The sequence below is a fragment of the Plutella xylostella genome, chromosome 12 (assembly GCF_932276165.1).
Source record: "Plutella xylostella chromosome 12, ilPluXylo3.1, whole genome shotgun sequence".
Taxonomy (NCBI): Eukaryota; Metazoa; Arthropoda; class Insecta; order Lepidoptera; family Plutellidae; genus Plutella; species Plutella xylostella.
This window is the reverse complement of record NC_063992.1, coordinates 10,742,343-10,856,752: the sequence shown is the minus strand read 5'-3', so window position 1 is coordinate 10,856,752 and position 114,410 is coordinate 10,742,343. Positions and strand designations below refer to the sequence as shown.

Below are 114,410 nucleotides of genomic sequence, written 5' to 3'. Positions count from 1 at the left end.
GATAAATGATGCACTATTATCTTGGACGAAATGACTTTATCACCACAAGTGCATTATGATGCCGCTAGGGATCAATTGAAAGGATTTGCTTCTCTTGGGAAACATTTACTTAACTAGCAAAACATGAATTGGTTTTCATGGTGAAAGGAATAAAAAAAGAATACACACACCCACTCGAATATTATTTTACAAGTGACATGAACAAAACTGAACTGAAACATTGTTATATGCGAGGTAATAAATCATTATATAATATATATTTTTTTTTTTATTGTTGCATGTAGGTAGGTACATAAATTGATTGAACTTACATTTAGCTAATAAATGTAATAACTGTTGTGTGGTGTAACTACGTTAAGGCAAATATGTCTTACTAGCTGTTCGCGCGCTTCGCTTCGCCTTAAAAAGTTTTCCCGTGGGAATTCCGGGATAAAAAGTAGCCTATGTTCTTTCCCAGGGTCTAGACCGTATGTATACCAAATTTCATTCAAATCCGTTCAGTAGTTTTGGCGTGAAAGAGTAACAGACAGACACAGTTACTTTCGCATTTATAATATTAAGTAAGGATTAGGATATCATTATAGATTGAAGTTAATAACTTGTGATAACAATCCTTACTCCTTACTAATATTATAAATGCAAAAGTAACTGTGTCCGTCTGTCTGTTACTCTTTCACGCCAAAACTACAGAACGGATTTGAATGAAATTTGGTATACATACGGTCTAGACAATGAGGCTGAGAAAAAAGAGATGGTGCTGTTCAGTATGACGTATAGAGTATGACAAAAAACTCCTCGAGATGACACTCTTTTCACAAATATTTATTTTTTCTCTATGGAACGCCGCCAATTTCTTCGCCTGTCACAGGCCAACTGACTTCAAATATCAACCACAATTTTTTTAGGCAGTTACAACGATACGCACAAACGATGCGTTTCGGTTCCACGCGGTGAAATAAGTTTAACGCTAAAGTAGAATTTCTAAGAAATCGAGCGCACATTCGTATCATTCAGGTTCGAAAGGGTTATAGGCAGGTTGAAAATTTCTTAACTTATTTAAATTTAGCCGTGCTTAGCAGTCAATAAGAGCCGATCACTGATAATCTTGACATTCAAATAAATATGTGGGGACATCTCACACACGGCCATCCGACCCCAAGGTAGGCAGAACCTGTGTTATGGGTGTCGGACAGCTGATATATCTACACAAATACATAGATAGATACTAAATATAAATATCAAGACCCGTGTACAAATATCTGTCTTTAAACAAATATCTGCCCCAGCCGGGAATCGAACCCGGGACCTTCGGCATAACAGTCAGGGCGATTTCGGGTATGAACGTCAGATTCCAAGTACGTCAGATTCCATCGTCGTCATTTTCCAACTAGGTCATTTTCCAACAAGGTCAGATTTTCAATTTTTGGTACAGTTCATCACATTATTATGTACTATGTGTTTTCCGTTTATGATACACAGCATATTATTTAAACTCCTGGAGCAGTGGTAGTCGGGTAAGCGCTCGCTTCTCACGGTGTATCGGTGGTCTATACGGTTAATCCCGGAGCTGACATGTCCCAATGAGTTCTTTAGAATTTAAGTACAATGTAAAACATCACTCTTACGGTGAAGAAAAACATCGTGATGTAACCTGCATATCTATGTGAAGTTGTGAACCTACCAACCCGCAGTGGACCAGCGTGGTGGGAAGTGGTCCAAGCCTAGGAATAAGGCAGTTTAGACCTTGAGTATATGCAAAAAGGTTCCATTCGCGAGAGCAGGTACAGTGAAACTATAAAGTCCTGAAATTAATGTTTGAGGAACTAAAATTTTCAGGAGCCTGGCACCATTAGAAAAGAAACATAAAAGTCATAACAATTGTTTATGATTTATGTCAATAGGCGGTTGGCTGTTTTTTTGAATTTTCTTATTAATTATAAGGATAATCTAGATAAAAGCAACAATTTACGCTTGGTTGCAATTAGGAAGATGAAGAAAAATATTCGTAGTCAAGCTAGTGAAGTTATTTATCGAGTTTTAATACAATGTTTAGCGGAACATCAAGCTGGACACATTTTGTCGAATTTGGAGGATGTTTACGCTCGTACAGCGTCTATGACGGGTATGTAGCATTGTACAAATTGTAATAACTCATTTTTTATTAGTACCAACGCTTCATTTATCGATAAACCTAGTTTAAGAGCCCAAGTCGAACATTGTTTACATACCACTGATTGTAGGTTTCATCTGGTTTCAGTTGAGTCAAACCTTAACAATTTGATACTTGAAGATATATTTTTTGTTTACTAATTGTGTGAATTTGGGGGCATTGTGTAACTCAAAAAGATTTTTTTATTTTATTTTATAGTTATATCGGACCAGCGTGCCAAAGAGGGCAAAATATGGAATATTTCTAACTCCTGGAAGAAACAGAACTGGCCGTCCAAAAAGAGAAATTGATGTCTTTACTATGTGTGCCCTTCGTCAACAGATCCAGTTTTTTTATACAGTTGTAATAACGTTATCTAAATAAATATTTATTGGTTTCACTATTAGCCTTCATATTAACACCTTCTAGCTTGTATAAGAGCTTTTTTGTGGATGATAAGTTGTTTTTAAAATACATAAATAGGTAGGAAGTTAACAGGCAAAATTTCAAGTATCAAAGTCAGTTATGTTTCGCTATATAGGGTTGCTACATGAAAGATAGCAGTGCCCTCATTTAATTTCAGGACTTTATAGTTTCACTGTACTTTGACCCCCACAGAGAATAGACTAGAATATGTAAACTCCTTTAGTTGTACATTCCTTATTATCCATAGATACTGGCCGCGTAAATTTATAATAAATAATTATTAATATCAATCAATGTCATGTTTTGCTGATGTTTGTCATGACTGTGCATTTGAATTTATTTATTTAGGTTGTTTTAAAATGGATTGCGGTGACTCAGAAGAGTTAAAAGTTATTAATACTGCAAAGGGTAAGCCATGTATCCTATATAAAGGCTATAAATATTGTTTTGCTGCTACTAACAAAAGTGGCAGTCTAAATTTTCGCTGCAGTAACCGCAGCATATGTAATGCTTCCATGACCGTGGATAGTAAATACTCAATACTCAGAGACAGTACGCATACATGTCTGCAAGATTATGCCAGAAATGATATTGAGTTAGCTTTACATTCGTGTAAAAAGAAAGTTGTTTCAACTTTAGAGCCAGTGCAACACATTTTTGAAGAATCGGTTGATCATTTACAAGGCTCTCAATACTCGGTCTCAAGACCATCGTTTTCATCAAAAAAGAGTGCGTTGTATAATGCAAGAAAACGAGAACTACGAACAGCACTAGATGTAAAAAAGTTGGAAGATGTTAAAATACCGGAAATGTTGTCCAAAGATTTTTTAGTTGGCGAGGATGGGGAAAATGATAAATTATTGGTATTTGCTACTAAAACTGCACTAAAAGGAATAAAAAATTCGAAAGTGTTTTATGGCGACGGTACATTTAAAATTGCCCCAAGACCTTTCTGTCAATGTTACACGATTCACGCAGAATTTAATCACACTACTAAAAGTACCAGTGCTATTATTCCTGTAATATATGCCCTCCTGCCGGACAAGAGCCAATCAACGTACCTACGTTTGTTTAAGATACTAAAAAATAAATTAAACATAAATATCGGGTTCTATAAAAGCGATTATGAGTTGGCAGCAATGAACGCCGTTCAAGAAGTATACCCTTTAGTAAAAAAAAACTGGATGTTTTTTTCATTTTAAGAAGGCAGTTTGGCGAAAGTCAAAGGAACTTGGCATATGTAATACTGAAAAGGGAAGACGCTTTACAAGATTATTAGTTAATTTGCCTTTACTCCCTAAAGTGTGCATTCCCGAGGCTTGGCTAACATTAATACAAAAATTTAATAAAGTTGATAAAATATGTCAATTCCAAAAATATTTTGAAAATTATTGGCTTGGAACAGTAACGATCGACGTTTTCTGTTGTGAAAATGAAACGCGTCGTACTACAAATCACTTGGAGGGCTGGCACAGTAAAATGAATCGTAAGATTCTCAGATATTCCAAACTATTACATGTTATTTATAAATTGAAAAAAGAAGCCGTGACTAACAATTTAAAAATAAAAGACGCCCAGGTACATAAATTTGTAACAAACACGAGAAAGATTGACAAAAAATTTGACAATTCACTGAAAATTCTGACAGAAGATTGCCTAAACGGACATATAACCATGTACGATTTTCTAAAAAGAGCAGCAAAATTAAGTTACCGAAGAAAATACAAGGCAGAATATACCGCGGATAGTTCCAGCGAATCCGATTTATCATCAAGTGAAAGCTCTACAGAAGAATCGTATTTATCGGACGGAACAGTTTCGGGACGGAACAGTTCCAGCATTGAAGAGATGCTTCTGTAATCTAAATTCTATTCTTATTCTATTCTATTCTTGCGATCTGTGTATTTACTTCCCACGCTCTCAGTTCACTTCCGCGACAGCGCCTTATGTTTATCATCACGACCCATCACGTCCCCACTTTAGGCCTAGTCCATCACGCTAGCCTAGTGCGGGTTGGTGGACCCCAACACAAGCAAGCTTGTGCTGAGAGAGTTGTCGGGTAAGTGGGCAACCCGACTGTCAGATGTTTTCAAGCTGCCAAAAGGCCTCTGACTAGGCCTAACGACTGCTGCCGAAGCAGCAACCGGGACCCACGGCTTAACGTGCCGTCCGAAGCACGGAAGCGTCCAGAAAACAACCACTTGAAATCGGTCACCCATCCAATGGCTGACTGTGCCAGTTGCTGCTTAACCTCAGTGATTAGTTACGATCTCTCTATCGATCCTCAGTGATCGCCTTATGTTTGGAGAAGAATAATGTTTTTTTTGTTATAACTAGATATATTGTTAAAAAGTGTTTTTTTTTTGTTATGAGTAGATAGCTTATTAATTATTATACTTACCTAATTATTATCATTTTAAAATATTTTCTCGTTTTTTTATATAAATAGTGGGTTATTTTTATGTCTTTAACATTAATTATGGAACTGCCTGTACCAACTGAAAATCTGACCTTGTTGGAAAATGACCTATACTTTGATCTTTAATTCGGCGGAATTCTGACAGTTATCTACTTTTGACATGTCAGAGATCACAAACCTTTTTTGGCTGAGCCCTTTTTTCAATACGAGTCTGGAGGGCCACTACCAAAATCAAACGAACGAACGAACAAGAGCTCGGCTCTATCTCGTTGTATTAAGCGTGCCGATTGCGTGACAATTCTTGTTCGTTCGTTCGTCGATTTAGAGAGTGACCCCCCTGAACATCTAAGTCTAAACTACTCTATACATTTTATTTGTTAGTAAATGTATCCATTTTATTAAGTGTGGCGCTCCAAATTAAAAGGGGATTTACCTACGGTGAGTAATAATTACGTCCCTTTACATCACAAAAATAATATACTTAATTAAAGTATAAATTAATAAATAAAGAAAAAATATAATTTATTGTTAAAATATCTAATCGATTATTAAATAATAATAAGAGCGGTGGTAGCTCAGTCGGGTAAGCGCCCGCTTCTCACGCAAGAGATGCGGGTTCGAATCCCGGCGCTGACATGTACCAATGAGTTCTTTTAACTTAAATACAATGTATACCATCGCTCTTACGGTGAAGGAAAACATCGTGAGGAAACCTGCATATCTAGATTTAGAACATCTAGATATGTGAACCCACCAACCCGCAGTGGACCAGCGTGGTGGGAAATGGTCCAAGCTTAGGAAGGCAGTTTAGACTTTGGGGATATGCACAAAGGTTCCACTCGAGAGAGCCAGGAGCAGGTACTTACATCCACAAAGAGAATAGAATAGAATATCTAATCATTATTAATACTAACCGATTATCATGATACTTAGACTGCTCAATGTAAGCCATTAAAAAAAATAATAGTGGCAATCGGTTCAATCGTTTCGGAGATATGCGTGAACAAACATTATAAACATACATACATCTATAAAATTTTGCAAGTATATTTGTTTGTTGTGCAGTTCCAATAATCTTACATAAGTACATACGAGTAGGTATAGGTATGTACCGAATAAATAATCTTTTTTTGAAATCGATTAAAAAGGTTTACTATCCCTGAATTTAGTAGGAAGTGATGCCATCTAAAGAATAAAAATAAAGTAATTATAGTGCCACAATCTTATCTGTTCCGGTGACGGCTTCGCTGTGATCGAATCCAGTGATGCCATCGATTAAATTTTGCCTATTTGTGGTTTAAACGACAATGCATTTCTGCTATTGCCTATTTTATAATTAGGTAGGTACATTTATAAGTATAGATAAATCAAAATATTGGGTCGATAGTAAATGAAAGAGGATATTATATATCAAACGACATTTGTTGTATGGAAAATTTGTATACGACGAACAGAAATAAAATAAGCTCTGATGATATAGGTAGGAGATTAAATCTAGATTACAATGGTATATGTAATATCATCTGTGGGTCGTGGAAATACCGAGATAAGACAGTCTTAAAAAAATATTTATTATTAGGTATTTATTTATTTATGAACACTTTATTTTACATTTTCTAAAGTAACAAGAAATAAGAGCATAAAATTAAAAGAAATTCAGACAATGTGCAAAAGTTAATTGCCGAAAAGCAATTTCTTCCAGCCAACCCTTGATAGATTGGGAGAACATGTCGTTAATCATCATTATTTCGTCTAAAATCGCTGCAGGTGCGCGAAATTCTTCTTGGTATACTGCCTAAGATTTAAAGTGTCATGTCATGTCCACACACCTGTAATCAAAGAAAAATAAAGATTATATACTTTTCATCATGACCCATCCCGTCCCCACTGCTGGGGTACGGGTCTCTCGGGAAAATATTAATAAAATTACATTATTAAAAATAAAATTATATGGGTAAAATTATTCGTCATATTTGGCAACACTAACCTGTAGCCGTTGCAACTCGTTCTTCCAATTTTTCCAAACGGAATTAAAGGCGCCTGAATACGTTATTCTTCCTGCATAAAAGCCAATATATCTAGTATTACTTTTCTTGCATAACATTTTAGCGCTTTTGGCATTATTTTCACGCAGAAAATCACAAACAAATTAAATAACGTAGCGTCAGCCTCTTCGCAGAAATTGACATCTCAAATAACGCACAGAGTATGAAATGACGTTTGAAAATGACGTCTGGTTAGTTGCACATTTTGACCACCGGAACAGATAAGATTGTGGCACTATAATATGACTTCGATACATTATCTGTCATTTTATTTTTTTATTGCCCAGAAATGGGTCCAAATTTTTCCTTTTTTCGGTTAAGAGCTTTTTAAGTAGCATCACTTTTGAAATGTCAGAATTCCGTCGAATTAAAGATCCAGGTATAGTTGGAAAATGACGTCGATGGAATCTGACGTACATAGAATCTGACGTTCATACCCGAAATCGTCAGGGCCACTATAGATTGGCAAGTTGCTTGGCGACCCTCCTTGCGGGGTGAAAGACGCGGAGGGGACGAGGTACCCAAGACGACAGCGGGTAGCGGGAGGGGTAGCGGTGGAGGGGAACGCGTGCACTGCATGTCATTGTTACGGCAGTCTCGGCCGCGCAGCCGAGGCGGCCAATGTCTTATATAGTCTGTCATAATTTGAGTGCGACCCACATGAGATCATTGATCCTGAGACCATGAGACCAACAAATCGTATAATGTCTCAATATAGGGGCTTCTTGTAGAACAGCGTACCGGATCAGTCATGCTACGCGGCTAAAGGTTGGTACTGCGCAGTCAGATACGAAAAAGTAAACAACAAAGACGAAGAGTCCATATGACAGTGCGTCAGTTGTCAGTTCTTGTAACTAGGAAAGCAACCAAAATTTATGTGATTTAATGAAAGTAATTAATGAGCAAAACACAGAGAAAAATTACAAAATTGATGAAATTTTGTAAGAAAATGGTCATATCGTGCTTCGCCTACCCCCATACCACCCGGAATTAAATCCTATTGAACTTGTGTGGCTCGCAAGAACGTCGATTGACTCTAACTTAGATAAAGAGATAAAAGACTTACCCCCTTATTCATAGAGAAGTTACAAAACGTTTTAACTAATAAACTGTTTTGTCCCTCTCCAACAAAGAACAATTTGTTCTTTGACAGAGAGGGACAAAACAGTTTATTAGTTAAAACGTATTGTAACTTTTCTATGAATAAGGGGGTAAGAGTTGCTTTTCTCTAATTATTCGCCTGAAAAGTGGAGAAATTGTGACGACCATGTCATAAAAAATTAAGACGAATATTATAAATCTGATAGAGTATTTGACAATGTATTGGACAGGTATGTTATTGTTTATTTATAATTTAATGTAAATTAAACATAAAATATTATATGTGTACACTGAACTAATATGACTGGCGTACTCTAGTACATTATACATTATACATTATACAATGCAATTGGAAGCGACAGTTTAAGTCGTAACATGATAATCCCTATCCTAGATATTATCCTTCCCATTATCACACATATCCTCAATTCCTCCATCTCCTCTGGCATATTTCCCTCTGCCTGGAAAGAAGCTCAAGTTGTCCCTTTACCTAAGAAATCCAACCCAACCTCATTTTCCGATTATCGCCCTATATCTATTCTTCCTTTCCTTTCAAAAGTCCTAGAACGCCTTGTACATTTCCAACTATCCAATTTCCTTACCCGCAATAACCTTATGAATCCTTACCAATCCGGTTTTCGCCCTGGCCATAGCACTGTCACAGCGCTCGTAAAGATCTCTGATGACATTCGCCAGGGCATGGACAATGGTCAAATCACAATCCTCTCCTTGTTAGACTTTAGTAATGCTTTCAATACTGTTAACTTCGAAATCTTGCTGGGAATACTTCGATCACTTAACATATCTCCAATGGTAATTGACTGGTTTCGCAGTTATCTGCAGGGGCGACGGCAGCGTATACGCATTGAGGACTCATACTCCCAATGGTGTGATATTGCAGCCGGTGTCCCACAAGGCGGTGTGCTATCACCTCTGCTCTTTGCTATTTTTATTAACTCCATTTCTAACAAAATTATTTCTTCCTACCATCTTTATGCAGACGATCTACAGATTTATACACATGCTTCTCCTTCTGATATAGCTCAAGCAGTTAATTTTATGAACACTGACCTGACTAAAATCGTAGACTGGAGTAAACACCATGGCCTTATGGTCAATCCGAAGAAAACCCAAGTTATCCTCATCGGAAGTTCTAGGTTAATGAATAACAATTTTCTTCGGATGGTGCCGCCAATTTATTTTGACGGGGTTCATGTACCTTATAGTGATACAGTCAGGAATCTTGGCGTAATTTTTGACAAGTTTATGACATGGAGTCCTCAGCTGGAGGCGGTTAGCCGGAGGATGTTTGCATCAGGGGGATCACTTCGAAGACTACGCAATTTCCTTCCTACCTCCACCAAAATTGCTTTAGCTCAATCACTCCTTCTTCCCGTTCTTGACTACGCCGATGCCAGCTATCTTGATCTCACTGAGGAGCAACTTAATAAGCTTGAGCGTCTTCAAAATTACTGCATACGATTCATATTTGGCTTAAGAAAATATGATCATGTATCTGTATTCCGACAAAAACTCAAGTGGCTCCCAATTCGCCTTCGACGGAATACTCACATACTTTCACTACTTTATTCGGTACTGTTCAATCCTTGTTCCCCAACATACCTTAAGGAGCGTTTTGAGTTGAGATGCTCTACACATAGCCGCTCACTACGTTCATCTCATAACCTTCGCCTTCATGTTCCATCTTGCACAACTGTGTTTTATGAGGGCTCATTCACATTTCAGGCTGTTAAATTATGGAACGATCTGCCCATTGAAATCAGACTCGCACCCTCTCTACCATCCTTCAAAAACAAGCTCCGACAGCACTACTTAAATTTATCTTATCCTGATTAGAATGCACCAGCAATTATTTATTTATTTTTAATAATATTTATGTATTATTATAGAATATATAGGTATATATTTATTATTAACTATGTAGGTTTTATATATTATTATATGTAGGTGTTTACATATCGTTTATACTTTATATTAATGTAGTTTATAAATATCTCTTATTTTCACACGCTACCCTTTTTCATTATTTCTATGTCCTTTCAATTTGGTTGTCTGGAAGAGATTACTTTTAGTAATAAGGCCGCCGTTTGTGCTTTTTATTTTCTGTTCATGTTTGTAATACTGTTTCTTTTTGTGTGCAATAAAGAGTATTTTATCTTATCTTTATCTTTATCTTTATTATACTTCAAAGTAGGTATAATGTTTTTTGGTTTTTGTCTTAGATTTATAATTGAAGTTAATGAAAACGATGATGAAGATGAGGATGACGACGACGATGAACAAGTTAAAACAGAGAGTGAACATGAAAGTGACATGCAAATTGATTTATAAAATAAAACACTTTTACATAAATAAATTCAAATTGGTAGATATTCTGAAGGTAAACATCCAAATTTTAATGCTGTCAAACTATAAATTTTAAGCTAAATATGACATTTACGGGAACACTCATAGAATAAAATTTTACTTACGTCAGAAATAGTTACAAGCTATCGCGAGATTAATCCGGGCACACTTTTCTACGTGTGTAGCATGTCGTGCTACCTCGCCCCCGCCACTTCTTTCACCCCGCAAGGAGGGTCGCCAAGTAACTTGCCACATTATAACCACTACGCCATTCGACCGTCAATAAATAAATGTAACGTCTATTCTGAAAGACTTTGGTAAACAAAATAACGAGGTTGAATGAATATGGAAAGTATGGTCGTAAGTCTTCTCAAAGATTCAGTACGGGACAGCAATAGCAGCAGGCAGCAGCTGAACCGATCGATGGTGGGTAGGTAGGTAGGTAGCTGGTTGTAGCATGATATAAAGCAGCTTCGTCTATTGAAGTAAAATGCTATGGAAAGACTCGTACGTACGAGGGCGGGTCAATAAGTCCGCGACTTTTTGAAGAAAATACTGGTTTTTGGATAATTTTATTTTTTATTATTCAACGTAGTCTCCTTTGAGCTCTATACACTTTGTCCAAAGTTTCAGCAATTTTTTTATCCCTTCCAAAAAATAAGATTTCTCGAGGTCCTCAAAATTTCAAAAACCACTGAGCCACGTGATATCCTTGTGGCTTCCACTATCCCTCTCACTTTCAATCTCCGATCGGCCAACACCATGTCGTGAATTTTTTCAATCATTTCAGGTGTAGAGACCTCAACTGGGTGCCATGGACGTCCGGCATCTTCCGTACTTGTACGGCCACAACGGAATTCAGTAAACCACTTTTTACCATAGATATTGATGGTGCAGATTCCCCATAATCTTTATCAAGCTTAGCCTTGGTTTCAGTGATGGTTTTTTTCCGCAAAAAATCATGCTTAGTGAGCACACAAAATTCAGTTTTTTTCCATTATGTTTTTAAATCACGCGGTAGTTGCTAAGAACGGGTGTAAAACACAAACCAAGTGACGTAACTGGTCCAAATTTTGACAGATGTCAACTGACAGTTGCCTGTTGACAGGAGCAGTGTTCTTCTTTCAGTTGAGTGGCGGGAAATTATAAAAGTCACGGACTTATTGACCCGCCCTCGTATATAGTGCGACAAACTTATCTGTTCCGGTGAGAGCGAATTAAATTGATCCATATCTCATTATTTACTAATGAATTATGTATTGATATAGATTAGATGGGTTTATTGAAACCACAAGAGCGAATTATCACTACTGGAAAACTTAAAATCTTATGGAATGAAGAAATATTACACATTTACGTGAGCTGTCACCGGAACAGATAAGTTTGTGGCACTGTAACACTATGCAAGGAGTCTGAAAGATCTGCACCGAAGTGATCCGACAGAGAACTAAAGTCACGGTGGGCTAGTCACATCTGTCAAAGAACCGATGCCATATGGGGTAAACGTGTTCTGGAGTGAAGACCTAGGACGCCCGCTCCCCTCCAGCTAGATGGTGTTGCGACTTGGGTGCGGAAAGCTATAGATCGCATCCAGCGACGTGTTTTGGGAGAGGCCTACGTCCAGCAGTGGAGTGCTGTAGGAATGAGAATAGTGTGTAGGTTACCCCATATTGTAACTAGGTACGTATTCTATATAAAAGGTGTAGCTTACAGATCTAGGTAGGTACCTACTAGTTACTACGCTGAGTCGTCGGCATGCGGTGCCAGACATGGCCATTGGCCATTGATGGATACGCAGACCTTGCTAGTGTAGTTAGTGATGTGCATTGTGTCACTTTTTTCGGCCGAAATGAAAAATACTTAGGTAATTACCTAGGAGTGACTCCTCGTGATTGAACTCTTACTATTCCTATTGATCCCACTATTGCAGCAATAAATAATATATTTTGATACCCTGAAATATACTTACCTACTTAACATGATAGATACTTTATAACTTTCCATTAGATGGTAGCTAGATAGGTACTTAGTTATGTATTTCGGAAAAAAATCCTTCTCTTTATTGACCCTATCGAACGGTGCAGTAAAATTGCAACCAAGTTCTATTGTTTTTCAAATAACCGATTTAGCCGAAGCGGGCAAAAAACAGCCCATATGTTAGTCCATTGTTTGTCTGGGCTTCCCGCTATGTTGTGTGGTTCACATTGACGCGCCCACCTCCGCGCCACAGTCGCCGCGGTCACTGGCTCCGGGCGGTCGTACTTCCCCATGTTTACTTTAACTCTCATAAGTTGAATAGTAAATTTTACGTGCTTTTTATACTCACGTACCTCTGTGACTTTTAACTGTTTGTTCATTTAATCAGTATTATTATTAAAAGTGCGATCCTTAAGTAGGGGATAGAGTGTATCCTAAGTTGAAATCTGTAACTAAGACGAAACTGAAAGTTTGATTTTTTCGTGTTGGAAGGTAAGCGTAATACAATTAAAAAGGTGGCCTTACGGCTAAACGCGGTAATTTTTAAGTAACTTTTAAGTAAGTATATTTTTTCACAAACTTACGGAATGCATAAATTTCTATTGAATTCTTATTACTTACTTATTTTAAGTAAATAAGGATAAAGTATTATCGTTAGGTAGTTTTAAAATATAAGCAACGTAACCTTGCCTTTGATAAGAAATTAAAGTCATGCGGGTCAACATCAATGAAAAACTTAAGTAAGTAGGTATAAGTATACCTACTTAAGTAAGTACCTACTTACCTAGACACTTGATGTAATTCTGGAGATAGGACAAATGAATTCCATTATCGAATTTTATGTGCATTTATTGCAACGTAACGAACGTTGGCAAAGAAAAAGCATCAGCTTAAAATTAAAACTAAATAAGTATACCTAGGTATTTTTTATTATAGGTTCACAAACACCATGGATTGGAGCATACAAATCATCCTTGTGTGTGGTGCCATCTGCCTCACCGGCTCCGACCCTGTGCCTCAAGTGGAGGAGACGCCGCCGCCGCTGTCGCACTGCATCAACGACTTCGGCTACCGGTTGCTGCTGGACCTCACCACGCGCAGTGAGGGACAGAACGTGGTGTTGGGTCCTACTAGTGTCGCCGGTAAGTCTTCTCCTTCTTTTAGTTTAGATAGCTAAGTTAGTAAGTAGTCCCATAAGTAAGTACCTATTTAGTTGCCTATGCCAAATTGCCAACTATACCTTTTAAGTACCTACTTACATATATTCCTCTCTTTGTCAAGAAACTGATTAATGGCTTATTAGGATCACCCACTACTTTACTATTAACACCTTACTATTAACACATTATAGTCAAATCCTATCTAGGTATACTTAATGTAAGTACTTAGGTATATAAAATTATTCATACATAGGTACTGGATGCTTAAACTTACGTTTTGTATTTGGTTAGTTATACCCCTTTGTTATATGTATGTAGGTACCAAACCAACCTACATACATTAGTAGGTAGGTACACAATATACAAAGTAATACAAATAAAACTGACATACGACAAAATTGCTTTGAATCATGCCTTTTGTGTTTGGTGTTGGTCTTTTCTACTTATTTGTTATGTTAATGAGTGAGTAATCTTTGCAGGTCTCCTCGGCATGACACTGTTAGGCACTGTTGGAGATTCCTATGACGAAGTAGCACAAACCCTCGGATTTTCCCAAGGCAAGTATCAAGATTACTAGGCCAAGTAGCTAATACAAATAAGTTTCCATAAATTAGTATTCTGGGCCACCAACAACAACATGCTGGTGACCTCTTGAACAAAGCTAAAGTTTTACAGTTTACACAAATTATCGTACGTACATTACATATTTAAATGGTTTGACCACGAATGTCGACAAATCGACACTCGACTACAGCCAATGGATCTTCATCGTTTCTTCTATAAAGGCCACTATTAAGATACTTCACTATTGGCAAGTTAAGTATATACATAAAACCTAAACAATTTTCCTTAGCTTACTTTAGCTCATCTCTTTGATTTAATGAATCTTTAATACCTAATTATAATTATAAAAAAATATATTTAAATAGAATCGTTTAACAGAAATATCAGCCAACCGCCAGAACCACGAGCAGTTCGGGGAGCTGCTGCAGGGGCTGGAGGCCGGCAACTCCACCTCCACGCTCTATGCAGACGCCATCTTCGTGGATGCCAGTGCGCAGGTTAATAATACTTAATATTAAACTTATATACTTACTTGCCTAATTTTACTTATTATACTTACCGGATATATTGCAGGTAAGACTATAAAGTCATGTTTAAATGTTTGCTTACTTAAATGGTAGATCCTATTCGGGGAATGGTAGGTAACTATACCTCACTCTCGTTGTATCAATAATATCATTCGGTCGGTACCTATATGTGCGTAGCCGAAATATTATTTCGGCTATGGATTTTGGCTATGGTACCTACCTAAGCCGAAGCTGATAAACTGATTACACATACCGAGTAGAGTGGCGGGACACTATCCTCGGCCAATGACAGTCTCGCCTTTCTACTCGGTAGGTGGAATCAGCGTTAGATGATCACCCTGTATAATTTCATGACATGTCATAAGAAGGTCATGAGTTCATGACTCCTTGGAAGAGAGTTTCGAACATTATCAGTGTTGCCAATTTAAAGAAATCTCCCAAAGTACAGATACTTTTATGCGCGAACAAATTTTACCAATAAAAACAATACAATTTGTGTTTGTTTGATTGTTTTAGGTGCGTGAAATTTACCGCGAATATCTCCAGCGTGTGTATCACGGAGACGCTCTGACCACCGACTTCACAAACCAGTCACTTGCGAAAAAAGCTATTAATGAGTAAGTTTTACCTTTAAAATAATGCCTGTTTCACAATGTCTGAATAATGGCTACCTTTTATGTTTTCGACAGTGACAGCATGCCTTTTACCCCACACGTAGCCATTGTCCAGATATTTTAAAACGTCCGTCCGTAGTATATTTATTTATACTAATCCACCATAAGAAAGATATAATTAACACGGAGTAAATGTTTTATTTATGACCATAATTTAAATGCTAGAGGCATGGAAGAAGGGCTTATTAATAAAATAAATCGTTTGCATATGGACTGGCTGCTGCATACTGTATTTAGTACCTACATCCGGTAAGAAGAACAAACAAGTGAAACAAGTTATTGAACCATGGCAAGGTACTCGTGTAATACGAATAAAGTAAGTTACTTAATCTTCCTCAGAACCGACATGATGTGATAAAATGGCCCAAGGATTAAAATAAATAATTCCAACTTGACCTTTGCTCTTTTCCGTTTTCCGGTATCATTTATTCTTTTTATTTCTTATTTACTAATAGATGGGCATATATCAGGGCTTTCTTTTAAGCATAAATGTTGTATGTATATGTATTTGTCTGGTAGAATAATGTGATAAATGACGGTTTGCTCACGAACTGAGCAAGCGTGTAATATGGATAAAAACAGTACCTAATACATTTTAGAAATAGACATAACCGCAGGCTTAACTATTTTCCTGTTGTGGTCATGTTCCCAGCATTGCGGTTTTTGTAGGTAGCTATACGAAATTACTTTGTAAGACACATACAACAGTAAATTATTATGTTATCATCCTTACCTCTTCCATTTCCTTCAAGTTTCCAGGACACCTAAAATTAGCAGTAGCTTCTGCAGCCGTTCTTGGCATAGGTATAAATAGGGTTATTTACAAGCCGACATGGTTATATGAATTAAAAAAAACTAATTCCAGATGGGTGAAGGCCCAGACCCTGGGCCGGATCGAGGAGTTCGTCCGCAACCCGCTGTCCCGGGAGACCCGCGTGGTGCTGCTCAGCGCGCTCGCCTTTAGCGGACAGTGGGCGCAGCCCTTCATGCCAGAATATACCAAGAAGTAAGTCACTACTAAGTATTAGGCAAAATACCTCTTTACATAATTCATTATGATACAAATTGTACATTGAAGATAATACAAAAATACAATACAATATAACTTTATTGAACAAAACACACAACATACATTAAATTACAAAAGGAGTAAGCACAATAGGCGGCCTTATCGCTAAAAGCGATCTCTTCCAGGCAACCTTTGGGTGAATGAGAGACTTATTGAGTAGAAGAGGAAGGTGTACACGTATTGCATTAAAAATATGTGTTCGGATTAAGCCATCAGCTCATCAAAATCATAAATCTGACACGGTACTGATTTTATTTGCAGTTTTTGACCGTGACAAATGTTCATATCCAAGTTGAGTAACAAAAAAGCGGTCGCATCAATCGTTCCAATTTAATGCTATGATGAAATCATAATTTGGTTACAGGCTTTCGTTTCAAAAGGCGACTGGTGAAACAGTGCTGACTGACCTCATGTTGAATCAGGGACGTTTCAACTACATACTGTCGGAGGAACATGGTAAACATCAGATGATTAATTAATAAGTTTTTCCTTCGTAAAGGAAGGTGGCAATTATTTATTTAGCGTAAAATATGTTTCAGGTTGTCACATGGTAGCGTTACCTTACAACGACACAACCACCACAATGTACATCCTGGCGCCAAGATCTTTTGCCAAAAAGAAGAAAATGGACTTACCCACACTTCTAACAGGCCTCAATTGGACCACAATCGAACATCTAATCTCCCAAATGAGGAATGAGACCACTGTCATACGCTTACCCAAGATGCAATTAAAAGGTCACGCCGATCTTAAATCGTCGTTAAAAAATCTTGGAGTTAAATCAATTTTCGAAGTGGGCAAAGCCAACTTTGCTTTGCTGATTCAGGGTAAATCTCGGCTACAGGCGAACAAGAGTGACGAGCTGTTGACAAGGATCAATGACCCCGATGAGTACGAAGATGATCGGATGTTGAAGGAGCAACTGAACAAGCTCCCCAACCCGGGGGTGTATGTCGACACTGTCATGCATGAAGTTGAAATGGCTATTGACGGTAAGTCTTTAAGTGTCAAAAATATGTATCAGGTTGTTCGAGATGATACCGTGGCGTATACATGAAGATGAAAGACGGCTGTAGAAATTCATCAACAAGGGTTTCAGCAGAAAAGTGCGCATTTATAGCGCATATTGAACTGAACTTTAAACCGTCTTTTATTCTTAATATGTGCTCAAAGAGTACCTATAATATTCCGTTACAGAGTACGGCACAGAGGCGGTGGCGGTGACGGCCGGCATCGTGGCGCGCACGGCGAACCTCTTCTTCGCAGACAGCCCCTTCTTATTCTTCATCAAGAACGAGCTCACCGGACTCGTCACGTTCAGCTCCGCCATATTCGACCCTACCATGGCTGTTTGAAGAGTTGACTGATTCAGGAGTATCTTAGTTGGGCTGTGAAACTTATACTTCTTAATAAATTGCAGGGTAGCTCATTTTGATGTACCTGCACGAATATTATTTTTTCAACTAGGTCGGTACTAGATAATAATTTAGCATGAGTACCTAGTACCTAAGAGTATACTGTTAAAATTAATTATGTTCCTTTACCTCAATGTGTATAACCTGATATACTTACTTATTTAGGCAATGATAAAAGTACAAACACCACGTAATGCCATTATTTTATATTGGGCGTTGGCTTTTATAAAACTTTTATTAATTTATCTGATTGAGGAAATAAGTAGTAGTTATTAGATTGTTAGTTAACAATGGACTATCCTGTGATCTGTGGGTCCAATACTTATTAATACCCGAATGGTCTACGACTATGCCAGTGAGAATCCTATTAGTAAAATTGTTTCATAATCCCGGTTACCCGGTTAAGAAATTATAAATAGTCGAGTAACTAGCAATAATGATTTTTGTATTTTGCTTTAATAATTAGCCCTTTCTGTAAAAAATAATATACCAACAAAAAAAAAAGTAATGTACATGTCTCCAACTTCCATATCTGTGATATTGTTTTTAAGATTCGCCTGTATCGGTATCCAAATCAATATGCGTAGGTAGATAGGTACTTAAAAGTAATATTTCGGGAAGTATTTTAACACCTATATTATGTCTATAAATAAGTCGCAAGGATATAAGTAGTTAAGTCACGTTGTATTTTAAACTTAAAATAAAACCTGTAATTTACAATATTCAAGTATTGCTTTATAATTTTACAACCAAGTAGACTTTCGCTCTTTATATCAGTATATTATATATTATATTTCAGGAATTTCAGGATACACAGGTAACGTTACTTACATAAAATTATAATAATAATTATGTATAATTTATACAGTATTTTCATATCTTACCTTAGATTAAATTGATATTCTATTTATTATTCAATGTATCTATTTTGTCACGTAGAGTTTGTTTCCACTGGTCCTCGGTGATACACAGCGCCCATTGAGGAATAGACGTCTGAGGGAGCTCGAAGTTTGCCATTGCAGACATCACCTGCAACAAAACAAAGGCACATGATTCATGGTCATATTATAAATGTATTAGTAAACTTAACTTACTTTAAACAACGTAATCAAAGTATCAGGTAAGTCTTACAAAAAAGTTCCGAAGGTCACAATATGATCGATTCCCGGCCAGGAAAGGTTTTCTCATGTCTACGTCTGCTATAGTGGGAAAATCTAGTAATGTATAAATTTAGGATTTTCAGCTGGCAACTTTAAAAACAATTTGTCATCAGCAACTTGACAGTTAACAGCTGTCAAAAAGTCAATTGTCAATGTCAATGAAGTAAATAATAAAAAATCAAACATTATCATGTATCCTTGTAAAACACAATAAATTACTAAGATATGGCCTTGTTTTCATGCCATTATCTACCCACAAATCGTTTTAGTTCCGTTTCGTTGTTGTAACATTGATAAGAGGTCGTGTAGTGCTCATAGTGCGTCGGCGGCGCGCGATGTCGCTGGCGGAGTACCTGAGCCCCGCGCGGGTGTACCGCGAGGTGCTGCGGCGCCCGGTGGCGGAGTTCGTGCGCGCGCAGGCGGAGGGCTACCGGCGGCGCGGCGCGGCGGGGCTGCGGGGGGCGCGCGAGGCGCTGCTGCGCGCCGCCGTGGTGGCCGTGTTCGTGTCCGCCATCCTGTGGCTGTCCGTGTTCATGTACGTGGTGTTCTACTACACGTACATGCCCAACGTGACGCACGTGCGGCCCGTGCACCTGCAGTTCAAGGCGTGCGAGGAGGCGGCGGGCGCGTGCTCGTTCCCCGCGGCGCACGTGCAGCTGGCGCGCCGCGGCCGCGTGCTGATGGCGGCGCAGCCCTACCGCGCGCGCCTCGTGCTGGACATGCCCGAGTCGCCCGTCAACAAGGAGCTGGGCATGTTCATGGTGTGCGCGCAGCTGCGGGCGGCGGGCGGCGCGCTGGTGTCCGCCTCGTGCCGCGCCGCCATGCTGCGCCACCGCTCGCGCCTGCACATGCTGCTCCGCACTGTCATGCTGGCCCCCCTGCTGCTCGCCGGCTTCAATGAGGAGAAGCAACAGCTGTCTGTCGAACTGTTCAGTGACTTTGAAGATGATGAGGATTTGCCAGTAACTGATGCATATGTTGAGCTGCAATCCCGATTTGCTCAGGTCTACTCATGTGAATTACAAATAGAAGCACATTTCAGTGGGCTGAGATATGTCATGTACAATTGGCCGAGGGTCTCAGCGGCCGTAGGCATCAGCACAAACTTGTTTTTTGTATCTCTGATATTCATTCTAAGTTGGTATCACCTGCAGGATGGGCTGCCAGACTTTATTAAGAGTAAATTCTCCATGGACAGTCCTGCAGATGATGACCTCAAGGAGGAGCCCGGCTTCACCTTCACCGGGAAGGTCAAGTTGGAGAAAGAGGACTCCTCATCAACATTCTTTGATGATGATAATTTCTTAGAGGAGTTACAACTTGTCCCCAAAGAGGAAAATACAATGACTGAATGAGGTTAGACTAATAATAATTGAAGATAATAAATAATGCTGTTGGATAACAGAAGTGATAATATTTTATTGTTGTTACAGTTAAATTGGGAATTACTTATTTTTATCATGGGACTGTAGGGCTGTATATTTGTAATTATTGTTATTCCTAGGCTTTAAATCTAATGTAGGGAAGGCATTTTCAGGGAAATACACACTTTTATAGAAAATATATAATAATGAACAAGTCTTTATGTTAAAAGCTACTTATGCATTTATGAATTTTAAATTTATATGTAGCATTATATTAATAAGTAATATCTTATCATGCTTTATTGCATGTAGACCAAACCTGTAAAAGTACACTTTATAATTCCATTGAATTTAATGAACAAATAAATTAGTGCCAGAATGTTTTGATAATCTTTACAACATATTTTTGTTATTTTAGTGTAAGGGATTTATATTTTTTTAGATAAATGTTGCACTTTTATTATTGTGTTTTATATGACCCAATTAAATACTTATGTGGTATGCATGAATAAAAGAATTCTGAGACACTTTATAGCCAGGTGGAAGATCAGAAGGGCTAGTACTGGCACATTTTTAAATAAATCTTTTATCTTTTTTAAAATACTAAATACAGTATGCTGTATTTATAGTGGTATCTCTCAGTCAAATAGCCTACTCTCTGCAGGGAGGAGTGCCTATTGTAGTGTAAAGTCTGGCTACAAACATCTGTGTATCTATCTGTTTGTCAGCTGTCTGTGTGTGTACCCACAAAGTTGGATGACCCCTATGTCCTGTGTACATGACCCTAATAAAGCCTTTTATAGACTGAATTACTTTTGTGTTGGTTATTTGGTTTTGAATCATACCAAATAGATGGTCCATTCAAATAAACCTTTAGAATAAAGCCTCTTCAACAACCTAACAAAAATATGAGGCACTATCAAAAATAATAAAAAGTACTTACTTGCTGAGCCCTTTCACTGTCCATTTGTATGGGGTCTTCCTGTCTCGGCTCACTCCATACTTCGCGTGTAATGACCCTGTCCATTGGCTCTATCGGCGGCACTGGATCCTGAGGCACTTCTGGTTCTTCTACCATCTACATTAAAAAGAATAATAATTTCTTTAAGTAAGTATACATCTCAGAAAGAATAGTAAATGATGTGTTAATAACAGCTCAATAATTACCTCATTTTCACTGTCACTATGGCCGTTCTCCACTATGAAACCTTCAGGGCCTTGCGGGAGCGGCTGGTAGCCGTCGTATTCATTAGCTTCCTCGTCACTGTCCTCATTGTCCACCTGGGGACCCTCCATCATGAGGCTGTGCATTGGGGGCGGGGTGAGGTCTTGTGGCGTGTTCTCTGGTGGGTCAGGGCCGTCGCATACCATTTTATTGTAAAGTTACGGACGTGTCGAAGCCAGAATTTTACTAAAGACAACTTTTACTGAGATTCGCGTATTCTCGATTTGCGAACATCAACAAACAAAAAGTAGGTACCTAAAACACAGACCAAATGGAAATGTGTCAAATCGTACGACAGAACACATTAAGCTTTTCTACTTCCATGGCTTGCACGTGGCTGCTAACGTTATTTATTATTTTGAACATTAAACATAAAGAAAGCACAGGCTTGCTTAGGAGGCCAGTATTTTATTATCCATTTTCACTATAGGATGAGAGTGGGAACACCCAAATGATCTTTTATGGGAATTATGGGATAGTCGCGATACTCGCGATGTCGTTATTATTCTGACCAAGGCACGCTGGCTATAAAGTGTCAGTTGCAGCTGGTTGTCATACTTGTCATTGTCATCAACAAAACAAATCGTCAAATTGGGCTGCAACAGCAATCGATTTTTCAAAATAATTTTGTCTTTCACTAACCATTAATAGATTATTGATTTCGTATAATAATCGCCATTTGTATCGCCATAGGAACGTATCAAACATGACAAAAAAGTCAATAACACTGGAAGTCGATCCGACTATAATGGAAAGAAATATGAGAATAATTACTGTAAGTGCCTTTATTTTCTGTATTACTATTGGAGTATTCCAGCCATTTCACTAATGATTGTATATAATGATTCGTTATCGTTTTAGGAATCCCCCATGGAAGAAGAGATAAACAAACTTCTGGGGACAGTTGATCCCTATCCATCCAAACTAGTTAAACCAACTCCAGGTATGTCTGTGCTAGAAATAGTTAGAATCTACATATACTGTTAACCCTTGCTGTACAGGTAGTAGGAAACTACATATTGTTCAGAAAATTGCCACGAAACAAAATCAATACTTAGCTAAACAAAGAAACTTGTAGTTTGCTTGTTCATTACAAAAAAACAAGATTACCCTCAAACCAGAAAGATCTTTGTCTCATATATTTCGTAAAATATAGGCATCAAATATATGTTTTTCAGGCTTTTGTGTTAAGACCTACACCAAACCAGACAACAAGAAAGTGTTCATAAACATCTGCCTTACTGATGCCATCCCGTGTCCGAGAGACATCACCAACGAGGAGCTGATGCAGATCCTCAGCTCCGAAGACCCCTCCAGCTACCGGGTGCCAATGAGCATTGGTGAAGGAAGAACAGAACCCGACAAGTCTGGATCTCCAGCCACAGTTTATGATGTTGCTATAAACCCTAAATTCTTCAAAAAGATTGAGAAAGATGATCTATTCCAAACATTCTTCTTAACTGTGGTGTTTGAGGGTTTACAAGACAAGTACCAGTTTGAGATAGACATGCAGAACAATGTGGTTCTGAAGCACAGGAAGTCTATTGGTACGCTGCAGTCGCACCGCATCCAGATACGTGACGTGAAGACTTGTGAAGCCACCATGAAGCCCCCACTGATCGAGGAGCTTGGTGGTGGTGATGCCGTCACTGCGGCTCCAGGGTCACCTGCCAAGAGGGAGATTGTGTACAGACTACGCCGGGAGCCTCCCACTGGGGAGATTGATTACCTGCTAGCTGAATTTAAAATACCTGCTGCTGTAAGTTATAATAGTATCATTCTTTCATGTTCAATCATTTTAATTTCTATGATTATTATTCTAACAGCTTGAAGAACATGGGGTCTCTGTCCCTGATATTTCTGTCCTCATTCCTTGGCTTCGTCCCAGGATACCCTGTCATTTTTATTATTATTTTTTAAATCCAGGTGGAGCTAAAAGACCTGGTGCTGGAGGTGGGCGAGGACCGGCTGGTGCTGGACTCCCGCGGCAGGTTCGACGTGGTGGACTTCTTCCTGCCCTGCAGCGTGGACCAGGACGTCATCGATGCCAAGCTGAACAGGAATAGCGATGTGAGTTTATGTTTCAGATGGCCTTGTATTTAGTTTGTGAAGGGATTGTTTGTTCTGCTAATGTTTTTTTTTTTCAAAGTAGGTACTTAGGGTGAGGCCACACGAGCGTAATTTTGTGAGTCGCGCATTTTCGGTTGCGTAATATCTGCCGCATTCGGTTTCATAGAAAAGTCCTATTTGCGACGCAAAATGAGTTGTCTGCCGACTCACACGCACAATGCCCACAGAATTCGACAACTCAAAAAATTACGCTCATGTGACCTCACCCTTAGGACATCATTTGAATTTCAATTGGTAAGTCAAGCTATGTATGGTTTCTATACAATCTCATGAATATGACAATACTTGTTTTCATTTTTTTTATCTAACTAATCTAAACTAGTCTATGAGAGCTGAATGGAGGAATCTTCACAAGCCCCTAGTGAAGGTCGCATTGCATGTTGTAACTGTACTAATATTTGTTTCTCTCTCTTTCAGATGTTAATAGTGAAAATGCCAGTTATTCACTAAACTACACCTTATTAATGTTAATTAAGTTAATGTTACTACACTAATATAGCAGATCTTCTTACCTGTATAGTATAAAACACTCAAATTATGGAAAAGTAAGTGTTAGGATTGAGTTTAATCCATAGTTCCTAATTTTGCCGTTGGTAGATTGTACGTTAGTACTAATTACCGTGAAATAAGATTATATTCTATTTCGGCTAATGAAGGACTTTGGGCATTCACTACAATTTGATTATTACTAAATAAAACATTTTGAATGTTAAAAGTTGTTTATTTGATTCAATAAAATCACCTTACTATCTAGTAAAAGTTGTAATTGGCTATCTTCACAGCCTCAGCGGCGTAGGCAGGTTATAAAAAGAGATTCTTAAATCATAAATAGGTTTAAATTACAAAATACAGTGTCTCAGCGAAAGTATGGATTAAACAAAAGTGGATGAGGCGGGGGCTAAGTCTGAACAACTTTTGTTCTTATTAAATTTGTGAAAAATTATGAACAAACAGGTTAATCTTGTTATTATAGAAAAGCATTTTGTTATCTTAGAAATACTAGAAATAAATTATGTCACTACCTAATTATGTACATAGTAAATAACTAATATTGCTTTAATTTTCACATAAATTAATGAGTAAATCTTTAAAAAATCACGTAATATTAGGTACTTATAAGTTATACAGTAATCGAAAAATTAAATGCATCTACTATATCATTTGTTAGTCGTATACCTCGAAATCAAAAAATCCTTGTAGCTTTTCACTTATTCGCATTTCACCTTGATAGCGTTTTTTGTTGTAGCGTATAATATCGGTAGTATATTTTGTTACTAGCATATATTTTTAACAGATTTTTACAACAGTAGCAAATTTTTATGTAGCATGTATTATCAATAGCTTATTCATTAAGCTGCATATATTTTGAATGGCAGGTAAGTATTTTATGTCGCATCTTATTTGGGTCGCATATTGTTGTAGTGTAAAAGAAATATCACGATATGTACCTTATAATGCATTAAAAACAAATATCTATCAAGGTGAAAAGCGACTACAGTGAAGGCAGGCAGGAAAGTAAATCTACTATGATTTTTTCAGACAATTGTCAGTAGCGATCAAAAATTATATTCCAACAATAAAAATCTATTCAAAAATTTTGATATCGCGGCAAAATGCGAATAGGTGAAAAGCTACAAGGATTTTTTGATTTCGAGGTATACGACTAACAAATGTACTATATCAATTGTATTAATTTAAATTCTAAATGGTTAATGATATGGTTAAGTTGCCAAAAACGCCAAATTCTCTATAGAATATAAGCACCAATTCATAGTTTTAATGGGTTATGGGAGTACATTTATAGATTGTTTATATACGGCAGATCTACTTATTTAAGTTAAAAAAACTAAGGTTTGAAATTACTATATACAAATTCTCACAGTATATAAGTATAATATGCACACTACTATCATCCTTGACGGGGTAGGCACGTGTGTCTCATATCATAAGGAAGATGTATTCAATGGCAACCGAAAGAACTATATCTCGACGTATCTCACGAACTAGGTTGCAAACCGTATCGCTGCGCTGTACATAATACAATGCACTCAGTATAGATAGACTCTAGTTGTACAGGCTTTCTTAAACCGTAAGAACATATGATTTACAGGAATGGGGAAAAGATACCTTTGCTTTACCCTACCAAATTCTTCCAAACAATTTGTTATTCTAAACCTACAATTCATCCCTTTTCATATGAAACGCTTGGGGGTCCAGCCCCCATTTATCTACACCGTCCAACAAATTCGCATTGTACTTAATCAAATGAGGTCGAATCACGTCTATGATTCCCTGGTACTCTGTGACTGGGACGGATATAACGCTGCTAAATGCGTGGTCCTCGCCGCCACTGAGATATAGCTTGATGGAGGGGTACGCCATGATTTGTTCCTGTTGGCAGAGCGACCGCTCCGTGAGGCAGTTCACTTTGCCCGCTTGGACGGCGTTTTCGAGCAGCTGGGAAAGAAAATAAATATTATTATTAATTATGAAGTTATTAAAACAAAAGCAGTAAACCCCTCGCACTGTTATTTGCATTAGCAGCCTTTTGGACAATTTTAGACCTCAAGAGTTAACTTAAAATTGCAATATTATCTTACTAATGCTTATATTATTGCCAACTTATCTATCAATTAGCCTATATCCCATTACACGGGGAAAGACATCTGATACAAACAAAAACTACCCTTATTCGAATCTAATAAGGGTTCTGTCAGATGTCTTTTCCTGTGGAATGGAATATAGAGGTGATGCTATTTAAATGAAAGGATATAGCTAATTAGCTATACTCACAGTCGCGGCGACGGCGAAGTCGGCGTACATCTCGTAGCAGTGCCGGCAGCGCGGCGAGTGGAAGTACACGAGCCACGGCTTTCCTCCTCCGCTGTGGAAACATTCGTTAGTGAACAAACTGTATCGTATTGCGACGATCGCGCGTAAAACTAAGTTTACAAGCGGTGGAAAATTGGCGAGTTAATCTTGGTTTATGCGGCGTATACAGGATAAAAGTAGGTATGCTTGGTACTAGATAGCCACTGTTTGGATGTTATTTATAACAAGTAATAACGATTGATATCGGGCAACGAGAGCCCTGGCCGCATCTAGTAGCCGCGTACAAATCTCAGCCATAGAGTAAATAACACTAGTGTGTGCCACCATTCCGCCCGCTGTCATCGTGAACGCGGCCTTAGTATTAATCACTATCAACACACACACTCACACACAAGAAGTGGTAAATCCTGACTCACCTGCCATGTGTCACTCTGTCATGCAGCACCAGCTGTGCGAAGGAGTGCCACACCAGCCTGGCGGGCGGCGGCCGCAGGTACTCCATCATCATCATCATCAGCAACACACTGCCGACTCACCTGCCATGTGTGACTCTGTCACTGAGCACTAGTTGCGCGAAGGAGTGCCAGACCAGCCTGGCGGGCGGCGGCCGCAGGTACTCCAGCGCCCACTCCGCCATGTACACCCATTCTGACAGCTGCTGCAGGTTGGACCTGGGGAGACGAATTGTTATTAAAAATGCATGTCCACAGCACATGCTGCCTTTTTAACGCTCTGGAAAACAACCTTTGTTTGTTTTTTTTTTCATTTTAATAGTATCATTTATGTTTTTGTTGTTGTTAGTGTGTCAAATAAATGTTTCTATCTTTCGAAAAGTAAATAAAAAATCCGTCAAGATGTCGACAACAAGACCAGTGGAATAACAATAAGGGTGTTATAAGTCTAATGTACCTATCTGTGTATCTGTCTGTGGTAACTTAGCTCCCAAACGGCCGAACCAAACCAAATATAAGGTGCCATAAATTTATCAAAAGTATTGAATGTCGTGCGTTTGTAACGTTGCTTAGCTTATTTTCTACACCTATAAATAAATCATGTAGAACATTATATCTATCTAATACCTGTCCATAATATAGATCATTAAACATCTATCTATACCTGTAAACAAAATCTCAATATACATATAACGATATAACTCACACATAATTCTGTTTAGACCCCTGCGGGTAGACCCGGGCGAGCGGCGTGCGAATGTTCGCGCAGAACGCGACTTGCTCGCGAGCGCAGTCCAGCACGCCGAACCGCACGCCCGGCATCGGACGCAGCTGGGGAATGGAGGTAGAGTAAGTATACAAGTAGGTACAAGCATTTACAAACAATTAACTGCCAGTTTCAACACTCTATCTATCGATAGCTGATAGTTACTATCATACTCTATCATACAATACGATTTTGACACATACCTACAAAATGCATTCTGTCAAAATCGTATGAAAGTAACTGTCAGCTATACATACATAGAATCTCAGCATAGAATTATTGAAACTGGCAGTATGTCCTTCATACTGAAAAGTACCTAATACAACCAACTCAATTTGTAAGAAAATCACCAAAAAAATATCGTGTTTAGACTGACGAGTTACATCTCCTTCTGCCGGCTTAACGTTAACTTACGGGACAACCTGTGTGTATGAAAGTATTTCTCATTCAAACAACATATACATGTTCTTTCTGGCAGAGTGAGAAAAGTAATAAATATAATGAGGCAACTTCGCAATTCAGCAGACACTCAACTTTTAAAAACTATTTACACAGCAATTTGTGAATCTGTACTCACTTATTGTATTTCTGTGTGGGGAGGAGCTGACAAGACTGCAATGATAGAAGTAGAAAGGGCACAGCGTTCTGTTATTAAAGTCATGTTAAAAAAGAAATACAGATACCCTACTAACAAACTGTTCCTGGAGGCAGAGCTACTTAGTGTCCGAAGATTATTTCTGCTAAAAGTTGTTCCCAGAGTTCATAAAAAAATACTTAACTCAGCTGACTATCCAGAAATATCAAGGAAAAGAACTTACAAAGCTCCAGGTACACAAGTAAGAACGGAGTTCGCCCACAAATTTCCCGACTTTCTGCATTCCCTTTGTCTATAATAAACTGAATAACATATGTAACTTCCGCGATAATAATTGTAACGAGGTTAAAATAAAGACATACAAGTGTCTTCTAAAATTGTCCTACGAGCAGACAGAAGAAGTTTTAAAGACCACGTGTTAAATATATCTACTTATAATATTTATCTACTTGCTGTGTGTGTTAATTTTAGTTGTTTATAATTAGTATTGCATGTTTAGATTAGGTACTTACTGACTGACTGACTGACACAAATACTGCCTAACTAGGTATTCTCAGCGAAAATGTCACACTGGTTAATGTTTTCAAACGGTACCCACGATACAAGCTTGCTTAGTGGGGTAAGTAATACGAGGTATAAAAACGAATGGTATAACATTCACAAGGTATACGCCCATATGATATAAATTTATTAAGTATAACGATCACTGTGTATAACAAACGAAAGGCATAATTACTAAATACATAATTTCGTAAAGAATAACGTTCAAAAAGTATAATTTCAATTGATATAACGATTAAAATGCATAAAGTTTATAACATATATTCTACAACGGATATAATTATCATAATGTATAATGCACAAAAAATTATTGACGTTATGTGGGGGGAACGCTCCGCTCCGCTTCGCTGCGCTCCGCTTTAGTTTCGACGAGCATGTGCACCTAACACGCTCCTCCTCGCTTTGCTCGTCGTCGCACCTATCTTTAGGTTTTGGTACTAGGGGTTTTGACATTATTATTATTATTGGCGTTATGTGGGGAGACGCTCCGCTCCGCTTCGCTGCGCTCCGCTTTGGTTTCGACGAACATGTGCACCTAACACGCTCCTCCTTGCTTTGCTCGTCGTCGCACCTATCTTTAGGTTTTGGTACTAGGGGTATTGACATAATTATTATTATTGGCGCTATGTGGGGAGACGCTCCGCTCCGAGTCGTTAAGCCTAGTCAGAGGCCTTCGGGCGGCTTGAAAACATCTGGCAGTCGGGTTGCCCACTTACCCGACAACTCTCTCAGCACAGGCTTGCTTGTGTTGGGGTCCACCAACCCGCACTTGGCCAGCGTGGTGGACTAGGCCTAAACCCTTCCTTCATTGGAAGGAGACCCGTGCCCCAGCAGTGGGGACGTAATGGGTCGTGATGATGTGGGGAGACGCTCCGCTCCGCTCCGCTCCGCTCCGCTCCGCTTCGCACCGCTTCGCTGCGCTCCGCTTTGGTTTCGACGAACATGTGCACCTAACACGCTCCTCCTCGCTTTGCTCGTCGTCGCACCTATCTTTAGGTTTTGGCGCTAGGGGGTTTGACGGTGTTGGGTAATTAAACACAGATTATGAACTTTATACTAAACGATAGTATATATTTTAATCGATATATACGTAATGTATGTTATACGAATTGATATTAGTCTTCGTAAGTATTATATATTTTGATTTTATATAAAATGTACGTTATACCAATTGAATCTTATACCTTATGAAAATATAGATTTTGTTGTTATACGTAACGTTCATTATAGGTTGTGAACGTTATTAATGTGAAATTATACATTTCGTTTTTATACGTCGCAATACGCACCCTGCTTAGTGTGGGGCCATAGTAAATATTTTAAGTTTTAATATAAGATATTTGGTTAAAGTGTAAGGCAAAATGTACCTTTTATGTTTCACTTATGTTAATTTTTTATTTTGGATAATAAATAATTTTGAATTTTTTGAATTTGAATTTTTGAATTTGGCTATAATCATAATAATAAACAGTTTATTTTCGGGAAACATGAGGCCCATAGAAAAAATACTCAAATATACCTACTTTTCGCTTTCCTATAGCGTCGAAACACTATTCCCGCTGGCCAAAAGCTATAGTTACCTTCCTAGCCAGCAGCCGCCAGTGGTGCGCGAGCTGGTCGCACACGAGCCCGCAGCGCGCCGGCAGGAAGGCCGCACACCAGCTGTGTGCTCTACCGCTGTCTAGCACCTCCAGGAGGCTGCTGTCTGTCAGTGACACCACTGTGTGAGAGAGACAGCATCTGGCTACAACTAGGAGTGAGAGAGACAGTACCTTCCTAGCCAGCAGCCGCCAGTGGTGCGCGAGCTGGTCGCACACGAGCCCGCAGCGCGCCGGCAGGAAGGCCGCACACCAGCTGTGTGCTCTACCGCTGTCTAGCACCTCCAGGAGGCTGCTGTCTGTCAGTGACACCACTGTGTGAGAGAGACAGCATCTGGCTACAACTAGGAGTGAGAGAGACAGTACCTTCCTAGCCAGCAGCCGCCAGTGGTGCGCGAGCTGGTCGCACACGAGCCCGCAGCGCGCCGGCAGGAAGGCCGCACACCAGCTGTGTGCTCTACCGCTGTCTAGCACCTCCAGGAGGCTGCTGTCTGTCAGTGACACCACTGTGTGAGAGAGACAGCATCTGGCTACAACTAGGAGTGAGAGAGACAGTACCTTCCTAGCCAGCAGCCGCCAGTGGTGCGCGAGCTGGTCGCACACGAGCCCGCAGCGCGCCGGCAGGAAGGCCGCACACCAGCTGTGTGCTCTACCGCTGTCTAGCACCTCCAGGAGGCTGCTGTCTGTCAGTGACACCACTGTGTGAGAGAGACAGCATCTGCACGGCTAGTATGGCCATAATAAGACAACATGTGAAGTGACTGATTAAATTGAGTCACTTTTTGATATCAGTCTTAAATGTTAGCATAGGGTGTATAGTGCCACAATCTTATCTGTTCCGGTGGTCAAAATGTGCAACAACGAGACGTCATTGTCATACGTCATTTCATACTCTGTGCGTTATTTGAGTTGTCAATTTCTGCAAAGAAGCTGACGCTACGTTATTTAATTTGTTTTGTGATTTTCTGGGTGTAATAATGCCAAAAACGCTATAATGTGATGCAAGAAAAGTAGTACTATATATATTGGCTTTTATGCAGGAAGAATAACGTATTCAGGCGCCTTTAATTCCGTTTGAAAAATTGGAATAACGAGTTGCAGCGGCTACAGGTTAGTGTTACCAAATATGACGAATAATTTTACCCATATTCTCACATGTAATTTTATTAATATTTTCCCGAGAGACCCGTACCCCAGCAGTGGGGACGGGATGGGTCGTGGTACTCGTGATGAAAAGTATATAATCTTTATTTTTCTTTGGTTACAGGTGTGAGGACGTGACATGATACTTTAAATCTTAGGCAATGTACCAAGAAGAATTTCGCGCACCTGCAGCGATTTTAGACGAAATAATGATGATTTATGACATGTCATTGTTTTCCCAACTTATCAAGAGTTGGCTGAAAGAAATTGCTTAGCCTTTGGAAGGAGACCCGTGCCCCAGCAGTGGGGACGTGATGGGTCGAGATGATGATGATGAATTAGCCTTTGCACACTGTCTGAATTTCTTTTAATTGTATGCTTTTGTTTCTTGTTACTTTAGAAAATGTAAAATAAAGTGTTCAAAAATAATACTTAATTAATAGTTTTTTTTAAGTCTATCTATCTCGTTATTCTCACGACCCACATATATTACCTATACCATTGTAATCTAGATTTAATCTCCTATATCAGAAGCAGAACATAATCAGAACTAATTTTATTTCTGTTTGCCATGGACAAATTTTCCATACAACAAATGTCGTTTGATATATTATATCCACTTGCATTTACTATTGACCCTATATTTTGATTTATGCTTTTGAATGTATTAAATTTTGCCTATTTCTGGTTTAAAATTATAACAATAGGTAATAGCAGAAATGCATTGTCGTTTAAACCAGAAATAGGCAAAATTTAATCGATGGCATCACTGGATTCCATGACAGCGACGTCGCCACCGGAACAGATAAGATTGTGGCACTATACATGGGACTCATTTTATTGGTGTGATTGGATATAAGCCACAGTGACACTGAAACTTTTCTGCTCTGTGGAAATATGTATTTCATTCGTTCTTTTTTTTGAAAATCCCTCATTTGTGGCTCTTGTTTGTATTGTCTATGGTTTTTTGACAATTTAAATGTCACCAAACGTCAAATTTGAAGAAAATTTTCGCTGTTTGGTGCGTTTGAGTGAAATATTTTGGTAATATTACCATTGCATTTTTGCATTGCGCTACCCCATGGACTCATATTGGCTCATTAACTACTTTCTTGAGTTTCTTGGACATCGTCACATGAAATAATATACGACCGAGCTTGCTCCCGACCAAGCACGATCAGATTCCTTGGGAGTTCTTCGGCAGACGATTTCTATGCACCGGCTCCATGAGACGAAGAACAAAACAGCATGCCACCTGACTGATGACCCACCCACCGTTTACCCGGCCCCAGGAGCTAGAAGGCCTTGAGACAAAAGCTCGGGCAGAATCCTGACGGGTGCAACAGAATATCATCTACGATGCCTGTCCCACGGCCTGACTGAATAATATTTATATAATCAATGGAAGGAAAAAACAGTAGGTAAGTGCCAGTACCAGTCACATGTTATTATAATTGGGCACATGCACACAAAACAACTCAAAAAACTTTTTTCACTTGGCAGTACTTGGTCAACTAGGCCATTCATTGGAAGGAAACCCGTACCCCAGCAGTGAGGACGTGATGGGCTATGATGATGAAGATGACAATAGAAGTCATAATCTTAGTTCATAAGTATAACTAAAATCTAATGAAACATTTTTGTTTGTTACAGAACATTGAAATTGGCTTGTAGGCAAGATGGCCTAGACACGGTTGGAGAGCTCTTGTTGGCAGAAACCACCTGGAGATGGTCAGATGACATCAGCAACCTTGTGGTGAAACAATGAACCGGAGCGGCAGCGAACTGAAAAAGTTGAAAAACTTGGCATACATACTATGAGACCTATTTGATGACTGATATAAGCCAAGTTCAGACTGATTATTGTGATAGTTGATAACTAAGAATACCTAATATGCTTTTATGGTGTGTGAAATAGTATACTTTTTATAATTTATTAATTAAAAGTTTAATAAATGTTTTACTTACCTAAAGAAAATATTATATTTTTATAACCATTTAATTTAGTTGTACATGCTAGCATATCCACTTATTTTTTTATAGTTAGTATGTTGTTGATAAATAATAAAGCCTGACTAGGGTTTGTTGCTGTGGAGAAAGGATTAGCATCAGTCGCTGACTGCCCGGTGTGCCGGACTTATTAAATGTACAGTTTATATTATGATTTACATTTCTTGAACTCCACATTTAACATTCAAACTATTCAATTAGCCACTTCATTTTAGTTAGTGTGTTGTTGATAAATAATAAAGCCTGACTAGGGTTTGTCACTGTGGTGAACAACCAGTCATCATAGCATCAGTCGCTGACTGCCCGGTGTGCCGGACCTATTCAATGTAGGTATATGATTTACTTTCGTGAACTCCACATTTAGCATTCAAACTATTCAATTAGCCACTTCATTACCTACATACTTTGACGTGAATAGGCAAACTTAAAGTATATGGGAGACAACTGAAAATCAGTGGTTTGTTCCTAAGGGCAAACATATGCACTGAGTTGCTTCCAAACAAACTAATGTCTATCTATCTAACTTCTTAGCACATGTGAGCGACAGGATTTGAATCCACATTTCTTCCGTGAGGGGCGGGCGCTTACCCGTCTGAGCTAACACCGCTACATATAAGTAATATACTTACCCCCTTATTCATAGAGAAGTTACAAAACGTTTTAACTAATAAACTGTTTTGTCCCTCTCCGACAAAGTACAATTTGTTCTTTGACAGAGAGGGACAAAACAGTTTATTAGTTAAAACGTATTGTAACTTTTCTATGAATAAGGGGGTTAATGTATAATTTTAGTCAAATAAAAAAGAAGATTGTGTGTTTTGACAAATGTTGTTTTTAAAGCATTTTCAACGGGTTATTAGAGTCCCGGATCATCCTCCCTATAAGTATTATAGTAATTTTCCTTTCCTGCATCTCTTCTTGTAGAGCAAGGATGAAATTAACAAAAACTAAACAAATAATTATTTGTGTCACATGTTATCACCACCTTCGAACTTGAGTGATATAATGCTACCTAAACAAATGTCAAACTGAGACATGTGTGGATAAATTGGTACACCCATGTTAGGAAATAAGACAAATCTTCCAATCTCGCTGTCAAAATTGTAACTCACATCTTGTAGTGATTATTTCGTGTTGGCCATGTTAGCGTTTGTGAGGACAACTGGTATCACACAATTTGTTGCAACTAGCTGTCATTTATATCTTGTCACCGCCATACTGTGCTACGCGTGCAGGCTACAACTAGGAGTGAGAGAGACAGTACCTTCCTAGCCAGCAGCCGCCAGTGGTGCGCGAGCTGGTCGCACACGAGCCCGCAGCGCGCCGGCAGGAAGGCCGCACACCAGCTGTGTGCTCTACCGCTGTCTAGCACCTCCAGGAGGCTGCTGTCTGTCAGTGACACCACTGCGGGAGAGAGAGAGAGAATTAAGTATATTTTTAGTTTGTTGACACGATGATTATATTTGATGAACTATTTCTACAGTAATAGGATTGTGGAGAGAAAGGAAGGCTTAATTCATGAAGCCGAAGGGTTAAATTTAACTGCAGGGACACTGGCTGCTACTATTCGTGTTAAATAAAGCGAACAAGTGACGGTCGCTGCATGAGCTGAGCACTATGAGCACTGAGCGGTCTCGGATCATGCTGTATCATCACACAAGTAGTTTAAAACTAAGTTACTTTCTATGTATTCTTGTATGCTTAAATATTTCAAACTACGCAACGGATTTTGACGCGGTTTTTTTAAATAGAAAGAGTTATTCAAGAGGAAGTGTTATCTGTTGTGTATTTAGCATCAGTATTGTACCCGTGCGAAACAAAGGCGTGTCGCTAGTCTATCATAAAGGAGTCCTTACCAGGGTCATCAAGCAGCAGGTCCACAAACTCCACTATACTCCCCCCGTCCACGCGGCCCGCGTGCGCGTGCGTGCGCGTGCAGCACGAGCAGGGCGCCGGCGTGTGAAGACAGACGCCGGCAGTACGAGTCTTAGCGTTCTATAGCTCAAGTCTACCTGAATATAGCTATCTATACTGAAGGTTTTACGTGAGTAAAGCTTTCTTTTGACGAAACCATATATCAGGTGGTAGAGAAACAGCTTCCGATCCAGAGCACAGAATAATAACTAGGTCCCCCAGACTAACTTTTTTAGATACAGTTGTCAGACTGACTCCTATGAATACCTAAGGAAGTATGCCTCACCAGGGTCATCAAGCAACAAGTCCACAAACTCCACGATACTCCCCCCGTCCACGCGGTCCGCGTGCGTGTGCGTGCGCGTGCAGCACGAGCAGGGCGCCGGCGTGTGCGGACAGACGCCGGCAGTACCTGTCTTACTGCTTCGAGACCGAGCTTCAGTATTGGTAGCTATTTTCAGGTAGACTAAACTTATTATGGCTAGAAACTGTGCTATAGAACGCTTCAATAACTCCATCTATCGATAGCTTTAATTTCATACGTTTATAATAACGTATAACGTCTTAGCGTTGTATAGTTCAAGTCTACCTGAATGTAGCTTTCTATACTGAAGGTTTTACGTGTCTAAAGCTCTCTTTTGACGAAACCATATATCAGGTTGTAGTGAAACAGCTTCCGATCCAGAGCACAGAATAATAACTAGGTCCCCCAGACTCACTTTTTAACATAGAGCTGTTCGACACCTATGTATACCTAAGGAAGTATGCCTCACCAGGGTCATCAAGCAGCAGGTCCACAAACTCCACAATACTCCCGCCGTCCACGCGGCCCGCGTGCGCGTGCAGCACGAGGCGCCCGGCTGCGCGGACAGACGCCGGCAGTACGTGTCTTAGTGTACTATAGCACCGTTTCTAGTAAGTTTAGCCTATCTGAATATCCATAGCTATCAATACACAAGCTCAGTCTTGTAAAGCTTTCTTATGACGAACGACTTTCGAACGACCATTATGTCAGGTGGTAGTGAAACAGCTTCCGGAGCGTGGGGCCGCGTGTTTTAGTCCCACCCAGAGCTCAGAATAATAGGTAACTAACTATAGTACCCCCAGACCATCCCAGACTAACATTTTTTTTAGATATAGCTGTCAGACACCTATGAATACCTAAGGAAGGTGTGCTCACCAGGGTCATCAAGCAGCAGGTCCACAAACTCCACCACACTCCCCCCGTCCACGCGGCCCGCGTGCGCGTGCAGCACGAGCAGGGCGCCGGCGTGAGCTGACAGCCGCCGGCAGTACGAGACTTAGTGTACTATAGCACAGTTTCTAGCCGAAAAAAGTTACGTAAAATAGCTACCTATATTCTCGTAAAGCTTTCTTATAACGAAACCATATATCAGGTGGTTTTGAAACAGCTTCCAGAGTGTTCGAGTCCCACCCAGAGCGCAGAATAATAACTAGTACCTCCAGACTAACTTTTTTTTTGAATAGCTATCCGAAACCAACGAATGAGGAAGGAACAAGAGACTGTCGCTGGTTCCAGTCACTATCATGGTCAATTTTCACACTAGGACCGATCTCTCTTATCTATCACAAGGGTGTCCTCACCAGGGTCATCAAGCAACAAATCCACGAACTCCACGACACTCTCGCCGTCCACGCGACCCACATACGCATGCGTGCGCGCGTGCAGCACGAGCAGGGCGCCTGCGTGTGAAGATAGTCGCCGGCAGTACGTGTCCGTGGAGGCCGAGCAGCGGAGGATGCCGAGCTGGGAATAAATGGTTTACGGTTATTTAGGGTGTTTTAATATCGTGCGGATAAACTCAAGCACGCGGGATTGCACGTAATTTTAACGCATCCTGCGTGGTTATTTCACGCGTTCGGGTGAAATTAATAGCGTGCGGTTTCCAACACGCACTCGGGATTGCCCCGTGTGAAAAGCTAGTGTTCTTTTCATACAAGATTTCATTATAAGGGCTTTTTTATTTGCGAATATGACATTCTGATTTCATTTCCTGACTTAGAATAACCAAACATAACATGCTGCAAACGTAAGTTTCAGATTCGTATACTCTTTTTGCAACACCCTGTATAAATATAAAAAGCATGAAGCCCTCACCTGTATCCCGCTGCTGTGGCCCCGGTAGTGTCGTCCCGCGTGGATGAAGGCGTCCATGAGGGGCTCCCACTGCACCCCGTGCGGGATGACTCCCAGCAGCCACCAGACCATAGCAATAAACTTATACAGGGTGTTGCATAAGGGGTATTGTTTCGCGGATTGTGACATCCGGCTTAGAATAACCAGACATAACATGCTGCAAACGTAGGTCTCAGCTTCGTATTCACTTTTTGCAACACCCTGTAGAAACAGGATGAAGCCCTCACCTGTATCCCGCTGCTGCGGTCTCGGTAGTATCTCCCGGTCAACTTATACAGAATGTTGCAAAAAGGGTATTGTTTCGCCAATTTTGACATTCTGATTTCATTTCCGGGCTTAGATATAACATGCTGCAAACATAGGTTTCAGCTTCATGTACCCTTTTTGTAACACCCTGTAGAAACAGCACGAAGCCCTCACCTGTATCCCGCTGCTGTGGCCCCGGTAGTGTCGCCCGGCGTGGATGAAGGCGTCCATGAGGGGCTCCCACTGCGCGCCGTGAGGTATGACTCCCAGCAGCCACGGCGCCGAGTCTGGACCATAGTGAGTAATTTTATTATTGATTTTAACCGCATATTTTATGCTTTTAGCGTACTCTGAGACACATGGAATAGTGAATTGCTTCCACCACTTTCCGCCGATGTTATGTTATTTCCTTCCACTATAATAAGGGACAGCAAACACTGTTTAAGGCACTTAGGTTTAGACGTTGTTTTGGATTTTAACCCCGTGAGTTAAGGGCGAAACCTCATTGAAATAGAGTAGCCATGACCGTTTAAGGGTTAACTTACTATCTTTATTATTACGTATTGTTATCTTCTAAAATTAATGATTGAATAAACATCTACCCCAAACGAGACTCGAATCTGGAGACTTCAGAGGCTAGTAAGTTGAAGTGTATTTATTGTCGTGAATAATATATAATATATCTCTTCTGTTCAAACCCACTCACCATCAACAATCCTCAACGCCTCCGTAGCCGACACGGACTGCAGGTTCTCCACAGCGACAGCTTCCACCAGCCTGGCCACGTCCCCGCCCGCCGGCCACGCCTGGTAGCCGCCGCCCGGCTTCAGAGCCGCCCAGCAAGGCGGTTCCGCTTGCAGGGAGGTGCAGAGTTGGGCGTGTTGGGCGCAGTCTATTGTGCCTGGAGGGTGAAGGTGATAAATGTAAGTTGCAGCGAAGTGTACAGTTGGTCGTAGTCTATTGTGCCTGGAGTGTGGAGGTGATGAGTATTAGTTGTTTTTATTTGCTGTTAAAAATCAAAATCATAGGCCTAAAACCCTTCCTTCATTGGAAGGAGACCTGTGCCCCAGCAGTGGGAACGTGATAGGTCGTGATGGGATGAATGTAAAACAATCGTGTGAAAATATAGGTACTTAAAGTGTGTAAAAGTAATCCGGAAAAATGTAAACCAATCATCACAGACGGACTACTACGGGTTTCATGAGAAAATATTTGTTGGAAAATACTGTTTATTTTAAAGAGTTTATTTGCGAGGGTATCTTTTGTTTGAGGTTCAGTTTATAAATATGATGAATTTATAACAGTCAGCCTAAATTACCAATAGCAGCTAACCTAGCTAAGCAAAGCAGCTATTCAAGGAAGTAATGAAATCTATTTAAAAAGGCCACTATAAAGTACTATAAACACGTGCTTACCGTACTGGAACTGCGGGTACGACGCCTTCACCTTGTGCAGAGGCAGCTTGCTGTGCTCACTCGTCGTGAAGTAGAACAGCCACGGCTTGTGAGAGCCAGTGCGGAGCTGAGTTCGGATACTCTGAAATATTGACAAATAAAATCGAGTAAGTTTATGGTAGAATCAAAGATATCGCTTTTAGTGATAAGGCCGCCTATTGAGTTATCTCCACTGTATAAATTGTTGTTTGTGTTCTTTTTAGTCTATAAAGTAGTATTATATTCTAATCATATTGATTGATTTTCAAAATTCTTTATTATCAATAAGTATAATGGTAACAAAACAGTACAACTAAAATATTATACTATTTTATGACATTGTGGTTTACACACTTAATTAGGCTGCAGACACCTTTGTAAGTTTACAAATTATTTGACTTAATGCTATTTACATCGATAAGTATTTTAGTAACAGAGTAGGAATGTACTAACTCGACAACAGTATTTTAAATGCGTACGATCTCATTAGTGTTGAAGACCATTTTTTGCCGGAGATGACATATTGTGGATTGGGATTAATCTTCGTCTTCATTTGTATGAACGTACTAAGCGATTTCAAAATATGTATTAGGTATTGCTTAGCTTTCTTACATCAGATATTCTTGATTACAAAAGGGCAATGTGTTATTTTTACAATATTAAGGTAGAACCGCACTGGTCGCAAAAGATACACGTCACTTTATATGGAGGGTGAAAAAAACTTTACTATTCATCCAACTCTGATTCCGACACATACCTTAAACCGATCCGCATCCACCTCCTCCACGCTAGGCAGCGCTTCCACCGCTTCTCTCACCACCTCATCTTCCTCGTCACTGCGCACGCGCACGTCGCGGCCGCCGCGCTGCACCGCCGCCGTGGCGCCATCTAGCGAGAGTGAAGCAAGGAGCGAGGAGTCTTCTACGCGGAACACTGGCATTAGGTCTTTCTGGAATGTGTTAGGGTTTTTTGTGGTAATTTTGGGATACAGTTTTAAGGTGCTAGGTAAGCTCTACAAACATTTTTTGCGTTTATAATAAGAAAGCTATACATAGATCGAATTCAGTGACATGCTTTGGGAGAGGCTTACGTCCAGCAATGGAATTCTTCTGAAGAAGGATGTGTATTATGAAATTATGATATGTCTTGGGATTCCCACAGGAATACAACCGAACCTTAGCTACAAACAAAATCTATACGAAATACGATCGAACCTAAGCTGAAGGAAGAACCTCAACTACAAACAAAATCTCACCAGTCTATACGAGATCCTCAGCAAGCTCTCCTCGCTCAGTGCTCCCGCTCGCACGTATAGCGCCGTCCCGCTCACACGCCGCCTGGTCACGCCCACCGGCGCCAGCGCACGCAAGTATTGCAGTATGAACTGTTCTAGGGATTTAAATGTTTTGTCGCCTCTGTAGTAGACATAGTTACTGTCTTTGCCCTGGGGAGGAAAGAAATTATGAGTTATGTTATATTAGACGCAAAAATATAAAAACTAATTTTAAATAGCGATTCGCATTTGTAATAGCGTCCATAGTAAGAGGGAATAGGGGCTGCCATTTTAGATTCGTTTGTTTATTGGCGCGCTTTATAGACTTGAGAATGTTCAATTTTAGTAAAATTACTTATACATATTTTCAATGAATGTTGGATGTCATATTTCAGGATTTTGAGCCTGCTTACATTATACAAGTACAGACAGGAGCTACAGTACTCACGTATGGGTAGAACAGCAGGGACGGGTAGCTGTTTATTCTCATTGAGTTGTAGCAGAACGAGTTGTGATATTTACAGTTCACAGCACCAACTTTCAACTGAAAGACAAAAATATGCATTTGAATAACCAAAGTTAAAATAGTAAAAAACTTACTTTAAACAAAACTGTTTTTTTATTGATGATTATTTTTTATTGAGATTAACTTAGTAGCTGGCTTGTTCACGCAATTCATTGTAAGTCAACATTTTTTTGTTGTTGACTGTACTTACAATACCATTGTACACTCTGGCGAGTTTCTTCCAGTGCTCGCTGAGGCTCTGGCATGGCGGGCAGAACGGAGAATAGAAGTTCACAAAGTGTAATCCTTCTGTTATGTATGTTTCTGTAAAAATTATTTATTGTAAATACTTGATGTCGTTTTTCATGACCTGATAAATATCAGTTTGAAAGTGAAAATAATAAAGCATTGGTTGAAAAAATTCATAGGATTTTTGTTATTGCTAAATAAGTGATTTCTAAATAAATATTTAAATTGCAGAACATTTGAACCATATTTGAACTATTAAAATAGTACTAAAGTTAAAGAGAAGTGTCCTATAGACTCAGTTAATATTTATACAGGGGAATGTAAGAAAAATTTAGAAACTTACGAAAGGTCTTCCCAGACAGTGTATCCACATATTCATCCTCATGGTACAAGCCATTGTAAAACATTTTATTGTACTCTGTCTGTGACCTCGAGCTGTGGTGACCATGACCATACCCTGAGAAGTCTGTTGAGCCATATAGGTCATACCTCCTCCTCTTTTCAGGGTCTTTCAGTATTTCATAAGCCTCAGTTATTTTCATGAACTTCTCGTGATCTGGTTTATCCTGTAAAATTTAGATGTTTTTATAGTATACATTGAAATTAGTTTATAAATCTATACTAAGATTAGTACTAATTAGATAGTTAGTATACATTTCCAGGACAGATTGCACAAAAGTATTTTTTTTTTAAATTACTTCTGAGGTATTTATTTATTTAAGTGCTGTACAGAGTTGGGCTGAGTACTGTACAATGGAAGTCCTACGAGTCCTAAGTGATTAATCAATATAATAGTGTAGTACTCAACAACTCACTGGATTTTTGTCAGGGTGCAACTTCACAGCTAGTTTCTTATAAGTCTGTCTGATCTCCTGCACCGTGGCCTCCTTGCTGACTCCCAGAACTTCATAGTATGATACATCAGTCAGGTTCACAGCTTTAATAACTAAACTACTAATTAACAATACCTTCCACCTAAAAATAGAAATATAGGTATTATGATTATTTGCATTTCCTATGTATTCCACAAAGATTTCAGGATGCATTACATGGCATTTGAGAATACTTACATGATGCTAAACGAATTTTATCCTACTAGCACGCGAGCCACAAGAGTGTGATTACAATGTAATACCCCATCCACACGCTCGGCGAACAATGGCAAACAGCAAACAGCAAACAGCAAACACTGACGTGTGGATGGGTGTTTGTCGTTGTTTGCCTGTTTGTGTTTGTGTTCGCCAGTGTTCGGCATCGGTGTCGGTTTTTCTTGCCAGATCAAAGGATGTTCGGCAAACAGTGCGCTAGCATTGCTGGAGGCGGACGTATCAACTTGCTACACTTTTTCGTTGGCTCGCATTTTTTTTTATGTATGTTCACCGATTACTCCGCCGTTTATGAACCGATTTTGAAAATTCTTTTTTTTTGTATTGGGTTGAGCTCCCAGGTGGTCCCATTTTTTTTTCAGAATTTTATCTCACCCCTAAGGGTGGGTAAAGGGGTAAAAACAGGGTATGAATTTCCATTTTGGACACATATTAACCGATTCTAATGAAATTAAAAACATAAATATAGTTCTTGTAAAAAAAAATATGATGGTGACCTTGAGCTGATCTGATGATGGAAACGGAAGGCAGTCAAGGGAACTCCTCAACGGTATATAGCAACTACCCCGTGTTTAGGCTTGAATGATCCGTATTGATTAGTAGGACTTTTTGGTATCATTTGCATCTTACTTTTGATTAAAAATTATTGCAAATAAACTAAAAACTATAAAATAAAATAATAATTAAAAAGAAGAAGTCAGTTTTTTTTATTATTATTATTATTATTCCACCATCGTCTTTGCTTTCTTCTTATTTTCCTTTTTTCTTTCTCTTGCTTTAATTTATATAATAAAAATATGTCAACCCGAAAGTAATAGCTCGTCGTCCGCCGTGTTTGCCGGTTCGGAATGTTATGAGCGTTCGCCGAGCATGTGGATGGCTGTTTGTGTTCGGTGATTGTGGTTGGTGTTTGGGACTTTGTTTGCTGTTTGCCGTGTTTGTGACAAACAGCAAGCGTATGGATGGGGCTTAATAGATAAAACAGATGAGCACCACCGACCGGTATGAACAACACACAACACCGGATATAGTAGCTTATCAGTACATGTTATCGCACCAATTACTCTCCATACAGCGATGAATAAGGTGATTCTTCTTGTTTAATAGATACGAAGGCCTACTTGTTTCAGAAAATTAGATAAAATCATGATAAACATGTAGGCGGCCGATGACCCATATCCCCGCTCTTTTTCTAATTATTTCAACAACGGTCAATGCAGTCCTGTTTTACCTAGAGTTTGTATGAAGACCATCTTGTTGTGCTTTATTTGGAAGGATTTCAAAGTTATATGTGCACCCAGAGTACCTTTTTTTCACACAGCAATAATTTTTCATACAGAAAAAAGTGTGAACTCACACGCACACAACGGTCATCGACGTCGTGATTTCTTTACTGCGTCTAGGCAGTGTGCCGGCATGTGCACCAGCAGATCATCACACAACTCCCATACAAAAATGTTGTGCGTTTTTATGAGTTTCACCGTTAATCTAGTGTCCATCAATGTGTTAAAATTTGGCTAGTGGCTAGGCTACTGACACTGACAGACGTATAGAAAATGTCAAAAATCGCTTACAAAAAGTGTGTGTAAGTTTTGCATAGACCAACTACACAGTACACAGAGTTTTGGTAAAAATATTTTTTTTTGTCTGTGACAGAAATTGACAAATTTGTCGTGTTTTGCGTGGTTGTTGTTTTCTAAAGAGCATTTTAATAAATTAGATTCGTAGGAAAGCTCCTGATTTCACTATTTGATTGATCTAAGTACTTATAATCTACCATGGGTTCCAAAAAACATAAGAAAGAATCCAAGAAAAAGAAGCATAGGAGTCGATCGCGTTCACCTCTAGACACAGAGGAGAAAGAGCGCAAGAGGCACCACAAGAAGCACAAGGACCGCAAGAAGGACCGTTCCCCTGACGGTGAGTTGTCGCTTTTTCAATATTACATAGATATTAAGCACCATTCGCTTTTGATAACCTTTTCTTGTTAACCTCTATCTCAAAAATGCTATTTGTCAAAATAAGCCATAGGATGTCAAAAGAGCTAGTTGGTAAACAATCAGGCTATGAAAGGCGAAGGTGGGCTTTCAGTTTGACTAGATAATGGCATATTCTGGTGGTTATTTCAGACTCGGTGGCAATGGAGCTCGGCCACCGACTCCTGCACTCCGCATTCAGGTTGGTATTCATGTGAGAGGAGAGGTGCTACAAAGGTAGGTGTGGAAAACTGTCTTTAGCACGACTGTAACATTTGTTTTGTTTCAAAGAAATTCTGTATAATTTTTTTTCTATTGTTTTGAAGTAATAAATATCATAGTCACCATACTCATCATGTTGTTCTAGCATTGAATTTCTCAAAAGATCCAATTCTATTCTTTGTATTGTAATAACTACTACATTGAGTCAATTTCAGACATTCAGCCTTTATTTTTTATGAGTTCCTTTTATAATCCCTTAAATACCAGATGGGATAAAAAATAAGACCTCTCAACTACTGGACTAGAGTGATTAAAGTTTATTCTTTTTTCTTTGAATCTCTATAGTATTTTTTTTAAGTACCTAGTGTGGGAAGCCCTCTGGTTCCGTGGACCAACAATCTTTGACAGGTAGCCAGTAGTGGCTGAGGACAGAGGGTTTTAGAGCTCCTTATCTAAAGCAGTGAATTATGATGGGCTCTCAATGATGATATTTTTACTCCAAGCTGTGGTAACTAGGGTTAAGAGGAAAGTTTTGTGTTCCTATCTAAAGTTAATAATATTCTTGGGGCAGACGCTTTCACACCTTTTCATGGCATCTGATGCTGCACAGCAGGTCAGCAAGGATATTATACCATAAACTAAACAGTGTTATTACACAAACTAAACAGTGTTATTACATATTCTTTCAGTTTTGGTCCGTGATGCCTTAATTGTTTTAGAAACTTTTCAATAGGGGACTTTTCACTTATTTTCTAGGTCTAAACATAATTTAGGTACTGATTTGCATAGGCTGTTATGTACCATATTCATTGTTTGTAGAGGCCTGTCTCCAACAGTGACAGATATTGGCTGATGATGAGCAGTTCCATCAGACATCTTGCAAACTTGTGCTGTAAATATTCATTGTTGAACATCATACCTACCACTTTGTTAACCCTTAATAGGGCAAAATTATTATGTATCCCACATAGTTTTGAACTTTATCCCAATTACCTAGTTAAGGACAAAAACCAATGTTTTTTTTTTAAGAAGTCCATAATAGGGCATTAATAGGGCATTTATGGGTTAACTTTCAACAGGATAACTTTTAAAGATTGTATTTTGGTTTGTCTGCCATAAAAAGTTTATGTCTTGTGATGTGGCCGAACTAGTCAAGTAGCTCTAAAGCCTCAAACTGAAGATAGTCTGAAATTTGAATTCATTATTTGTGTCTTTTGTCATGTAACGTGTGCACAGTTTAGTGTAATTTCTCATTAAGAGAACTGGAGTGTTTTACAGGGTGGGTTCTGTTGAATAACACCATTGAATCAAAACTTTTATACAATGTATGCCACCTCCAGTGATTAAATCATGGAGATATTTTGTATTTCATTGTAATTAACATCACTGTATGGAGATACATTTTATGAGGGGAAATACATAAATTCGTTTTGTTAAAAGTAAATACATAGGTATATTCATTTTGGTAAAGCTACCTAATCTAAGGAACAAGATGATTTGATCCTAATATCCATAAGTTTCGAAATTCATATTGTCATCCACCTATTATCATAATATCTTAGTCAAAAACTATACAATAATGTATAACTCGAAGTTAAAGTAAAGGGTTCTCCCTTCAGGTTCATGTACAGAGGTTCTACTGTATACGATAATGGAAATCATGGGCAGAAGCTGAAACCAATCTCATTGCTCTTACCTATAAAAAGTATGACAGTGATAAATATAGGTATAACTGTCCAATTCCTGGTAGTCCGTCACTTAAGTCCTTGATCACTAGTAAATATGTGTCCCTATAACATTGTTGCAGTGGAGGAGGTGCCTCTGGACTCCCACCTGCAGGACAACGGGTCAGAGCGACGCAGCAGCAGCGCCGAGAGGGAGCGGGACAGACGCAAGCGGGACGAGCGCACGAGGGAAAGAGATGACAGGTAACTCGGAGTAATGTGGTAGCTGTAATTTGGGAATATGGTGACTTCATTGATTTTGACTTGAGTGGTATATGTTTCTTTATTAGGTTTTTCAACAGACACACACTTTACATTTATAAAAAGAAACATCACAATACATGCCACAGTGGGCATCCAATTACAGAAAAACACAACACATTATTTTTATTTGTTTTTTTTTTTAATAGCCGGCATATAACTTAAATTTATACAAGTTAAAACTAAAAATTTAACAAAAACAAAATTTACATAAATTTTTATGAATTACTTAATAAAAGTTTTTTTTTGAATTTTTCTTAATGACATGAAAACAGATCATATTTTTGCGGGTCTTTTACAAAAAGTTCGTTATGCTGTCTACATATTCTGTTTAAAATTGAGAATTTTCCAACATTAGTTTTTGCAGCACGAATGATGACCTTCCGACCGATTTCGGCCATGGCGACTGCCATCGACTCCTAACTTACTGTGACGCCTGAGGCGCACCAGCGCCAAAACCTAATTCTGGCGCTGGTGCACCTTAAGATGGCTAATAAAGCCAATTTTGGCGGTGAACTTCCTCGCACAGTGTGGACAAGTAAGAACACCGCGTTCATAATTGTAGATGATGGCCGCAGGTGGCCGGTCTCTCAGTGCATCACGCTTTGCATTTAATTCTTTTTTGCGGCGCTCCTCGTAACCAGCCACCCTAGCCTTCACCAATCGTCTCCACTCGGGACGTCGTGCTGCCAAACTCTCCCAATGTGCGGGTTCGATATCGCATCTTTTGAGGTGCCTTTTCAGGACATCCTTGTACCTCAGGAGCTGACCACCGACCTTAAATACGAATATAAAATAGACGATAGTTGATGTTATTCTGGGTATAAGCAGAGAATTAAGATAATAGGAAAACTATCAGGTTAATTTTTTTTGCATATTATGCTTAGTAAGGTCAGGCTACTGGTTGCTGAATGAAATATTTGAAGATTTTGCCTTTATAGCTGTTTGAATAATGACTTATTTCTCACCCCCAGGGACCGCAGCGTGGAGGCGGCGCCCCCCTCGCCCCCCGCGGCGGCCTCGTCCAATCAGGAGAGCCTCTCGGTGGAGGAGACCAATCGCCTGCGAGCGAAGCTCGGCCTCAAGCCGCTAGAGGCCGCTGAGAAGCCTACAGGTTTGTCAATAATCCAATGAAATTGTAGTTTATATTATATGCTATGCTGTTATGCCACTTCTTGAAGGATGGTAAATGTCACTCGATACTAGCTGGTGGAAGTTATCTCTAAAGGAAAGGCTGCCTATTTTTGTTGTTAGATGTAACATTTTAAAATTTGTGTGTTTTATGTGTACACGAGAAAACGCTCCGTGTGTCCGATTAACTTTCTCACGAGAGGGAGGCCATCTAAGCCTGAACTAAAGTTTTGCTCAGTGACAATTCAGCCAACCACATAGCATTCCATACTCAAGTATAGTGCTTAACTTATGTTTATTTTTCTAACTATAAATACTAAATCCGTCTCACAGAGGACGGCAAGTTCAAGGACGACCTGGGCGAGTTCTACCACGCTCCCGCCGCCAACATCGCGCAGCAGAAGAAAAGCGAGAAGATACGGGAGAAACTCAGCGAGAGGAAGGAGAAGAGACTTATTGAGCAGAAGTGAGTTGGGTTGTTGGTTCAGTATTGTTACTTTTGACATGTGGGACATCATATAAAAATAATGTAGCTTGCAAGGGATAATAGGCGTGTCGACAGTATTACATTATCAAAGATTTAATGACTTTAGAGGAAAATACACATTCAAAGGATTTAAAAAACTGATTTAGTTTTATTTAAAAAATTGAGATTAATAAGATTTTCAATAAAATAAAAGAGTAAAATACTGCAATCGGCCATTTTGACTGAAACGCCAATCACAGCGCATGACGTCATACTTATGTACGCTTCACTGTGTTTTGATTACCTTACATACTGGCCCTCAAGTCTGCTAATGAATGGCGGCTCAATGTCTGAATGGTTTTCCGACTTTAGGTATCTGTTTTCTCTTGGTTAGTGAGTCCCAGTCCCAGTAGTGCAATATGAAACACTTAACACTTATTACTCTTTATTAACTTTAGTTCTTAAAAAAAGATGCAATAAATGTTTCCTAAAACGCAGATAATGAATACCTACAGTGCGAAACCCATGCTGCCGACACACAACTATGCCGCCATTCTTTAGCAGACTTGGGGCCCAGATTGCGCGTTACGATTGATATACTTATATTTGTTTTTGTGATTTATCGACTTTATAACACGAATCTATCTTTAACAATGGAACCAGGTTTTGTGAAGGCAAACAGTGCAAATTTGCCCAGGATCGATTTATTGATGTTGGGCGAGTTCCTTGCAACAAATAAAGAATTTTGCTCTTCCGAATTTAGAAACGTAGGTTTTCACGTTTCTAAATTCGGAAATAAACTTTGTAAGTTTATTTTATTAGTATTTATCTTTAACTCTCTCTCTCTCTCTCTCTCAGCCTTCTGTAGTCCACTGTTGGACATAGGCCTCTCCCAACGATCGCCACCCCAAACGGTCACCCGCCATCTGCATCCAGCGGCTTCCCGCTACCTTCCGCAGATCATCAGACCAACGGGTTGGGGGGCGACCGACACGCCGTTTGCCGACACGAGGTCTCCACTCCAGAACCTTTGTACTCCAGCGGTCGTCGGCTCTGCGGGCTACGTGACTAGCTACGTTATCTTTAACACTAGATATAAATATGACTAAGTAGCAATCAAACTCGTTTTAAACTCGTAGAAGTTTATTTCGCCGAAGAAGTTTGTTTCGTAGAAGTTTGTTTCGCCGTGCAAGCTTTAACCATTTATCTCTTATTATTTTCTTGTATGGGACATGTACATTGTACAAACACCTTGTTGGGTGTCGTTATTGATGTATTTTTGCACTGAGGCACTGCACACCACTTATAAACTTTAGAATTCATATTTAACACAAAAAATACGCAGTGTTTGTTTACTTTGCTGTTGTAAACAAATTTGACGTACGTAAGTGTGACGTCACACACGACGCCATGACACGGCGAGCTGTTTTCGCGCAGTATTTAAAAATGATTTTAAAAATGGCTTTAAATTTCCAAAATCTTAAGTTTATTACCGAAATAAAGGTTTTGTTGTAAACAATAGATGGTTATCTGCATTACGGAAGAGGATTTCAAAATCTTTCGCCTTGCCTATTCTGCAATGGATGATTGATGGCTGCTGATAAGTGATCATTATGATTTTATAACAACTTGAGGCAGTTATTCAACGGTGTTACGACAGGTCTATAAATTACCGTTCTAAAATGATTATTGTAGGTATTTTATGAATGTGTCATAAATTCTATAATGCCTTCATCAGGTAACAAACAGCGGGAAGACCTAAATTATACTCTGTTTTACTGACCATCCCACTACCCATATAATATACCCAATACCCATCAGGCTACAGACGGCGGGGCTGGGCGCGGCGGGGTCGGACGACGAGGACGCGGCGGCCTGGGTGCGCAAGTCCCGCGAGATACAGAAACAGAAACAGGAGGCTGCTAAGAGGGTCAGTTGTTTACACATTGTATTTTATTAATGTACCTATTGTTGCTGCTCTTACCACGAGTCTTTGTCGTTGTATAAAACGTACCGTTTGTAAGACAGCAACCCTGAAACTTCGTCCTTCTTCAAGCAATAGTAGCCTTCTCCTAAGGTCAGAGTTTGACACCTTATTCGAAGGGGCTTACATCCTTCATAAAGGATTTTTACTAAGAATTAAGTAAGATGTGTTGGCTGAATGAGGAAGGACGAAGACAACTTATTCTAGCGCTTCTCGGGAGAGGCCTATATGCAGCAGAGGACAGGCTGACAAGTTAGCAGTTGACAAGTTAGTTCGCAGTAGTAATACTGCGACTTATAATTATGCTCAATAGTAACCTCGTTTGTATAGACTTATTCTTTCCATTCCCCCAGGCGGCGATGCTGGACGAGATGGACGAGGTGTTCGGCGTGTCGGCGCTCGTGGCCGCCGAGACCCGCGCCGACCGCGCCGCCAGCTACACGCCCGCCCACCTGCGCGGGCTGCGCGTGGCGCACGACCTGGACGCCGTGAGTACACGTTAACAAACATATGCAAAACGCCATCTAGCGGCAGTCGCCTGAACTCGAACCATATCAATCTATTCCACTTATACTTACATACATTTAATAATAATAATAATAATAATCTTTATTTGCACACCATGAAACATAACTTAAATTTAACTTAATTAACATACATGCACAAATGGCGGTCTTATCGCTAAGAGCGATCTCTTCCAGACAACCGTTATAGATAAAAAGTTAAACATTGGAAAAGGGCACTTAGGTGTACTTAATAATTACGAAATTAACAACTAAAAACAAACAAAATTATTGAACATATAAAATACATATATAATTATAAATACATACATAAATAAATATATAACAATAATTAAATAAAATAATATATATTATAAATATATATTAGCTCTGACAATTTAAATAACTAAAATAAAAATAATTTAACTAAGACTCAACTTGTTCTTCAAGATAATGACTTTTGATCATACGTTTAAAAGACGAAGGAGATGGCGCTTGCCTTATATTTAAAGGGAGAGCGTTCCATAGTTGGATGGCTTGGACTGTAAAAGAGTTGGAGAAAAAAGAAGTTGTATGGGGCGGAATATTTATACGAAGATTTTCAGTGGAACGTAGATTTTTATTGTGTGTCGTGAAGCGAAACTCGAAACGTTCCTTAAGGTATGAAGGTGAAGACGGATTAAACAGTATCGAATAAAGCAGAGAGAGAATATGTGTATTCCGGCGAAGGCGAATAGGGAGCCACTTGAGTTTACGACGAAATTCAGAAACATGGTCATATTTGCGTAATCCATATATGAACCGTATACAGACATTTTGAAGTCTCTCAAGTTTATTTAATTGCTCTTCAGTTAAATCAAGATAGCAACTGTCGGCATAATCAAGAATAGGGAGAAGGAGAGATTGTGCGAGCGCAATTTTGGTGGCTGTTGGGAGAAAGTTCCGCAGTCTGCGCAGACAAGCTGCCGAAGCAAACACCTTCCGACTAACCTCTCCCACTTGCGCCATCCATGTCATACAGCTATCCATAATGATGCCCAAGTTTTTCACTTTTTTACTATACTCAATACGGACGCCATCAAATAGGACTGCTGGCAGCTGTCCGTAATCGAGTTTTGATAGTAGACGAGAACTTCCTAAAATGATGACTTGGGTTTTTGATGGATTTACTTTTAGTCCATAGTTATAACTCCACTCTGAGATTCGGTCTAGATCACAGTTAGTGTCATAAATGGCATTATGCAATTCAGATGGAGAAGCAAGGGAATAGATCTGAAGATCATCTGCATAAAGGTGGTAGGAAGAAGTTAAATTATCAGAAATACTATTTATGAAGATGGCAAAAAGAAGCGGAGACAGCACGCCACCTTGCGGGACACCAGCCAGGGTATTGCACCACTGTGAGTCAGAGTCATCAATACGAACTCGTTGCCGGCGTCCGTGCAAGTAACTACGAAACCAGTCAATTACCGTTGGAGATACGTTAAGAGATCGCAGTACCCCGAGGAGGATATCAAAATCTACTGCATTGAATGCGTTACTGAAGTCAAGTAGTGACAGAATAGTCAGCTGACCATTTTCCATGCCTAGGCGAACATCGTCTGTGATTTTAACTAGTGCTGTGACTGTGCTGTGCCCAGGTCGGAACCCAGATTGATATTGGTTCATTAGGTTATTTTTCACTAGAAAATCACTGAGCTGTCGAGCGAGACGCTCAAGTACTTTGGATAGGAAAGGGAGGATGGAAATGGGGCGGTAGTCGGACATAGTGGGATTGGGTTTTTTAGGTAACGGAATAATCTGCGCCTCTTTCCAGGAGGATGGAAATGTGTTGGAGGAGATAGAGGAATTGAGGATGTGGGTTATGACTGGAAGGATAATATCAATTATGGGAAGAATCATTTTACGACTTACACTGTCACTACCGACTGCATTCGAAGTAATTGATAGGATGCTTTTCTTAACGTCACAAGCAGTAACTTGACTAAAATTGAAAGGAGTAAAGTCAGGAGTTGGCATTGAGGAGAGGTGATTAAGAGTTCTTTGCTTAGTACCACTATCCATGGCTGAAACAGAGGTGAAGTGTTTATTGAGACTATCCAAGTCTAAGTCTTGAGGGATCGAATCAGAACGTGATTTGCCAACTCCCAGTGACCTAAGAAAATTCCAAACTTTGGCCGGATCTCCGTTCTGGACGGCATCATGGATATGGCGTCGCTGTGCATCCCTACACACCCTATTGCAGTGATTTCGTAATTCTATGTACCTTGTCTTGTTCTGAGCTGAAGCCTTCATTTTGTACCGGGATTTGGCTGCTGCTTTTTGGTTAAGGAGACATTTTATTTCGTCAGTGAGCCAGGGTGCAGGTAGATGTTTCATCTTTACTGACCTTATGGGTGCATGAACATCATATAGCTCAATGAGGAGAGAGTTGAAGACAGAAATTTGCTCATCAACAGTGCCTGCATTCAGAACAGCGTCCCAATTGACATTCTGTGCATCGCTGTACAGATTGTGTTCGTTCATACCACCAAAATGGCGCTGCAGAAGAATTCTTGATTTTGCCTTAGGGGGGCGTATTTTATAGGAAATATAAATCAAATCATGGTATGAGAAACCATCAGCTCCAAACTGGCCGTGCTTCACAACATGATCTGGGGAAGAAACAAGCGATAGGTCTAACAGAGATGGGACAGAATTAGGATAATGATGTGTAGCACCTGAAGGTAAAATTGTCATATTGCTAGCTTTGACTATGGAAGTGAGGGAAGAAGATCGCAAGTCATTCTTGAGAAGACAGGTATTGAAGTCACCCATAATAATAATATGATTATAGTTTGGAATAAAGTCTTCTAAAAGCTTTTCAAATGAATTGAAAAAGTTTACATTTAAGGAATGACTATAATAAACACCTACTAAAACTTTAGTGTGAGACAAGGTTGCTTCGACCAGTAGATGTTCACCAGCACTGTCTGGCGGCGGCTGAGATGACAAATTTACTATCGAGAAAGGAATATGTGAACGTAGGTAAATTGCCACTCCTCCGCCGCGAGAGCCTGTACGGTCATTGCGAATCAGATTGAAACCTGGTAAACTATACGATGCTGAGGAATGGAACGGCTTCAACCACGATTCGGACACTAAAATAGCGTGAATATGTTTATTACCATGAAATGTTGCTATCAGTTCAGAATAATGTGCCGGGATACTTTGCGCATTGATATGAACAACATTAAAGTTGTTCAATCCAGAAAAGGTACTAGGTACTACTAAGAAGATCACTAAGTGCGGGTAAGCTTTGGAAACTATCATCACTGTCGGTTTTTTCGATACTGTTTAATTCATCCTCAGATGAAGAGGAAAAAGATTCATAAACGTTGTCACTATCATTATCAGAGCAAGATAACATTAAATAAATAAGTATATAGTAAATAAATAAAATAATAAAAAATATATATAAATCTACAACTAGTTACTAAACTATTTAATAAGTTTTTTATAAAGTTCTCATCTGCCAGTTATTGTTACTTTTAAATATATAATTTAACTAAATTGATGAATACATTTAGTTAGCTGTTTTCCAGCTTATTGCACTAGATGGCGTTAGTTGCCGACAATTTCCGTTTGCTCTTTCTTACCGACGCGACGGTCATCGCAGCAACAACGCTCAATAATATAATTACCTAATAATTTTATCAGCAAGCCTTTTATTTATGGGGATCATACACTACGTCATCTTCGGTTGTCCGGACTCTCTTCTCTTTCGGACGCACGATCATTTCATACAACTTAACCATTGTAAAAAGCACATTCAAATATTCCATACCATAAATACAGTCCACTCATTCATCAGAGCTTTATCCTATCATCATAATCAGGTCCAATCAGCTACTGTAGAGGACACTAGCAACTGTAGAATACATTACACTAAGGTCTATTAATCTGTAACCAGGTCATCAGTGTGATCAGTGAGGTAATGTGTTTCTTAAGCCGCGTCCATGACGCCAGCGGGGCGGACGCGGCTGACTAATTAATAGTATTGTTAATAATAAATGAGTTAGCACCCTGTTTACGTCGTTGCTCCCTGGCCAGGCAGCGACTGACGCCGATCCTTCCATCCCGCTAATACACGCTAGACCGGCTGTAGGTTTTGTCACACTAAGATGAAGCTGTTATGTTGTTTCTATAGAGCTTCCACTATATTATTTTATTTTTGACGTTTCCTTATGTCTGGTAAGTAAAGTTGGTTTTCCTTTGCAGTCATCAAATATGTATGGGATTTCAAATGTCAAAAAACCAATAATAAAATGGACAGAGTATAGTGTGAAATGAATTAAATGATTTTATTCCTTTCTAGTTGGATGAAGAGAGCGAGGTGGTGCTGACGCTGGCGGACAAGGAGGTGCTGGCGGAGGACGCCGAGGACGTGCTCGTCAACGTCAACATCGTCGACGACGAGAAGTACAAGAAGGTCGGTACCAGCGAGCCGGATAGCAACTTGTATGACGCCTGACCATCGTTATTATACTCATATTCATTGTCAATGCAAAACCAAGTGAAACTTTGGCAGCACCAGCGAGTGTGCCTTTCTGGTTCTGACCAATTACATTGTTGGGGAGAAAAAATGGCGAATGAACCTACCAATTAGAACTGGGAAATTAGGCACAGTCGCCTAAGGTGCCATCTGTGATTAGCTTTTAGTTTTTCTCCCCATTTATGACTCATATCGCCGACGTCTAAATGGATGAAATTCGCATATTATTGAGATAACTTCAAGCGCATTATCGCATACATTGTGTCGACGACGTGTCTCGACTGTCTTGGATAAACTTCAGCTTTTAAGCTTGGACCATTTCTTTACCATGGTGGTCCACTGCACCCATAGATTTCTAGATTGTTTCACTCCAATATTTTTTTTGTTGTTTTGAAATAGAATACCAGTGCTTTTTAGTGGAATGGAAAGTGTGCATTCCAAACTGGCAAGGCGGTTCAGTATTGTAGATTTGTAATTACAAATTGTAATATTATAATATAATAAATTAAATAAACCTGCTAATTCCACAGAACTTAGTGGAGCGCAAGAAGGCTAAGACGGGCTACAAAGCCTACGACGACGATGAAGACATGGAGGCCCTGGCGCTGGGCTACAGCAAGCCAGTACTGGCTAAATACGACGAGGAGATCGACCAGGGGAAGAGGGCGAATAAAGAGAAGGGCTTCGTCATAGGGGATGAAGACGGGCTTGAAGCGCTCAAGTTTAAACAGGCTATGGTGAGTGTTATAGATATTTAAAATATTTCGGAGCGTCCGTAGACGAGCTGGCTTCAATGATCGCTACTGATTACTGACTACCCCTTCGGGGATTATAGTCGTGATCGTGAGCATTTACGTATGTAAATATTTCCACTCGACGCTATATAAAATGGTGCGGGCAGCGTCTATCATTTAACTATCCAATCGAGCTATTATAGTTCCTATGGAGGATCCATATTGTTCCCAGATTGCAGGTGCTGATACCTTTATCCTATAGCACGAATAGTTTAGAAATTTGGCAATTATTGTAAATGTGGCACGTGTGAATTGTTATATTTATTTTCAATACAAAATATACGCCCGACCACACGGCGTGGTTGTGGTGTGGTTGTGGCTGTGGTATGGTTGTGGTACGTCTGAATTGACCGTAAACCAAAGGAATTCCCACCTCTTAAAGCAAAGCTCACGAAAAGCGTAAACTATAATAGTACTTTTGTTTCCAGATGCGTGAGCGCCTAAGCCGGCCCGACAGGATCCTCGAGTCGCTGGCGATGCCGGCGCCGCGCCTCGCCTCCGCCTACTACGACGAAAGGGAGATGGAGGCCAAGTTCAAGAAGGTCAAGAGGAAGGTACGTTGGGGGGGTTAGCCCCAGTGTCACCATACTTTGTTAGATCAGAACAAGGGATTAGTAAGTTGATTTTTACCCGACTGCCGAAGGAGGAGGGTAATGTTTTTGACACATCTATCAAGAATTTAATGATCTAACAGACTATGGTGAAACTAGGCATTAGAAGGGGTTTACATGATAAGAGAGACAGCATATACTGAAATATTAGACGGATGAAGAACTCAACCGTTTAGATGGACAAATGAAAAAATCCTTTTAGGTAAAACAAAAGTTTTATAAAGGACTACATAATTTGGAGTCTGCCAGAACAGTAGTAACTGTTATGATCCTGTGTTTTTATTAAGTGGTGCACGAAAAGAGACTCCCTAAGGCCGGGGTCTCCTATTTACTCCGTAGGTCGCGTCAAGTGTCACCGCCGTAGGCCGCGTCACGATGCTCACTACATCTACGCGCCAACGTCGGCGTGTGAGGGAGACCGCATCAGTACATTTCTATAGTGAGCATTGTGACGCGGCCTACGGCGTGACGCTGGACGCGCCCTTCGGCGTAAATAGGAGACCCCGGCCTAAGTGACGATGACGTATCGACTGTACCTTACATATTAGATACACCCGGCGCATCCTGGGCAGTCAGGCATTGATAACTAATCTAACTGGCTAATCTCACCACGATGTCATAGTTTAGCCCTAGTGTTTGTCCCAGACACTATAAGAAGAAAAAGTATATTAGTTTAACAATAATGATGTTGGTTGCAGGGTAAACACCGCAAGCGCGCCAAGCAAGAGCCGATAGACGTGGACGACTACGATCCCAACGCGGCGCCCCTCGAGACCGACGACACAGGTGAGGGATACTTTCATATCTTATGAAAAAGATCATGATAGATTATTTAAAGATATTCATGAAGCAACCTAACCTGTCGCACGCCTCGGCGAGGCATGCCTCGGGTTTGCTAGAACGCGATGCAATGCTCGGTTTGTAAAGTCATCAAAAAAAGGAGGAGGTTCTCAATTCGCCGGGATCTTTTTTTATACAAACCGAGCATTGAATCGCGTTATAGCAAACCTGAGGCATGCCATCTATCTATCTAAGCCAAATTTAGTGTCAAAACTTCTAGTGGAATCCTTTTAGTGGAAAACAAAACCTAATTCAACAAAACGCTTTAATTCCAGACGTAAAGCCAGAGCTCCTGAAGAAGGAACTAGAAGTGGATGAAGACGAGGTGGAGCCCGACGGCGAGCTGCAGACCGCTCTGGCCCGTGCGCGCCGCCTGAGGCAGGCCCAGCAGCCCGCGCTGCCCAAGGTACGTGCTGTCATCATCATCACCAGCTGATGAAGACGAGGTGGGGCCCGCGCGCGCCGCCTGAGGCAGGCCCAGCCGCCCGCGCTGCCCAAGGTACGTGCTGTCATCATCATCACCAGCTGATGAAGACGAGGTGGGGCCCGCGCGCGCCGCCTGAGGCAGGCCCAGCCGCCCGCGCTGCCCAAGGTACGTGCTGTCATCATCATCACCAGCTGATGAAGACGAGGTGGGGCCCGCGCGCGCCGCCTGAGGCAGGCCCAGCCGCCCGCGCTGCCCAAGGTACGTGCTGTCATCATCATCACCAGCTGATGAAGACGAGGTGGAGCCCTTAAGGGTCATCATTACAGGTACTATCCATAGATAGCTCTTGGACAATGGCGTAAGCTAAGCACGAGGGACTATCTTTATTGTTAAGATTAACAAAATGGCAGCCATGGCGGTAACTCATCATCGAATGATAAGAGAGAAGTTTATAGCACGTCGTTCCCGCAATAGACGAATAGCGACCGACTGGTATATCACGCACGAATGACATCATTGATCGGTTTACTTAATCTTGCATTAATTACATTATTTATTATAAAACTTTATCAAATCCCACTGTTCCCATAACTAAGTTCCTTAACTCCCCTCCTCAGGTGGAAGACATTCTATCAGCAGTGAAGGAGGAGCCGCTGCCGGAGCCCGAGCCCGGGTCCAGCATGACGCTGGACGCCACGGCCGAGTTCTGCCGCACGCTCGGAGACATACCCACGTACGGGCAGGCCGGGAATAGGGATGTGAAGACGGATATTATGGTATGTAGACACTAAAAGTACCAGTCTCTATCTGCCAGTTTCTATATCTCTATCTATCCATAACTGACAGTTACTTTCATACGATTTTGACATAATCAAAAGTAACAATCTGTCAAAATTGTATGAAAGTAACTACCAGTTATAGATAGATAGAGTTATAGAAACTGGCAGTATATCTATCAATAGCTAACAGTAACAGTCAAAGTCTTATGGAACTATCCGAGAACTATCCTTATGATGTTGACAGAATACAACTTTTTATGTGTCAAAATCTTATGATAGTAACTGTCTGCTATCGATAGATATTTTATTGAAACTGACAGAAAACGTGCATTACATTGAGGCACAGCGACTTTTGCTCCGCGGCCAGATGTTATACATAGTAAGTGTAAAGCATAGTGTGCGATACATATAAGGAATGCTTTTGCAATACAGTTTTTACAATGAATTCCCAGCGGCTGTATTCCTGAAGGCTAAATTTTACACCCTGTCCGTTTGGGTTGTTCAACTGCCTTAATAAGTATGTATCATGCTTATTTGTGTTTAACGCTCATAATACAAATCATGACTACAAATATACACGTTACGACCTACGCAAAAATCTGCGCAGTTTTTTTCTGTTTTTTTGTGGTAAATGTTTGATTACTGTCGCAGGTTATTGCGATGCGAAGTCGCAACGCAGTTTTGTGTACAAGCCCTATGATAAGAAAAGTCACGTGACCTAAAGGTCGCATAAAACTAACACCACAACCCTGTTCCCCTCAGGACTTCGAGCGCGAGGAGATGGAGATAGAGGAGTCCATAGAGGAGGACGCGGGCGCGGGCGGCGCGTGGAGCCGCGTGGACGTGCACAGCGACCAGCCGCCCGATATCGCCGCCGGTATGGGCTTGCTTTTATGTTTATACTAGCTGTTAAGGCGAGCTTTGCTTCGCCTTAAAAAGTGTTCCCGTGGGAATTCCGCGGTAAATAGCCTATGTGATAATCCAGGGTGTCAGATAACTTCATGCCAAATTTCATTGAAATCGACCTAGGCGAGACGCCTAGGTTCATTAGTGAGTCCAGAGCAATTCCACTGGATGTATAGCTTTCCGCATTCAATCATTACCAGCCACCTGTTTTTGGCACCCTCATAATATAGTGCGGTGGCTGGATGAGGAGGGCTAGAATCCTTTAGACTAGGGTTAGTCACCGGGTGAAAGGATTGACTAATTCATCAGGTTAGCTGCCAGTTGTCGTCTGCTTAGGATGCGCCGGACGTATAACCGGTACAGACTGGTGACGCGTTTATCGAAGAGGTACGGTCATGTGCAGAGAAACCTGACTCTCATCTCATAGCAAAAATTCTAAGAAGGGTCAGATTTCTCTGCCTTGTACTGTACTTATTTTGCACTTCCTATGATTGTTTTATTGTATCCTTTCTCCCGCAGGTTCATCAGTAGCCCTGGACGCGGAGCCGGCGCTCGGCTGCGGCGTGGCCGGCGCGCTGCAGCTGGCGCTGAGCAAGGGCTACCTCGAGCGGGCGCCCGCCGCCCCCGCGCCCCGCGCCGCCCCCCGCGCCGCGCTGCACGCCGCCCACTACTCCATCGAGGACAAGAGTGTCGGGTGAGTCACTGCAGTGCACGGGGCGAGGCGTGAGATATGCAATTTTCGGCTTCAGAGAGATAATAACAATAATACATAAATCGAAAATAACGATGACGTTACCTATGTAATAGACATATTTATTATTAAAGTTTGTAAAATGGGTGTCTAGCCTGAAATAAATGACTATTAATTTATTTTATTTTTTATAAGGTTTTAGAGGCGGCAATGACGAGTAATAGGAGATTTTACATTGATAAAAGAACATACATAAAAAAAAAATATCCCGACGAATTGAGAACCTCCTCCTTTTTTTGAAGTCGGTTAAAAATACAATTTATAAAGGTTTTGTGAAACTTACTTTACATGTATGGTCTCTCTCCCATCGCCCCAATGCATTTTATTTATACCACTAACTTACCTATTCCCTCCCAGTGACGACGACAAGCACGGGCGCCGCGAGCGGGGCGGCTACTCCGGCCCTCTCCAAGACTTCAGAGAGAAGGCCTTCAAGCCGAACATAAAGCTGGAGTACGTGGACGACGACGGCCGGCCGCTGTGCCCGAAGGAGGCGTTCCGCTACCTGTCGCACAAGTTCCACGGCAAGGGGCCCGGCAAGAACAAGCAGGAGAAGCGGATCAAGAAGGCTGTGCAGGAGGGGGTGAGTCTGGTGTACTGATAGCGTTGTGGTGGTCTTTTAGCGGGTAGGTGATAAATACATACTGCAGGATACAACACACGGGGTGACTCTTTCCATCACGTCGGGGTCACCAATTTACGCTACGGCTACGGTGGATTTAGGCAAGATGAAATGTATGAGAAAGGAATGAAAGTAGGTAAATTTAGTAGTGTGTAGGTGGTTTGAGGAGAGAATTCCATTCGAATGGACAACATTTCATTTTCTTTACCCTATATTTTTATTAGCTATTCGGAAAGGTTATAAAAAATTAGAGGACCCGTATTTTTTTATTTTGTATATACATTAATTTTTTTTTTTTTTTTTTTTTTTTTAAAGTTAATTATTTTAAAACCGGAAGTGACATCACATATAAGGCTCAAGTTTTATTTTTGTCTATTGCCTTAGTCTCGAAAAAAAACATAATTGACACTGACAAGTGACATTTAAACTTTGTTTACATGCCAACCAACAAATGGGTCATTTTCAAATGACATTGATATTTCTGATGATACAAAGTAGGTACTTATCATGTAAAAAAATAAGCAGAAGCATTTTTTCAGCTGTGTAGGCGGTGGCATGCTCTGGGACATATTAAATAGAGGTCATCTCTTAATAAGTACTAACCATTTTATATGATAAATAAAAAAAAAGTCAGAAAGTGTCAGAACAGAATTTATGAAAATGACCCAAATAAACAACAACGACTCGATAAAACGTCAACGTCAATCAAAAATGAAAGTGACAGTTACTTTGTTTTTAAATCTATAGGCTTTGATCATCAAAATGCATCGCACCTGATGCATGACGTCATCAGCACTTTTTTACTATTTTATGATTTTCTCGAAAATGATACATCCAAAAAATACAAAAACATTTTTTTTGTGGCCTTGAGAGCTAGATCTCGAAATGGTTTTCGATTTATAGCAGCTTTAGTTTTTTGAAATGTTGTCCATTCGCTGCTAGACTGCGCAGAGGTTGTGTTGAAGCAATCCCTTTTCGTCATTGTAAAGACGTATAAAACATTATGTATAACACCCAATTATGAAAATGCAACCGCTACCCAGTCATAGGGTTCGATATTTCGTATAAAATACAACATACAAAATATTTGTCCAATTTCAGCACACATTAGGGCCGCTGCTCTTAGGCGGGCCGTCAAAATGTGCGCAATCCATCTATTGTCATTCTTCTGAACATCCAGGAATAAAGCCAAACCCAAAACTAACAGCACAATTCCTCCCCCGCAGCTGATGAAGAAGATGAGTTCCACGGACACGCCGCTGAACACGCTGGCGCTGCTGCAGGAGAAGCAGAAGGAGACGCACTCCGCCTACATCGTGCTCAGCGGCGCCAAGAAGGACCCGCCCGCCTAGACGTAGCGGGGCTACTACCACCGACCCGCTTGCGTAGACCAGAGCCGTTAGCCTAGCACATATCTACCAGAACAGTGGGGTTACCACGGAACATTAGCAATTGAAAGTCCATAAGCTGCGTCGCTCGTTTGTAAAATCTGACGTAACTTTTATGAATACAGGGTGTTGCAAAAAAGGGTATACTAAACCAAAAGGGGGTCATTATGAACAACCTTTGTTGTACAGTTTTGAAAATTCACGGAAAAAAATCGTTTTCCATAGAAACTGTATTGGTAACGACTTTTACTATGGAGAACTATTTTTTTACAAAATTTGTTCAGAATGACTCCGTGAGTCACCTCCATTCGACTTCCCCTTTTTGCATGTATGACAGATGTTTGAAAAGCAAGCGACGCTGCTTATGGATTGTTAATTGCTAATGTGTCGATGATGCTACGGTAGCAGTACAGAGTAATGTGACATGTCTAACAGATCCAGTACGTGAAAGTATGAATTTATGTTTCCCCCACTTGATTTTGATACACTTTCCATTATAATTACCAATACGTATTTGCAGTTCAAAGTTCATTTAAAACACTGCAGCTGGCATTTTACTATCAGTTTTTTAAGAAATAGCCCATGTATTTTTTTGCGTTACCATTTTAATAAAAGATTATTGTCTACACTACAAGTGTTTTAGATTACAGTCAGGATAACAACTAATTTCTGTTTTGATGCACATGTAGATGTCGCGAAAATACCTAAATAAATGCAGAATTACTAACAAAAAACGGTTTTCTTTATTAAAATTGATATAATTAATCTAAAAGTATGTAATACATTTGCCTTTTACAAACCTACATAAAGTATATCAAAACATAATCATCGTCTGTACCACAATCAACTGCTGGACATGGCTTGTCCCATGTCTCATGGGTACAGAATATTATAGTTAAAGGTGTAAATTAAATACTCACAAAATGATACTGTACGTACCTATGTAATACCACAGAATAATAACTAGTACCAGGTACAGAAGCCCATCTTCGCAATGGCCTGCAAAGAAATATGACTCCATCCCATAAGCAATAAGATCTAATTTAGATCGCGTTCCGGCCGCACACGTTTTTATTTACTTACCTACCAATTAATTTTTGAGGGAATATGAGCCTTATTTCACTGGACTACGGTGCATAATAAGTTATACGTGGTTATACGCATTGAAAAAGAAGCCACCTTAGGGTTGCCTCAGCACCACAGACTACAACGTTTACTAAGCAACGGACTGACTTTGTAAAAAGAATGTCATGTTTTAAAACAAAATTAATTTGAATTTAGAATACAAAGCTATTCCAAACTTTTTTTCTATTGGAAATAACCAGTAAAAACAATAACAATTTCATAGTTAAGATATTTTGAAGTACATAAAATATGTATGAATACCTAAAACATTTAATTTTGTGAAAACATGTTTTTTTTTCGTTATAATTTATATTATGGATATAATTTATATTATGATACAGAACGTGTTAGTTTCGTTAAGCATTAATCCCACTCAGCGCACATTTTATAATCGATTCATTAATGCATTTTGAAGGTAGTTGTGTCTGTAAATTTAATACTTTAACGAAAACAAAATTGGAATAGACTTTGTTCAACGTGGAGAAAAAAAGGGTTTGTAGTTCGGATTAATTTCATTTCAAATAAGGAACGTAGAAGAAATAAATAAAATACTTAGGACGTCTTGCACAACAAAGTTAAATAAAATTAAATCTATGACCTCTTGCTCTGACATTATACTGTCAGAGCAAGAGACAAACTATTTAATTTTATTTAACTTTGTTATGCAAGACGCCCTTAGATTAGTTTTACCTGTCAGCATCTTTTGGTAATCTAAAAAAAATTAAATTTGGATCACGATCCGTATTTAAGCAATTAAATACGGCACAGTATTTTTTTGCTGCTTTTTTTCTTTTTATGTCCATTTTTCTATTCATAATTTTTAATAAATACCTAAATACGACATTATTTTATAAACTAGTACAAAATAGGAACAAATAGCGCGCGCGTGTATCGTCTTCCGCTTGCGGCAGCCGACTAGATTTGCCCCATCGATGGGGCAGGCGCCAGGCTGGCGCCCGCGCCGCCAATGCGCGGAGTGACACAGGCCTGGTAATACGCCATCTACCATATCTAGAAATACGGTATTTACTTCCAGAGGTTGCATGTAGGTCAGTGGCTACATCCCATTCATTAATTGACTGTTATTTTATACTCAATCATCATAATTGACGCCGCGTCGACTGGACGCGGTCGACTGTAGCTTCCTCGAGCTCTCCTGTAGCGCCTGCGAGCCGCGATCGTTGGACGACCGGTCGCGCGACTGGTCGCCCAACTCGGGCCTCGGCTCACTGGTCCGAGCCACCTGCGATGGTCTCTGGAAGTGTGTCTTCTTTATTGTGACGCGTTTAAGTCGAGTCTCCTTCACTAGCGGCGGCGTGGGCGGCCGCTTGATCGGCTGGGTTGAGGCCATGCGTAGGTGGCAGTAGATCGGGATCTAGAAGGAAGGATGAGGAGTTAGGGTTCCGCAATGCTTGCTTTATATGGTAGTGTCGCTCGAGCAATAGGAAAAACGTAAGCAGAAACCAGTTGTATAAATACAAGAACCCTATTGGTGGTTTTGGTCACCGATATGCTGAGCTCCAACAGACTGTGGACATGGATCCAGACCCACAAGTGGACCCCAAGCAAGATGTCTATGATGAATACATGTGTGTACACACACCCTCAATAATGAGTCGATATGCTACGAAGACCCTCAATGTGAGGGTTAAACCAGCACTAACAGTAGGCAGCTCATCATTCAGCACTATCCTGGGCTGCGGCTCCGGACGCGGCGGCAGGCGGTAGTGGGCCCCCAGCACGGGCTCGGCGGGCGCCGTGCCGTAGGTCTTGGTCCGGAGTTCTAGCTCCGTGATGTCTCGCAGCTTGTCTTCTTCCACTTGACCGGGAGTGTAGCGGGACACCTCGCCGTGTTGCCATACCTGGAGACAGGAGGTGTACCGAGCTAATGTGAAGATATCATTAAAAAAAACTAAGGTTTCCACCAACTCTACTTGTACTTCAGGGCTGCCTTCTAGCTACGTGCTATTGGCCAGCCTTACAGAATGTTTAATTGGTAAAGAAGAGAAGGATGGAAGCGCTTAATGGTGTCAGCCCCAGACTCCTCGGTCGGAGGAGTAGCGGGAATGAAATAAATAATAACATCCCAGATCCAATAGTGAAATCATTTCATATGGTTTTAAAGTACTTATGGTCGCTTCTCGTATGAAAATAGCTTAATCAAATTTCGCTGGTTGGCTGTTGCTGTCCCAGATCAGGTCAGAAAGGATACTACCTAAAGTCAATCAGACTGAATATACTCGTATATTTATACTCTATATAATGGCAGCTATTTACGCGCTTCCATTACAAAACAGCCACTGTATGGTGCACTTCTTATGATACCTTGAGCGTGGTAGAGCTGGCGACCTTCCTCACGTCGGGCGGCACACGAGTCTCGTCCAGCGACCAGGGCACCAGGCCGCCCAGCGTGCCCAGGTACTCGCCCGACAGCCGCCACACCCGCACGCTGTAGTCTGCGCTGCCGCTGCGAGGTACATGGCGGGCAGGGGTTAGAGGAGCATGGTGGTAAGGTCTTTTGATGGATTTCTGCTTATTTAGTAGATAATGAAATTATAACAGTTGTCTCCCATTATCGTTGCTGTCCTTTTGGAGGCACAAGAGTGAAAAATAAGAGCTAGCTAGCAAGGCAAAACTTTTATTTTCAAAATTAGCCTAACCAAAAGCAATTTCTATTCTCTGAGGAGGTAAGAAGCCCTGCACCTGAAGGCTCCCTCGAACCTTTATAAAAATACCAAATAGTAATCTAGCACACACAAGCAATTTATATTCTCTGAAACCTTCGTAAACATACCGCTGTAATCTAGCACATAAAAGCAATCTCACGTATAAAGCAGCTTATGCTCGTCCACGTAAGCCATGGAGGTTATACACCGGAGATGCGCCCGGTAACTATTCAGCAGCAGCGGCAACGGCTGGTCGCGGACGCGGCGCTTGGCGCGACCCTCCACGCGGTCGCGCCACAGGAACGGGAACTCCAGCCGGAGCGCCGGCATGTTGATGTGGACTGGCTGGAGGGAAAGGGAGGGGATGATTGGTGGGGGTGGAGTGGGGTGGTGGTAGTGGAACAAGCGACTCCATGGTTGGGAGTGGTTTGGAGAAGATTATCTTTGGCTGTTTTTACAAAAGAGACTATAAATTTTGACGAATCGTTGGCAAGCAAAAAGTTTATCTATTGGTTTCAAGGATCGATTGACTGGGTCATTTCGAAGTATTTTGCGGGCATTAAAAAAGCCATAAGTAATTAATAACCGCTGCAGCCAGAAGCTCAAGCGTAAATCTATGATTACAACTAAGTAGACAACGTCCCTATCTACGGTGGAGTTAATTGGTCTCTTGTAGTTAGACTGCAGTAGGTATACCTCTTCCCCTCGTAGGAAGTTCTTCATGAGCCACACCTTGACGTAGCCGGCGGTGGTGCCGCAGAACAGGTAGTCGTCGGCCGCGTCGGTCGTCAGCGCCGACACGTAGTCACCCGCTATGTGCACCGCCTGGGAACAACAGAGGTATGTAATAGAGCTTTATTATTGGCAGATGCTCATGAAATAACGATAATAAGGTTTATGATACCAAGACTTTTTGTAAATAACGATAATAAGGTTTATGATACCAAGACTTTTTGTAAGTATGTAATATAGTTAGTTGTTAGGTACGAAGTGCATTTTCGGGATAAAAGTGGTAAGTACCTGAAATGATTCCTTGAATCCGCCGGCGGGATGATCGGACCAGCACTGCACTTCGCCGTTCTCTATCGACACCATCAGAGAAGCTGGAAGATAACACCACATAAGTATATAACTACATCAGCTGGAGATCTTAACATCTGCAAACTGTAATAGCAGCGGGCCATTTGTACGATAATCGTTGACGAGTGACGAGAGAATAGGCAAAAGTAGCGTTCAGTTAAGTGAGTTTTTTTTTTAACTTTGTTTATTTAATATATATAAATCATTACATAATATTATACATAACCATGCGCTGAAACCAACAGATTTAAGTGCGACATGGTGAGATCGCTGAAGCACTCGACGGTAAGTACATAATAAATACAATAACAAAAAACAAAAATACCATACTATACAATGTTCACTATCTTTAGCTATGTCTACCTATACTCAGTTCATATATTGCAATAACATAAAAATTACACAGCGTAACGGGCAAAGTAAAAGGAGTATCTGGTAGTTTTTGGAACAAAAACCTAACAGTATCTTCTTGAAAGCAGTCTATGTCTATAACCAAACCACCTTTGTGTATTATTAGCTGACAATGAGTGTCCTCACCCACGTCCACGGCGCACTCCCTGGTCTGCAGGAAGGTCATGGCGTGCGCGGCGAGCGGGCGCATGTGGCGCGCCGGCGGGAGGGGCGCCGCGCCCGACAACCGCCGCGCCTTCGCCTTCGCTATGGCGGCGGCCATGTCGATCTTCGACTTTTGACTTGGAAGAACGATTTGCGATTACAGGGAGTACCTTCAGAGTCTGATTCTGAAGCTTCGATAGACGGATGGAAGTCATAATTGACATACATTCATAGTTTCCTTTGAAAAGAAGTAGGTATAATACATACAGATTGGCCGGTAATAGGTACTAGCCTTTATTCATTTAATAGATGAATCCTCTCTTTACTCTGATGTAGGCTACTTGAATATCTAAAACCATGATGGTACAGAGCGCTCACCAGGCGCGGAAGCCCATCAGCTGCTTGGCGCAGGCCGCCACTGCCGTGGGGGACGAGGGCCGGCTCAGGTCCTTCTTGCTGTAGTGCATCTTGATGCGGAGCGTCGGGTCCGAGCACAAATACCGTCTGATGGGAGAAGATGAGTAGGGTTCTATCAGAGATCAAGTGTATGTAGCTGAAGATTGGCAATGGTGGTCGAAGTTCACGTACAGTGAAGTAACTAAGCAGGTAAGTATCTACAAATTAAACAACCCATAATCACAACTGCTTCTTATTTATCATTACATTCATAAGCCAACATGTTCTTGAGAATGATGGACCTATCCTAAGATGCCAGCATCTATAGATATAGGTAGGTATACCTTCCTCGTCCAACCCCCACTCTATAAACACCACACCTTAGCCTCAAATATCACCACATCTTAGCCCTAGGGTCGAAGTGGTCTCCATGGTCGAAATCGGTTGGACCAATCATCATCATCATCTTTAACACCTCAACCAGCATCCACCCTACCCACCTATAAGGCTGTCCAGTATCAAGCTTCCACAGCACGAGCTCCGAGGAGTAACTAGCGGTGGCGAGCGCGGCGGGCGGACGCGCGGCCCCGCACAGCACGTCGTCCTCGTGCCGCAGCTCCCACGCCTTGCCCGCCGCCGCCGCGCCGCAGTCCTCGAACTCAGTCACGTGCCGGTTCCAGCCCACTGCCAGGATCCTGGGGAAGATAGGCAAAGGTTTCACTCGGGAGAGCCACGTAAGTACAGTAACTTCACCCCCTCACAGAATAGAATAGATAGGCTGATGGGTGCGAGGTTTAGAACGAGACAGTGGTCGGGCTCAAAGGTGGAAGTGAGCGAGATTTTAGTGAGCACCAAATATATTTTTGGGGGACTGTGTGATGATGGCTTTTTGGTATTCGGGTTGTTTGAAAAACAGAGTCAGCCTCTGAAAGTATCAAATCACATGGTGGTCAAGGCTTGAATATTTAAATAGACAAAATCTATTCACAAAATCGGAGAGCAACTGAAATGTACGCACCGTCCTTCTACCCAGAAGACAGCGGTCACCTCACACATGTGTTCGATGCTCATGTTCCTCAGACAGACGCCGGTGTTGAAGTTCCACACCTGAACAATTACATCATGACCTTAGGTATTGATTGATGAAAACTAAGTCTATCCAATCGACCAATCCAGCATTGGGGATTTTTTGGCTGTCAACCGTTTGTCTCTTGTTGTCTTTGTCTTGTTCTTGTCCATCCGAGACAAAGTTCCCCTCCTTTCCAAAACCCTGAACATCAAAATAAGGCTTCCCTTCTCATCAATTCCGTTCAATCAAAGGTGAACCTTGTACTTATACCTCTTTTATCTTCGAAGCCAATCACTATCGAACTACCTATCACTTATTCCACATCACCAAAGTTTAACTATAGTGCGCGGAACTAGCTGGCCGTGCCTTAGGTATGTGAGCGGTGGGACGGACGGGGAGGCGGAGGCGCTTGGACTTAGTAGTAACTGACATTGACAACAAGCGCCCCCGCCTCCCCGTCCCACCGCTCACACACCTAAGGCGCGGCCAGCTAGTTCCGCGCGCAGTCCTTTGTACCAATTTACTTTATGCAATAAAGAATTTAATAACAATACCTTGAGGGTGCCATTCCTGGCGCCGGTGAGCAGCAGCTGGTAGCCGTGGTCGAAGCAGGCGGCGGTCACCTCCACGGGCACCTCCTCGCCGTGCACAGCGTGCGTGTGCGCGTTGCGGACTGTGGCGTTGCGCTTGCCTGGGGGTAGTGGAGGTTGTAAGGTAGGGTGCAGGGATCTGATAATGAGGAGGAAAACTCAAAGCTAATTCCAGATGTCGCCACTGTCGAGTAGGCCCGATTCCGCAGTTCTAATAGGCTGGTTCAGTCATTTTTTCACCCAATACTTACCTGAAAGGCCCATTCGATAGTGCTACCAAAGTTTCACTTGGTTTTCTAACCAAGCTTCTAACTGGCTAACCATGGTACTGTCGCTGGGATCAACCACGGCGGCCCTAGAAGGTCACCTGATGTTGGCACAAAGTCAACTTAGGTTCCGCTGCTACCGTACCACCAGTGATACTTTAATTAGACCTAATAACGGTCTGGTTTTAGATGCTGGCTATGTTCATTAGTTTCTCATTGGAATGATTTTGTTGGAAACAGATAGTGCCTCCTTGTAAGCAAGATAAGCCCTAAAAATCCACTAACCAGTAAGTGGGTCCCAGCATATAATGACGCTTTCATGTGAACAAGTAATGATCACTTTGAAGAGCGGATTGTATAACACCTTGGAAACTGCACGGGAGTGCGTAAACCTGAAGTTAAAACATAGATCAGTAAATAGACCTAGTATAGTGTGTAGGTACCTATATCGCTACTGGCTTTGACCAGCCTCACTTAGATTGAAAAGATGGTAAGCTCACAAGTTCCTGGCTCCATTCTTTCACTGAAGGTAGCATTGGCAGACATTGATTTAGAGCAGAAATATGCCCAAACGTTGCATTGCGGTAACACTATGTGCAAGTTCCTGGTAGCAATAGCTACATTAAAATTTCATAATCATCATCACGATCCATCACGTCGGCGGAGGCATGAATAGCTGAACTCCCAAACAATACACCCCACTGCTCGGGCACGGGTCTCCTTTCAATGAAGGAAGGGTTTTAGGCCTAGTGCCTATTAAACATTTGTATAAAACAAAAAGAGTCGCATCACCCGTCCGTATGCTCAGGGTTGAGCTTCTCGTCGAGCGTGATGACGGCGAGGCTCACGGCCGCCAGCACCAGGTCGCGCGTGCCGTCGTGGTACACCGCCGAGATGGGCGTCCGCTCGCCCAGCAGCGCCGGGATGTCTATGTACGTCTGTGGAGGTGTTGTGGCGTGGGTGAGAGGTGATGAGAGTATTTGGGGTCAAAAACAAAATAGGTAACTACTACAGATAGAATAGGGTGGTCGAACAATCACCATAGCTAAAATATCGCCGGTTAGATAAATAAGCATCAGCTACTGACTGTCCAGAGTGTCCAGGGTACCCCGGGTATGTATTAGGAATGATAGGCTTTCTGCTTTACATTTGGTTTATACCCAACGACTAACAAGACAAACGGGCAACACACACCTGCAAGCAAACCTGCGCCTGCACATCCCACACTTTGATCACCCTATCAGTGGCGAGCGAGTAGATCTTGCTGCAGTGGTCCTGCAGCACCACAGTGGTGACGGCGGCGTGGTGGCCAGCCAGCACGAGGCTGGGGCGGGCGGGGACGAAGGCGCTCCACACGCGCACGCAGCAGTCCGGCCCGCCCGTCACCAGCATGTGCCGGTCCTCGTCGAACGTGAAGCAGTGTATGCCCTGGAATTTGAGCTATTGGAGATAGTTGGCATATAACGGCTAATTGCTATCCAAGTGGGAATTTTTACACCGTTCTAGAAGTGAAATCCAAAAGCGTATTTTGCATGGCGCCGCAGCAGTGCAGCGTCTAGGTACCTATATCTATCGGTACATAGCCAGTCTCCCGCGCCATCTGAATTCACGTGATATTCGCGGGCTCACTTGGCTAGCTAGTGAGAAATTGGTATAGGTAGGGCTTAAAATTATAGGGCATTATTACCACAAAAACTTAGACAATATTTAACAGGTGTTTAGTGCTGCCAAACGTCTACAAAATCTGTCAAATTTAGTTTTAAACACTTGTTAAACGATGTTTAAACTTTTTTGTGGTAGTTCTTATAGATTTTTGTCCTTAGATCTTAGAAGTTTAGCTCTCTGCCATACCCTGTCGACCCGGAACACGGTCCTGGTCTTCCCATGCAGGTCGCTCAGCAGCAGCGCCTCGGGGCAGGTGGCGCACGACACGAGGCAGCTCAGCGCGCGGTAGACCGCCACCTGCCGCACCCAGTCCGAGTGCAGGTTGAGGAACTCTACCAGGCGGAACTCTGGGATTGGTGTATTCTGTGGAATGAGGGTTGGTGATGGAGATTTTGGGGGTTGGGACTGTTTATAGAGGTACTTACAATACAGTGTTTCCAAAAAACTGCAGATATAGTAGGTATTTAAGTTTAAGCCAAAAGGAGGTCAGAAAGTTGTTCGGAATGAATTTCCGATGAAGCCCTGTGTCACCGCCATTAAGCTTCCTACTCGTATACTTACGAATTTTGCAACACCCTGTATAATAGTTTACGTATTTATTTAACTATTTTTCGACGTAAAAAATCTTAGGAAGGCTTTTAGGTATTTCTGGAAGGTGTTAAATAATATAAAATCGAAATGTTTGTTGTACAATCTTCGCAAACCTTCTTCTGCAGTTCCCGATGTCTCACAGTAACCAGCGCGCGTCCCGGCCGGTTCCTGAACGGCCCTCTCCCCTCGGGACAGAACCGCAGCACGCGCACGTGGCCGCCGGCGTCGCCGCACACGAGCATGCAGTCTGAAGACACGTCTGCGGAGAAGCTGTAGTGCAGGGTGCAGATCTGAGGGAAATGGACATGTTAGTATCAGCCAATTGTAGTCGTTTCCTGCATATCAAGAGCACAGCTAAGGCAAGAGAAGACCTGGCGGTAGAAGAACCCACTGGCTACAGAACCTCGCCGAATGGTTCAATATGTCCACCATAGAGCTATTTCGAGTTGCGACTTCCCGGGCTCAAGTGGCCATAATGATAGCCGACCTACGATAGTAGATGGCACCTGAAGATGAAGACCTGCATATAGCACATGCATCCAAGGAGCAATGTCACAACATACTGTCTTCGGCATTCCTCGTCTATGGCCTACGTGTTCTTGCAATACGTTGCGTTGGTTTTTGGCACAAGTAGCAAAAACTTGTTAGCAAGAAACAAATAATACCTAAAATAGTGGATAAAATACTTATATGGTACGGGTGTCAACAAGATAAAGGTGAACTCGCCATATAATCCCAGCTAGTGATGACGATCTTGAGCGTGAACGTGCCGGCGGTGCAGTCGTAGAAGCGCAGGTCTCGCTCCGTGGAGCTGGTGACCAGCACGTCCACGTCGGGCAGACACGCCACGTCCGTCACCCACGTGGTCTGCACCTTCAGGTGCGCTGGGGTGGGAGGAATTATTATAACTAGTAGTTTGGACCTTTTTGGTACTTATGGTGCAGGTGGGTTATTCCGAAAGGTGAGTTGGATACATGTTCGTATTTTGTAAATTTATGAGGACTGGTTGGGTCATTTTAATTGAGAATAGGCTAGGTACTGCGCTCTGTCACGCCTCTATCTTTGTTTCTGTCCCGCTAGTGGCGGCCTCCCCACACCGTGCCGCGCATGCCTCAGCATTATTGGTCACATTATAACCATACATATTATAATAGTTAATAACTGGAGGTGGCGTGGGGCGCTGACTGCGCGCGGGGCGATGCTTTTGGTTTGGGTGTGACATGGAAGTAGAACTTCTTCCATGCCCATGTCCTAGGGTTGTGATATATTTTTAGTATCAAATATCAGCGTTGCGTTTTGTATTGCCTTAAAAAAATTAATGTTTTCAGTTGAAGGTCTGTCAGATAGATATTATAAACTTTCTGCCGTTACCCAGCTCTTTTAGAAAAGCTTATTGGAAAGAAAGAAAAAAAAAACATTTTATATTTGCCAAAAACATACAATAATTTTTTTTAAATTGATTGAATAAAAAAATGACAAAATGGAACAATCTCAGCATCTGCTGTAAGTTGCGTTACAGGCATCGCTGGTTTTCAGATTGTCTCATCTCACATCACATCGGATAAAACTAAAGATACATTTCATGCGGGTAGTGAACACAATGGAAAAATATAAAATACAATGGCATTGGAACATTAAATTGAAATAGGTACAACAATAATGCATTACATTATTAAATTGCATCTTTATTAAATAATAATAGGTACCTACCTACCTAATAATAAAATATTGCATTTGGTAAAATACCTACTTGATTTGATTTTACATAATATTAAAGTCATTGAGCATTAGGAAGACAATTTAAATTATTTTATAAATAGTTGCAAGGCAAAAAGATGAGATCGCAAGTGTTTCTTAAACGTATGGATTGAATTGAACTTATGCAGAGGTGGGGGCAGGTCGTTCCATATTTTGGCTGCTGCATATTTGAAACTATCATTAAACCTATAGCTTTATGCCGTGGAATTATCATAATACCTATCCTCAACTACACTTCGCAAGTTGTGGCGGTGATAGTCCTTAGCTATTCAGGCTTATTTATGGCGGTGTACTACGCAAAGCAATAACGGGCGCAGGCATTCTAGAAACTATCTGTATAGCGCATTCTGTTTTGACGACGAGCCTAGCCTAAAAGGCTAGAACACCACATCAGAGAAGTTAAAAAGGGAGGGCGTGAGGGGTGGACCAGCGTGGTGGGAAATGGTCGAAGCTTAGGAAGGCAGTTTAGACCTTGGGGATATGCACAAAGGTTCCACCCGAGAGAGCCAGGTGCAGGTACTGACACCCCCACAGAGAAGAGAAGAGAAGCTAAACGAGGCGAGTCGTACTCTGCCTCTCACGGTCTCACTTACAACGTTAAGAAATGTGAATACATTATTTTTAAGTCTGCAGGTAAGTCTCCCGAGAACACTCTCAACATCCAGTTAAATAAAATTGATGTGAAAAGGGTGTCGCAGTGCAAATACTTGGGACACTGGCTGAACGATGAGCTCAATGACGATATTGATATCGAGAGGGAGCGCAGGGCTCTGGCGATCAGAGGTAATATGCTTGCCCACAGATTTCACCGTTGTAACACAGAAGTGAAAATATCGTTGTTTAAAGCTTACTGTCAGAGCTTTTACACGGGAAGTCTGTGGGTTGATCATACCAAAAAATCGCTGGATACCCTGCGTATCCAGTACAACAATATATTCAGAATGTTGTTGGGACTACCTCGCTACTGTAGCGCATCAGGGATGTTTGCACTTAACTACACCGACGGCTTCCATGCTGTTATGCGCAAAAAAACCACATCCCTGATAAACAGAGTGCGGAACAGCCCCAACAGCATTCTGAATACAGTAGTGGATATGGCCTCCCCACTATGGAAAACTTTAATAAGAAGAGTAATTTAGTAATTTTGATTTTGGACATTTAATTCAATTTAATTGACAATAATAATTTAATATAATTTAATTAATTTAATCATTCTATGTGGATTGTGTTGTAAATTTATTGTATTTTATTATATTTTTGATCTGGTGCATGTATTTTAATGAGTGTTTTTATAATTTAACTGTAATTTTAATTTCAATGTCACTCTATGGATTTTATTATCTGAATTAAAAATATTTTATTTTTTTTTATTTATTTATTTATACTTACATACATATAAGCAATAAGGGCGCCTTTTTGTACTGTTGTTATTTTTAAGTTTTATTTTGTATTGTTTCTGTTTTTTGGTGCAAATAAAGAGGATTGTATTGTGTTTACCTAATAGTAAGCATTTTAGGCTGTATTTAACAAATAAATAAATAAATAAAAAAAAAAAATTAGTTACGAAGATTCCTTTTCAGCAAAGTTATCGGAATCTCACAAAAAACCATGTGTGTCGACGTCGTCGCATCATGTTATATTAAAAGTTACCTATTACATCAATTTCCTACCTAACTACACATTGATGAGCGAAACATGTGTAAGTAATTATAGTTTATTTTTATAAAAATACCGTTCCTTATAATATGTATGTACTTATTACTTTGTTCGTTATGAGAGCACATTATTTTATTGCCTACAATAGATCAATTAACTGATAAAATTTAAATTGGAGTTGCGGTAAGCAGGAAAAATGTGAACTGTCAAATGGGTCCTTTTAGGCTAACGGGCAGGCAAAGTTGCAGTTGTGTTAAACACAAAGCTGAGTGTAGTTTAGGGTAGTGTTATAGTTACTTAGCTGAATATTTTCATTATGTGGACAAAATCGAGACTCACAATTTTAATAATAATATGGGCCGGAATTGCTTATGTGAGTTTTAATTATTTAGTGCAGAAGACAAAGTTAAACAAACCAGACTGGCTCGGAGGGGGAGAACATATTTTCATCACGTTGGAAATAATTATTAAGTCTATGAGTCTCTTCCAGTAGTTCTTATTTCTGGACGCCACCGTGCTAAACTCTAACGGCACGTTAAGCCGTGGGTCCCGGTTGCTGCTTGGGCAGCAGTCGTTAAGTCTAGTCAGAGGCCTTCGGGCAGTTTGAAAACATCTGACAGTCGGGTTGCCCACTTACCCGACAACTCTCTCAAGAGCCTCAAGCACAGGCAAGTGCTTGTGTTGGGGTCCACCAACCCGCACTAGGCCAGCATGGTGGACTAGGCCTAAACCCTTCCTTCACTGGAAGGAGACCCGTGCCCCAGCAGTGGGGTCGTGATGGTCCGTAATGATGGCGAAAAATGTAATGAAAAACTGATCAAATAACAAAATACTTACTGAGTTTGAAAAAGAATACTTAAGTTTTTTTCTATTTGAAAGAATGGCCATTTCATAGTTAAGTAGGTATATGTATTTATTTTTGCATGCAAATATTTTGTTTGTAATTTGTTTCAGTCCCTGTTAATAATACCAGATCGGACTGAAGTGACGTATGTCAACACTCAGCACTTGGCTTGGGCGAATTCGTCCGTTACAAAGTACGGCCGCAAGAGTCCGTATTACCTGAACATTGAAGGAGAAAATGTAGTTGTACTTGACGAAACGTTTCTGGTTGATACTTACTTGAGTTTTTAAGTATTTGTTAGTTAGATTAGAAAAATATGTGACACCGTTGCGTGGAGGGTTGAGCTTGATAAAAAAATAATTAACGAGAACGGACTGGAGGTTCTCTCACTAAATCGAAGAACTAAAGAACAAGAAGTGTCACGGAATACAGCGAGATAGAGCCGTAGTGCGATCCGAAACTTCGGGAAAGCAATCAATTCTTGTTCGTTCGTTCGTCGATTTATGGAGTCCCCCTTGTCTCGCAATCGGTTCTGCGCAGACGAGATACTGTCTCCTATCCTAGTGTACGGTACGGACCGTACAGTAGATAAATGATAAGAGTTTTGTTAACTGTAAATTGATTTATTGATAACCAATGCCTTATGATAATGATGGGGATGAGTAACCATCGCGATTGCTGAAAGTATACTAATGAATACATGGAAAATTATTGGTTTGTTGTAAAATGATCCGCTGACGCGGCGATGTACGAGTTGCGGCTCGTACATGCTCCCGGCGAGAGATGAAAACAATTGATTTAATTATAGATACTGATGATAATAGGTATTTAATATTAATAACTAATTTATGATGGGGATGATGTAAACTAATAACAAGATGATGCCATTTTTGTTTTAAATTCTAAATTGTAAAGTCTCTAGTGCGATTGATTTTAACCGAATTTTTGAATGGATTACGAAATATAGGCGAAGTAGCCTTATTCACGACACTCCGCGCACTTAGTGGATTTTCACTGAAACACGGCACACTTTGATTATCTACTTGAACACTCGATAGCTCTGCTTTACCACTATGTACACTACACTGATGCTGCTGAAGTGGGCCGGCTGCCACCGCCTCGGCGACGCTGCCGGGGCGGGCAGGCCCGGGCGCGGCGGGCGCGGCGGCGGCGAGGGCGCGGCGCGCGCGCAGGCCCCGGCACGCGTACACCGCGCTCACCACTGCTGCTGCTCCGATCACCAGATAAATTGCTACATAATGATGAATGTCATGTTGTGATAGATTCTCTGACAATACTCCTTCTTCTTTCATCTGTTTTATGCTATTCCTTATATTGGTCAATATCTTTTTATGATCGCTAACGTTCATGATATCCTCTACTAGTTCAGTGCTTGGTATTGATATATTTATTATGTTATTTATTTGGGGAATCTCGATTTTTGCCAAATCTGATGATATTGTTATCTGATTGCTGATCTGTCTATGTGCGAAAATAGTAAATGATTGTCCTTTTACAATGCAATCCTCGCTGATTTTTGCTATGCCAGCATTGCTCAGCTGTTGAGTGGTGACGTAACTCTCACACATGAGTCGAACCGTGCATTGTCCGCAACAGAAATATAAATATGTGTTGACGTTGCTAAGCTCATGCCAGGTATCCCGACATGCGGAAGTTGTGGTAGTGCACTGTTGTGTTGATGGGTTGCTGATACAATAATGGTCGATATCTGACGTCATCTGATTCACTGGTCTTGATAATAAACAGATATAAGTTTGTGTGTCGCCTCTAAGGCAGTTCTGTATATCGATTTCTGATATCTCAATAAATAGATCTTTATGCAGGTTTATCGCTAAATGACTGGCTATTGGCTCTACATTCATCATTTTACCTTCTCTTTCAAAAGGAATGGGAATGAGCTTGTATATTTCGTAGTTGTCTCTTGTCACGAGGGGGATTCTGATTTCAAAAATTAAATAGTCAGGTTTCATGCTGGCCTTGACCTTTAACATGTGGTATATTTCATACATATCGGTCTGTATATTCTTGATAGGTAGAGATAAATCTTGAAGTTGCCCAGATATGATATTTAGTTCGTCCCGAACTTGTTTTGGTGTTAGTAAATGCATATTGAACCTTCCGTAATGAATGTCTGTAATAGTATCCATCAAGGTATCTTGAATATTTCTCAAGTTCACTGATAAGCTATTCGCAGAGATTGACATTAGTGCAAAGTCGTTCATTGATCTAGAATTTTTCAATTCAGCTTGTGTGTTACTGATCGTCTGCTCAAACTCATTTATATGTTTATTAAAAATCTTATGCTGCTTGTCCATGGCGGTTTCTACTCTTTGTAAAAGATTAAATTCAGCCTCTATAACCGATGTCTGATTCTTCCATAATGATGCCAAATGATTCTGATTGGATTTTATAAGTGTTATGTCTCTTTGATATTGTTCGGCGAATTCATCGTCTAGTACTCCGAACAGGCTCCTGGCTAGCGACCCGACACCGTTGATAAGCCCGCGCCGCTGTCTCGGTCGCGCGCTGTTTTGCTGATTCAGTACGAGTTGGTTATTAAACTCGATCTCCTCGTAATCGTGACGTAATTGTAGTATTACTACGTCACATTGTTTATGTTCAATGACCTTTGTGCAGATGTTGTCCATATGATTGATATATTGCTGAAGAAGTTTTGTACCTTGCCAATACGGTTTTAAATCGTAATACGCAATCAACTTCCATTCATCCTTTACGAGTCGCATGTTTGATATTTTGTCGAAGTAAATTCTTTGACTATTATTAAATGCTGATATTTGATAACTGCATTGTGCCGATACAAACATAAATAGTAAAACCATAAGGATAGAAAGATAACTTCCCTTCTTTCTCGGATATCCTTTTGATTCTCTTTCTTTTCTTACAGGCTCCTCTCTTTGGTTTTCTGTGCTTACAGGTAGTTTTGATAACTTTACCACGGGTCTTTTATAGATGCCGTTCTGTGTTTTCAATGGTGGCGACTCTCACGTAGCCGTCCTGCCCGGGATGGACTTCGAGCACGCGGCCCATCGCCCACTTTCCAGCTGGGAGATTGTCGTCACGTACGACCACCAGATCGTTGATATTGATATTTTCTTGTGGCTGTTGCCATTTACTGCGCTTGGATAGTTGACATAAGTACTCAGTCTGCCATCTTTTCCATATGTCTTGGAATATTTTTTGGGATAGTCTCCATCTAGTTCTTTCATCTTTCTCCGTCTCGATGATTGTTAGAAGTGGTCCGCTTGATAAAAAGTGAGCTGGAGTTAGATAGTTGATGTCGTCAGGATCTTCGCTGATAGCACACAGAGGCCTTGTGTTCAAGCATGCTTCCACTTGACATAGGATAGTCGAATATTCTTCAAATGTAAGTTTTTGGTTTCCTATTACTCTTACAAGATGATATTTAAGACTTTTCACCGCAGCCTCCCACAGTCCTCCTGCACTCGGCCAGGCAGGTGCGTTGAAGTGCCATTCTAAGTTCATTTCTGATATTGCTGCGAAGAACTCTTCATCTAGAGTTTCTTTGAGGTTGATATACTCTTTTTGGAGTGTCCTGCTGGCTCCACAAAAGTTGGTTCCGCAGTCAGAATACAGGTGACCTGGAACTCCTCTCCTTGCTGCCATTCTGCGCAGGCTGGCGAGCATTGCTGATGATGAAAGGTCCGAGACCAACTCCAGGTGAACTGCTTTCGTTGCCATGCAAACAAAAACAGCAATGTATCCTTTTGTTGTTTTTGCTCCTCGTCCTTTATTCATTTTGATATCCACAAACCCGGTGTAATCGATTCCGGTGTGATAGAACGGTCGTGTTACGTTTGTTCGTGCTTCTGGCAAATCGCCCATGATTTGATATTGTTTAGGTGGATTCTTCTTCTTACAGATAACACACCTTGATAATCTTTGTTTCACAGCTCTGTTACCTCCGATTATCCAGTACTGTTGACGCAGCCATGATAAAGTAAGGCGGGCGCCTCCGTGAAAAGTCATCATATGTCCTTGATCTATTAGTAAGTTTGTCAGGTGGCCTGAGTGGGGGATGATGATGGGGTGCTTCATATTTTCAACAATATGTGCGTTTTTGATTCGTCCACCGACATGTAAAACACCATCTTTCATGAATGGGTTCAATTGATAAAGTTTGCTTTTAGGGTCAATTTTATTGCTTTTTTGTATTGATTCCATTTCATCTGCAAATTCAGAACGCTGCTCGTTCATAATGATTTTCATCCTTGCTTGATGAAGCTCTGACGCGGTTAGGTAGCATGGCCTGTCTTTGTTTTTTGATAAAAAGCGCATCACCCACGCTAGGACTCGTGTTGGTCGAGTAATATTGCTATGATTGTTTACAATTTCTTTTATGATGTCGCGTTCGTCCGTCTTGACCGACGCTAATGTTTGTTTTGATTTCTTTTCCTCTTCATTTGTGGTATACGAAGGTTTTACCTTTTCGTTCTGATGATTAAAAGATGATAACCACTCTGGCCCTTGCCACCATAACTGATTATTCTTCAACTGCTCGGCTGAGATGCCACGGCTGGCACAATCAGCAGGGTTTTGACTTGACTCGACATATCTCCAGCCTTCGGGTGGCATGATTTTTGTTAATTGCTGAACTCGATTTGCTACAAACGGCTTCCATCTCGTTGGTTCGCCTTGAATCCACCCAAGGACTGCAGTGGAATCGCTCCAGCCGAAGACCTTGATCTCCTTTGCTTCTGTTAAGCTAGTCACTACATGACTCATCAGTTTTGATAACAAATGAGCTGCACACAGTTCCAGTCTCGGCAATGATATACTTTTGTTCTCTGATATTATTCTTGCTTTGGCTGCTACCAGTACAATTGTGGACTCTGATGATGAAACTGATTCTTCAGGTATTTTACAGTATATGACGGCAGCATAGGCCTTCGTTGACGAGTCTGAGAAACCATGAAGCTCTATGGTGCTGCATTTTTTCATACATAACCATCTTGGTAACTGTATGTCGTTGATAGTTTGGAGGTCGCTCTGAATTTTCATCCACTCTGATTTGATACATTCTGGTATCTCTTCATCCCATTCTATACCAGTCTGCCAGGTTTTCTGGAACAAAAGCTTCAATTTGGTGGTCAATGGGGAAAGCCAACCCAAGGGATCAAATATCTTTGATATGTTTGATAAGAGTGCTCGTTTTGTGGTTTTATCAGAGAAATCTTCAAGATTAATCTGGAATCGAAACTCATCTGTTACTGGATTCCAGCGTAACCCTAATGTTTTGCTTGATTCTGCTTGTTTAAATGAGAAGTCACCTTGACTTGTTTGTTGTTGTTGATCTACTGCTTCCAATATTTCAGGTTGGTTCGAAGTCCATTTTCGCAAATGAAAGCCTCCGGAACTTAGGAGCTTCAATAAGTCCGATACAAGTTGCTTTGCGGTATTGATATCGTGGCTTCCACTGACTAAATCGTCCATATAAAAATGATTTTCAAGTGCATGTTTTGCCGAACTTTGATACTTATGACCTTCGTCGCGAGCTAACTGCTTCAAGGTCATCATCGCAAGGAAAGGCGATGATTTTCCACCATAGGAAACTGTGGTTAAATTATAGTCTTGCAATGGTTGATCATCCGATTCTCGCCATATGATTTTATGTAATTTTTGGTCTTCTTCATTTAACCATATCTGTCGAAACATTTTCTCAATGTCCGCTACGAATGCTATTTTATACTGTCTCCATTTTAATATAAGTTCGAACAAGTTTTGCTGCAAATTTGGACCTTGTTTCTGTATGTCATTGAGACTATAACCGGTTGACGTCACTGAAGTTGCATTAAAAACAACACGGACTTGCGAAGTAGTAGAATCGGCGCGCTCTACGGCATGGTGCGGTAGGTAGTAGCTCACATTACAGTCACGCGCTGCGCGTTTCATGTGTCCGAGTTGCTCGTACTCCTGTAGAAACAACTTATATTTTTCTGCTAACTGATGTTGTCGCTTAAGTCGTTTTTCTAACTGTTTAAACTGTGCTATGGCTTTTGGCCTGGATTCGCCTAATTGTTGTAGACCTCCTTCTTTGATGGGAATTCTAACTTCATAGCGACCGTCTGATAATCTCTTCGTAGTTTCCTGATAAAAATTGATACATTCTTGATCTTCGATTGATAGCTCCGAACTTTCGTGAATGTCTTCAACTGTCCAGAATCTTTGAATGTCATCCGTAAAGTTTAGGACAACGTTGCAGTGAAGCGACTTTACGTTACCACACAATATCCAGCCTAACTGAGTCTGTTGTGCGATAGGCCTGTGGTCGTCTTCTTTGATAATTCCTCCCATGATGATTGATGAGTACACATCAGCTCCTAATAAAATATCGATAGGCCGGCTGACGTAGAACTCTGGGTCTGCTAATTTGATATTATTTAGGTATTCCCATGAGGGCTTCGGGAACGATTGATTTGGTAATTGTTTTACTAGTTTTGGCATGATATAAGCATCTGTATTAAATGCATAGTCGCTTGATAATGATGAGCATTTGATATTGATTATTCCCTTGCAGGTATTTTCTTTGGATCCTACTCCATAAATGATACCCTTGCACCTTTGTCGAGGCAGTTGCAGCAGCTGACTCGCATTTTCTGATATGATAGATGTTTGTGATCCCTGGTCAATTAGGGCTCGTAGTTTATGGCTCTTCCCGTCCTTCGCCTGTACGTTGATAATCGCAGTTAATAATAATTTTTCCGAAATATCATCTTGTGAAACATGGCTATGATTGCGACTAATATTGTCTGATTTTGTTGCTGGCCGACCTGATTCCATGTTGTTTCCGGCCTTCGGCGCCTCGTGTAACAACGAATTATGATGACCGTTGCATTCCTTGCACCTTTTGTCGGAAAAACACGGCATGCCAAAGTGCGAATAAAGACAATTGTTGCATAAATTCAATTGGCGGACTGTTTTCTTTTTCAATTCAATCGGCATTTCCAGAAATTTCTTGCAATAAAATATGGCATGATCGGTGTTATTGCAATAGGCACATTTAATTGCTGATCCGGTTGCTTTACCGGACTGATATGGTTTTTGCGTTGCATTGTTGTAGAATTTCCTGGGGCTATTCTGATCATTTCGGTATTGATTAAAGTTAGTTTTTTCTTGATAAGGCCTTTTAGTTTCAGATGAAGATGATGTACCTTGCTGATTCTTGTCCTGCTTACGACGGCTTGATTCTAATGATATGAATTTCGTTTCCAGGAATTTTATGAATTCGGATAATGATGGTAATTCCTTCGGGTTTTTTAGCGAGGTGATATATTCATTATTTGATTCGGAGTCTAGTTTTTGGCTGAGTATAAAGACAAGCATGGGGTCCCAAGTGACGATGTCGACGCCTAGGTTTTGTACCGCGAAAAGACATTCATTTATGGTGTCATGCAGTCGTTTGATATGATTTGCTGATTGAAATTGCATAGACGGAAGGTTCATGAGAATGCTCATATGCGAGTTGAAAATTAATTTATTGTTATTGTATCTGTTGTTGAGAATCTCCCAACTGATTTCATAATTGTCGGAACTGATACATAGATGTTGAATTAATTTCTGTGCTTCTCCCTTGATCTTGGACTTAAGAAATTGCATTTTTTGGGCTGCTGATAATGATGCGTTTTTATGAACAGTTTCCAGAAATAAATCCTTAAACGATGTCCACGTATGATAGTTTCCCTCAAAAGTTGGGATTTCGACCTTTGGAGTAATTTGATCGTTGTGTTTCATAGACCACATTTTCTGATTAATAGACCTTTTTAAATTGTTGTACATGTTCTCATTGCTACTGAAACTATTTTGATATTCTTCATATCCCCCATTTAGGTCGCTATCGATTTCTAAATGAAGTTGATCGATAATAGACCAGCGAGATTCTAATGTTTTTAGAGCGTCTTGAAATTCCCACTTCTCCTTGATAATATCGAGATCTATGTATGCTACAGTGCGTGAAAAGGCTCTGAAATTGCTGCTTTGCCTGCGCAGCATTTCATCCAGCTTGCTGTTAGTACCCTGCGAGTACGTGGTGGAGGCGGAAGCACCTCCCGAGGGCGAGTGCGACCTTGATAATGCTGACGGCTTTAAGGTGAAGGCAGCAGGTTTCCCCTGCCCTTCGATTGGTAATGGTTGATAATTCATGATAAATGATTTAGCTGATAGATGAAGATCGTTAGTTTGTTGATAAATATTTTCAGTGAAATATTTCCCTGAGCGATCTTCGTACTTACACAGGTTGATATGATTTGATTGGAACTCCTTCCAATAAGATTCTAGAGTGTCCAATCTACGTTTGATAAATTCAGGTGTCTTACGCTTAGCGCTATCCTTTTTGAAGTTGGACAGCAGCTGCTTTATAGCACCTATGATTTGATCTTGATTAGCGATGATAGACTCCATTTCCATGGTAATGGTATGATATGATAAGCTCACAAGTAAATGGAATGATCTTACTTGAAAACTCGACGATGATACTTGCTGTAGTTCCGTTCGAAGCTCCTGCTATTGATACAGGCTCCGTGAACTGATTCCAAAGTGCTGATACCCAGAACACTCACACGTTACAATCCAAGTCACTGCAATCCAATGTTCTACGCGAAACTTGAACTAAACACGCGCGATGTCCTGATTTTTCGAAGGACCAACATGTACGGTACGGACCGTACAGTAGATAAATGATAAGAGTTTTGTTAACTGTAAATTGATTTATTGATAACCAATGCCTTATGATAATGATGGGGATGAGTAACCATCGCGATTGCTGAAAGTATACTAATGAATACATGGAAAATTATTGGTTTGTTGTAAAATGATCCGCTGACGCGGCGATGTACGAGTTGCGGCTCGTACACCTAGTGAATTTTAATTTGTTTGTATATTAAACATTGTATCGAATAACGGACAGGAAGGACTGAAAGTGGTCAGTTCATAAGGAGGCCTTTGCCCAGCAGTGGGACACTATACAGGCTGCATAAAAAAAAGAACTGAAAGAACCCTGTTATTGATAAGGAGATTTTATAGGTCAAATTAAGTCGTCGTCGTATGTAGGCTTGAAACAACGAGATAAAATAAACGAGATAAAAGTAGTTAGGTAAATCGTTTTAGGTACATAGGTAGGTACTTAAGCTAAAGTGATCTCCTGATGTTTTTTTTCAGTTTAACGCAATCGTGTATCAATATGTCAGTAACGAATATCGTCGCACCTTCGTCGAGTTCCACATGCCCTTCTGCAAGTTATTGAACGACCCTTACTTCGGCGGACTCTTCAAAAAGTACGGATTGAAATGTCCTATTGCTACGGTAAGCGCTATTTATACTTAGTACCTACCTGATAATGATATTACTAATGTGTAGCTACTATTAAAGTCTTCATCTGCGTGTCGATGAGGAATATAAGGGCGCCTTCAAATTAGTTGCTAATTGTTGTGCAGCCGCGCTGCTGTCTAAATTCCATATAAATTATTAACGCGCGACTGCAGCGCTGCTGCGGCGCTGCAGTCGCGCATCTTTTAAATTACAAAATTTATATGGATTTTGACAGCAGCGCGGCTGCAGCGCTGCAGCAGCGCTGCTTCCGCGCGACAATTAGCGACTAATTTGAAGGCGCCCTTAGAGCTTACTAGAGAGTCACCGTGGTGAAAGGATTAGCTCTAGTCAGATAATACAGATGTTGCAAAAGTGGTAGGTATACTAAGACGAAAGGGGATGACTCAAGAAGACAAAATAAAATACTTACAGGGTGTTGTATCATCATCATCAGCCTATAGCAGTCCACTGCTGGACGTAAGCCTCTGTTATTACCCTGTATTAATTAGGAATTTTATTTTGACTTCTTGAGTCATCCCTTTTCGGCTTAGTATACTTACTCTTTTTATTTTTTACAGGGTATTTACCATTTCATGAATATGACGTTTCCTACCGAAAACTTTCCTCAAGTATGGCCTTTTGAAAAGTGCTTATTTAATATGACGATGACGATCAACGGGACTTTAACCGCAACTATGTACTTTACTGCAAAATTTGTATCGAAACCTGCAAGAAGAACCTGAAAATGTTATACTTAACTAGTTATACCAACCGTAAATAAGAACCGCGGGAAGAACAGTTGTTTAATTTTTTTTTTTAAATATAGTGATATTAGTTACCTACACTTACTTAGACGTAAGGTCAACCGGGGCCATTGCGCCACAATACTTTGACTTTCATATTCATTTGATCATAACAAACAGACTATACGCCCTATTAAGCTATGACTTGTGATACATATTAGGAAATTTTATCTAGTTTCATATTTTGATGCAATTTTGTAGAATTTTAAATATCTTCTACGTGTAAACGACGTTTCTACAAAAAATGGGATTTTTAGGCACAATAACCCCTAGTGGGGCTAATGCCTCTTTCACTAGTTTGTGTGCTTAGAAGAGCTTTTTACAAGTTTAAGTAGATATAATTTATAGAATTACTATTAACGTAGCTAATTATTAGCTTGTAAACGAAATACTGCGCTTAGTTAAGGAGAATTAGTTGATCAAAAATTTTTGGGGCTATGTCGCCTACATACCCCAATTTCTTGTAGTGGCATTTACCCCATCCAAGATTCCAGGGGTGCTCAACATTTTATTTATGAATACTTTATAGGACTTTAAAAAAGTATGAATACTTCATGACAAATTAAAATACAGTATAAAAGCATACAAGGGCATATTTTTTATAATTTGCAATCAAACCACAACTTAAAATTAGTAAGTATACCATTTTTAGAGTCTGACGGAATTTTGCTCTTACAAGGATAATCATTACAAAACTATTTAGAGTTTTAAAAACAAGTGGGATCATTCTGTAATATGACTATTTTTTTATTTATTATTTATTATATGATTATTTTCTATATACCTTGTTATCAACTTTATAATATCGACACCAAATGACGCCAATTTTTTAAAAAATTTAGTTTATTATATATTCAAATTATTTACGTTTTAGTTGGATTACCAATCTAAGAATGTCAATTCTGATACGCTGTTAAATGTTCTTCAATATTGCAGAAGCCGTCATTAACCTAGTATATTTCGTTTAGGAGTAATTTGGTGCTAATGTCACTGGAACTTTTTCATTGCTCGTGAGTGTATAAAATACATTTATGACAGCCCAGAGGCATTTACCCCAAAAAAAAGCTAAGCTTACCAATTTTTAATTGCATATTGTATCCGAATCTTACGTTATTTCAATAAAATAATCAAAACAATATGTAAAGCAACAAAACAATAACAGTATTTACAGTTAGGAAACATAGATTCTTTTAAACAAACGCACATTTGGAACGATTCAAAAAAACGTGTCAGGAAACCGGAGGTGGCCAAAAGAGGTGAAAAAATTAAAATGGCAGATTATTTAAGAAAATTTCCCCGGATACGACATCTATTGGTCAGTAGTAAAAGTTTGAGTTCCAAAGATAGATAGCAGATGACTCCAGTAGTTCTAAAATATGTGGTTCGGAAGATAAATGGATTCGAGGCATTAGCCCCGTAGGCGACTTGGCCCCGGTTGACCTTATGTTACGGTTATAAGTAGTTTCATGATTAATAAATAAAGGGGTCTTTAGCCTGTGGCGACATCTATAATGAATACGCGCAAGCATAGAAGTCAAGATATAGATCCAGCAAAGAGATATCAAGGACGACCAACAGATGGCATGGAAGAGTGAAAAGCAAAAATACCAAATCCTACATCGCGGTATCTAAGAATTACAGCTACTCAGTATATATACAGAATCCCGACATGTAACCGTCGGGCAGTTGCCCACCAAGCTAAACCGCCCAGCTTGGTCGGAGGATCCTCCCTTTTCAATGGAGGAGTGGCAACACCTTCGCTCCTCCATAAGCCAGTATATTGACTTTTTTCTAGTTACAATTTCCCGATAGGTATATAGTGAACAAGTGAATGGAATAACTCACGGCAAGTGGACTGCGCACTCCTCAGTAGTTTCATGTTCAGAGACCACCAGTTGATCACGCCGTCGCGGCTGGCGGTCACGTATGAACCCAGCATCGGGTCGGTGCTGCGGTCCTGGAAATAAGAGGCACATAGTTAACCCACATTCTTAAGTACAGTGCTGGATCTTAGGTTGCTGGCGCCCCCTCATCTATTCGCCTTATAAGGCAAATGGCTGCAGAGTCAGAATCGATGTAATGATATGATTGGACTGCAATAACCGGAGATATGTAGGTAGGCATGTGATATCTTAATGTATATTATACATTCATTATGACCTTTTGGATACTTGATTACATACACATTCTCAGGACTGTAATCGTGACTCGCAAGCGAGTCACCCACTTTTCGCTGTAGATATTGTACTCACGTGATAGTTCGCGAGCCGTATCGCCGTCTTTGAATGATTACAATGCACTTTGGGTACTTACATATATCTATAATCTAGATGTACAGCTTTCCTCACGCTGTTTTCCTTCGCCGTAATGGATGCTCATGGATACTCAGTTCATTTAAGTAAGTATACAACTTTACCTTCCCAACATCCGGGCAGAACAGCACCCTAGCCACGGCGTGCCGGTGCCGCGAGCGCAGCACCCGGGGCAGGCCGGCGATGGGGGGCTGCAGGCCGCCACCGTCCCCGTCGCTGGTGAAGTAGCCCAGCAGCAGGTGCGACACCAGCTCGTCCCAGTCGATCTCGCCGGTGCGGGCCGCGTTTATCTTGGGGTTTGGAGGTGATCGGGGGTTTTGGTTAGAGGGGGAAGCGAAAAATTTTGATCTACCTAAATATGTAGGTACCTAATGATGCACAAAGATATACAGGCGCCTGATAGTTAACAAGATACATGTGGTGACGTACTATTTCAACTATTTCCACTACATAGGTACTTACTCTCGAAAGACGGAAAATAATTGCTTTTAACTCAACTAGTTATGGGGGTAGGTATAAAAGTAGTTAACAATGCCTAGTAAAGCCACGAGAGTTTAACGTAATACATAAGGTAGTTAGGTAAGTACCTACATTCAATAAATACAGAAAAGTAAACTTACTAACTTTTAAAAACAGTAATTTAAACTCCTCCTCATCGTATTCTGCATTGAGCACATCCCTGAGCACTTCCCTGAACTCGGTGGGCAGCAGCCGGCCCATGTGGGCGGAGTGGAAGATGTCACGCAGCTTCAGCATGTCCAGCATGGTGCAGCGCTCGTGAAGCGCGGGGTTCTTGTACATCCGCCTGGTGAGAAGCGTGCCTTCCGATTTTGAAGATAACGACATGGATGGTAGCCTCGAGTCGAATTCATTTGAAGTCATTGTGGCTGGATTTTTATTAGCAAGGTAACTTAGGTTGTTTGTATTAAAATATTCAAATCAATAATAATATTAAAATCAAATGATGTCAATATGTCATTCGAGGAGACAACCATGAGACAACTCAATCAAACCCGTTATTGTTTTGAGCATTATTTTAAACTTGATTAAGTTGAATGAGTTTATAATATTTTGTATATGGCAAGGCAAAATCCGGCCTGCCACTGTCAGTGTCAAAGCTGTCAACCTCCTTAATATAACCTCAAATTACTGTTTTCATTTGTATATTTTCGGTTCCAAAGAATTTATTGTTAATTCTGGCACCAAAATGCATCTAACATTGAGACTTTTAGCGAATAGACATCCCTCGTTCATCGCTCGGACGGTTTTCGTAAAGAACAACGACATTGAAGATGCTTGCCGATTGGTGAACAGAATTATCGGTAAAGAAGGCATCCTGGAGCAATACAGACTCACCAGATACTACGAGAAGCCTTTCCAGGTATAAAATAACTCATTACCTTGAACAGCATCCATTTATGTGTAACTTACACATGTTCACAAATGTTTTTTCAAAGACTGTTTTGACTCATTTACGAACCTCATAAGATCTAATGTACTTAATATTAAAGTTAGAGAATTAACAGAATTAATTTGTGGCTTTACAGACAAGACGTCGTATCAACCATGAGAGATGCAAAGCTATTTATAACGAGGACATGGAGAGGAAGATTCAATTTGTTCTTCGCAAGAACCGTCATGAGGCGTACCCTGGATGCCACTAAATAATTATTAATACTACTATCTTAGCTTATAATTTTGTAGTTTGTAAATAGTTTACCATAATAAATTAAACTCACATGTAAAAATAATTTCATTTATTCTTATACCAAATTGGAAGAGTATTAAAGTATCCAAAGTTCTGTACACAACTACACAGTATTGTCGCAGTTTATTTAAATTAAATCGGCAGCGCATACAAAAATACAAACTGGGCACTCTACACATGACTAGATAAGAAAAGGTTTGGCATACATCTGTAGGTACAAGTAGAGACAACAGCAGTTGTGACATGATGTCACGTGAAGCTGGGGCAGGCACTGCGGGTCTTCACATAGAAGTGATATCTGTAGCAGCGGTGGCACGTCTTGATGCCGCAGCGGTAGCTCAGCCCGCCTTGGGGCTTGCCCTTGCAGTACTTCAGCCCGCACGGGTACCAGTTCACACACACCTGCAAACAAGAAAATTGTACTTATAGTTTCAAAGAAAAGTTCAATCATTTAATCTTCCCAATAACATCAACAACAACTCCAAAAGCAATCTAATAATCTGTCATAGTAGAGACTAAAGCCATTGTAACTGAAATATAAATCACTGTTTCAAAGAGTGGCAGAGACAACTTGTAATAAAGCAAAAGCACTCATTTCATTTGCAGTTATCACATGTCATGTCATGCAAGCTGATGTATAGCTTCATCATCATCACCCCACTGCTGGGGCACGGGTCTCCTCCCAATCAAGAAAGGGTTTTTGGCCAAGTCTACCACGCTGGCCTAGTGCGGCTTGGTGGACCCCAACACAAGTAAGCTTGTGCTGAGAGAGTTGTCTGGTAAGTGGGCAACCCGACTGTCAGATGTTTTTAAGCTGCCCAAAGGCCTCTGACTAGGCTTAACGACTGCTGCCGAAGCAGCAACCAGGTATAGTGTGGTTACCTCAAAATGGCAGACGCAGTCGTGGTCCGCGGGCGTGCGCGGCTCGCAGGCCGGCGCGCCCTCCGCCGCCAGCGCGCGCTCCGGGAACGACGACACCAGCGAGGAGTACTGCTCCATGCCTGCAGGGTGCGGGAGGGGATGTTGTAGTTATTGAGCCGTGTATTAATAGTTTACATTAGGATAAGCCTGAACCATTTTTGAAGTTAAAATCCTGCAAATAAATAAGGTTTCGCAAGGGAGTAACCCGCTTTTCACTGCACTTATTTGTACTCACGTGATAGTTCGCGAGCCGTATTGACGATGATATTAATTATAAGCTGTGTTATAAGTACCAAATAACATTACCTAATATCCCATTGAGTGATGGCCAATTAATTTCCGATTAATGTATAGTCTTTGGTGATGACCATTCATTTCTACAAAAGACAAAATTCTACAAAATTCCACATTCGCATTTGTTACAATCGCGGATTCGGGTGTACTACTCAATGCAATGTTAGGATTAGCCAGTCAGATGAGTAGTCAGTGGCTCATCGCCTAAGGAGCGTACACGCGTGCAGACACCACTCAGGGAGAACCCAGGATCACAACACAACAACTCACCAGGCCGTGGCGCCCAGCGCGTCAAGTCAGTCGCCCTGAGGAACACCTGGTCCCCGGCCGCGGCGCAGTGGCGGGCGGCCGCGGGGGACAGCAGCCGCGCCGCGCGCCCCGCCCACGCCGTGGCCGTGGTCTGGCGCCAGCCCCGGTCTTCTTCTGCTACACGCACTGTGCCTGGGTTTTTCTGGAAGTGGAAGTTATAGGGGCGTGAGTTTTTGGTGGTGGTGTTAAGCTTAGACAAGTCTGGGCGCTGGTTTTGGCATACGTTGGATATGAGTAAATCTGCATAATCATAACATTACATAACATAATTATGCCTATTTGCATACCATGAAAATGCTAAAATTGAAATTTCTGAACACCTAGATATAGTACTATAATCATAAAGTAGCCATAGAGAGAGATTATAATAATATGCATATAATATGTAATGCAAAAATATGATTTCAAATGGACAAATAATAATTGGTTTATTGAGCTAAATTACAAACAAATATACATGCAACAATACTATCTCATTATAATATTCATAAAAAAATATAGAACCTGTCTCAACTTGGCCATAGCATCAGGGGCGATGAAGTCGGCCTGCGCGGAGTGCGTGAGGAAGCAGAGGGCCTGGTGCCGCGCCTGGCCCAGCTCCTCCTCGCCCGGGATCACCACCTTCATGGCTTCAACCTCCTGAAAAGAGCATAGTATGATAATTTAGAAATGATGTTTTATGCTATTTTAAAAGTGAGATAAATAATATAATAGAATAATTCTATCTTGATGAAATGAATAGATTATGGTTATTTATTATGATACAAGGAAGCGTGTTTTGAAACTATACAAGGCCAGAACACAGAGGGTGGGACTGCTCACGTATACTTTCAAATTAAAATGGGGCCATGATTTACTTGAAAGTATACAAGGCCATTACGCACTAACCGCATATATTTTCAAGTAAGTTGGGCCAAAATTATGGATTGAAAATATACTGCAGCAGTTACCACTGCGTACTAATCGTGTATATTTTCAAGTGCCAAGGTGCAATGCGAGCACTTGAAACTATACGTGATTAGTTACTAGGTAGTAGGTTTTTATGGGTTCCGCTCATCTGGCATAATCTTTATTGACCAAAACTCATTTCGCATAACTCGTATGGTCTAAACTTTTTTGGCCGAACCATCACTTTGCCAAGACTTATGTGGCATAAGGCTCGTTTCGTCTAAAACTCTTTAGGCACAATCTTTAAACACCTAAGTTTCGTTTGCTCAAATTTATGTTCGTCTATACCTATGTATAATCTTGTTTCTCCTAATGTTATTTTAATAAATAATATATTAAGTATGTAGTAAATGTACAAATTGTGGTATTTTTCTACCAATATAATTATTACAAACCCCATGGGATCGAAACCTAAAAATAGGTGCGACGACGAGCAAAGCGAGGAGGAGCGTGTTAGGTGCACATATTCATCAAAACCAAAGCGGAGCGCAGCGAAGCGGAGCGGAGCGTTTTCCAAACAGCGGAAACAATACGAGGCACCAGTTTGCGCTATGTAGGGAGACGCTCCGTCAAAGTTAAAGCCAAACGAATATTATTACTTTGTATAAACCTATGCCATAGCATTATTAGGCTATTCAAGATTTGGCCATACCATTATTAGGCAAAACAATGTTATGCGAAATAACTTTTTACTAAACGAGATTTATGCCATACGATTTTCGGCGTAACGAGACTTTGACCAAACGTTACTATGCAATAGGAGATTAGGCAAAAAAATATTATGCCAAAAAAGGTAGAACCGGTTTTTATATTTAATACCCATAGATAGATAGGGTAGGCTCCCCAAAACTTGATGAAAATTTAGGTCTATACGGTAATACTGAAAGTTGTACTTGTTATTTTATGGTAATACACTCACGAGCAATCAATAAGTCCAAGTTGCAATATGTCAACACCAAATGACCACAATTTTTTAAAACATTTAATTTAGAATTTTGATCGAAATTTACGTTTTTAGTTGGTTATAATAATATTTTGATGCGCTGTTAAATGTATTTTAATATTGCGACGGCAACGACGAACCTAGTCTTTTCCGTTCAGGAGCTATCGTCACTGGAACTTTTTCATTTCTCTTGAGCGTAGTAGGTACCTATTACTCTTAATTCATATAAATAATAGGATATTGGTAATCTTACTTGCAAGTATGATTGCTATAAATATAAATTCATCAATCAAATTAGAGCTTGTTCATCTTTATTTATTAACATTCTATAGGTATGACAGGCAGAACAAGTAAGTTATAGTCATGTACATTTACCGAAATAGTTAAGTAAATCAGAATCAGCATGTAGGTATAAATTATATTCGACAAGTACGCAAATCAAGCAATGTGCGTAATAGCAATGTATATTTTCAAGAATGATTCAGTAAATCCCAACTTGAAAATATACGCGATTAGTACGCACAAATCGTGTATATTTTCAAGTAAAATATTTTTTTCTTCACTTGAAACTATACAGTGCTAGTGCACTATGGGTGCGTTCTGGCCTTGTATAGTTTCAAAACACGCTACAAGGAAAGAATTATATTATATGTATAAATAATATGGAATTCTAATTTATGATTACTCAAATTACAAGTTAGTGAATAGGTTTCTTATATTGGTAATAGAATGTGTAATGGTGTTATGGGTATTGTTTTTATTACCAATATTTAATTTTAATAGACCTACATTAAACTTGATTTGTACTTTAACCATACAGTGTTTCAGTACAGTACCTAGTCAGGCCCTCTGCATACTTATTACTTACATTAGTGAAGTCAACCAGCTGTGACACGAACACGCCATCGAGCCTCACGAAGTCCAGGGTGACGGTATCCTCTGATACATTCGCTGTTATGTTCTCCTGCATAACATCTCCACCCTGGAATATATGACATATGTACACGGATTAAGCATGAAAGAGAACATTAGAAAGGGTGGAACTGAAGAAAGAATTTGGTATAGGTAATAACCTTACTGCTTAATGTTTAAGTGGTATATTGTTGACTTCCTAAATAATTTATATTAATTATACTTCTTCAATTAGTATGACATCGATAGAAACAAGAACACAAACTCACCTGATTTTTTACGTTTATGAGAAGTTGTAAATTGGAGGATCGCACAAGTAGAAACCAACAAATAACTTTCAGGATTGGTCTATACATCTTTACATGATATTGTGATTGCCTAGATTATGAATATAAATAAAAGCAGTTCACCATAACCATAATCTTCGAAACTAAATATTAAATTAAATCAAATCAGTGGTTTGGAAATGGACGATGTCGAATAAGTTGTTTGTAGTTTAAGTTTTTTTTCTCTTTCTTATTATGCCACATGTTTAACGTGAAAAAAGGATAGAAGATGTGTCATCGAAAACGTCGTAAACAAAACTCACGCCTTCGAAACGGGTAGGAATGACCTTTTGACGTTAAGTGTTTGTTTCTGCTTTTGAACTAGGTATCATCATAAAAATGCTGTCTTTTTTTATGAAGATTCGCGGATTGGCGCACTTTACTCATATTGTGCATGATTTTATAATGCATTTATTGACCAGAAAAATATTTATGAGCGAATAACACTTATTGGCATCCATTTCATATGCCTTTTAGGATATCTTATGACGCAGCATTTTATAAACTGGCAAAAACTAAACGCTTTATGTGTCAGAATTCCAGTACCTTCACTATCCAACTTGTCGTGTGGCAAAAGTTTAAATTTTTCTAATAGCCAAAACAAAGAGTCCTTACTCAGTTGGTCCGAAAATACAAATTAAAATTATTTTTTTTAAGTTATTTGTACCCCTGGAAATATTTTGCATATTTGGAAATTATAAAAGGAATTTTAGTAAATGTAAATATTGACACGACATATCTCATCGTGTAGGGACATATTTGCATCTTCATCTGTGGTTGCTTATTGAGTGAAGAACGAAGACAGCTGTTGTTACATTTTCAGCTGATTTTTGTGTACGCTTCGAGCCCCTGGCGAAGAACGTGAACCTCATCAGCCATCTGTAAAGCTTCTTGTCTTCACTGCTTTATCGAATTCACGAGCGATCGAAAGCAATCAAGGCCTGCCAGCCCGCCCAGAGAGAAGTGTTTACTGGTGGCGAACAAAGGGAGATCGAGTCTGTCGAGTTGCAGTGGTCGGGTGCAAGCGGCCGTGACGTCACGAGGCTCCGAGCGCGGCGCTGATGCGTCGGTGATCCCTGGCGCGGGGAGGGCTCGGGCGCGGCGTCGTCCACGCCGAGCGGCGTCGGCTCCCAGCCTGGCCTCCCGTGGGTCGGGGGACGAGGGCGCCGGTGACCGGCCGCCGCGCAAGCGGTCCCGCAGGCTGTCGCCCGCGCGCCGCGACCCCCCCGCCATGCAGCAGCCCGCGTCCAACGGCGCGGGGCACCTCAATGGTGACGCGGCCCCCGCCAACGGGGACGTGTCTCCGGGGGAGCTCTCGCAGACCGACCAGGAGATTGTGCGCCTCATCGGCCAGCACCTCAACTCCATCGGGCTGGAGTGAGTATGCCACATCAACAGTAATGCTGCTTCATTGCATAAAGATCATGCAGCCACCACCTTCCACCTTTGATGCGAAAGTTTTGCCCAGTCATAGTATTCTAGGCCTACCTTACCTTTCCAATGTCATTTGAAGAGGTTGTAAATGTGTTGTTGTTAGTGTAATTTCCTTATTGATACAGTAGTACAAGTACCTACTTAATTAATAGACAAAGGCAATAAACACCTATGATGATAATGAAACAAAGCAAGTTCCTCAACTACTTACATATTTGTTGAGTATGAAGCTTATTTATTCACTGCTGTTTTCTAAAATCAAATTAAATTCGTATTTTTTTTAAAACTATACACCAAGATTATTTTGAGGGGTACCATGGCAGCCTTTGTGCTGGCTTTTTGGAAATTCTTAAAAAGTAGTGGGTCCAGCTAGGATCAAGCAAGGTGTTGGAGTTTTCTATCATCATTGTAACCATCAGGTCATAAGAACCCTCATAAAAAAGTAAAGGTTGTCTGGCAGAGATCGCTATAAACTATAAGACCACTTTTTGTAAAATTGGTACTTAAGTATTTCTTGCTGAACAAAAGAGTACTCTATCTATCTATCCATGGCTAGGAAAATGTAGACTTCACTAGGAAAACTCCATATAAAAAATATTGCTTTGTCATTGTTTTGTTTGAATGCTAACTATGTTTATATTATTTGTGATTTGCTGATTGCTCAGAGATACTGGTTTTACCTTGACTACCACCACCAATACTTATGTAATACAAATACCGATAAATAGGAGGGTGTTATAAGATTACCATGTGTGGTAGCTGTAAGCTGTTTTGATATTATGTGGCTGTATTAATAAAGTGTTATATTAACTCATTACCAAGTCCAGATTCCATGTTGCATCATGAAATAATGATTATGAATGACATAAAGTAATGTGCAAGTGCATTGGCCTCCTCTTTATTTGTTTATTTTACAGTTACAATACAATTTTACTGCACATTACCTGCCTACACAAAACGAGGTTAATCAACTCCTTATCCAAGTCAACAATTACCCTCGACATTGCAAGTCATATATCTCACAGTTATCTGCCTGTTTTATATAAATATCTTACATGAGTTGCAGTAAGAAAAATGTACTGAAATAAAGTACAGTCCAACTATAAAGTCATGACAATAAAGAGTGCGATTTTGCAAAGACTTTTTATCATTACCAGTTATTTACTAACATTCACATACATTTTATAAATAAAATACCATACCTTGGTTTGGTTATGTCTTTTTAACGGATTTGTCCTTTAATAAATATAATACATCGATTAAATATGGTCTGTAATTATTAGTTAAAATGCACTTCCGTTTTCAGGACTATATAGTTTTACTGTAAAGTCTACAATTTAATGCAATGTACTTACTGTATGTGATAGGAGATGGATCCCATAGCCAGATTTATAAGGTGGAAAATATCATTCCATTTAGCTGCATTTATGCTGCCCCATCTATCCACCCATTATTTTCTTAAAAGCTATGCATTGGTAATCTTTATTGATTCGCGCGCTCACATTGCGTAGTACGCGATGTCAAGAGAAGTAAGGGCTCCCTCACATAACCACTTAACCACGTTAAGACGACGGCGCTGTGTCAAACGTCCTTCCTACTCCCTGCGAGTATTCATTGGGAGAGAGTGGAACCAAGCGAGACGTCGCATCGCGTTATGTGTAAGAGCCCTAAGACGGCGTAGTCGAAGAGGAGCACACTTCTCAAATTAACATCTCTGTGTAGTAATCATAAAAATGTCGCGCTGCTATTGGACTGTACAGCGGCCGTCGTAATTCATAACCCACGAGCGCTGCAACAATCATCTATTTAGGTGCTGTGGCGAATGATGATAAGTAATCATAACCTCTTAACCCCGCAGACGCAGCGCAGCCTTCCTGATGCAGGAGTCGGGTCTGGAGCTGGAGCACTCGGCGGCGTGCACGTTCCGGCAGCACGTGCTGGCCGGCGACTGGGGCAAGGCGGACCACGACCTGCGCGCGCTGCAGGAGCTGCTGCCGCCGCGCGCTGCTGACACCGACACTCTCAGGGTTAGTGCTGGATAAAGTTCACAAAACACATAAACGTAACGTAAACGGATCGCCATTTACCTCGCTGCCAAGCGTTGTCAAGCTTATGCCAGCGTTGCGAGAGCTTTAGAGTTTTTTCTTTCCCAAACATAGGTGTTAAACAAGGCACCGCACTTGGACCCGCCCTCTTCCTAATACATGTTAACCTCAACAGCAATCCCCGTATTCCAAACGACATTTGTTCTTTAGGAGATGAAGTTCATAGTCCTGGAGCAAAAATACCTCGAGCACCTGGAGTCCGGCCGTGCCCTGGACGCGCTGCACGTGCTGCGTAACGAGCTGACGCCGCTGCAGCACGACACTTACACTTAGGCATTCCACAAGGCACCATATTTAGACCCACTCTCTTCCTAATATATGTTGACCTTAGCAATAATACCCTTAATGAAAAAGACGTTTATCCAATAGGAGATGAAGTTCATAGTCCTGGAGCAGAAGTACCTCGAGCACCTCGAGTCCGGCCGCGCCCTGGACGCGCTGCACGTGCTGCGTAACGAGCTGACGCCGCTGCAGCACGACACGGCGCGAGTGCATCGTCTGAGCGCGCTCATGATGTGCGCCGAGCCCGAGGAGCTGCATGCGAGGGCGGCTTGGCCGGGCGCCGGTATGTTTGTGTTCTATTCTATTGTCTTTGGGGATGTTTGTACGATCAGGTGCAGAGAAAAAAGAGACCCTCCTCCTCTCATAGTAACAATACTTCTGATATGTACCTCCACCTGGCTCTCTTGAATGGAACCTCAATTCTCTATTGCATTCCATAATAAGTGTTACTTACATAAGATGTTAAAATTGTAAACAAGCGATCATTATGGATCCGGGAGGGCACAGCAATTTCATATAAGGAGAATATAGGAGGAGGACTTGGTTCCTTTGTGCATATCCCCTAGATCTAAACTGCCTTCCTAATTTTGGACCTTTTCCACCACCTTGGTCCATTGCGGATGCACATGTCTAGATGTGCTAAATTTAGATATGCAGGTTTCAACACCATGTTTTCCTTCACCGTAAGTGTGATGGAAAACAATATTGTACTGAAATTCAAAGAAATCATTGGTACATGCATCTTTGGCGTGAGAAGCAGGCGCTTAACCGACTGAGCTACAACCGCTCTTTTTTATTTATTTATTGATTGTCAAGATTATGTGCCTTCCACCGTATGACAGCGTTTTAAAAGTAATGAGACTTACCAGATCATATCTTTCCCCCCAGGTCCAGAATCCCGCGACGCTGTCCTCCGTCGCGTGCAAGCCGTCCTCCCCCCCTCGCTCATGATGGCGCCGGCGCGGCTGCGTTCACTGCTCGGGCAGGCGGCGCAGGCGCAGGCGGCGCGCTGCCGCTACCACCTCGCCGCGCGCCCCGCCTCCCCCCCGCCCATACCCTTCACGCTGCTGTTGGACCATCGCTGCCCGGCTAATAACTTCCCTATACATCCGCTGCAGGTTTGTATGTCTTTGTAAATGAAAGTTACGGGTTTTTAAGGCAAGGAGTCCCTTATACGAACGGAGAGTAGTTTGTATTCGGCGAATATTCGCTGTGCGGACAGGGCCTTATATTTAAACTATGAATAAAAACATTTTACCTTTGATTTGATTTTAGGGTTTCGTAGTATAAGTTGAATGGAACCATAGCATGCATGTATAATGAACATATTTCGTGATTACCTATGACGCAACTATCTTATTCAGGATAAATAAGTAAAAAAGTTTGACATTTCTTGGCATTGTTTATATGGTTCAAGTATGTTGAATTATAAATCTATGAATCGTGATTTCGGGGAATTGTTATTATCTGGTAAATATTCGTATACTTAAGTACTTGCTGTGGACTCAACCATCATAAGTATAATCGTTTGCAATAGAATCCAACAATCATGTAAAATGTAAACAAATATGGCGGGCTGACATTGACAGCGTATTGTTTATGCCCATAGTGATGTCATAGTGTTCTAATTAGATTAAATATATAAGCCATAGACTATAAAATAAAACTGATTATATAAAAAAAGTGTTTTTTAAAACAAATTTAAATCTTCGTCTTCGTCATCATCACTATCAGAAGTGTCGCCGGTGACCGTAATTATAAATGGAACCACTGTGTCATCGCTTGCCGTGTCTAAAATGCCGTCGAGCTTTTTCATTTCTTCCTCTTCCTTTTTTCGTTTTGGTTAATTATATTAAGCTCTTGAAAATTTTTTTTTATTCTATTAAAATAATATTAAATTAAAATAATTTATTAAATTAAAAATAAAAGATAACTTCAGATTACGAACAACACTAACTTTTCAATGACTTATAGAGTTCGATGAGTAAAAAACTAAGATGACAGCTTGTCAAATACTTCGAAATTTTTACGTTGCAAATGTTTTAACAAATTTAACTTATAAGGGGCCGTCCATTAATCACGTGAGGCTCAAAGGGGGGGGGGAGGGGGTACTGAAAACCTCACGAAACATCACGAGGGGGGAGGGGGGGTTCTCGTTAGACATCACGTGTATTAATTTTTTGTCAAAAATTAGGTATTTCTGAACCGATATTTTGGACGGCGCAAAAATTTTAACGATTTGTAGTATGACCTATATTTTTTCTAGTCAAAAGTTGCCTTTACATAGACTTCCAAAAAAATACACGTGATCCAGGGGTGGGGGAGGGGGGGTTGGTCCCAAACCTCACCAAATATCACCAGGGGGGAGGGGGGGGTCAAAAAATGAGAAAAACGACCTCACGTGATTAATGGACGGCCCCTAAATACAAGTTAAACCGTGTTGAAGATAATGTGAAAACAATGGTGCGTTCGTTGAAATCAGACTATGTTCATAATTGCTCGTCAAATGTATGTGATTACGGAGTAATCGTGACAATTTGGTTTGTTTACATGATTGTTGGATTCTATTGCAAACGACTATATAAGTAGGTTGCGTAGTTGTTGTCTTTTGACACACCTGTCAAGAATTTTATTTTAGATTACACTTTCAGTGTAACAAGGGTGTTAATGATTATTTATTTATTATTTATTTAAACCATAACTACGCTACTCTTACAGCTAAACCAATACAGTAGTACAATGATATAACAGACTATGGTGAAACTATGTCTTACACTAATACGTGTCATGTTCCTCAGGTGCTGAACGAGCACTGCGACGAGGTGTGGTACTGCGCGTGGTCGGCGGACGGCTCGCGGCTCGCGTCCGGCTCCAAGGACAACACGGTCATGGTGTGGGACTTCCACCCCGACACCAAGCGGCTGTCCTTCAGGTGATTTATGAGATAAGCTATAATATAGTGGCCGTGGGCTCGTCATTACTGCCGCAGAACCGATAGCTTCGAGTCGAGGTCTCGAGTGGAGACCACAAACAGGCAAACACAGCGTGGGACGCCCTCCTACCCGCTAGACCGAAGACCTTAGCCTTATGGGTAGCCGGTAGTGGTCGGATGAGGAAGGCCGAGGATCGAGTGTTGTGGCGCTCCTTGGGAGAGGTCTATGTCCATCAGTGGATGATTATTGGCTTATGATGAAGATGATGATGATAAGCTGGCAAGCGTTACCCAATACATTACGTTTCAATAGTAGAGAATGCGTTAATAATATATAAACAGTAGGTACCTACATTTCACCCAAAGGCTTGAAACCAGCTTATTTAGTTTTGGCGAGTTGCGCCCGAGCGTTACTAGGTACTTAGCCTACTTTCTCTGAAAGTGACAGTGCAAGTACAGTGATTAAAATTTGCTATTTATAACTTCACTTATCAACTAACCCCCCCCTCTCCCCTACAGGAAGTCGCTCGAGGGCCACTCGTACGGCGTGTCGTACCTGGCGTGGAGCCCCGACGGCCGCTACCTGCTGGCCGCCGGGCCCGAGGACTGCCCCGACCTGTGGATATGGAACATGGAGGTAGGAAGCTTCATTACCCCATATATACCAAGAACTAGTTTTATCATAAAGTTGTTTTACTCTGTATGTTTAAGATTCATATTGTAAGTGCAAATATGCAAAAAAGTGGCTCGTTAACTACCCTCTGGGCATAGGTATATGGGTGATATTATACACCTATTGTAACGCTGACAGTTTACAAAGTTACCCTAAAAGGATGGCTAGCGGATGCGGGTGTTCTCATGAACCAATAAAAGAGAAGATTCAGAGTGCGTTAAATCGATGTATTTCTAGAAGTAGCTAACAAATATATTTTTACATGTAACATACACACGTACTAAACTTGCCTCCTACCTTTCCACAGACAGAAGACCTCCACCTGAAAATGACCCACAACGCCGAAGACTCTCTCACAGCGGTCGCCTGGCACGCCACTAGCGACAAGTTCGTGTGCGGCGGCACCCGCGGGCAGTTCTACCTGTGCAACCTCGACGTGAGTACCAGCTAGTTCTGAACACTGCCGCTAGATGGCGGTAAAGCGAAATATGCAAAATGATGAAGTCCTACATCGCGGTGTTAGAAGATAATAGAACGTACTCAACGTATTCCGTTTGGCAGCTGCAAAACGCCTATTTTGGTAAACTATCCGTTTGACGCTCTGCACCTTGTCTCCAAGCGATTACTAATCTTAAGCATATAACATACATATTATGCTCACGACTGTAATCCCCGAAGGGGAAGTCAGTCTACCAAAATTTCACTGTACATTTACAAACGCAGGGCAATCTCCTCTAGGCTTGGCTTGCCGCCTTGCCGCCTGGCGCAATCCATTAGTTGGTCACGGATGTAGTTTGACCTTACTTCCACAATCCACAGGGCACCCTCCTCAAGGGCTGGGAGGGCATCCGCGTGAACACCCTGGCATGCCGCTCGGACGGGCGCTCGGTCCTAACCATTACTAACCTTACAATAACAGCATAAGCCACATTATCCTCAGGCACTCTTCTGAAGCTTGCCTTTGAACCTTTTTATATATTTTTAATCCTTATTTTTATTAAAAGCTTATGTCGCCTTATTTCTACAACATACGATTCACTATCCCCAGGGCACCCTTCTCAAAGGCTGGGAGGGCATCCGCGTGAACGCGCTCGCGTGCCGCTCAGACGGGCGCTCGGTCCTGGCGGCCGACACGCACCGTCGCGTGCGCGCCTACGAGCTGAGTGATAGAAGTGATATTGCAGACGCCGCGCATAGGAACCTGTGAGTTGGGGGCGGGATTAATTGATAAGTTAGGCTGGTTTTAGTGTACAGCGGGTTTTAACACGATCCGTAAGGCTGTGTTTCATCAAACATCTTAACATGGATTTCACCAAACGCGCGGGATGGCCCCACATGCGTGCGTGACACCCGCAAGTGTTATTTTCATATAGCTTGTTTTATTGAAATGCGTGAAATACGCACGCGACACGCAGGAAAATGGCGCGCAATCCCGCGTGCGTGATAAACACCGCACGATGTTAAAAACACCGTATGATATTAAAATCATACTTAGTGCAGTTAGTACAGATTTTATAGTTTGCAAAAAATACGTTTCGCATTATTATGATGATTGAACATTCAAATATGAAAATTTTCATGAAATTGTTTCATTAAATGTAAATAAATTATTAGCAGTTTTATGGAGTTCATAAATGAATACATTGTATGACATAATACCTAAGTAATAACAAATCCATTCATTAGCGTTCATGTACTTAAATTTAATTTTAAAAAATATTTTAAAAATATTCCTACAATACTCATTTATTTATTGCATGACGATGACGCTATGAAATGAAGCAAATGTTACTTATTAACTTATTTATTATTTAGACAACACCCTGTACAACTATACCGATTGGTTGTTAATTTTTAGGGCGGCCTCAGCCGAGACCTCGCGGGGCAACCTGTAAGTAACAATAGCAATAAGGCAATAACCTTCTCCTATCATTATGGATTGCTATAGTTATAACACTTACAGAAGGGCTAGCACGGGGAGCATTTAAGACAAAAGTTCTCCGTCGCGCTCGCTCTTGAGGCTGCGCGATGTGAGTGAGCACGATGCAAAACTTTTGTCACGTCTTAATTGCGCCCCGTGCTAACCCTTCAGAACAATGTTTGAACGAATTTATTTTAATATTATACAATGAACCAATATGATATTGTACGGTGGCCTGCATTTAAGTGGAGCTTTTTCAATAGCGAAACCAAGTCTTCTGCTCAAACATACCTAGTATAGTGAGGCATCACTGTATGCACCCGGTCTAGATTATTTTAAACGCAGGCTACCATATTTTGGTTACCTTGGATATTTGTCAAAGCAACTGCAAAATTAACTTTCTAACGATACCTCATAATTCCCATAACACCCAGGATCCAAGGGCATGTGCTCTCTCACACTGCCTCAAACGACTCACTAACGTAATAATATGATACATTGATACCAACCCGCACTAGGCCAGCGTGGTGGACTAGGCCTAAAACCCATCCTTCATTGGAAGTAAACCCGTGCCCCACCAATGGGGACGTGATGGGTCGTGATGATGATGATGATAATTTGTGCAGGATCCAAGAGGAGCACGCGATCATGGCGATGTCTCTGAACCACGCGGACGACATGGTGCTGCTGAACGTGGCCAACCAGGGCGTGCACCTGTGGGACATCCGTGAGTACCAACATCGTCATCACCCTACACACCATGGATCAGACCACCAAACCATTTTAACCGCGGTGCTAATGCGGATGAACAAAGCTAACATAATTATACTAAATCGAGGTTGCAGCTGCGTTTCTCTTTACATGCGCATTGCGGTTCACGGTAAATTGTAACACTTAATTGCATGTTGTCCAAACACTACACTCGTTGGCGTGTCAGTGATAAACACTAGATATTGTCACCATGATGAAAGGATTAACCAGCCTGAATAGCATCGTTTGCCCAGGATGCGCTAGACGTAAATACAGTACATAAGTAGCAGATAAGTAAATGGGGTTTTATACACTAAATAGTTTCATAAACTCTACTGGAATGACGCACTTTCTGCACTCTATCATAATGTTTCTGTGTCCGCAGGAGCCCGTACGCTGGTCCGTCGCTTCCGCGGCCTCAGCCAGGGCCACTTCACCATCCACGCGTGCTTCGGCGGCGCGCACCAGGACTTCATCGCTTCGGGGAGTGAGGACAACAAGGTAGGTACCTACTGTACCCAGGGTCAGGGGGTTACTCTATACTGACGAAAAACTAACACAGCTCTGAAATCGGCACGTTTAATACAACGATATAGAGGAGTGGCTTGCGCAGCGGTGCTCCAAAATTTCGTATTTATTCTTAGAAAGACACCCCGCAGCTGCCGCTACACGGGTTGGTTATTGACGTAGACTAACGTTACTATATCGCAACTAGCCATAAATACGGCGCTTTGATTGGTGGAACGTGAATTAAATTAGTTTATCGACGTCGATAAATAACGAACCGAACCCGTGTAGCGGACAATGAGGGGATATTAGTTAAAACACGATTAAGAAATTGATCCAATTACTCACAAACTAACAGGTTTTTACGTTATTCTTGAACAACGTTTCCGTTTTTAGTGTCTCATAATTTTGGAGTTTTGCCGAGTAATTTTATTGTGTTTACATTTTACCGCGACTTTCATATGTCTTATAAATATATTTACCTCCATGTTTATTATAAGTCCGCCATGCTGCTGTCTCTGCAGCTGATGATACTCTGTTCACATAATTTCCATACTTAACTAACCCTTTCCCCCCCACAGGTATACATCTGGCACATCCAAGGCGAGGAACCTATCGCTGTGGTGTCAGGCCACACTCGCTGCGTCAACGCCGTGGCCTGGAACCCCGTGCACCACGACGTGCTCGTGTCTGCTAGCGATGACTACTCGTTGAGGCTGTGGGGGCCCAGCTCGCACCAGGGGTAGGCGGGGTGAGGTGAGGGGGGAGGGGGGAAAGAGTGATTGATGCGTTAATGAGTACAGTAGCGAGTTTAGAGCGTTAATAAAAAACTTAGGGCCTTTTTACCATCAAAACTTACGCACATGCTAAACGGTGTTACCGACGCATGCTTCGAATCAGCTGGACCGATAAAGTCACCAATGTCGAAGTTCTGAAACGAATGCACAAGCAAGTGGAACTCGTGCGTACCATTAAGCAGCGCAAAGTAGCCTACTTAGGACACGTTTTGCGTAATAAGCGATACCAGCTGCTACATACCATAATAATGGGCAAAGTGGAAGGAAAGAGAAGGCCTGGAAGGAGAAAATTGACGTGGCTGTGCAACATCAAAGAGTGGACCGGTGTAAAAACCGTGGAAGAATTATTTAAAACAGCCAGGAATAGAGAGCGCTGCAAAGAGCTGACTGCCAACCTTCAATGATGGAGAGGCACTATAAGAAGAAGAAACGCTGTCGCAATAACGCTGACAGCCAACTGGCTGTCAAACGTCTTATAAATTTGAAAAGATGTATAGCGCTGTCAAATGCCTTATAAACCTGTCAAACACCGTTCTTTCACACTTCTGATAAACTTTTTTTATCGTAGTAGGTATAATAATGATTTGCAAGTTGAGGTCAAACCCAAGAAGCATACCTACAAAATTATTTGAACTCACACTCTTGAAGTAAATATATCATTCTGTATTTTTTCATCGTAGTGTCTTAAGGCTGTCTCGCTACTGTATTGATTGAAGTATAAATCGCTCATAAGAGTCACAGGTATCAACAACCTTAAAGGCCCCCACCATGATGAAGCTTGCAGATTTAGCAACATTTATGAATTTCCAAGGAAATAATAATTGTTAAATAATATATTTTGAACAATAGATTTTTTTGTCATAGATGTCTTTTAACAAAATCGTGGCTGTAGCCCTTTAGGGTTCCAATAACCAACAATAATCCAACTATTAGGGATTTGTGAATTTTACAGATGTAAAACTAATAATGGGAGACCGGTTTTGATGGCATAAAATTTTCTGTGTGGTACATGTCAGCACCGGGATTCGACCCCGCATCTCTGGCGTGAGATGCGGTCGATTACCCGACTGAGCTACCACCGCTCAAACATGAACACTGCCTCTCGATAATTAATAGTAACCTGGACTTCAATCTTTAGATTAGCTAGTATCTTACTCTCTTCTATCAATCATAAAGTAAACATTCATTTCAAATTTATTTTAGATAGAACGTCGTTGTCGGAATCGAGGTAATATATAACGACTTCTAAATACTATCAATAATGAATTTATGTATCACACCATGATTATTCTTACATAGTGTTACGATGGTCTCCCATGTTTTCCATTTTTATGCAAAATTAAATTGTAACGATTTACATATTGTAACAACACGTCGATCAATACATGTAAAGTCTATATTATTATAGACATAAATTATAGGCTTTACATGACTCAAGACTTGAGAACTTACTGAATATTAAACGATTTTAACGACAAAAACAAGTCATGTTTTGTAGCAAAATCCTTCAAACCACTCCAAGCACATTGAGGCGTGCCTGCATTTTGTGCAATAATACAAATATATCCTCAAATTGTGAGTAAAGAAGCAACCAAACTTAAATTCATTGCTACATAATATTTTATACAGGTGGTCGGATGGTTATGATTCTGGAACATAAGATATTATGATTTATGATAGCTCTAAATTTAAGTTGTGATGCTTTAGGATCAGCTCCATTATCTATGGTAAAACTTAAGTTGATACAAATAGGAGGATTAATACCAGCTATATATATTTATATACAAACTGAAGAGTACCACTAACCTTCAAGAAAGCTTTAAGAAATAACGCCGGTGGCGACATCTGACGAAACTATATTTCAAAACAAATTCTAAGTAAATCCTACTTCTTATTTTGTATCAATGGAAGTAAATTGAAATTGTATTCCTTTGTGGTTGTACTAAATATTGAAAACCTTACCGACGCTATGGAGAGAAGTTTGGATTTTAAACATTTAAAACATAAATAATATAAGGGGAGTGTTATTGGTAAGTTAGACTAAGTTAGCGTGGGTAGATGTGGTACTAAGCTTGGGTTTGAGATACAAGAAGGTACATAATATATTATTATTTATAATACTTATAAAAACAGATGGATTAATGTTTTATTTTGTATAACTGAGGCGACTGCGGGCTATTTCACCAATAGTCGGATATTTATCAGGCGATTAAAATCATTACCATTGAGACATTCACTCTATCTTTTACACGACTGTTGGAATATTAGACCCAGCCCTTGTTCTATGTTTTAAATTATCTGTACCAAGAGTTTATTTTAGGGTGTTCGTTTCTAAGATTGGCACAATCAGTTTAAAATTACCTAAGTAAGTGATTAACAAAGCATTATCGGATGTAAGAATCTAGTAGTAATAAAGTTTGGCGTTATATGGAATCGACGACTGATCTAAGTACTGAATATTATATCATAGTTTGTCTGTGTGTGTGAGGCGTGTCTATGGCCAGTTCTTACGAGGGAGGAGATGGAAAGTAATATCAGCGTATATACGCTGAATAAAAAATGCGGGACTGTGAAAAATTTCCGAAAGCCGAATACTTTTAATACAACTTTACTTTTCTATTTCCTGTAAATTATCTAGAAGTTGTTGCTTTTGACTTACACCTCAGAAGCAAAAAAGTTTAACAGCTGGTTGAGAATAGGAACCGGTCATTACTCAATGATATCGCCCGACACCACACACGGAATGTGACAATTAGGGCCTTCTCGAGTTTTATCAATTAAACGTTATTTTAAATTTAACTATAGTGGAGTAATATAAGTGTCATGTGTCTGCCCGCACTTGTGGGACGTAGTTGTGAATTGTTTACGTATTGTATTTAAATTCGCATGCATATTTATCTAAATATGATTATGTGTTAAGCTGCGTACAGACCGGCCCAAAGAACGCCAACGAACGGGATTCGTTGACCTTCGTTGCTGCAATCTGCCCTGTATTATGTATGATAAATATCCATCGTTGGGTGTTCGTTGGGCGTTCGTTGGGCCGGTCTGTACGCAGCTTTTGGCAAACTTCTCTCTCCGAGCGACCAACACCGATCGGACCGTTTGAATTTAGAAACTATAATAGTATAAGGCCTTTTGATTTAAACATACGGAAGTAAGTCTTAATTATAATGAGCAGAGGACTATTTTGTAGTGAAGACCGCGAATGGCGGGCGCTATTTTTGTACTGACCACACTGATTCATTCATACTATATTGAACTATAAATGCAATAAGTAAGTCATTGTTTTGCCTGTAAATGTTTCAATATGTTTCGCTAAAGAAACAGTTTTTTGTCCACAAGCTATATTTACGTTATTACATAAAATACATATAACACGGATATACGGTAATGTCAAACCATAGATAAAGTAAACTAAGTTGTTTATGATACACATCGAACTTCGAGATCTCATTACAGGCTTCTCCCGTAATCGGTTATGTTTGCAACTAATTTAGTAGCTTTATAAATTTTAGTTTGTTTATGTACTTATTGTATGTGGTAGTTTTACTAATGGTTTGCACAAGTCTCGGAGTTCGGTTCTCATATTGTGTAACTAGTGTGAGTGTGTGCGCCGTCTGGTGCAAGTACAAATGTGCGGAATGTCCACAATATCCTTACATGGGGTGCCAGACTGCAGTGGCGCCATCTTGTAGTGATTCCTAGAACCATATCCATCAATGTTATTTCTGTCTTGCTCACACATATTGTCTTATGCAGCACTATTGATGTGAGAGAGGGATGCTGCTATTTGTCATCTATGGTTTGGAGAACTTGCACTAAATAGACAACCAGCCCTCAGTCTAGCATCCCACAGTAACGGCTCAAAAATATCAGATGTAGTTTAGAGATAGATTATGCGACGGTGAGAACGTTTTGAGGGTGTGGCGGCCCTCCGTTTGACTTGTTATAAATAATTATTATATCAATAAATTTTTTAACTAAATTATATTGTGTGTTTTATTTCTACTATCACTTTGGTAGGGAGGTAAGAGCTTATTTGATGTGAATTATCAGACAAGTGTTAAATATGTTTGATAAAAATGTATTTAGCTACTTATAAGTAATCTCATAAATTTAAATATAACTTAGTCTTAAATAACATTTACAGGATATAACATAAATAAGTCTAATTAGTAATTACTTACAACTATTTCTAAAGATTAGCTGTGCCACTCTTTTCTACAAGTTCCAACAGTGTATGCAGGGATGTATCAAACAGTTCACATCTGATTGGCATTTCTAAGGAGTAGAATGGGTTCTTCAGAGCATAGTCGGAGTATAGTTCATATATTCGCTTCAAAACCACTTCTGCACCTTGCATGTTCGGATCACTTAGCATTATGAATTTTACACCTGCAAGAAGATAGTTTAGTTTTTAATAAGTTATACAAGAGTACACAAAAAATATTGAGCCAATTTTACATTAACACCCTTATTCATAGAAAAGTTATAGGACATTTAAAAATATAGTTGAACTGTTTTGTACTCCTCTGTCAAAGAACAAATTGGGGTAAGTATATAACCAATAGAGGACAGATGATGACTCCACATTAAGAAATGGCAATCTCTTTTCACTACATAACTTTCATTTATAATAATTTGCCACAATACAAGGTTGAAAATTGTAAAGAACCAAGTTACCAGTAAGTGTTTGGAAGCAGGACAGCTTGAAGGTGTCAGCTGTGAGTGACTCTATGCCTGACGACTTGGGCACCGGGCTCAGCTGGCTGGCCAGAGCAAACAGCGGGTAGAACATGCTGGCCAGCACTATCTTCTCATTGGTTGTAGCTCGGGAGCGCCCAAACTTGAGACTTAGAGGGTAGTTCTCCTGAAAAGGGTAGTCAATGACGGGTCAGTGTAGTGCAAATTGGGGATAAAGTCGTCAGAATGATAGTTTTGTCAATACAATTTTTGCCAATGGTGGATGGTACAATTTATAACATTCTTACAACCAATATATTTCTAAAGTTTATGGCGTGATTAGTACCTTTGCTTCAATGATGTCAAACACATCTCTTCCGTCTTCTAAAGAGCGTCCTGTGACTGGGGATCCATTTACAGATATGAGAACATGGCCCACTGAAACATACATTTACATGACATGAATATACAGTTAATTACCTGAATATTCGTTACTTGTACAGGCATACTACGTACATTCTTTATAGTGTCACACTATCTAAGAAAACTTACCATTTATGCCATCTCTTTGCCCGAAAACTACGACCACTTTTTTGTTTTCGTATTGTAGTTTAATATCTAGAGGAAAACCAAATGTTTTTTCAGTTTCTACTTTAGGAATGTTGTGGTCGTAATTAAATATGAGGCCACCAGATTTACTGACGATATAAACGCCGTAAACCACCATTGTTTAAAGAAATTCTCTGAATATTATTGGAAAATGGAAATAAATAGGAGGTACGGATAACGACAACGACAACACAATTTTGACAGGTCATCAGTCATGACAGTGACAGATGAACAAACTCTGAACTTCAAATTATTGTTTTATCGAAAAATAAAACTTAAAATTGTGTTTCATTCATCAGTTATTGAACATTATTAAATTTGATAATGAAACATTTATGCTAAATTAAATATGTATAAAACATATTTTAGTCCTATATTATTTTATATAACCAAAGATTATTTTATATACCTTTAAAACAAGTACAAAACAATACAAAAAAAAACCTTGTGATTCGGGTTTTTGAATGTACATTCAATACAATGTAGCCAGCCTCAAAAAAATATAAACTAGTTTGCCAGTAATGTGTTTATGATTTGAACGCCATCTGTTATCGAGTAGTATTACTAAAAGCTCTCGTCATTGCTCGTTATTTTTGAAAAATGACATCGGGCGTATTTGCCCCGCTTTTAAAAAAAGTTGCGAACATAAACCAAAATACTTTTAAATAATAGTACTTATGACCAACCAGGATGTTGTATATTTAACCAAATTGTTAAAAACCTGATTACTGGCTGTCCACGACACAGGCCTATAGCCTAGTGTTATAGCCCTTGCTATATCAACACATGTTTGTATCTTCACAATCTTTAATTTATTTTCTAGATTTTATGTGATGACTGAATGGCGTAGTGGTTAGTGACCCTGAATTCTGAGCCGAAGGTCCCGGGTTCGATTCCCGGCTGGGGCAGATATTTGTTTAAACACAGATATTTGTTGGATGTGCCCGTGCAATAGGCCCGTCCTTTTTAATGCTGTCAAACTATACATTTTGAAGCTAAATATGACATTTACGGGAACACTCATAGAATAAAATTTTACTTACTCTTACCTCTTCCATTACGTCAGAAATAGTTTACAAGCTATCGTGAGATTGATCCGAGCACACTTTTCTCCGTGTGTACTCGTGTCGTGCTACCTCGCCCCCTCCACGTCTTCTATCCCGCAAGGAGGGCCGCCATGCCGCCAAGGAAGTTGTCAAGCTATAGGTACGGGGACTCGAATTAGGCAAGGTAAGGTACAGCAAGGGGCAGATAAACCTGACCCCCCCTCAGAAGCATTGTTAGTATGAGAGGGGGTTCAGGTTTCTTTGCACCTGACCGTACCTATTAGGTTAATACTTACAAACACAAAGTTTGTTTAAAAGGTATGTATGTTTTAGCTTCACTTGCTGGTTCTGGCGTTGCGATATAATAAAATAGTGTGTTGTTTGTTGTTTGTCATCTCATGATAAAGGAAATCATGAAAACGGAAGGAAATGAGATTAGGTAGTTTAGCAGTTGTTATCATTAAAACAAGCGCAGTGAGATATCTCTGCTATCTCTACACTAGCGTACGTCCATATCACGCACGTGCTACATGAATGGATTTACCTACCCTATCACCATAGAAACAACTTATTTTATTTTTCGTCTTTGTTTTATGCCAGTACAATAACAAAAGCCTCCTATCATGTAATGCTATTATGCAAATTGCAATTTTCACAACAGCGTTCTAAAACTTACCCAATGGACGGTGGTAAGAGTGCCTTACGACCAGAGATGTGCTATGCTGTGAAAGGATCCGACCTCACCAGCGCTATTCTATGTAGACCAATGAGGTGGATATCAAACGTAATAGATTCCATAGCAATGTTGCGTTGCGGTCAAGTAAACTCATTTCATATTTGAAGGACGTCCCGCCGCCGCCGCCACATCTAACGCTTGGACTTGGGATTCCCAACTAGCAGGTTGCATTGCGGTTATTGTTGAACCCACAATGGCAACGTTAGAGGAGCGTTGTTATTGTCATTTTTATGTTACTTACCTATCTCAAATGAGAAAAGCAACTGAAAGATTCCAGTCCTGTTTATACTTCACAATATC

At 40.6% G+C, this 114,410-nt stretch overlaps 11 protein-coding genes and 1 long non-coding RNA gene across 13 annotated transcripts; 6 read left to right on the top strand and 6 right to left on the bottom strand.

Moving 5' to 3' along the window:
* Positions 1–4,995: 4,995 nt before the first annotated feature.
* Positions 4,996–7,486, bottom strand: LOC125489296. The gene is made up of 2 exons (XR_007266866.1): positions 7,437–7,486; positions 4,996–5,102 (listed from the first exon to the last, which is right to left on the bottom strand). It is a non-coding gene; the product is annotated as an uncharacterized LOC125489296 (long non-coding RNA).
* A 5,202-nt stretch (positions 7,487–12,688) lies between these two features.
* On the top strand, positions 12,689–18,617 carry LOC105393397 (plasminogen activator inhibitor 1-like). 2 transcript variants are annotated; one of them, XM_048624393.1, is made up of 9 exons: positions 12,689–12,833; positions 13,421–13,626; positions 14,124–14,201; positions 14,587–14,705; positions 15,252–15,352; positions 16,275–16,415; positions 16,843–16,934; positions 17,018–17,470; positions 17,676–18,617. In XM_048624393.1, exons 2-9 carry the CDS (start codon positions 13,434–13,436, stop codon positions 17,831–17,833), a joined length of 1,335 nt encoding a protein of 444 aa, XP_048480350.1. In that variant the 5' UTR covers positions 12,689–12,833; positions 13,421–13,433; the 3' UTR covers positions 17,834–18,617. The 2 variants fall into 2 exon arrangements, with proteins under 2 accessions (XP_048480350.1, XP_048480349.1); XM_048624392.1 differs by having other exon boundaries at positions 12,704–12,976.
* Positions 18,618–18,749: 132 nt separating this feature from the next.
* LOC105396520 (male-enhanced antigen 1) lies at positions 18,750–21,864 on the bottom strand. The gene is made up of 3 exons (XM_038119187.2): positions 21,585–21,864; positions 21,361–21,495; positions 18,750–18,922 (listed from the first exon to the last, which is right to left on the bottom strand). Exons 1-3 carry the CDS (start codon positions 21,786–21,788, stop codon positions 18,797–18,799), a joined length of 465 nt encoding a protein of 154 aa, XP_037975115.2. The 5' UTR covers positions 21,789–21,864; the 3' UTR covers positions 18,750–18,796.
* On the top strand, positions 19,190–20,875 carry LOC105393405 (seipin). The gene has a single exon (XM_038119185.2). The coding sequence runs from the start codon at positions 19,389–19,391 to the stop codon at positions 20,406–20,408; it is 1,020 nt and encodes a 339-aa protein (XP_037975113.2). The 5' UTR covers positions 19,190–19,388; the 3' UTR covers positions 20,409–20,875.
* Positions 21,865–22,208: 344 nt separating the features above from the next.
* LOC105393398 (PIH1 domain-containing protein 1) lies at positions 22,209–24,487 on the top strand. The gene is made up of 5 exons (XM_038119186.2): positions 22,209–22,417; positions 22,504–22,585; positions 22,821–23,401; positions 23,569–23,712; positions 24,190–24,487. The coding sequence occupies exons 1-5, from the start codon at positions 22,349–22,351 to the stop codon at positions 24,220–24,222; spliced, it is 909 nt and encodes a 302-aa protein (XP_037975114.2). The 5' UTR covers positions 22,209–22,348; the 3' UTR covers positions 24,223–24,487.
* Positions 24,488–25,451: 964 nt separating this feature from the next.
* LOC105393399 (dnaJ homolog subfamily C member 10) lies at positions 25,452–43,781 on the bottom strand. Its single transcript, XM_048624486.1, has 23 exons — positions 43,583–43,781; positions 42,578–42,635; positions 42,323–42,482; positions 41,851–42,073; positions 41,470–41,582; positions 41,202–41,297; positions 40,736–40,924; positions 40,238–40,429; positions 39,463–39,583; positions 38,754–38,948; positions 38,222–38,334; positions 37,763–37,882; positions 37,249–37,411; positions 36,824–36,919; positions 36,417–36,503; positions 35,925–36,094; positions 35,586–35,724; positions 34,949–35,133; positions 30,751–31,302; positions 27,763–27,887; positions 27,141–27,275; positions 26,566–26,656; positions 25,452–26,229 (listed from the first exon to the last, which is right to left on the bottom strand). Coding segments are annotated over exons 2-23 (3,549 nt in total). The 5' UTR covers positions 42,580–42,635; positions 43,583–43,781; the 3' UTR covers positions 25,452–25,947.
* A 520-nt stretch (positions 43,782–44,301) lies between these two features.
* Positions 44,302–63,266, top strand: LOC105393407 (U4/U6.U5 tri-snRNP-associated protein 1). Its single transcript, XM_048624660.1, has 16 exons — positions 44,302–44,533; positions 46,619–46,739; positions 47,771–47,910; positions 48,261–48,393; positions 50,215–50,323; positions 50,731–50,865; positions 55,238–55,351; positions 55,945–56,151; positions 56,646–56,762; positions 57,518–57,605; positions 57,935–58,065; positions 58,704–58,862; positions 59,628–59,742; positions 60,291–60,465; positions 60,880–61,105; positions 62,371–63,266. The coding sequence occupies exons 1-16, from the start codon at positions 44,392–44,394 to the stop codon at positions 62,494–62,496; spliced, it is 2,238 nt and encodes a 745-aa protein (XP_048480617.1). The 5' UTR covers positions 44,302–44,391; the 3' UTR covers positions 62,497–63,266.
* A 1,387-nt stretch (positions 63,267–64,653) lies between these two features.
* Positions 64,654–90,188, bottom strand: LOC105393409 (WD repeat-containing protein on Y chromosome). Its single transcript, XM_048624591.1, is given in 22 exon segments — positions 64,654–65,032; positions 65,322–65,519; positions 65,983–66,124; positions 66,484–66,668; positions 67,020–67,148; positions 67,344–67,426; positions 67,941–68,095; positions 68,222–68,250; positions 68,326–68,359; positions 68,391–68,462; positions 68,855–69,049; positions 69,373–69,461; positions 69,978–70,114; positions 70,565–70,671; positions 71,072–71,217; positions 71,474–71,707; positions 72,131–72,307; positions 72,649–72,825; positions 73,262–73,419; positions 88,805–88,916; positions 89,376–89,561; positions 89,896–90,188. Coding segments are annotated over 22 exon segments (3,285 nt in total). The 5' UTR covers positions 90,154–90,188; the 3' UTR covers positions 64,654–64,750.
* A 220-nt stretch (positions 90,189–90,408) lies between these two features.
* LOC105393400 (28S ribosomal protein S21, mitochondrial) lies at positions 90,409–91,019 on the top strand. The gene is made up of 2 exons (XM_011565150.3): positions 90,409–90,652; positions 90,819–91,019. Exons 1-2 carry the CDS (start codon positions 90,479–90,481, stop codon positions 90,933–90,935), a joined length of 291 nt encoding a protein of 96 aa, XP_011563452.3. The 5' UTR covers positions 90,409–90,478; the 3' UTR covers positions 90,936–91,019.
* On the bottom strand, positions 91,014–95,712 carry LOC105393410 (out at first protein). The gene is made up of 6 exons (XM_048624661.1): positions 95,576–95,712; positions 95,263–95,376; positions 93,008–93,142; positions 92,465–92,645; positions 91,862–91,980; positions 91,014–91,381 (listed from the first exon to the last, which is right to left on the bottom strand). Exons 1-6 carry the CDS (start codon positions 95,660–95,662, stop codon positions 91,229–91,231), a joined length of 789 nt encoding a protein of 262 aa, XP_048480618.1. The 5' UTR covers positions 95,663–95,712; the 3' UTR covers positions 91,014–91,228.
* A 665-nt stretch (positions 95,713–96,377) lies between these two features.
* On the top strand, positions 96,378–106,982 carry LOC105393411 (WD repeat-containing protein 26). Its single transcript, XM_048624485.1, has 12 exons — positions 96,378–97,009; positions 98,925–99,093; positions 99,541–99,736; positions 100,342–100,571; positions 102,252–102,385; positions 102,905–103,022; positions 103,366–103,494; positions 104,107–104,261; positions 104,917–104,949; positions 105,606–105,706; positions 106,115–106,230; positions 106,818–106,982. Exons 1-12 carry the CDS (start codon positions 96,864–96,866, stop codon positions 106,980–106,982), a joined length of 1,692 nt encoding a protein of 563 aa, XP_048480442.1. The 5' UTR covers positions 96,378–96,863.
* A 4,122-nt stretch (positions 106,983–111,104) lies between these two features.
* On the bottom strand, positions 111,105–112,533 carry LOC105393401 (trafficking protein particle complex subunit 4). Its single transcript, XM_048624530.1, has 4 exons — positions 112,272–112,533; positions 112,066–112,157; positions 111,720–111,906; positions 111,105–111,431 (listed from the first exon to the last, which is right to left on the bottom strand). The coding sequence occupies exons 1-4, from the start codon at positions 112,444–112,446 to the stop codon at positions 111,232–111,234; spliced, it is 654 nt and encodes a 217-aa protein (XP_048480487.1). The 5' UTR covers positions 112,447–112,533; the 3' UTR covers positions 111,105–111,231.
* Between the last annotated feature and the right edge of the window lie 1,877 nt (positions 112,534–114,410).

Excerpts from the sequence above, each read along its gene's own strand:
- LOC105393397 (XM_048624393.1), top strand. The coding sequence starts at position 13,434 with ATGGATTGGAGCATACAAATCATCCTTGTGTGTGGTGCCATCTGCCTC. Across the intron at positions 16,416-16,842 it reads ATGCCAGAATATACCAAGAA|GCTTTCGTTTCAAAAGGCGA; the intron begins GTAAGTCACTAC and ends ATTTGGTTACAG. Across the intron at positions 17,471-17,675 it reads AGTTGAAATGGCTATTGACG|AGTACGGCACAGAGGCGGTG; the intron begins GTAAGTCTTTAA and ends ATTCCGTTACAG.
- LOC105393405 (XM_038119185.2), top strand. The coding sequence starts at position 19,389 with ATGTCGCTGGCGGAGTACCTGAGCCCCGCGCGGGTGTACCGCGAGGTG.
- LOC105396520 (XM_038119187.2), bottom strand. The coding sequence starts at position 21,788 with ATGGTATGCGACGGCCCTGACCCACCAGAGAACACGCCACAAGACCTC. Across the intron at positions 21,496-21,584 it reads ATAGTGACAGTGAAAATGAG|ATGGTAGAAGAACCAGAAGT; the intron begins GTAATTATTGAG and ends TTTTTAATGTAG. Across the intron at positions 18,923-21,360 it reads ACAGTGAAAGGGCTCAGCAA|GTGATGTCTGCAATGGCAAA; the intron begins GTAAGTACTTTT and ends GTTTTGTTGCAG.
- LOC105393398 (XM_038119186.2), top strand. The coding sequence starts at position 22,349 with ATGACAAAAAAGTCAATAACACTGGAAGTCGATCCGACTATAATGGAA. Across the intron at positions 22,418-22,503 it reads GAAATATGAGAATAATTACT|GAATCCCCCATGGAAGAAGA; the intron begins GTAAGTGCCTTT and ends TTATCGTTTTAG. Across the intron at positions 23,713-24,189 it reads AGCTGAACAGGAATAGCGAT|ATGTTAATAGTGAAAATGCC; the intron begins GTGAGTTTATGT and ends TCTCTCTTTCAG.
- LOC105393399 (XM_048624486.1), bottom strand. Across the intron at positions 41,298-41,469 it reads CCAGAGTGTACAATGGTATT|TTGAAAGTTGGTGCTGTGAA; the intron begins GTAAGTACAGTC and ends TTTGTCTTTCAG. Across the intron at positions 39,584-40,237 it reads TGGATGCGGATCGGTTTAAG|AGTATCCGAACTCAGCTCCG; the intron begins GTATGTGTCGGA and ends TCAATATTTCAG.
- LOC105393407 (XM_048624660.1), top strand. The coding sequence starts at position 44,392 with ATGGGTTCCAAAAAACATAAGAAAGAATCCAAGAAAAAGAAGCATAGG. Across the intron at positions 48,394-50,214 it reads AAGAGACTTATTGAGCAGAA|GCTACAGACGGCGGGGCTGG; the intron begins GTGAGTTGGGTT and ends AATACCCATCAG. Across the intron at positions 57,606-57,934 it reads CCTCGAGACCGACGACACAG|ACGTAAAGCCAGAGCTCCTG; the intron begins GTGAGGGATACT and ends CTTTAATTCCAG.
- LOC105393400 (XM_011565150.3), top strand. The coding sequence starts at position 90,479 with ATGCATCTAACATTGAGACTTTTAGCGAATAGACATCCCTCGTTCATC. Across the intron at positions 90,653-90,818 it reads ACTACGAGAAGCCTTTCCAG|ACAAGACGTCGTATCAACCA; the intron begins GTATAAAATAAC and ends GTGGCTTTACAG.
- LOC105393410 (XM_048624661.1), bottom strand. The coding sequence starts at position 95,662 with ATGTATAGACCAATCCTGAAAGTTATTTGTTGGTTTCTACTTGTGCGA. Across the intron at positions 92,646-93,007 it reads CTATGGCCAAGTTGAGACAG|AAAAACCCAGGCACAGTGCG; the intron begins GTTCTATATTTT and ends TTCCACTTCCAG. Across the intron at positions 91,981-92,464 it reads GCGCTGGGCGCCACGGCCTG|GCATGGAGCAGTACTCCTCG; the intron begins GTGAGTTGTTGT and ends CGCACCCTGCAG.
- LOC105393411 (XM_048624485.1), top strand. The coding sequence starts at position 96,864 with ATGCAGCAGCCCGCGTCCAACGGCGCGGGGCACCTCAATGGTGACGCG. Across the intron at positions 103,023-103,365 it reads TGTGGATATGGAACATGGAG|ACAGAAGACCTCCACCTGAA; the intron begins GTAGGAAGCTTC and ends ACCTTTCCACAG. Across the intron at positions 103,495-104,106 it reads TCTACCTGTGCAACCTCGAC|GGCACCCTTCTCAAAGGCTG; the intron begins GTGAGTACCAGC and ends CACTATCCCCAG.
- LOC105393401 (XM_048624530.1), bottom strand. The coding sequence starts at position 112,446 with ATGGTGGTTTACGGCGTTTATATCGTCAGTAAATCTGGTGGCCTCATA. Across the intron at positions 111,907-112,065 it reads TTGACATCATTGAAGCAAAG|GAGAACTACCCTCTAAGTCT; the intron begins GTACTAATCACG and ends TACCCTTTTCAG. Across the intron at positions 111,432-111,719 it reads CTGCTTCCAAACACTTACTG|GTGTAAAATTCATAATGCTA; the intron begins GTAACTTGGTTC and ends ATCTTCTTGCAG.